This window comes from Phalacrocorax carbo, chromosome 17, assembly GCF_963921805.1.
Source record: "Phalacrocorax carbo chromosome 17, bPhaCar2.1, whole genome shotgun sequence".
NCBI lineage: Eukaryota > Metazoa > Chordata > Aves > Suliformes > Phalacrocoracidae > Phalacrocorax > Phalacrocorax carbo.
The window spans coordinates 1,151,391-1,258,321 of record NC_087529.1 but is presented as its reverse complement, the minus strand read 5'-3'; the positions used below and the strand labels follow the sequence as shown (position 1 = coordinate 1,258,321).

The following is a 106,931-nucleotide window of genomic DNA, read 5'->3' as shown; positions in this document are numbered from 1 at the left end:
ATCTGGAATTGGCTTGTAGTAGAGCTGAAAATTCAAATCTGGCTGTGCGAGAAGGTGGAAGGAGTTATCCCCTAACAGCAAGTCTTGAAATACCTGATGCTTAGCCTGATGTTTTTTGTCCCCGGTCACTGGCAGGACACCTGCATCTCTTGGGGGTGGGGGTGGGGTCGTAGGTCTAGATACTGCATTAATGGATGATGTGGCTCTAGTAAAGCTCTGGGATTGCACTTAAACCGGTCTGCACCAGATTATTTTTCTCATATCCATAGTAGGAATTCTTGTGCAGTAACACGTGCAGGTTAATTTCCTTTGTCGTGATTGTTAGCTACTCAAGGATTCAATTAATAATGACTTAGTTCTGCAGTAATTTGCAGAGCTTCCTGTAGTTACCATAGAAGCAATTAGTATTTCTGTTGCTCTATCTCTAAAGCAAGTAGCTTGGAGGCGGGGATGAAGAATCTTTTCTACATAAAATCTCTTGGTAGACTTGCAAAGCCTGCCGGATGATTGTTTCGTGCTAACACCTATGAAACGGCATCCGCAGCGGCTTGACTTTTCTAAGTCTGCTGGGACTAAAATGGAACATCAACAAAGCTCGTGGCAACAAACACGAACATAAATTTAGGCTTCTTGGAACTGTCTTGACACATTGTAACTGGTGGAAACTAGTCTTGAACTTAATTGTTGTTTCAGCTCACACCTACAGGTCATATAAATACGGAGGTTCGTCTCTTCCTCTCAAACAGGGCTCTGAACCAAAGGCCGTAGTTAGTCCAGGTCGTCTCGCAGACTGCTCGGGGAGCTCTGCTGCTGTGCTTTGGAATCAGAGCTATCTGTAAGGAACAGAGAGATTTACTAACTTACCCTGGAAAAATGGAACTACAAATTGAATGTATTCCTACGGGAGAAATCATCCGCGTGGTTAGCCGCAATGGAGAACGCAAGACTGTAAGCCTGTTCTTTATTCTCTTCTCCCTTCTTGCAGCGTTAGTGACGCGATAACCCACTCGGCCACCGTTGCTCTGAACTGAGGCACGCTCGTGCAAAACCGCACGGCTTCCGCAAGACCGGCAGGTCCTTGGGGTGACTGCAGCTGTGCTGTGAGCCGCCTTCTCTCACTAGGGTGAAATCAGGAGCGGTGAATGTTTACATCGAGTGTCTGGGTGTTTAAAAAATGGTTAAAGTATTTCCGGTAGAAATACGGACACGTAGTGAAGTTGGGGTGACTTGCAGTTGGCGTTCGGCCTGGCCGTACTCGTTCTGTCAGAATTCTGGAAGCGCTTTCGAACTGCGAGGGGAGGGGAACACCTTTGAAAAGAGTACTTTGGTCCTCTTCAGTACCGACTGTTCACGTTGTCACTGGATTCACACCCTGAATGTCATAGGCAGGTTCACGCATCAAAAATTCAGTGGTAGAGGAATGTATTAACAGACTGCTGTTAGTGTCTGGGGGAACCGAGCGTTCTGTTGTTCTGGGTTCAGGGTTTGCCTTGTAAGCAAATGGAAGACCCGTGAGCTGATGATTTCTGGTTTGACGTGGTGGATGTGCATAGCTGAAAAGACACGGTGCTCTTCTAAGAATAATTCCAGTTTTCAGTACTCGGAGGGGGTGGCCGTTCTGTGTGTTCTGCTTCGGAATATGTTCCAACTGGATTCGTACACTTGCTAATTAAAAGAGCCTGAAGAGGAGGAACTGTGTAAAAACTTTTTAAAATCCTCCCCGTGTTTAAACGTGCCTAAATGCAACCGTGAGTTTACCTCTCTCTGCCATAGGTCGGTACAAACTACTTAACGCAGCTCCAGCCTGGCAGCGGTTGCTCGGGGCAGAGCTGTCGTGCACTGAAGCGCACGTCTGTGCGCGTTGCGCCGGTCTCCGAGCACTGTCTTTCTAGTAAGCAATCTGCAGCGCGATCTGAAAGTTAGCTAAGACATGTTCTGCGTGCCTTACGCAATCGTTAGGTAGAGTCACTTCGCTTCAGAAAAGCCCGAGAGCTCTGCCCTGTTGGATGAGGAGCTAGAGGTGTTCTTTGGTTTCCAGTGACTGGGCGGGGGCTGTGGCTGCTGCCTTCGCAGTGGCAGCAGAGGACACTGGTGGGGCCCAGTTCCTTTCCCAGAGGGAACTGTTCCTTTAAACCTTACCCCCGGTAGCATGTGCCAGGATCCTGGGGGAGACATCAGAGAGAGAAGAGCTGTTAGTTCAGTTTTCTGAGAAGTTTTAAATACTCATGAACAGTCCATAAAACTGTAATTTGCTACTCTGAGGGCAGCAGCCTGTGTTTGTCAAGTCCTTGGTGCTGCGGGAGCGGCCAGAGAAGGGGAGTTTCTGGTGCCCTGTGCTTTGGTCCAGCCGGCAGCCCCTCGCTGAGGGCGCTTCAGGCCGCTGCGGGAGCGCAAAGCCGCGCGTTTCAGCCCGGGACGCTCCGCTCTGTTCGAATCAAACCGTACGGAGACTTTCCAGGGGCCCCTGGCCCGGCGGCCTCCGGCCTTCGTGCGTGGCTGCGGGGAGCGGCCGCTACCGGGGTTCGCTCCGGCGGGGGGGAACCCCTCCGGGGCTGAGCTTCGCCCCTCGCCCTTCGGCTGAGCCCCGCGCCCGGGCGCCGGCGGGGCGGGGATGGGGCCGCCGGTGCCGGCGTCGGGCGGCGGTGCCCGCGGGAGTGCTGGGCGGCTGGAGCGAACCGGCGCGGGGAGGGGGATGCTCTTGTCGCGGGCAGCGGGAGCGCTGCGAGCGGGTTCCTGCTCCCCGCGCCGTGCGCTGCGGGGGAGCTGCGGGGCCTGGGGGGGGCCGCGGCGGCGGGGGAGCTGCGGGGCTTTGGGGGAGTTGCGTGGGAGCTGCGGGGTCTGGGGGGTGGGGTGGCTGGGCTTCAGGGGAGCTGCGGGGCTTCAGGGGTGCGGCGGGGCCGCGGAGCGGGGAGCTGCGGGGCCTCGGGGCGGGTGGTGGTGGCGGGGCCGCGGAGCGGGGGAGCTGCGGGGCCGGTCCCGCGGCGGCGGCGGCGGCGGGCAGGCTGCGGGGGCCGGCGGCGGCGGGGGCCCGGCCCGGCGCACCCCGCATGCCCGGCGCTCGGACATGCTCACTAGCGGCGCGGCGCGGCGCGGGCGGGCGGCCCGGGCAGTCGGCGCCAGGCGCTGGCGGAGCCGCCGCAGGGCCCTGAGCCGCGCCTCCCGGGGGGGGCGGCGGAGCGCAGGTGAGCGGGGCGAGGGGCGGCAGGGCCCGGCTCGGCTCGGCTCGGCTCGGCTGGGCTCGGCTCACCCGCGGGAGGGGCGGCCGCCGCCCCCCCCGGGCTGGGCGGAAGGCGCCGGGGCTCGGGCACATGGCCGGGGCCGGCGGGAGCGCGCTACCGGCCGGGGGGCGCCGGGGGGACCGGCGGCGGGCGGCCCTTCCCCGCAGCCAGCCACCTTCCGGGGGCTCGCAACGCTCCCGGGCAGAGCCCGGCGGCCCGAGGGGTCCCTCCCGCCGGTGCCGCGCTACTCAGTACACGCCGGTAGCCGGAGCCCCCGCCGGGGGAGCGGGGCAGGGTGAGGGCTGGCTGCTCCGCGCCGGCCGGGGGGCTGGGGGCCCGGGGGGGCTGGGGGCCCGGGGGGGCTGGGGGCCCGGGGGGGCTGGCGGCCCGGGGGCCCGGGTCCTGCCGCTGCCGCGCTCCCGCGGGGGCAGCGCTTGCTTCCGTCCTGCCACGGTTCTTCCTCGTTCGGCGGCGCCCGCACAGGTGCCCGGGAGCGCTTCCTGGAGGCAGCTGCGGGCCGGCCGGGGCCCCCCGCGGGTCGGGGCGTCGCCAGCCGCGGCCGCAGGTCGGCACCCCGCGGAGGCTCCGCGGCCCCCTTCTGCTGTGCTGCCTTCGGTGCCAGCTTTCCCTTTGCTGACACCTGGAGCTAAGCGCTTTAAGGGAGCGAATTACGGAGGGAACGTGCCTGCGCTGAATGAACGACTCACTCGAGTAACCTGAGCTTCCCAAGTAAGCCGGCTTGGTCTGCGCCCTCGTCTCTGGGGGGTTACAGGGGGAAGATGGTGCTGAGCCGGAGCACGGACGTGGTGCTGGTGTCCGTCCTTTCTGCGACGGTTGCTGGAGGTGGAGGGCTCCGCCGGAGCTACTTGTAGGCGGCAGCTGCCCGGTCTTGGGACGGGACAAACGAGAAGACGGGCTCGGTTGGTGGGACAGGCCGGGAACCAGAGCCACGTCTGAGAGTAACTGGGAAGAAAGGCGTTCTTCTTTCGGCCCCTTTTAGAGCAATGGGCAATTACCAGCTGTCAGCATCTTTTCAAAACTCTTTTATAAACTGCCTGGGGCTTACGGAACTGATGAGTTCTTAATTTTTATAGTAGGCCCTGGTGCGGCAGCCGCTGTCATAACACTTGGGGGGTTTTCAGTTTTGGCACTGGGTATAACCCCGTGTTTTAGGGAGGGCTTGTGTAAATACAAATCTCGTCTTCTCTGCCTGGCAGGGAGCAACGGAGTGCTCGACTGCACGTGTGCTGTCCTAACTTATGATGACATAAAGGGGAGGTCTTTTTTTAAAAAGAAAAAAAGTCTGAATCATAGTATACTAAGGGAGTGAGATATTCCATGTGACTCACAATCCAGGGTGCAATTCCTGTTGTCTTTTGCATAATTAATAGCAAAGAAACTTGTTATTTAGGATGCGCCTTCAGAATTTATAACATCTATAAGAGAAATCAGGTGCCAACAAAATCATTCAAGCCAGGTAGAAGGTTTTGGGTTTTGGGTGGTTCTTTTTTGTTTTTTTTTTTAGTTTGACCTAAGCCCACTGGAGGAAGGACAGTAAAAAAACTGGGGGTGAAAGAAGCTTAAAATCAGATTAAATGTGGTGTTTCTTTCTACAAATAGGCTGAAGCTCTGTGGGCGCCTTTATGCGAAGGAAACACAGTATTAGGCTTGTTCTGGTAGTATTCAGACTTTGGGGATTCTTCCAGTGCTTGTAGTGTTGTGTTGCTTGCGGGCCCTCGCCTTGCCGCGCTGGGAGCTGCGTGCTTTCCAGGAGCCGTACAGAGCCCTTCACCCCCGTGGGAATGGACGGTCCGCACTGGACGCGGGAGAAGCAAACTGCGCCGCGGCTCCCGTGGGAGGGGGAGTGGGTCCACTGCCCCCTCCCCTGGCACTTCTGGGCGCTCCCAGCGCGCACAATGTTGGGGATCGCTGGGCTGGAGCACTTGGCCTCCCAGTCTGCAGGAGTGGCAGGTGAGGGACTCTTCACAGGGTGCTCTCAAATAACTAATGCCTTCTGTGGGACAAACCTGTATTTGGGCAAGTGCAACGTGTTGCCGGTGCTGCAACAAAGGGTGGAGGGAGCTTAAAGTACGGCGGATTTTCCTGGGGATGGTGTGTCCTACTGCCCCTTGTAAGGGATGCAAACGTAACTAAATCGCTTGCCCTTTCGTACAAGCTAAAGGACCATTTAGAAAGGCCTATTTGTATGTTTTTAAAACGTCCCTGCGGGGAAAACCGTTTGTGTTGGCTTTGGCTTTGGCTTACCCGTATTGATGGGGGTCAAAGGTGGTTCACTTCTCAGAATCGGTCCAAATGAAAACTGAGTAAAAACTGAGTAGGCAAAACAAACAGGCGATTTGTGCGGAGCAGTTTCCCGGCTCAGCTCATTGCGTGAGCACGTCTCTGCCTGCGTGACGATGCGATGGCGCAGGGAGAAACGGCTGGGATCAGGTGGGGGTTGCTCCGTTGGCAGCAGCGGTGCTTTGCACTGGCGCAGAGCGATTGCAATTACAGCTCGTGTTTGTCTTCCGTCAGGGGCTTTACTGCGTTACGTAGTGCTTTGCTGCTTTATAACCAACTTGCGAGTGACGTGGTTGGGTCTGGTGGGGATCACTACCCCTGACTTCGATAGAAACCGTACGTCTAACCTTCTGTCATCTTTTCTAGTGGATGAGGTTTGCATGGGTTGTCTTTCTGAGAGATTGTAACGTGGTTCTTTTTCTGCCCGCTTTTACTGTGCCTCTGTCTGGGCTGAGCGATCTCTCTGCTGGAAAATACCCTGCAGAGTATTTTGTGCCCTCCCCTGCGGACTGTACTCCTTGCTCATGCAGTAGTGGGGTAGGTGGCCAGCTCTTCCCAGAAGGCATTAATAAGGAGGTAAGCGAGCAATAGAAGTCAATGTGAAAGGCTAGCAAAGTTTGTTGTGACAGAAGGCCTGAGTGGACAAATCTCAAGTGATGGGTTGCAGCTGAGTCATGCTCTGTGGGGGTGGAAGGTCCAGTCGTCTTTAATTAGCGTTAGCATTATTTCAGTACTCGTCAACACAATAAGAAGCAGCAGGGCCAGTACCCTTCCTGTTTAATATGTACCTTCAGTGTAGTCTGTCCTGTATTAAATTCCTGTACCGGGAGGCGATGCAGGTTGGTGTTTAGAAGCCCTGAGGCGCTCGGGCACGCGTGGATAGCTCTCCCGGGCAGCGTGGCTCTTCAGGAAGATGACCAGCTCGCTGTTCGCCGCCGCGACGCTCGCCCCCCTGAGCGGTCCGCTGACCTGGGCCCAGCTCGGCCACCGCCCTTCCTGTAATTCACTTCAGCAGCTGATAATAAACGGACAGAGATTTTTAGCATTGGGCAGGACCTTTGGAGCGCTAGAGTGTTTGCCTTCTAGGCAGTAAGCTCCTGGAGCTGGATGGTTTGGCAGCCTGCGGTTACTGGGAAGTTTTGTAACCAAACGGGCAGTGTAATTGGTGGTGGCGAAGAATGTTGTGGCAAAACGTGTTCTGATTTTTACCAGGAAATGGACAGTCTGTGAATGAAAAAAAAAAAAAATCCTCCATCCATGTTGTCCCAAACAGATTTCTTTTTTTTTTTCCTCCCCCCCATTCCCCATAAAAGAGTTTTATAAAATCCCTGCTAGGCAAAAAGGTGCGTGTGGGCAAAACGACGACTGCGATGGCATTCAGCCTGCTGTTTGGATGCAGGCTGGACCTCGTAAGCTATAGCTGCTTTAAAAAGCCATGCCTGTAAATTAGGATTCCAGTCGTTTCTTTTGGAGGCACTTTTCTGGTAGAAGTTTACCAGGGATGTTTCCCTGTAGCGTTCGTACGTCCGAGCGGAGATCTCGCCCTTACAGAAGGTAAGACAGAGACGTCCCGACCTTTGGGGCGGCGCGCACTGGCACCTGGAGGACAGCCTGCGCGGCGGCTTTGGGACTTGAGGGAACCTCTGCGTCCTAGCGGCTGCGTTTCATTAGTTGGAGTGGTCTGCGGTGCCTCGTGCCAGCTGACAGCCACCCCGTGCGTTCGGCCATTTGCTAATGAAGAGGAGGATTATTGAAGGGGCTGTAGTTCAACTAGAGACCAGTGCTTGTCAGAGGATTTCGGTGAGCTGGCAATTGCAATTCTTCTTCATTACCGTATCCTCAATATTTTAAGGTTGTCTTTACATCTGTTTTTGTTGCCACCTGCTGCCTGGTCTAGATGGGATATTCCTGCCCAGGAAAGAATCGTCTTTGCTTCAGCGTTATGGCAAACTGAGAACAGCAAAGAGGGCGAGCTCGGCCCTCTCGCTGTGCTTATTGCTCGTGGCCGAAGGGTCCAGCTAAGTCAACGTCCAGTTATACAATAAGGAGATAGTGATCTGTTTAGCTTTTTAGAAAATTAAATTCTACTGAAGCAGTATGAGTAGAACCACAGAAGTAGGAGGAAAACTATTTTCCGTGCTGAAATATGTCTTTGTATAGTGTTGCGAGTTGAGTTTTTTTTAAACTTGCTAACAGTAACTAATAACTTCTACATTATACGGTCCACACTGAGTCATTGTTTACTCAGGGAAATGACTTTCAACAGCCAGGCTTGTTTGCTAACTTTAATAACTAAAATATGCGCTTCCACGCATTATAAGGCAGCACACTATAATCAACATTTTTTAAAAACAAAACCTGCTACGTATTTGCAACGCTGCGCGATGTTGCATCGCAAGCAGTATTTCTGCAGTTCAGGTTTTGATCTGCAGCAAAGGCTGATGTGTCCAATGGTGCAGAAGAGGGAAGGTTATTGCACAAAATTATGGTTGTTTTTTTTTCCTAGAGTTTTATTTAACTTTCCAAATTAGAGACCAGAAAAACTTGTTCTCTGTCCACACATCTTGTTTTAAATAACAGGGTGTCTTTACGCTTAGGATTTTGGAGTCTGTTCAGAATTACCTCTTCTGTGTCTTGGGAGGGAAAGCCACACCTTTGCACCAGGAAGCCGGGAATTCTCCCTCTGACAGGACGGAACTTAGATAGCAAACCAGATGTTTCTTTTGCCTTGTTTTAGGTGAGCCCTGAAGTTCGCTTGCGAGCAGCTTTCTGCCTTTTCGTGACTCTTTATCTGCTGTTTTCTGGTAGCACGTTATTTTCTGACCGATGTTGCAGGCAGCCTTCTTACCCACCCATTACGTCTGCTGAGGGCGTAACCACCACGGGGTTTGTATACCTGGGTGTGTTTCGGGGTGCTGGGCAGGCGAAGCCGGGTGCCACCGTGCAGCGTAGCGGGGTTTCTCCACGGGTGCGTCCGTGCGGGGGTGAACGGGGGGCAGCTAGGCGTGCCGGACTCGCCTGCGAAGGGATGGTGTGGGAAGGGAGTTTGGGCTGTTAAAATGGAACTTCTGAAGATATTTCACGTCTTCCTTTTGAATTTATGCATTCCTGAATTTTGTGGTCAGTTCTCTCTCCTTTCCTTCAGAGCTACTAAGTGGTAATTAAAAAAATGCTGCAGCCTGGAAGAGAAGATTCGGAGCGACGTGGTTACTGGAAAAGCACAGTAATGTATAATGAAGAGCTGCTTTTATATCTGTTGCACCTTTCCAAAAACAACAAACAAAAAAGGCACTTATTGAATTTCTCGAGTAAACCAAATACTGCATTTTGAACAGTGTATTCAAAATATATATATTTGATTTATCCTAAAATCGCAAGCTTTTTTGGCCACAATTTTGTTTGAAAATAGAAAGGAAAACTTAAGGTCTCATTTGAAAACAAGGGAAAATATAAAATATGTGACTTCTAAAATCCCCATTTTTATTTGTGTGCGCATTTGTTGCTCTTAAAGTTGGAGGAGGGGATCAAAAGCAAGCTCTGCAGAGAAGTACAGAGTGCGTTTTTGTGTGCCTGATCCTAGCGCTCTGCGGGAATGCAGATGATTTTTAACTTTAATCTCGCTGATCTGTCCGGAAAGCTGGTGGGTAGGAACTGGGAACAGCAGCTTGTGGAGCCGTTAGCAAAGCTAGAAGATCTAGATTTGTTTAAACAAGCATGGTGGGGATTTGCATCACCCCTAAACCTTGTGAAAGCCTGGCTCTGAAACTCTGGTTTTTACCATCTTGGAATTTCTCATGTTTCACTTCTGTACCTCCATTAACGCAGTTAGCTGCGCAGCGCTGTGAGAGTCCCGGCAGGATTTGGAGTCGGTGGGAGCGCCGGCACGTTTCCCTGGGCAGAAAATCGCGCTGTTACGGCTGCAGGCCGTCTGGGTGGAAGCTAGCTTGTTTCTGGCCAGCGAGGGTGTAGAAGGAGAAGTCAAAGTATGCATGCGCCCATCACGGTGAGACACTCGTGGATAGGGAATTTGCATATTCATAACATTAAGGGATTTGAATATCATGTGCTGCTGAAGGGGTGGGAGTCCGAAAGAAAACTAGAGGCCCAAAACGTGTGGGAGGCCAGAAAGAAGAGTGGAGGCTGAAGAAGGGTGGGAGACCAATAAGAAGAACAGAGACCGAAAAGGAGTGGGAGGCCAAGACGGCATGGGAGGTCGGCAAGGAAAGTAGAGGCCAAGAAGGGGAGGCTGGAAAAGTTTGAGGGCGAGAAAAAGGCGTGGGAGGCAGAAAAGGTTGGGAGGCCAAAATAAGCCTGTATCATAGGTCCAACCGGTCCTATTTTGCTCTCCTTTTCCTCTCTGCATCCTCCGGAAGGAGTGGATCCGCCGACTGTTTAGCTGGAGACTCGGCCTTATGAAGTGGCTTAGGGACAAATGCCTGTTATTTTGGCGCACTCGTTATTTCCGTTGGTGCATAGTTTCAGCACGTAACGTTTTGGTTTCCAGCAGAAAGCATTTCTTTAAATTGTTTGAAATGTTGGTTGTTACGGACGTACAGATGAGCAGTAGCGCTGCCTGTCAGGTAGGCGTTGGCTGCCTTAAAACACCATCCTCTAAGATCACCATAAAGATGTTTCCTCAATTCACGGAAGAAACAGTGCTCTCCTGACTGCTTTTGCAGGGGCTGGAGAAAGCTAGAAGCAGTTGGGGGTAACAGAAGGGATAACGTATGCACTTTAATGAGGCATTTCTAAAACAGGTATGTTAGAGTCCCTAGAACATTTAAGAGGAACACGTGATGACACAACGATATGAGCACAGTCTCTTTTCTTTTTGCCCGATGTAATTGAAGGATACACGGGCTGGTGGTTACGGGGCATTTATGTATTTGGGTGAAGCTTTCAGACATCATTTGTCTCAAGTACAAACTAATCTGATTTGAGATAACTGTGTCCTGACACAAGAAGTGTAAAGGAAAGGAGAGCAAAACAGTAAGAAGAAGAGTTGAAGATGGGCGGCTCTTCCTGGAGATCAGCGCGGACAGTGACCACCTTGAAACCTTCCTCTGCTGCGCTGGTGAGAGCTCGCAGAGCAGGGCTGTCTGGTGCTGAGGGCCTGGCGGGTGGCGAGGGCTTCTGTGCTGCTCTGGCAGCTGGGTCATGAGGACGCCATGTGAAAAGGAAATGTTGCAAGAGATGTCAGGTTCTGTATGCAAAAAGCTTGCAGAGCCAAAGGGGGTGTTTGATCTCTCTCTCTCTTTACGCTGAAGCCCGATCGGTTGCCAAGTGTCTGTTTCTGCTCTGATGATTCCGTGTCTAGGTCGGGGCAGAGGGGAGCTCCTTCCAACCTTAGGCCTGGAATATATTTACCTGCCAACTGCTGCTGTCCAAACCGCTTTCTCAGCTCAGCTTGCGATGGGAGGAAAATTCCTCAGAGTGGCTCAGTGTAGGATGAGAATGTGAACTATGTCCAGGCTGAAGTCCATGGAACTCAAAAGCTGCCCCCATGTAGCTGTTTACTTTTTTTTCTAGTGGCTTCAAAGTTGGCTATTTGTCATTGAATGCATTTTTGCCTGAAATACTAATTGTCTGCCATCAGGAATAGGTAGCCTCTGTGAAAGGACCTGAGTGGAAGAAAATCCGTGTTGCTGAAGGTTGAGCGTGCGTGTCCAGAAAGAATTTTTTTTCTGAGCATTTTACAAGCGAGAGATTACCTTCCGAGGAAAAGCCTTGTTGTGACAAACCTTGCTTTTTATTTTGGATAGGCTGGGAAGGTAAATTCTGGTATAAAGGTCTAAAAGTAGCTGTCAGCTTGGTACCTGGCCTTCTGTTCTGAGCAGTGAGTGTCTCTGGTTAATCTCTTTAGCACTGTGCTGAGCTTGCAAGAGTGCTTTGGAGGCCATACTTTCACTGGCCCCAAACCAAATTATCTTAATTGCAAACCACTTATCTGTACTGATGGTTAGTCAACACAAATGTGACACAGCGCTCGTTAGAGTAGAAAATCAATGAGGTTTTAGCATGGGCTGGACGGAGATGTGCGGATTGATGGGGAAGGCTGGCTGGCGTCAGTATCTGGCACAGTGACGAGCCTGTGCCCGGAGCCTCCCCGCTCTGCGCTCGCAAGCAGAGCCCGGCATCGTCGGCCGTCGTTCCTAAGGCACCTGCCAGAAAGCGTCGGCTGCTCGCAGTCTCCTGGAGCCGCGGACCCCTGCGTTAGCTGGGCCTGTGTCTGCTGGCGGGTCTGGCGTCACGTACGTACCCGCGTGCATCGAGTTAGGTCGCTCGTGTTGCGGATCTCCTGGCTGTGGAACGCCACGGCGGGCAGGCCTGCAGCCTCGAGCGTCATTCCCGGCCTTGCCCTGGAGGCTGCTAGTGGTGATAATACGCACGCGTTGCTTCCCAAGGTTTTAGATGTCGGGAGCTGTGTATGTGTAAAGGGTAGGGGAGGAAGCAGGCAGCCAGCGAGTCTTAGACCTTCACCCACGTCACCCTCAATGAAATGCCCTTTATTGCCTGCCAGGAGGACGTATTCCCCCGCTAAGATAAGCTTATACTGACATGAAATTTTATTTAAGTTGGTTTTGGTGTAGCTCCCCACTCCCTGCCTTGTACCTGCACTAGCATCCATTTCACACTTTGGTGAATCAATTGAAACAAAGTTTGGAGAACAATGATGAAGGAAAAAAACCCACACTTTTCTGTTTGTTCGGTTCTCTGAACTGCCTCAGCACAGAGCTGAACAGGTACCAGTCCCAGGGCAGAGGAGGGAGGCAGCCAGGAGCAGCACAGCTGGGGACGGGATGGACTGCAACACACCGGTCTCACCTGTGTAGGTCAACTTACAGCAGCCTGGGACCACACTCTGGCACCTCGGAGGACACTTTCTGTGCTCTTTTCACCTTGGAGAAGTGTCTGTAACGTAATGCTGCGGGAATGATGGCTTGTGTAGCCGTGCTTTTCTTACGCTGCTGGGTTTTGACCCTTTGAGTCAGTGGTAGTGAGAAGTTTTAGTTTGCTAGAAGGTTCTGCAGTTGTACTGGGGGACTTTTGTGCCCTGGTGTGTGGGCTGACTGGCACTAAAACCTCCCAGCCTGTGGATGTGGAGCTAGGCCAGCTGTTTGGAACGTAAATGGTAATTAGTCGTCTTATAAGTGTTGGCTTTATTAAGATTTACAAATAGAAAACACTATCTCTATTCCACTTGTTGTAATGGGGATTCCCGGGCTGTAAGACTCGTTACAGCTCCCGGGCAGTACGGGAACTACGGGAACCGTCTGCCCGTGGAGCGCCTGCGTTGCCGTTGCCCATTAACACGGTATCGTTCAGGAACAGGGCAGCGCTGATAACGCTGGCACAGGCAGTCAGGGTAAGCGTGCTTAGTCGCTGAGTCAAGAGAAACCGGTGCCTGCTCTGCCTCTTGCCTATCCGTAGCCCAAGTCAGGGGGCTCCGGCTGGGCACGGGTGTCCGGTGCGTTTTGCTCTCTCCGGGGCCGATACGCCTCTGCCGCTTCCCCTCCTTCCCTCTGCGGCTGTGGAAGGGGGTTGGGAGAGCCAGTGCAGCGAGGGCACCCAGCCCAGCTGGGGATGCAGGGATGCCCGCTTTTGCACTGCTCTTCAGCAGCTCTAAAGGTTCCCGCAGGGCCCAAAAGTCCTTCGACTCTTCAGCAAGGTGTATGTGTGGGGTGGTAGGACAAGGTTACGGTGTTGCGGCATCCGAGCGTGATGTCGTGATCAACGCAGGCAGAAAGGGTAAGGGAGAAGGGATTAGTTTTGCTGCCAAAACCTTTCGTGCGAGAGGTTGGATCTGGACGTGTGCCCTTTCTGGGCATGCTTGCAGGTTCCTGCAGTCTGTAGCTGCCGTTGCTGTCACCACCAGCAGTGGCACCCAAGCAAACAAAATGTGGGAGCGCCATCCTGCAATAGAAACTTCAACAGGCTGTTTCTGGGTGGAACCGAAGCTCGGTGTGATTTAGCGGACTGTAGCCTCCATGTGAGGGTAGAAGGCAACCAAAAGTGGTTTGAACTGGGATCCTTTAAAGCATTGTTGCTAACACAGTCATGGGCAGCTGGATTGAACTATTTTGGAGCTTTACTCCTTTTCGATACCGTACTGAAGAGGGTTCATAACAAGCTAAAAAAGCTTGGCGATCGCTAGTGCACGCTCATATTTTTAGATGCTCTATTGATTTTTTTTTTTCCCTCAGAAAAGACATATTCTGGCAAAAGGCAACTAAAGAAACAACTTTAAAATGTGTGTACCGAACACAAAGGTATCACCCGGCAGGCACGCCGGAGCAGCAGGGGCAGTAATGGGTTAGCACCTGGATTAGTGACTTTTGGAGTAGTGGGGCTCCCGGGAAGGGTGGTACCTGCATGTAGCTACCCCTGTGACCCATCAGCTGTTCCAGCAGTTCTCCAGAAGGTGGAATTTGTCGGAAATCCAGACAAGTGTATGCTGCCTTTGTGCTGCCTATCGGAGACACCAGGAATCCTGAGAATGCAGAGGACTCTGAAATTCCAGTTCTGTGTGCTCGCGCTTCCCCTCCTCCTCCAGGGGCTAGTGGCAGCAGGGAGGGAGCTCAGGCTTGAACTGCTAAGTCAAAGAAGAGGAATTTGTGAATATATAGCCGATAACGCCCATCGCTCGCCCATCGCTTGCTGTGCTCTGCCGCTCGCCCCCCTCCCCCCCCCCGTTGTGGAAAGTGTGATTAAAGTCAGCCGTTCCGCCCTGACTGCCCGAACCATGCATACATGCACAAATGCCAGATTCTCTTCATTCCAGGCTGCTGACTTCAAGAAGGGCTTGCTCCGACACGCTGGAAATGAGGGCTGGCAGCTTCGTCTGCAACTCAAAGGCTTTATCTTTCTTAGACACTCTTCCTAACGTTTCCCACAAATACTGTTGTGCTGGTGGGAGCTGTTGTGTACCCGGGGCGCCATCGGGCGCTTATGAATAAAGCCCTGCGTTGTGTAACTCTCCCTAGAACAGGCGAGAACTTCACGGAGCAGCTGGCACCAGGCCCATAGGAGAGCTTGCTCTCCTTGCGCTTCAGCCTCATTGTTTGGGGAGCGGTAGGGAGAGTCAGCTCAGCCTTCTGATTCTTTTATCCCCCTACCAAAGGCTGGTGTTCTTCCCTTCACAAAACGTCTCCTGTCCAGCCTTCATCCCCCACTTTGACCCTTTCCATCAGCTGATGATGCATTCATCGCCAGCTTCCACAGCCTATTCCTGCGGCTCGTCCCTCGGCCTCTCTCCTCTCTGAGCTGAACTCCTGCCCGGGCATCCCTTCACTTCTTCCCCACTTTGCCATGGCAAGCACAAGTCCTTTGACTTCTTGGGTCATTCTGTCTCCACCAGCAGCTTCTGTTTGCCTGATCTTGCCTCCATTATTGCTTCGCTGCAGCTCCTGCTCAGCGAAGGATGCCAGCTGCGGCCACCTGTTCGGGTTTTTCTGCATGCGCTTCCAAGCTGTCTGCTAATGCTGCGTACGCAGTCCTGCACTCAGAGCATTTGTACTCCCTGAGCTGTCCTGCCTCAATCGATTGATGAACTCGGCCTTCAATAAATGCTTTCCCGGAGTGAAACCTATTTGAGAGATGGAGTAATGGTTCTAGAGAGCGTCTGTGCCAGCAACTGCAAGATGGCCAACCTCTTCTTTGGATGTTGTTCTTATTTCAAAGTGAGTATTGCAGCAAGTATATTTTTACATTCATATAATATTTAACATGTGAAATTGAGATAACTTTAAGCTTGATGCACTAAGGCATGCACTCTGCAAAAATGTATCATAAATCAGATTTGAGTAGTCGTTATGGTGCTGGCATGATTTCTGCTTAAAAGGCGATCTTTGATGTCAGCATCACACCGCTTCAGAAGCAGCTTGCCAGTGTAATTTCAGGTTGTGGAGGGTGCGTACATGTGTATATTTTCTAAAAACGGCTGCCCAGTACGTCACAGATTCCACAACCGACTGTTAGTAGACAAAACTTTTTTTTTCAATCTGGTTTTTGAGGAGGGCTGTTGCCACGGGGGCTGCGGCCTTGGCTTACGGCCAGAACGCTCGTCCTGTGGAGCAGCAACGGGATCCCACTACTCTCAGCTCCAGATCTTCGCTCCTGACCGCAGGACTGTGCTTTCTGGACACTGTGTGAAAAAGATTGGTGAAACAAAAACTCTCCTTTCCCCTTATCTAGCTTAGTACGTGCCAAGAGCATGCAGCTCTGAAGCAGCCGCGTAAGAGAATTAGAGTCAGTGTTGTAGCGAGGACTGCGAAGAAGAAGTCGCATGAAGAAGCTCCCATAGCATTTAACTTCCGTGTTTTATTCATCCTGGAGCAAGTGTAATTTAAAGTGACACCTCCATAATTGATGAAGTATCTTTTTACCATTTGTTTAATTACCAGTTTCAATGTCTAGAAAGCAGTGGATCAATAATTTACAGTGATGAACTTCCCGTGTCCCTCTGTTTTTCTAGTTCAGCCGTACAAACAATAGCTCCTGAGACAAACCCTCAAGTTTCGATGCTTTTCTTTTTCTTTGGGTGACTTAAAAGAGCTTAACCCTTTTTCCTGCCACAGGTGCACTCCGACGCACCAGAAGCTGATGGCGGAGCTCCCGCTGACCACAGTGAAGCGGGGTTAATCTAGGGCTTGCCGTGCACACTGCATCAGCTCTCATCTTTTTGCAGCCTCATCTCATTGCAGGGTGGCAAAGGCTGGGCTTGCGTTGTTGCTACGGGAGCAAATGATGCTGCCCTGGCAATATCAGAGCTCTGAGAACAGAGGACTGAAGCAAAGGAACCCAGTGCTGCTGCCTGCATTGTGTGTGTATTTCTTACATTATAGGCTCTGATAACACACTGATTTCCTATGGGAGATACCTGTTCTTGAGAATCCTGGACCCTTCTTTCAGGTTGGAGCTCAGATTCCCCCATGGCCCTGCATCCCTCACCTTCCCCAGGGGGGCCTAGAGAATCGACGCCGGTCGAATCAGAGGAGGGGAAGTGTTTTCCTCCCGGTGGGATGAGACTTCTGACAGTTCTGTCGCCGTCCTGGCTGCCAAGGGCAGTAGGGTTTGCTCAGACAGCATCAGATCAAAAGGTACCCGACTTCCATGGGATCTCCACACCCTGGCGTGTGTGGAATCGACTCCCACCTCCCCCTGGTAGCCTCAGGGCGGGAGGAGGCCGCTCGCTTTCTTGAGGATGTGCTGTTACCTGCATCCGCACACGTGGGCGCTTCCCCTTCTGCCTCTGATTCGAGGGGTGCCGGACCTCATCTTCGACGGAGGACAGAACGCTGCGGGACAGCGGGGATTTCTGTTGCTGCCACAACCAGCCGATCGTACCCAAGTAACGGGAGCTGTGGGTATAATGCCAGCGAATTCCTTCAGGGCTCTCGCTGGAGCCGGAGGTCACAGCTCAGGAGAGGTTTTCATTTACAGGGGAGATGTACAGGGTCAGCGGGAAGATGGCTGGGCCTGCCCGTGATTACCTATTTTGTCTGCCTCGGCAGGATTTATGCAGTTTTTCAATCACCCAATGTACTATAAGTAAATCAGAGAGAGAAGGGATTTGGGCTTTGCCACAGCTGGGGAATGAATGTTCCCATTCAGCGCACAGGCCCCTGTTTATCCAGATGTGGAACACGCATTCCTGAGACCACAAAGGAATGGGCTCCTTGCTTATTCTTTGGTGTGTATTTTGTCTTCGCTTTAGATTAAATCTGTGTCCCTGGCAATGCAGAAAATCTTGAATAAGGTGCAGAAAATTCAAGAAAGGCATCTTGAAAACGCTGTGAGCAGGGCAGTGTAGTTCTCCTGAGCGAGCGGGGAGCTGAAACCGTGTCTTGGAGATGACACATTCCTTACTCTCCAAAGGGTGCTTACTAAGTTGCAAGCCAGTGTTTTGTTGTGTTTTTCTTTTTTTTATCACCAGTGTGATTACTTCTTTTACTTCAAGAAAATCCTGATTAATGTAGTGTTGATTCAATAGGAGTATCAGTTTTTAAGATGTAGGAAAACAATATTCTGGATCATTTGCTGAGTGCAGGCTGATGCCGGTGGGTGTGGGATGTCCTTCTGAAACGATGCCTGTATTTTCCAAGCATCCTGGCACACTTTTGCCAACATGATGGCAACTCCTCGTTAACTGAGGATAGATCTATTTTGGGATAAAAATGTTTGCAATTCACAAAAACATTAAAGACTCTGTTCACTGTGGGGTCCTTGGGGTCCTGCCAGGCTGGTCAGCGGGGGATTACCTCAGAGAGCACCCTTCATCTGGTGGCTTTTACCCTCGTTCTCGGAAGCACCAGGACGGGCGGGGTCAAGGGAAGCGGCGCAGACACACGCCAGCTGCAGCATCATCTGCCCACGTGCTCCTGTGGGTTGCCAGGCCTCGCGGCTGACACGCTGCCAGATAGCCAGTCTGCACTGTGTCTCTACTTTCCTTTCGTCTGCTTTTGGAAATGGCTCGGGACGTTTCTTTTAGCGCAGTCTGGCATTCCTGCAGATCGTTGGATAGTGTTGTTTTGGGTTCGTGATCTAGTTTTACTCCGGACTGTTGCTGAAACTCTTTCCTTAAACTTTCCGTAGGGGACTTATGCCATCACAATAAATGCAAAATGCTCTTTGTTCCCTTACAAAGAAGGGTTTGAAAAAAGTTCAGTACCATATGTGTTCCTGAGAGTTTCATTAGAACTTATTTATAACTTTTCACTGTCCCAAAATAACTGCCTGCCTTAGGCCAGCAAAGTCAGTTTGGGATGGGGTGGGGGGGGAAAGTGGTGGAAGTACAGATTGTGCCTGTAAGCTCTACACTTACAAATCATCAAATTAAAAACTACTCCTCTTGTTCGAATGTCTAAAGCATTGAATGCGCCCTTTCTCTGGGCTCACAGAACTTGGCTCCGCTCGGTATTTGTAGTTTGCTTGCAGCATTGCTAAGTTTGCATTAAAAAAGGGTCACACCCAGAAGGAAAATAAGAGCTTGTTTCTCTCAGGTATCACCCGCTTCTGGCAGCAGAAGGAAGCGTCGCCGGCTGGCGCGCTGTTTGTTCTTCCTGAGGAGCCCCAGCCCTTGCGTGGAGCAAACCTGGGACAGGTGCCATCGTGCCGGTCCAGAGTGGGGCCCCTAGCATCGTTTCCCTAAATCTGGGGCGCGAATTATACCGACGTGTACATCTTCCTGCTACTATAAACCTTCCATACTAAGGATTTTGTTAACCAACAAGAGCGGGGAGCAGGAGTAGTTGGGGCATCACTCGTGTGTGAGCTATTTGATAAAGAAACCCAGAATTTCAGGCAATATATTTCACGTTGGGTCCTCTCTCCTGTGCTTTTCAGGAAAGTTTTAGCCATTTGGCCTTTATTTTTCTCAACTGAAAGCTTGATTATACAAATATAGATGTTACCTGTGCTCCAACCTCCACATAGCAGAAAAGTTAATTTTGACAGCAAACTAGGAGTTCAGCGATAGCTTTATTCTGACTTTACGAAAAGGAAAAGCTTCACATTAACTAAAAGAAACGACTTCATTTGGCTGTTTTGGAGGGAGGTATTTCCTTTTAAACTATTTTTCACAGTCCCAAATTGTCTGGGCTTGGGTGTGGTTTGTCTTAATGCAAAACTGCATTGATGAAAGTGGTCAATTAAAAGAAAAAAGGACATCATAGGACAAGTCAGTCAAGTTTAGTTGTTTCCTATAAAGCAGTCTGATATAACAGATAAATCTGTTATTTGGATTTCTGTAAAATTACGTGTCGGCACAAGTAAGAATAATGTCATTCAGGTAGCCTTCCCCAGGCTTCAGATTTAACGCACTAAAGAAAATGAAGCAGCTTAAACTTACTGTTTTGGTATCAGCAGTTCTAAACAGACATTTCCTATATTTAGAGAAAAAATTTATGATTACCATTGGTGGCGTGGGGGAGACTTGGGATCCTGTCGATGTAACGTTAGTGGGGGTGGTTGATCTCTGCTTCCAGACTCCTGGTCTCATACCTGTGATGCGTCTCACTTTTTAGAGCCAAGACAAATACCTTATTTCTCCTGGAGCAGACTTCTTGAAACTGAAAAAACAACTTACCGACTGCATCCTTTGGCCTGGCATGAAACATAAGTAGAGAAGACGACAGCGTTAGGGTTCAGGGCTTAAAGCTGAGACTTTGTACTGACTTAAATGCACACGGAGCTAGTTCCCAAAACCTTGTTTTTTCCAAAATTAATCAACTTTCAGATACCACTGACCACAAGCAATACCAGCACAGGCCATCTTTTTGAATTGCTTTATAAATGTTGTGGAGCAGTTATTACATGAGAAAAGAGGCATAAGGGTGTTCAATAGAAACACTTTCTTGTAGTTGGTTTTCTCTAAGAGGCGTAACCACCTATGTTTATCGGTCCTGAAAAAAACCTGCCCGTGCCTGCACTTGTTTTCCCCCTTGCTGCGGAGGCAAGGATGTGAGATATTTAACTGGACAAAAAGTAAAGGTCAGTTTAAAAATCTTCAGGAATCAAGATGTCCCTAAAGATAAGTCAGATGCGAAACATCCTCTCGGGACAGAAGCGCTGTATGCCCTGGAAAGCTTAACACGCCCTTGAGCGCACACCCTTTGCTGGCCGGGTAGCGTGGGAACGAGGGCGAGGAACGAGCAGCTGGTGAAGAGCGTACCTGAGAGCCTGGCGACGCTGGCGCGATCCTCTGGGACGCGCCGGGAGCTGGGAACCTCAGCCACGTTCTCATCGGGACGGCGAAGCTCTGGGCGCTGAGATGTAGAAGAGGGGTTCTGCGGCCAGGACTGTCCTGCTGTCTCATCAGTGAGTCTTTCGTGAGGGTAGCCTAGATTGCTTTTTTTTTTGAAGGCGCTGAGCGTAACTTTGCTGTGGCAAACCGGCCGTTTCAGCTCAAGGAGGTCTTCCCAGCTAACATGTTGAAAACCTTGGCTGGGATTTGGCCTCGAGTTCCTCGAGAAGCCGGGCAGCCCTGCAGGGGCTGCATTTGTAGACAGAAGGGAGGTAGGATGTGTCAGGGCTGCAGATGCAAAAGCATTTGTACGTTTTGTCACGCACATCTATTGCTGTCAGAAAAAGGTCTGGGTGATAAACCTGCCTAGGAATGTATTTCGTACTGATTTCCCTGGCAGCTGTGGGACTGTGTCAGACTGTGTGTGCTCAGCAAGCTTCTCTGCACCGGGAGGTGAGAGCCGCTGGCCTTAGCCGAAGACAAAGCAGAGATGGAAAGATACCCCTCGCTGGGCATCACAGGGAAATGTTCCAGTTTTATCGCTTTATATCACAAAGGCCAGGCGAGGTCTTTGTGAGCATTGTTGTAGGAACTCCCTCTCATTTGTGTGTAAGAAGGGAAATCTGTCTTTAACTGGGCTTGCAGGTTTTGCGCCTGCTGGAGTGGCAGTGGAAAGCGTGCATCGGAGCTACGCTTGCAGCTCCGGGCTGCAGTCAGCCTGACGGTTTTGCTGAGGCGGGCGCAGCTGGTAGCCGTACGCAACTGTTTGCTGCTGAAACCGCTGGCCTGCGAGACACTAATGCGTGTAATTACGTGGGACACTTTGGAAATTAAGTGAAAAGGCTCCTTCCGCGGGTGCGCGGCATCCGTACAGTTTAAAACAAAGCGGGTAAGAGCGAGCTGTCCGGTTCACCAAATGCATCAGCAAGCTTGTGCTGCGCGGATCTGCTGCCCGGGGAGGGCAGGCAGGGGAGCTGTCAGCCTGCCTTCTGCAGCAGCACTGGCCACGTCATGCTTTGGGATGTGGCTGTGTCTTTTCCTGCCCTTTCCCTATCAGAGGTGTCCTCAGCCTTGCTTTGCAGGCGCTACTTAAAAGTCTGTTCTGCCTGTCTTTTTCCTCCCATGAAGAAAAGCAAGAGCATGATAGAAAAAGGACGTAGCAGCTCTAATCTGTACCTTTAGTTTTCTCCCTGGGGCTGTGGGAGAGGCCCTGCTCTGCTCAGGGGAGCAGAGTCACGGGTAGATGCTGTCCGTCTCTATGGGGGGAACCTTTGGTTGGCGTGTGCTGCCCTCCCGGAGAACACTGACGCGAGAAGAGCCCCGCTCTGCCGGTTGTGTCCCTCCTCAGTACTCTTGGATGCTCTTCTTCTCCAGACTGCAAACAGTTTAGTGCTGATCTGGCCTTATATAGTAATTTCCTATTATTAGAAACATTTCCTTGGGATCTTGCTCAGGCAGGGAGTAGCAGAGGGAAATCCTGTTTCCTTCATCTAACGTGCAGGCAAAGCACCCGTGGTCACTCTTTCCTTATCTAGTGTCGATAGAAGTTTTTGTTATGATATGCTTCCAATCTTAATCCCTTTCTAACGCTAAGGCTCTTCTCAGAAATGCAGGAAAAGACATTTGAAGGAATAGGAACTATCAGCCGCCAGCGTGGGCTGTGAAGTGTCACCTACAGCCTGTAAGTTCTGCCTGTTGTTTCTCAGCCATGTCTTTCTCCCTCAGATTTAGTCGTCCCAAGGCTTCGGAAAACCAATCCCCTCTTTCACGTTGGCTTGTGTGAAAAATAGTACGATGGGGCGTTTCAGCTGGGTCTGCCAAGGTATCTATTGATGGAAAGCTGATGGCCGTTTAAGAAAGAACAACAACTTTACACTAAGCAGGGAGAATTTTTTGCTTTTTATGCAACAAGAACGTGTTTTTAAAGGGGAGACTGGTCACTGAAAGCACAGAGATACACACGGGCTTCGAACACTTAATTTTTCCTTTGAAAACATTTTTTCCCCTTAAAAGGAAGATGCAGGTCCTGCCACTGGGAGTGACTGTTTAGAAAGTCAGCTGGGAGGAATGCACATCAGCTGAACTGAGTCAGGCTGTTTGTGCTAACGGCTCCGTCAAAACGGCTCCTCTTGTTTCTGCCGCAGGCTCTGCAGGGGAGCTGCTTAAAACGACTGTATCAAAGCGAGGGCAAAGCGATCGGACTGAATTAACTGCTGGTTTTAAACTCTCCGATACCGAAGTTAGCTCGGCAGTTGCCGCGGGGCGCGGGGCGGGCGGCGTGAGTTTGCAGCAGGGGCTCGCCGTCCCGTCGAGCGCCGCGGTTACGAAGCGGGGCTTCGTTCTGATGGTCGCTGCCGAAGCCAGTCACCCGTTTCTGTTTCACTGGCTCAGCAGAGAGCAACAACAAGGCAAATTTATCTCGGTTTGTTAGATTAACCCAGTTTTGGTTTTCGCTCGCGTCACAGACCCAGAATTATTGTGTGTGTGCGGGAGCCATAACTAAATACGAGCGCGGCGTATGTGCTTTTTAATCTGCCGTTTCTCAAACGCATCTATCGTCAAAGGTCTCAAAATAGTGAATAGCACTTACAGAGAAAGTGTACAAGTCCAAGGACGGGTGTGCGTCTCCGTCTTTGGTAATCTTCCATTTTTTTGGTAATATTCGTGTTTATTTGTGAAAGACTGAGCTTGGGAAGGAAAGAAGTCTAGCGTTCTCACTGTTGAAGCTTTCTTGAAACAGACAAAACCAGTATTGACAGTTTTAGGCATTACAAAGTGTGAATTAGAATCCAAAATAATAATTTAAATATTCTTTGTCTTCTGGTTTTTGAACCCTTTTGGCCACACCTAACGTATTTTTAAGGTTCTCTCTATAATTGTGCAAACACATTCACGCAGAATCGGGGAATTCAGAGAACTGGTGATGTCATGACGTTTGCAGTTAAATTAAGGAACTTTACCGTCTTGAGACACCTTCTGGGTGAGCATAGTGGGCTTTTGATTTGGCCTTTGTGGGTCTGCAGCTCCGTAACCGACCAGGAGCGTGGCGTCCGCGGGGAGCAGTGCCCTACGGCCAGGCGCCTGCCCCTCGCCGCTTGCTTGGGGACAGCTGGCTAGTCTGCACGGGGAGGGGAGAGGCATTCATACTGACAAAAAAAGGGTAGAAACCAGCCAATTCTTAGCAGAGCTGATGGTATGGGGAAGCGGTTCTGCCTCGTTACCCAGCCTGTGGCAATGTTTAGTGTTGGTTCTTTGGCAGGGTGTTGATTTACCCAGTTATCGTGCGGTCGAATGCTCATCCTCTGTGGGAACAGAGCTTTTTTTCCTAAGCCATGGGCCAAATGTCCTTCAGAACCTTGTTTCTGCTATAGGGTGCCTTAGGAATGCGAGGCATTTTAATCAGTTGTAGGTCAGTGTAGTCTGGACAGCGGGACACATGTGATAGGTTAAAGAAATTTCTATTTTTTGTTTAAGACGTTCCGTGACCTGCAAGAGGAAGGGCCCTCAAATTCCTGGCCTGTTGAGGGTGGTTTGTTTCCCATGGTAAGTTTGCCAAGTGCTTTCTAATTATGGAATGTGTGTTATTCTGTAGTTCTTCTGCAAGGCAGAAATAATGAATATTATAAAAATCCAGAAAAGATGATAGGCATTGGTAGATGAACTCGACACCTTTTGCTTCTGGAATAATGTAGATGTGATCCACGTTGATTTTTGCATAGCCCAAACCCAGGGCAGCACCTCTGACCTCCAGATTTTATCCGGCGCAGCGGAGTCTGCACAGCAGAGGGGAAGACTCGTTTGCTAATGCCATTTTCTGGGGCCAAACTCTTTTTTTTCTCCAGTAGAGCCGCTGCTCGCGGGTGTAGCTCGGCAAGTCACGGGCCGCTCTGTGAGCCTGTCGGAGCAGGGCTGGCAGGAAAGGCTTCCAGTCCCCCCGCTTTGAATGTCAGATGGTGTGCAGGGAATCAGCCGCTTATCAGCAACGAGCAGAGCAATCCCAGCGCTCCAAGCCAGGGTCTACGTGAGTCACTTCTAACTGGTGAGGCCTGGAAAACTTGATTCATCCCTCTGCCTGTGGTTGCCTGTGGTAGCGACACAGACCTAGCCGGCCTCAGCAGGAACCGCAGGCGAGGGCTGGGCTCTGCTGCTGGAAAGGAAGAGCCTGCGTTTATCACCTTTGTTGTCCGGGCTCGAGATCTTTTAAATCAAAATTAGGTTGGTTATCTCTGCTTCCCAATTGTTTTCCCCCCTCCCAGTTTAGGCTAACCCTCACAGAGGAGGGTTTTCCTCGCCAACAAGAGCTGGGCAGGAGTTTGGCTACAGAAAAAAGAAATGGTTTGAGTAAAGGTCTTCCCAGCGAATAAATAAATAAAAGGGCTCTCCTGCGTAAAAAAAAGCTGAGGGAAATGTATAAAAAATGCACTTCTGAATATTGGGCTTTTGTAAATTCTCCTCTTACGTGGCATTTTCAGTGATGAGATGTGTTCTGAGACGTGTTAGGAGGTGTAAACTAGGGGAAAGGGGAAGTTCTTGATGCGAAGGTAACTCTGCTAATACATAACTTAAAATTGTAACGTGAGTTTTATCGACTCTGTTGTTCGACTGCAGCCAGACTGAATTCAGAAATTTTGACGGAGGTCTGACATTCTCCTCCTGAAGATTTAGAGCTGCCGGGCTACAGCTCTAATTGTGCTTGGAAAGCTCCTGGCTCAGGGCTTGCATTTGTGGTTCCGTAGTGGCTGAGGTGGCTCAGCTTGGGAAACGTGGCGTGGGTGACCTTCGCTCTTACCTGTGCTCCTGCACTGGCTTCGGAGCACTGTCCCTGTCTTTCAGGGCTCTGAAATAGGCCAGCACTAAACCCACCTCTGAGATGTGCCTCTGTTAATCATCCACCTAACTCCCCGGTTGGTTGATAAGGAGTGAATAAAACCCATGCCAAATAGTTGCGCAAGAATTGAGAGGTACTACGAATAATGTTTCAGAATGGAATCTGATGAAGGAGAAGAGCTGGTGGCACCACAGATCTCTTCAGAAGCGTTACCCAAGCTTCATCCCAAATCCTTGTAGCTGCTGGCACCTTCCTCCCGTGACGAAGGGCATCCGCCACAGCGCAGGATCTCTGGGATCGATGCCTTGGGTCAGAGCTCAGTAGAGAGGAGTGCTGCACCGGAGCACCGGCAGCACCTGCCCTCCTGTCTGAGCGGTGGCCACGCGCAGTCGTCTTTTCCTTTAAAAAGCTCTAAAGTAAAGCAAGTGGCTTTTTGATTTAAATCTTTTAAAGCCTGACTTTACCCTTTCTGTAACAGAAGTTGAAAAGTGCATTTTGATAAGGAAAAATAAAACACAACCACCCTCTTTAAGTGGAGCTGACTCCAGGTAGTGCCAGTCATGAAGCATCCGCAGTTGAGCTTGGGAATGATTTGATGGCTCTGTGCGTCCAGTGGTTAGAGAACCTGCAAAACTGGGCTGATGACTGCCACGAGGGACAACTTTAACTGGATTCCAGCAACTGAGCTGCTTGTAAGTGTTGGTTCTGGGCAGATGTGCAGAGTAGGGCTTGCTCAACTGACGTTCAGTGTGACAGCGCTTGCAATGGGATAGCTACATTTCAGAAGTATTTGAACAGGTGCAGGGGAGAGCCTGCAGCGTTCCCTCTCCAGATGATGATGCACAGCAGGGAAGATTATGTTTCCATTAATTTTTATAAGGTTCTTGTGGAAAATCAGGTGGTGTTTGGATCAGGCTGATGTTTGCTCAGTGGAGATGTGCCGCATGCATTAAGAGCAAATGAGCTCTGAAAACCCAGCTGACGAGTTTGTAGCGTTAGACTAAGTTTAAGACCTCCTAAGTGCAGGTGCGAGGTAGGTGTTTCGCCTCGTGCGTGTGGGCAGGGCCTTGTACGCTGTGGATGAACCTGCGTCTGGTCCGTAGCCGCGTGCCGCGCTCGTGGCTCGGTGTGGAGCCCCGTATTACAGATCGCCTGGAGGGGGGTCCGTCGGGAGGGTGGTACAAAGGAGAAATGGGTGGCCGTGTGCTTTGTGCAGCTTATGATTGTCTGTGCTGGGAGACTGGCAGGCAGAAACCCGTTACCTTCGTTAGCTGCTGTGAGTCAGATCAAACGGCTAATTTTGTAGTCACTGCTGTTTGGAAACGGACGGTCCTCTGGCTCAGGGCAGCTCTCGTCTCCTTCAGGGGTCTCCGGCCTCCCGTGCAGCTGCCAGAGAGCAGCTTCCTACGCTCCTGACCTGAAATACCTGCAGGGTGGGCCCTGTGCCGGGGCGATGGGCTGTCCGTAGCAGAACTGCGGCTTTGTTTGCTGTGCTTGTGATTCGTTTTGGGATGGACACACAGCTTAGACCGTTGAGGAGCAAAATAATGAATGGAAACACAGAATAATTTTAGGTTGGAAGTGACCTGTGGAGATCTCTGGTCCAACCCCGCTTCCAAGCAGGGCCAGTTTAGATCAGGTTGCTCAGGCATTGTCTGGTTGAGTCTTGAATGCTTGAGTCCCAGGATGGAGTTTCACAACTTCTTGGGGCTCCTGTTCCAGTATTTGACAGTGCTCGTTGTGAAAAAAGTTTCCCAATATCTCACTGGAATTTCCCTTCTTCAGCTTGCATCCATTGCCTCCCGTCCTTCCACTTTCCACCTAATGCTAGCGAAGGCTGCGTGTACGTGTCGTTTTTTGTCAGAATGCCCTCGCCTCTGGGCGGTGCTGGGTTTTCACACTCTTTCTGTAGCTATGGCCATTAATTTTTCATGCGAGACCAAACCCTGATGGCCTCAGAGACAGGTAAATGTACCACTTCTGTTTGCAAGGGCTGGAGAAAAAGGGCAGCGGTGGCTTGACTGTGTCCTGCGAGGAAGGGTCTTACATGGTTGTTCTGCCGCGAGGACCTCGGAGACCTCCACACAGAGTGGCTGTTGGCCAATATGCTGCGCCCTTGCAAGGGCAGACAAGGCAAACTGTCTTACCCCTGGACTCTTTGTGGTCCTTCGATTTGCTGAGAGAGTGACTACAGGTGCAGTTGTAAGCCCAGGAGATTTTGCTGTGGTTGGGGTGAGTTGGGAGGGGGTCTGGGGAGCCCTCTGATACCGCTGCTGCCCTTTCGGTTCAAAAACTTGCCGTAATGGAGCCTATCGCATCCTGTTTGCTGTGGTTTTGCGTGTTGGGCTCTGCACCAGGTTTTCCAGTGCCTGTGATTACTTTTCTTTCCGTTTCTCCCTGCCGTTGGGCAGCGGGGGCTCCGCAGGCAGGCTGCAGGCAGAGGACGGCTGACTTATTTTTTCTCGGGCTGCCTCTCCTGACCTGCGCGCGTCCGGCACTCCTCTTCGGGAGGGGAGGAGAGTTCCTCTCCCCCTCCTTGGAAAACGCCCTCTCCAGGATGCTCCAGTAGGAGCTGGTGGGAGGGAGAGAGTTCTGACTGCACCGAAAATGTCATGAAAAAAAAAAAAGGGCAACTGACAGAAGAGAGAACTTGTCCTCAGATTCCTGCTTTTTGCAGCAGCTTAAACTAAGTCTCTGCAAGTGCTGCGGGAGCTGGCAGGAGGCGGACATGAAGTTCAGAGGCGCGGTAAGATTTATTCAGCTGTTTTGGTGGCTTTGCAGCTTTCAGACGCGGATCTAGTTTGAGACGAAGGGAGGTGAATTTTCAGCGTTTCAGCAGGAAAGTGAAATGCTTCAGCCTGCTTTGCGAAAGACCCCTTCGTTGGGAAGTTACATGAAAGGGGTTGAAATGGGATAAAAACCAGGAGGTACATGTTTTGAGGAGGAAGCCAAGGTGGGAGCTGAGAAAGTGGGAAGAGAGGGGTAAAGCTGGGCACTGCCATAGGGGAGAAGAAAGGGTGGAGCTTTCGCTTGGGTGGAAGAGGCACGAGGACGTGCATGTACCCCGTGCTGGTGCTGGGCTCTGCTTGCGCCCTTCCCAGGGACATGGGCTGCTTTCTCCGTGACTACCACCCTAGGGAATGGCAGGAAATACCTGCTTAAGGACTCACTGCCTCTCAGTTCCTCCGGGGTGTATTTACTTTAGCAAAATTTTGTCCGCATTTTAGCCACAACCAGAAAGCCTGGCTCTGCATACGGCATTGCAGGAACCCCCGGGAGCTTAGAGAAAGGAGTAGGTGGCAGAAGGTTGGGAAGACTAGGGTAGTTACCTGGAAAAAGAGATGAGTAAGAGAGGAAGAAAAAATTATATATATATATATACACACACAATGGTGCAGTGGAGAGCACAGATTGTGAGCTCCCTTTTTCTGTGTTCTAACATAGGAAGAGGGACATTCAGTTAAGTTAAAAGTTGCCAAAGAGATGCAAAAATTCTTTTCATACAATGCATAATTGGGCCACAGAATTCACTGACACTGGAAGATGTTGAGGTCAGGAATGAGGGAGAGTTATAAAAATGAGTGTATGTGGGCTTTTGTCTGAATAAAAATGTTAAAGGCTTTAATTGGTAAACTTACCAAATTTAGGAAGAGAAGGATTGAAAACATCGTGTCTGTAGATGTAAGCATTCTGAGTTAGCGTGGGACTGGAGTATCCCCCACCTGCTCAAGCTAGAGATCCTTGCGTGTTTTCCCGAACAGTCTAGTGTTTACCACGGCCTGAGAAGGGGTCTTAGCGATGAAGGGAAGCGCAGAGCTTCTGGGGGACCCGCCTGGTGTCCCCGTCCCCCCCCGGCAGCGCACTGGAAGGTGGAGCAGAGGGTGCTCAGGGGGCTTGTGCTTGGCTGGCTGTTGGCGTGGAGGACTGCAGGAGCCCGCAAAGCTCTGTGCAGCGTGGATATGGAGATGCGATACATGGGAGCGCGGTGAGCAGTGATGTTGTCTAGGGTGGTGCTTGATATTCTCCGAGAGAGCGTGTGGGCGTGGAAGTGCCCTTCGCATGCCCTGGGAACGCACTGGGGTGCCTGTCCCGCGTGGAAAGTTCACTCTCTTAGAGAGACATAATGGTCCGAAATGGTTGCGTGGGGCGTGTGGAATCCAGCGAAGGTGGGAACGCAGGGGGAGGGGAAGGCCAGGGTGCTGCGAGCGCGTGAGACCCTCGGCTCTGGAGGTGGGAGGGGCAGAAGGGCCTGTGCGTTCAGCGGGGACCACAGCAGCACTTACGGGGGACGGCGAATAGGGTGCGGGATCAGCACCCCGTCGCTGCACGCTGGGCGGCGGGGGAGCACCTGCGTGCCGTGATTCCGATCTGTAGGCCGGTGTTGGGAGTTTCTGCTCCCCCTCACCTGCTCATCTGATCTGGAAGTCAGTGGCAGCCATTGCTTGGAAGGGCAGTGGTCTGAGGTTTTGCCTTTTATGCCATCTGCTTGTCCTCCGGAGCTACTGCGGGATGCCCGGGCCCGGGCCCCGAGGTCACAGGTAGCGCTGCTGCGCATACTGTCATCAGCAACGTCTTTTAACTACCAACAGCTTTTGTCATCTGCTCAGGAGCAAAAATGTCAGCCCCCTAAATATAGAAATTCAGTGTATTTACTTTTCCAGCCTTGGTGATCTTTCTGGTTTGCCCTGTTCATTTTTCTTACTGCTGTTTTATATTTAGCTTGTTGATTGAAATATCAGCATCCCCTCCTAGGGCTAAACATTCTTCTTCTCCTTCAAATCAGTTCTTGTAACTACTTTTTTCTTTTCACTACTAATGGCTTCTCTTTTTTCCTAACTTACTTCCCAGCTTTCCCGGCCCCCCACAAAAAGCAAAGTTTAGAAAATATAATTATGTTATATATAGAACAAATTTTATTACCTGCCTGCCATGCAAATCTCCATGGCTCGCTTTGGTTTCTGGTCCATCATAATTTGCATTTCTAATTTACATTTGAGCTCCTTTGATATGGTTTCTTACTATTCTAAATGTTACAAGTGTTACATGTCATTGATTAATATACTGAGTCATAATTAATTGCAGCAACATCCACACCCTGCATTATTGTTTTTCAAAAGATTAAATTTTTGCTTTCACAGTTCTAGCTCCCCCCCACCTACATGCATTTAATAGGTACTTAAAATAATGCACAAGTGCGATACATCGCTCACATTTCCCATTCTGGTTTGCATTTTAGGGTGGGAGATTAAATGGTTCTGTAGTTTGGACAGCGAGGGAGGCAGAACTTTAACTTCTAGGCAGTTTGCTAATGGGCATGTAGCGCATCTTTGTGAGAGGAGAATAAGCTTGCTTACCCTAGGTTTCTGATTATTTTATGTTTTAATGTATTCCGGTTTGTCCCTACTTAAGATATGAAAGACTTCAGAATAAACTGTTTACAGAAATTCATCAAGGAAGTGACAATTCTCTCTCCTTACTACAATTTTTTGAATAGTCTATTCTGTAGCTAAATCCATTCAACATGTGTTTTAGGATCAGGAGGGAAGTATCAGAGAGGGAGAACCAGGTTCTGAGCATGGGCAAGTGCTCCCTGACTCCAGACATGCCTTTGTTGGCGATGTATTGCTCGAAAAGAAGCAAGAATAGAAACCGATTCTGTTATAAATGGTCCCTGAGTGGCAGCTGCTGACATGGTAGCCTTGTTTTGCAAGTTGGAGTTGTTCCCTTTACTAGTCTGTGTCACCAGAGTTGTTACCTTGTTTTGGTCCCATTTGAACTGACAGCTCTGATTTTTCCCAAGTCGTCGGCTCAGAACAGCTTACCGCCTTGCGGGAAATACTGCACCCAGCGGGCTTACGGAATTAAAGGCAAAATAAACATTTCATTTTGTTATTACATTTTTTCATTAAAGAATGAGGTTTGGGTCGTGTAGTTTACTGTCTGAGCTCAGGTGGCTTCAGAAAGCGCAGATGAATCCGTGTGGTTGGTTGCAGAGGGTTTTTACGTGAGATATGGAGCTGCTTCTCAGACAACCCCCTCTCCAGCCCGGCTGTTGACCAGCAGAGTTTTCCGTGTCCAGAATGTGCAGCTAACTTCCAGTGTGGCACGAGGGAGGAGGATCCGAAGTGGCTGCACTTGAGTCTGTCAGGGATTCGCTGGCAGGCGGCAAGCGCTTGACTAAGATCCTTGGTCCAGGTCCACCTCAGTTGTTTTCGTTATTGCCTTCTCCATGCAAAAGGAAAGGAGAGCTATCCCATTCTGCACCTCAGGAACTGAGGCTCTGGAGAAAAGAGTTGATTTTTGGCTGCTCTGCTGTCTAGCCCGTGCCGTGGCCAAGCCCGTGCCGTGGCCAAGCCCTCTCCCAGGCTGTAGAGTGGGGTAGAAATCGGAGGACTTTTTTTTTTCCCCTTCCTGCAGCTTAGGCATGGCAGTGAAGGATGTCGTACTGTCCAGGAGACAAATGTGATTTAACTGCCACCTCCCCACAAGAAGTTCGTTCTCGGTTCAGGCTTCTTATTGTCTTCCAGAATCTAATCTGAATTTTCCTTCCCGCTCGCATTTGGTTCTTGCCTGTTCTTCCGTTCCCGGCTTTGTAACTATTTCTGGTACCCGCAGATCAATCATCTTGCCCTTGATACCAAGATAAAGATGCCTGCCTCGTTCCGTACGGCGCCCGCTTCCTGCGGTCACTGTAGTGCGAGTCTCCGGGACTGCTGAGGGGATGCTGGCGAGGGTGTAAAAAGGCATTGTCAGAGGAAGACATTAAAACGTACGCTTTAGACGCTGAAGCAGAAATCTTGTTCACATCGTGTGACTTCCCCTTCTAAATCGGATGATTGTAAAGCTTCCCTGCTGCTTGCAAGGCCCTCCCTTTGAGAGCCCCACGTGTTCTCACGTGCGTCGCCCGCGGACGCTCCTGGAAGGAGCGGGAGGCGCTGCCAGGTGCTGCCTGTTCTCTCGGCGGTCAGCAGCGCCTGTGTCTGGAGCGGCTGTGCCGACACTCACCGTTCAGTTGCCCCTCTGGGAAAATCAAGGGAAATTTTGGTGTAAAGACTCCTTCCTACCCACGCGTTGGGCTACTGGGTATCGCACAGCCACAAGCAGCCCATGGACAAAGCAGCGGGGGAAGTTTCTTGCTCAGTTCATGTCATCCCTGAACTCCTCTGCTCGTAGGGTTGCCCTCCATCTTCCTTCACAAAGGAAGATTTCCCCGATGTGCTCGGAGTGACTGACTCAAGTGCTTCTGATTTTGTTGTGCAGAGCAAAAGGTCTTCGTTTTCATTGTTGAGGTGTATTAGATCTCCAAGTCCTAAGCAGAGGAAAGGCTTTATCATACTTTGGCATTTAGCATTGTTTAAAAGAAAAATATTTCTTTACACCTTCACAATAATGTGTCAGAAACTTACTAGTTCAGCTGAGGAAACTCTTTGGTATAGTCTTGAGTGCTTTTGTACTCCCAGGAGTTGCTTGCGAAGGGTATTTTCTGGTCTTGTTGACTCTGTTGTATGAACACAAAGAAAGGCTGGAACCTCAGCCAACGTAAACCTGGCTCTGCAGGCTGCGTCGAGCAGCACCAGTTTACACCAGCTGAAAGTCTTTCCCAAAATTTAATCACACGGAAGAAAAAGGCATGTGGAAGTAGTACCGCTTTGGTAATTGCACTGGCTTGGTCCCCACCATTCAGGAGTGACGGCTTTTCCTCTCCTGGCAGCGAGCCACTGTTGTGCTGACGGCTCTGGAGAAGAGATTAAAAGCAAAGAGTGGGTTAAAATAGTGTGGGAATGAGTCCCTTGGAACCGTACCTCGGGGTGGGTTTGGGAAGCGCCGTGGCAAAAGTCAGCTTGGACTCTCCCGAGCAGGAGCGGCCATCAGGCCAGTGGTTTTAGTAAGGGATAAAGGCCAGCGAGAGAAGAGACGGGCAAGCCTAAGCTCACGGGCACCAAGATCAGCTGGAGATTGCTCAGATTTTTGCAATTCCCTGTTTGCAGCCTGTGCTGGGTGGGGCGTTAGCAGGGTATGTCCTGCAAAGGTCGGGATTCTTAGCCTGGTCCTCCTTTGGTTTCCTGTAGGCAGGGTGAAGCGGCACGTGGCTGAGCTAACCTGAGTGCCTGTTGCTGTCAGACGGGCACCGGTGCTCCCTTGCGTCCTCGCCCTGGTCTGACGCTCGCCTTGATCCCACGGTGCCGTGATTCAGCTCACTACCTTCACAGAAAGCTGCCAGCTGCTTTTTTTCCTGGCCTTTGTTTTGCTGATTTAGTGAGTCGCATTGGTTCGGCTTAGAGACCGGGAGTCGCTTGCATTAACATGTGCCAGGGAGGCAAAGTCTAAAGGAGGGGATGTGTTTGGTTTGGTCGTGGTGAGCTGTTAGACTTTGCCTAACTTGCCTCTTAGGTGGTAGTTTCACAAGCACTTAAAAATGGCAGGCTCTGGCCCTGCTGCCTGCTCCTCCCTGCCTCCACTGTGGGCTCAGTCTTGTGCCACCGTATCTGTTGGCCGCTGTGAGTGATTATGTGTGGAACCAGTGCGGGAAAATGACCTGGATTAATTAAAAAAAAAAAAAAATCTGAGTTGGTTTTAGTCTACGTCAGATTTCCAGCCTAGCTTATCGCAGAGGCGCTGGAGGCAGCGCAAGCGGAGGAGCGCGGCTGCGCGGAGGCCGGGTGGGACGGCCCTTTCGCCCGTGCTCTCGCTGTCGGAGTGGCTCGTCTGCCACGGGGCTCCCCGAGCAGCATCAAGGAACACTGATTTTCACGAGGAAGGGTCTCGTCAGGGCCTCACAGCCTGTGGCATACGTACGCCCCGGCGCGGGTCTTTCGGCGGTGTCCGAGCTGGCCTCTGGCGCGGTTGTAAATGAGCTGCAGGTCAGCCGGAGGCGCTTTGGCACACGTGCCTCTATCGGCTGCAGGGCGCTCAGGGAGCCACTCCATAGGCAAACTGCTTTCATGGTTAATTAGCTTCACATATTTAGCCCCCCAGACTGGGTTTTCTAGCATTAATTTACAGCCACCAGATTTGATGTCTGCGTGCTAACATAAAATAACTAACATTTTAGTTATTTTGATCTATTCAGTGCCTTGCTGTCACTCTCATCGCTCAGTAGGAACATATGGTCATCATGTGATTATTTTTCTAAATAGTAGCATCGTCTTTCCCAACTTTCTTCCTGCTGCTCTACTGTTCTTTTGCCGTTTTGCAAAAAAGATCTATTTTCACCTCCTTTTACATTGCATCCGTGGAAGTTATTGGCAGGCAAATAGTTAAATGTTGACATTTTAAGTTGGTGGTAGGCTTGGACATAAGCAATAAAGCAAATGAGCAAATGCTGGCGCAGAGAAGGGCGCGTTGTGGAGCTGTGGTTTATGGCTGGCAGTTATATTTGCGTTGACCCTACCTTGGGAGGGTCCGACACTGTGACTGAAGTTTGTATTCCGGAGAATCTGACAGCATCGTGTTGACTAGGTAACCTGGTCACATTTAATGATTGCTGAAAAGTTGCATTTAGTTTTGTTGGGTGTTTGATGGTTTGGTTTTTGGGTTTGGTTTTGGTTCTTTTTTCTTTAAACTGACTGAAAATTCCAGGTAGTTATTTTGTTCTCACGGAGAGGGGTTGGAGTTGAACGAGAAGAAAAAGCGTGGAGGAAACTGAAAGCTGCTTAGCCTTAAATGCCTGTCCCAGAGGAGGTGGCTGAAGCAGAGGTTTCTGCGTTTTACGTAGGGTGGGTTGCGCCTTCCTTAGGCTGGATGTGCACGGCTGGGATCACTCTGTCCCGAGCCGGAGGGAGTGGCTGATGGAAGAGCTGCTGAAACGGCGAAGTGACGTTTCCTGTGAAAGTCTTTAGGATTATATAAACTTGGATTGACTGTGCGGGGGTGGAAGTTTCTCCTCAGTCATTTTTGAGGCAGCTGTGTTTTAAAACTGTGTTCATAAACTTACCCACTCGAAAACTAGGGATTTTCTTTTGGTTTTGCCTTTGTTCCCATTACCTTCCCCAAAAGCTGCTCCAGGATCGTACTGCTGTGATAGAAGTAAACTCTGCCTAGAAAGTAAAATCCTTCTGTGTGATTTATCTCTATTTCTCGTGTCAGTGTTGTCCTTTATCTCCCCGCCTTTCTTCTCCAGGGCTTATCCTCTTCCTCTTCCCCGTGGCAAATGGGGTAGGAGACAACAACAAAACGCTTTGCTGAAGGTGTGGAGGAATTGCCTTGGAAGGTTTGGGGCATTTTAGAAAGGTTACTTATGACAGTATCTGCCGAATTCCTCCCAGACTGGATCTTTGAAAGCTTAGAAATCAGGCCTTCCAGGCCATGAGACTAACTGGAGAAAATAAAAAGGGAAATCAAAATGATGTTTCTTTGTGGTGTTTGAGCCATTAGAGTGGATCTGGATTTGAGATTTCCTAGCAGCAAGTTCTAGGAACTACTTTTTCTTTCTGAGAGCCACTAGTTTCATGCAATCACGTACGTCCAGGCACTGGGCTTTCAGGAAGGAAGCCGATTATAACCTGCAGAAATAGGCAAAACTACATTCGTAAATGATTGGAAAGGCCAAATGACTGCAGACCGAGGGAATTTGCACCCGTTTGGGCCCAAGTTCACTGGGTCTTGCCTTTATTACTATTTAACAAAACTTTAGCTAAATTTTCTTCTGACCAAGGCTGTTTTTATGTTTGTTTCCCTGCACACCGTCAGTCCCTGTGCTCTGACCGCTATTATGTCTTGAGAAGGAGCAGAAAGAAACCACCTGACGACGTGAGTCAGCAAAACCCATCTCCGTCATTGTGCAGGGCCTTGGGGCTGGCCGACAGCGCTGCAGCCGGGGTCCGGCGCCGCCGGATTGTAACACCGGTACCGGAGAGGGGGCCCGGGTACGGCTGTGGGCGCGGGAGCCGTTTTGTGAACAGGCTCCGGTGCCGTTTGTGCCAGCGACGGCAACGTCCCGCAGCGTGACAGCAGATTCTCTGAAATGCGTTAGTGCTTTAGGGAGACGACGTGGGGGAAGGGTGCTTGCTGTGAGGAGCTCGCAAAGTAAGAAGGATTTAAGAGTATGATGGTGAAGTGCAGACAGATGTGAGGCAAATTGTTTAGTACGTTGTACCTCCTGTCTCCGATTTCTGTAGCGTCTCTCCTCTGCTATGCCTCACACATCGTCTGGCTCTCGGGTCTAATTGCCTTTGGTAGAAATTTTCCCTGCAAGTAGCGACTGAGTCACTCCGTGCACATCTCCTCTCCCTGTTTTAGTACGCGAGGTTGAGTGAAATAAGAAGTTTTCAGGCCTGTGTTTTCCAAGGATGGTTGTGTCTGAACCACATCACGTTGAAAATGTAACCTTTAAAAGAGGGTCAGGGAATGGAAGTCACTTGATGCATGGGACAGATGTTAGTGTCACAGTAAATTCAGTGCCATGGGATGCAGAAATGCCCGTTTCTCATTAGTTCTGAATTTTCCCAGAATTTTCCTGTTGGGTGTCTCGCTAAAGCTTTTAAACTGGTCAGCAACGTGAAGCTGTTTGCTCATGAGATGAATCATCATTAGTCATAAAAGATTCCTTACCTCGAAACGACTTCCCGTTATGAAATGAGAGAGAAAAGTCAAGAGAACACATTTCAGTCTCACCCCTGCTAAAGGGTGCCTGGGAGAGGAAACCCAAGTTTTATTCTTTTTATGAGATGCATGTTTGATAGGTTGATTCCTTTAAAGGGGTTGGAAATTTAGCAATAACTTTCCCCTAATGCTGGCTTATCTTCCGTCAAAGCGATCAGTATAAACCAGTTGATAAAGCGTCGTTATACACCGACTAGTGTCTTCGACAGTAGCGGGTTATTCTAATACCCTCTCCCGTCCCTAGGTTGTCGGTGGGTAGTTGCGGTTAACCGTTCTTGCGGACCCGGCGAGCTGCACCCAAACCCGCCGAAATCCCAACCTTCCTCTGCGTTTGCTTGCAGGGAGCGGGGACCAACGGCATCCGGCTGACCATGGAGAGCGCTCTGACAGCCCGCGACCGCGTCGGGGTGCAGGACTTCGTCCTGCTTGAGAACTTCACCAGCGAAGCAGCGTTTATTGAAAATCTGCGTAAGCGCTTCAAGGAGAACCTGGTCTATGTGAGTAACGAGGTGACGGATGCCAAAGTGTTCATCGGTGACCTGAATGTGGGTGTTTGCTGCAGAAGACATACCGCAGCTTTGCTCTGCGGGTGGATTTGGAGGTGGTGGATTTAACTTTAATGGACCATGGTTGCTTGTGTCAGAGCTGGTCCGGGATACTGTCACGTTAACAGATGCAGGGACTCATTGCAGTGCTCCGGCTGAGGTCTGCCGGCATTTACAGGTCTTGCCAGCACTGAAAATCCAACTCACACCGCATCCATCCATTGCATGAATTCACCCTGGGGTAGGCTTTCAGCAACGCCAGGCTTGACCTTGACCTCAAATGGTGTATCAGAAATAATCCAGTGTTCTTGCTTGTTACAACTGTTTGTAGGTGCTGTTTTCCAGCAAGGGTAATGTCTCGCATAGCTCCTGCAAAGTCATTCTCACCGCGCCAGGAGGTCGCTTCTTCGGCACCCTTGGCCGCGTCCCCAGCGCAGGGCTGCCGGCAGCCCGTGTCGACCACGTACGGCCTTAGAGCAGCCCGGCCCTCAGAGGGTCTCCCGCCAGACCTTCTCTAACCTCTTTACTTTGTGTTCTCTTTTTCAGACGTACATTGGCTCGGTTCTGGTATCTGTTAATCCATACAAGGAACTGGAGATCTACAGCAAACAGAACATGGAGCGATACCGCGGTGTCAGCTTCTACGAAGTTTCTCCTCACCTGTGAGTGGCCTGTGGGTAAACGGTGCGGTTTGTGCCGTTCCCGCACAGGCGCGAGCAATGCTGACGCGTGAAAACAGGGAGACGGGACCGTTCCTTGTCCCAGATGCGGCTCTAAAAATCATGGGATACAAAGGATCCGTCGGAGGGTGTGGTGAACGGCTCTTTCTATTCCCGTTCCTCTCTCCAAAGAGGATAAGCTGCCTTTGCAAGAGCAGTATTTGGAAAGGGAGTTGGTTCCTTCCTGGCTGGAGGAACAGTGCTGCTTACCCAGCCCTGGCAGGACAGGAGTTCATTGTTCCAGGGTTACTTGGGGTCTGCGTGTCGGGCTGTGAGCTTCCCCTGCTGCTGCCTCGCTCATTCGGCACAGGGCTGACGAGGGGAAGGAGTGTGTCTGGATGCGTGGTGGTTTCTTTCCTACCTCTGCTGTTACTGCCTGACCAATATTTATCTGGTATTTCCCTTGTTGCTAAGATACAGCCGGCCTGTTGGAACAAGGAATGTATTTATTTACATGGTCTGGCCTGGTAAGCATTCCCAATTTCCCATTTAAAAAAAAAAAAAAAAAAAAAAGTTGAGGTTTGGAGTTATTTTTGAAAGCACTTGTATTTTTTTGTCAGACTGAAAGAGAAAGATGACTGAGAGCTGATGACATTTGGCTCCAAAATGCTTTCTTTTGGCACCAAGGGCCAAATTCTGAGCACCTCCTGGAGGTTTTTTGTGGTGCTTTTTATTTTATTTTATTTTTTTAAAAGAGGTCTTGGCAGAGCAAGTGATATTATTTTTGAGCGAACTATTTGGATTGTTTCTTGTTACTGGCACATAGCCCAGGAGAGTAAGCAAAACAGAATGCGCTGCAAGCACGGAGGAGAGAAACACCAGTATTTGGGAAAGTCTGAACGCTTGAAGTTGTATTTGTTATTACAAAAATGTCATTTTTATAGTGTTTCTGCTTCTCGTGTGGACTTACGCTACTCGCGTACAGCGTGGGGCACTCTGCTGATATGCTTTAATTCCTGTGTGCGCCTCACAGAGTTACTGAGATCACAAAGCAGCCGATTATTTCTTAGGCTGTTCTCTTTGTTGTTTTGACTAGTCCCGTAAGAAGCTGTAAAATGTGCAGCTCATAAGTAGACCCCTGAGAGCTGCAGTACCGAACACCAGTGCTGCTCCAGCTGGGAAAACAGTATTTTTTGTTAACTGCTTTTATGGTTCCATTAAAAACCATTACGTTATTTGAGTATTTGCACATTTAAAAATGAAGAGCACTGAAATGCTGTGTACTGTACCACTCTGTCCTCCTTTTACAGTGTTTCAGGTGTCTTTTTTTCCTCTTTCTCGTATTCTAAACCGATTCTAGAAAGCCAAAATACTTCAATACTGCTGTTCCAGCGTCAAAATTAGTTTAAGGCTAGGCCTGAGCGCTGGGCTCTCTGGGAAGTGCGTCACACGTAGTCATCCAGAGGAGAAGTGTCACCCCTGTGGGCTCGAAGCGCAGCGTACGTCCCAGAGCGATCTCTCACATCCCGCCCTATTTATAGCCTGCCAGGGGCTTTGGAGGTGATGACTCCAAATGGGACCGTAAACATCTGTAAGTGAAGTGATTCTGTATGTGGTATGCAAGACTGCTAGCTTTTTGCCTAAACTCAGTACTAAAATCACCCAGTAAAGGCACGCAGTCTAAAGGCAGTTCTTAAAATTTACATTTATTGAACCGTTCTCAAAATACTGTGCAGACAGAATTTGGATGGGAAGAGAAGGGCTTGATGACTTCAGTGGGGTACGCGTGCAGCTGTGTTGCTAGGTAGCTCATTGGTGTTGCCTTAGCACCAAGTATTAATAGACTCGAGAAGGCCACTGTTATTTTGGTGTGATTATTTCTAATTAATTTCACAGCATGAGAGTTTGTTTTTTTAAAAAAAAGCAAAGTTACTAAAAGGTTGTCAAGCGTAGGAAGACAGGATATCTGCTTGATCGCCGCTTGTAAGAAAGCTGAAAATACTGTTACAGAGGTGGTCTTATATGGGTGCATTTTGAAGGGCTAATGCTCCCCTTTTCTCTTACCCTCTTCCATTGCCTCTGCCCAGTCCTTCTGTTCCTCTCTCCCTCTGCCAGCGGTTGCCAGAGTCATCCTCCCGCCCTCTGGTGACGTAAAAGCGCGTGTGATTCTCGGTGTAAGACCCTGTGTGGTCTGTTGCGGGGAGGAAAAGAGGAGAGCGAGAAAGAGCAGCAAAGGAAGAAGCAGGGCTCTGGGGCCGGCAGCTCTAAACCCTGGCTGTGTGCGGGCGGGAGGAACCCTCTGGTGGTCTGGGTAGCCTCTGGCCCCAGCTGGGCAGCAGCTTCAGCAGCCTGCAGGGTGCTTCTCAGGCCGTGCTGGCTTATCCCATTCTTTGGACAAGCCAAGGGAAGCTGCGAGGGGTTGGGCTGTTCTGGAGCCACCTTATAGGAGCCACCCAGGTAGCAAAGGGCAGTTGTGGCCTTCTGAGTGTGTCATCGCTTAAAAGATAAGCTAGAATAAAGGTTGATGGAAAAGAAGATGTTTCGTGAATGTAAAGCCTTTTTGTCCTGTAGGACCACTGTTGAAAGCGTCATCTGTATTGAGAAAAGTAAGTTTATCTGCACCATCTACTCATCTTCTACAGAAACCCTTCTCGTCAGAGAGAGTCAAAAGAACAGGGCTTAAAGGAATTTGGTAGATTTGTGCTATCACCCCGCAGAAACTTGGCTCAGTGGTTAAGATGCGTGTGGGGAAGTCAGCGATCTCCTGTGGCGTCAGCAGCGCGCAGAAGCGACATGCTCTTACCCAGCCCACGGGCCCCCGCTTGTTCTTGAGGTGGCTCTGCTAGGAGTTCGCGCTGTGGGATAGTCTTAGCTGAGGAGTCTGTCCTCCACTCGTGGAAACAAACTAATGCCTGGTTATCGTTGTCCCTTAGCTACGCTATTGCGGACAATTCGTATCGCTCCCTGCGCACGGAGAGGAGGGATCAGTGCATTCTGATCTCCGGGGAGAGCGGCGCTGGCAAGACGGAGGCCACCAAGAAGATCCTGCAGTACTACGCCGTGACCTGTCCCGCCAGTCAGCAGGTCGAAACCGTGAAGGACCGCCTGCTACAATCCAACCCCGTCCTGGAGGTAACTGGAGCTGCAGCGCGGAAGCCTCGCGTTGAGTCCTACCGGCAGCGCTCGCATTTTCCAGCTGAGGGGGTGGGGGCAGCTGGACCCCACCGGGCACGGCCGCGCCGAGCGGGCAGCGCGTCCGGCACGTGGGCAGGCCGCCTGCGCCGCACGCGGGGCAACCCCGGCCCGCTTCCGCGCCAGAGAGACGCCCGGCGGCGGCGGCTGGCGCTCGCCCGGCGGCAGCTGTGGGGCGGGCAGGCTGCCGGCGGAGAGGCGCGTGGCCTGGCGAGAGCCGCGGGGCGCCGCGCAGGCCTGCCAAGCCAGGGGCGGGCAGGCCGCTGTGGGCAGCGCTGCCCGCTGACCCCGGCGCTCGCGGGCGCCTTTCCTAGTGCTGTGGTGTCCTCTAGCGCCCGGGCCCGAGCTGCCTGCGTGGGGCCCTCGGCTGTTCCCGCCCCGCGGTCACAGCGTGTGCCAGGCCCGGGCCTGTGCGGGCGCAGCCCGCCGCGAGCAGAGCGGCGGGTGGCTGTAAGCAGGTAGCTGTGATGAAAGAGGAAGCTTCGAAAAGACTGTCAGACGTGACATATGTTGTCAGCAGTGAACTGGCATTAAAATAAGCTTGCTGGGGGGATTTGGGAATGTTTTCAGAGGCATGCTCCATCTGCAGTGCTTGCGCTGGGTATAAAGATCAACGTTAAGAGTCTGGGTAGCAATCTGTTTCCTTCTTGGTTTCCCTCGCAAAAGGAAAAACCCAGGCTTTAGTAGCCGTAAATAGGCAACTGGCAGCTTCGCCAAAGTGTTTATAAATAACCTTGTTTGATACTTACTTATTTTTCTCTAATAATTTTCTTTTCAGGCCTTTGGAAATGCAAAAACCCTTCGGAATGACAACTCCAGCCGATTTGGGAAATACATGGATGTGCAGTTTGATTACAGGGTAACTTAAAATCTGTTTTACGCTTCAGAAGTGCTGCCCGTCAGCGCAGGTCTCTCTCGCCTGTCCTTGCTCGTACTGATGAGTGCATGGAGCGATTGTTTTGCATTCCCTGGCCAACGGCGTGAGCACAGTCCATGGTAGCAAAATTTGGTTCCAGAGGATTTTATAGTACATGTTTTCCTTTCATTCTTCCCTCATTTCTCTATATAAGGAGCCAGTGAGATTAAATCCTCTTATTTCTAGGGGGTGTGTGCACCGTGCAAATGGATACTCCCAAACTAAACCCACGTAAGCCAGCAGCGATCTGAAGATAGTATCTGTCCTGTGTCACTTTGCACAGTGTTTGTTTTGATTCTGATCCAAATTGCCCAACACTATGAAGGTGCACACAGTGCCAGAGGCGAGTAGCTCAGCATACCGCAGTCATTGAAACGTGTCAGTGTGGAATCCCTCCACGCTCACAGTTCTGTTGCTTTTCCTTTGTGTTGAATTCTTCTGAGAAGGAGCTTTACACGAGTCGGACCCCATTCGGTGTGTGCTGTAGCCACGATCTCTGTAATGGCGTGTTGTCGTCATTTGATAGCTCGTTTTGCACGTGCTTCAAAACTCCAATTGCCACTATGTTTTAGCTGAAATAGATCGTGACGCAAAATGACAGATGATTTTCTGTCTTTTTCTAAGCTATCATTTGGTATCCTATTTGTCTGCGACTAGACCACCAAGAAACAGAAGTATTTTCCTCTGTGTTGATGAAATTATCCTAGTGTATCTGGTTTGATTTAGGGGGCTCCTGTTGGGGGCCACATCTTGAACTACCTCCTGGAGAAATCCCGAGTTGTGCACCAGAATCACGGAGAGAGGAACTTCCACATTTTCTACCAGCTCCTAGAAGGAGGGGAAGAGGACTTACTGCGGAGGCTGGGCCTCGAAAAGAACCCACAACAGTATCACTATTTAGTAAAGGTGCGTATTAACGAGTAGTTCTCACAACATTGATATGCTCCAGGGCCGATGTACTCTCAGTTGACTGTGCGGTCAACAAGTTTGAATTTTTTTATTCAAAAATAACACTGAGATGACTGCTATAAAAAGAAACACATGGCGGAAGTGCATTGAGCATGAGTAATATACCTTTGACAATTAGTTATTTATATCAAACTGTCGTTTTAGGGTCACTGTGCAAGGGTCAGCTCCATAAATGATAAAAACGATTGGAAGATTGTGCGAAGAGCCCTGTCCATTATAAGCTTCAATGACAACGAGGTGGAGGTAACACATGCACAGCTGCTTTTCCTACTCTTAAAGAATTTTTCTGCTTTGATTTGTTATTTCTGACCAAAGGCAGCCTTCAGAGCGAAGGTATTCTCTGCAAACATCCTGAGGGGGAAAAAAGCCACAAAATGTTCTCATAAAACGTTAATTAACACAAAAATGTCGCTGCCCTTTCTCATTGTGCATGCATTTCATCATCCTGGTTTCTGCCCGTTGCTTCCATCCTAGGATTTACTGAGCATTGTGGCTAGCGTTCTGCACCTGGGGAACGTGCAGTTTGCGGCTGATGAGCAGGGAAGTGCTCAGGTCACTACAGAGAATCAGATCAAATACCTGGCTAGGGTGAGTATCGCCAGTTAGGGATGTACTGCCTTAAAGGTGAATTCGAGAGGTTTCCTTGGCTTGAACTTGGTACCAGCATATTGTTGTAGAATATGGTTTAGAAGTTGTCATAAATTTACTTTCATTTGACCTAAATAAAATACAAATATTGACATCAAAACAGTTAAACTGACGAGTTCTCTATTTGCCATCTGATGCACCACTGACTCGAGGTTTTTGCCTTCAGGCAGCAGCATAGGAATAGGCCTACTCCGGGGAAGAGTTTTAAAGAAAGAAGAGCCCTGGTGGCTTTGCTTGGTCGGTTCTTTGTGCCAGAACAATCAAGCCAATTTATTTCTTAGGCCGTGTCACTGGCAGAAGGGAGGCGGCGTGCGGGAGGACGGGAGGGACTGGCGTTGCAGAAAGTCCTGCAGCGTGAAAGGGAAATGAAGGGTTGTTCCACTGGACTGTGATTCTGGGGACTGGCCTTTCTGACCTCTTAAAACTGGAACTGATACTTCGAACGTACTGCTTCATAAATTAATTAATGCTCTACTGCTTTGCAGCTTCTAGCAGTTGAGGGCTCTGTTCTTCGAGATGCCTTGATCCACAAGAAGATCATCGCAAAAGGGGAAGAGGTAAGAAGGTGAATGGGGGACGTGGGAGGCGCGTGGAATTAAATCAAGCTAGCGATGCGCCATCCGCTCTCCTCCCGGAGGCGAACGGTTCGCTGCCCACTTGGCGAAGGAGGCTGGTGGCACAACAGTCCCATAAGCTTATGGGGACCTGCAGCCTGTACGGCCCGGACAGGATGCCGTTAAGTGGCCGTTTATTAACAGTGAGCGAGGGAATCTTAATCTCTCGGTGGAATGGCTGTGGAGTGGCTTTTTTTCCCCTTCTGCCTGCAGCTTATCAGTCCTCTGAACCTGGAGCAGGCGGCCTACGCAAGGGACGCGCTGGCCAAGGCAATATACGGGCGCACTTTCTCCTGGCTGGTGAACAAGGTTAACAAGTCTCTCGCTTACAAGGTAAGTGACCCGTTTGTTGGTTGCTATCCCGACAGGCATGAAAGGAAGTTTCAAATCTTTTAGCTGCAAAGCAGAGAAATGGTACAGCTCCATGCTGTACCAGCGTTTCTAAATCAATTTGTTTTCCGTTAAGAGGAGGGTAAGGAAAGTGCGGCAACTAAACGGGTGGGATCCAGTGATGGACCGTGGCTGTGAGTACATATCAACATTGGTTTTTTGCCCTATTGCAGGAAGGAGAGTTTCCAGGCTGGAGAAGTACAACAGTTCTAGGATTGCTTGATATCTATGGATTTGAGGTTTTCCAGCACAACAGGTTTGTTTCAATTGATGCCTCTGAGTTTTAAGTAAACTCTGCATGGCTTCATTCATTATGGTGTTTTCTCTGCGTTGTGAAAGAAGACATCATTCTATCTCTGGATCTCTTAGTAGGAGAGAAAGAGATGATGTTTAAACTTCAGGAGATCAGTTGAATAACTGATAATCACAGGGCTTCTACCAGTCGGGGCATCCAGCTAACCCTTTGCATTTACAGCTCTTAAAGCTCCTGGAATTGCAAAGAGGCCGTTGCCTTTTTGGGGCATATTCGTGCGATAGCTTGAGCCCTGCCTCTGCCCAGCTCTCTGGCACAGCGGTGGCTGTTGTGGCGTCTTTCCATGGTGGTGGGAATAGAAAAGCACGGCTGTAAAAGAGCGTGTGGGCCGATGTCGGAGCCTGGAGCATGACTCTGGCAGATAGTGGTGAACCGAGACTCTCAAATTTGCAGTATTATTGGGCCCTTCTTAAAAGTGTTTGTGTTCCTCTGTGTTCCACCCTTGGTGTCCGTTTTCCCTCTCTCTGGAACTCCTTTGTGAGATTCACTAAGGTCACCAAATTTATACATTCAGTAAATAAACATTTCACCGTTAAATCTCTTCTATTTCTCTTGATTTACAGCAATACATTCATGCTGCTGCCCACTTATTACAGCTTCTTTTACTTGTGGTACAGCGTTAGTGATTGTTTTCTGGTTTTTGTTTGCAGCTTTGAGCAATTTTGTATTAATTATTGTAACGAAAAACTGCAGCAGCTCTTCATCGAGCTCACGTTGAAGTCGGAGCAGGAGGAATACGAGTCAGAAGGCATAGCGGTAAGAGCCAATGTCCCCACTTCCACTGTCTCCTTTGTGGCACCTCCTCAGGCCAGAGGGCAGATTAGAAAAGGTGCTGCTACTCATGCTCTGCAAAGCAGATGAGTTCAAGAGCTTTCCTTTCTCCTTTCTTCTGAAACACTTCGGTAGCTGTGATACAGCTCGACATGAGTAATGCCGTGCCAGTCTTTCACTGACTGAAAAAAAGGCTTTTTAAAGGGATTGTTAGGAAGACAAATTTGATGAGTGAGAAAGCTTTGTTTCACGTTTGACAGAAAGATTATTTAAGTAAGGTGCTGTCTGACATGTTCTGAAATCTTCATGGTTTTTTCCAGTCCAGAATTTTTTTCACCCCAGTGTGATTTCTTGTCTTTGTAGTGGGAACCAGTTCAGTATTTCAATAACAAAATAATCTGTGATTTGGTGGAAGAGAAATTCAAAGGCATCATTTCTATTCTGGTGAGTTGACGCCACCCTTTTAACTTAAACATCAGGGGAAGTGCAGTGGAAAACAAGGGGGCCAGCACAGGAAAAAAAGGGTCTAAGCCTACATTAGGGTTATTTGGGCCGGTGGGAAGAGCTGTGGTACACTGAACAGTGCCACCGTTAAAGGTCATGTTGGATCACCTCCATCTGCTCTCAGGAAAGAAGCTCCAACCCAGGCAGTCTGGGAGGAGGAAAGCGTCTTCCTTTTGCGCTCAGCAATTCTTCATGTGTTGAACGAGGGGATGGCCTACCTGTGTGGGACGGAATTAGAGCCGGCCCGTGCGCTGGCAAGCACAGAGGGAAACGAATACTAGAATGCCTGTGTTTGTAGGATGAAGAGTGTCTGAGACCTGGGGATGCCACAGATACAACGTTCTTGGAGAAACTGGAGGAAACTGTGAAGAACCACCCTCATTTTCTCACGTGAGTGTTCACACTGGTAGGGTCCAAGTGTGCCATAGAGCCTAGAGCTTTAATTACTCCTAGATAATATTATGACTCCTTGTGTGTGTGGCAGTAGCATCCTGCGTCCCGCGTGGAAGCTGGCTGTGTGTTCTTTTGCAAAGAGATTAGATTGTGAGTTAAGAGAATACAGAGTAAGTGGGGTCAACCCGAACTGCCTCGCTCTTCTCAAGACGGTGCTTCAGAACACAATGGGAGCAACAAAACTCGTGTTACTGACTTGCCTCCTCACCGATCTCTTCCTGGCATCCTACCGCTGGCACATCCAAGGAATTTGCAGGCTTGCTGCTTCTTGGCCTTTCCAAGGTCTGGCCCAGTACTTCGGGTGTGACAGACTCTCTGGTTTGGAGTATTAGGCCAGATCATTCCCCAGCACTGATGACTCGAGTCAGGCCGAGGAATAACTAGAACATGGAGCAGACCTTTACTGGTAAAAATGCATTAGAGGTGTGTGTGCATTTGAGTGATTTAAGCAGCTTTAGGGCTTTTGAAATGGCGAGGTTTATGTTGCACTAACTCGCCTTTGTGCCCAGCTGCTTCCCAGGCGGTACCGATGCCCTCGTGTGACTTCGGTAACCTGCCCGTGTTGCCGCCACTCCGGCTTAACGGGTGTGAATGCCGCGGTTCTCCTTTCAGATTGTTCATTTCAGTTCTGGAGCGCCGAGTATCTTTTTATTCTTACTGAATGTTCTGCGTAGGCTCAGATTAGGCTCTGTATGGCACTTCCTGAGTAAGCCAGCCCGCTGCCAGCATCTTCACTGCCCTCTTGCCTGCTGCCTCTGCTCTAATTTCATGTGCACACAGAACCACTCTGCAGCCTTGCCAGGAAGCTGAAAGTTCATCCATTTGAAATAAATATAAATAAATTTTATGACATCCTTATGATTTGCTGGTGGATAACTCTTTATTTACTTTTGGTCTTGAAAATCAGCACATCGGTTTTATTCCCCCCCGCCCCCCTTCCGTGTTCACATCTCCCACTCTGGGATCAAATGCGGGAAGTGAATCCCCCCATGAAACAAATGTTGGGTTCTCATGAAGCTCCTTCACCTCCTCACCAGGCACAAGCTCGCTGACCAAAAGACTCGCAAGTCGCTGGGGCGGGAGGAGTTTCGGCTTTTGCACTATGCTGGAGAGGTCACCTACAGTGTTGCAGGTAAGCGTGTGCATCACCTCCGCTGCCCCTCGCTCTTTGTTCCTCCTCCCCCCGTCCTCTGCCCGCTGAATTAAAACAGCCTCACTACATGGTAAAGAGAAATCTGGGCATAGAATACGTCCACACATCATTTGATGAACCAGATTAAATTCCCGTCTCAAATTCCTGCCCTGTTGTGACGTTCCTGTGGAACAGCGGTGGCAGCCTGAGCCGTTTCTTTTTCTTCCAGGTTTTCTAGATAAAAACAATGACCTCCTCTTTCGGAACCTGAAGGAGGTGAGTGTGGATAGAGGGAGTTTCCAATACGCAGCAGAACAAGGAGTCGGGTTTATAGTGGGTGGCACCTGAGGGAAAAGGTCCTTCTAGATGCCACCGGGAGAACAGTCTGTAGGGCTCCACTGTGAAAAGACAAATTGAGGTGCTCAAAGTTCATTATACTATTAAAAAGTAAAACAAACCAAAAAACCCCAAACAAACAGTTTTGTGCCATGTTTCTGTGGTAGCTCTCTGAGGAATACTCTGTGCTTTATCTCTGGAAACGTCTCTCTCTGCAGACCATGTGCAACTCTGAGAACCCTATCATAAATCAGTGTTTTGACAGGACGGAGCTGACAGACAAAAAGAGACCTGAAACGGTAAGAACACAAGAGCTGGGTGGAAGCGTGGCTGTTTCCTCTTTTTAAGAGACAGGTGGGAACGTGGTAACCTCCACGCAAGCCTCGTACCTTTAGAGCTGGGAGGCTGAGGTCTGTTTGCCGTCACAAGTACTAGCTCTAGGTCATGCTTCATTCATAGTTTTCTTTCTTTTCTCCCAGGCAGCAACTCAGTTTAAAAACAGCCTCTCCAAACTCATGGAAATTCTGATGTCCAAAGAACCCTCCTACATTCGTTGCATTAAACCTAACGACGCCAAACAGGCTGGTATGGCCCCGGCGGCTCGGCCGCTTTCCTACGGCAGCTGTGTAGCGAGCGCTAGATCCCAGTCAGCGAGGCACAGGAAGGAGCTCAAATAACAAAGTCCTGCAAGACTTTGTCATTTTGGGTCTGTGCCAGAGCTTCTCGGAGGAGGTGGTGGCACTACCAGCGGCCAGGAGTCAGAGCGGGAGCACTGGTCCCGGGTGGAGGAGGGTCATGTTTAAAGTGGAGAATTATTAACCTACGTAACTTCCTCTTAACGACTGTTTCTCCCTCGCTTCATCCTCCTGGATGTGTAGAACATCCTAAGGGAGAACTTTGGGAACGGCGTATAAATGTGTATTAAGGGCGGGGAGGGGAAGCCGGGAGACACAGCGTGTGGGACTTGCTCTGTGAGGATGGGGTAGAGGTTAAAGATAATTGTGTAAGATTAACCGAGAACGGAACGTTCCCCTTCTCCAGATGGAGGGGCAGCTGTACGTTGATCACGTTTCTCTGTTTTCATGCTCTCTCAAGATCGATTTGATGAAGTTCTAATCCGACATCAAGTGAAATACCTAGGGTTGATGGAGAACCTCAGAGTGCGCAGAGCTGGGTTTGCGTATCGAAGAAAATACGAAGTTTTCCTGCAGAGGTAGGATTACCTTGGGCTGGTCCCTCCCCCCGGTCCCGCAGCTGCTGCGGCTGGGGAGCTGCTCTGAGAGGCAGCCTTTACACCTGAAAGACTGATTTTCTTGCGGGAGCGAAAAGCACGGCCTCCCCCTGCGTGGATTGGGCTTCTCTCCCTAAGATTTCTTCTGCTGCCAATTTACAGGTACAAGTCACTTTGTCCAGACACGTGGCCGACATGGGACGGGCGGCCCCACGACGGCGTGGCCGTGCTGGTGAAGCATCTGGGCTACAAACAGGAAGAATACAAAATGGGACGGTGAGTTCTTCTCTTAACTGGGGATTATGAATCACTGGATGGCCATGTCGTCGCTTTTAAATAAGGCTTCTCTATCTAATGGGTGAGGAAAAGATTAGAGATCCCAAAGGGGATGGTAAGGGCAGGAAGGGAACTTCTCCACCATGTTGAACATAATTCTGCATTTCTATTTCTAGAACAAAGATTTTTATCCGCTTTCCCAAGACCTTGTTTGCAACGGAAGATGCTCTGGAAGTGAGGAAGCAGAGTCTGGGTGAGTCTCACACGCTGCAGTACCTTCACGGGCAGTTGGCTCTCTGTTTTCTGATTTTGTTTGCTTGTTTGTTTTCGGGGGGTGGGGATTTAGGTATAAAAGGTTGACCCTTTTTTCTACCAAGACTTGCTTGGCCTCAATTTCAAATTGCTGTTTTTCTTGCGATTTCAGCAACAAAAATGCAGGCCACGTGGAGAGGCTTCTACCGTCGAAAGAAATTCCTGCACATGAAGCACTCAGGTACGAGCCAGGGGCCCCTGCAGCGCTGTGTCGTCGTATGGTTTGAGGTGGCCATTGCTGTCGGATGGCTCCAGTCTGATGCGCGAGAAGGAACGTTCCCAAAGCCTTGCTGGCAGTAGAATGGAAGGTGCTGGTGGGGCACTGAGTCCTTCCCCCCCGAGCCTGTGAGACCCTGAGCCAGAGGAGCAGACTTTGCTCGTGCTCGCCCAGCCTGCTGTTGGCATCGACCCGTTGTATCATACCGTTAAGAACTTAAATCGTATTCTTTCCCGTAGGACATGTCGACGGCTGTTCCCTCGCAGGGCGGGCTTTCTTGAGCACTCTTTGCTGCCAGTTTTGTGGGGAGTCAATATTGGTACGAAGGAGCTCACTTAGTGCAAAATCTTTGTATTATTTTTAGCAATAGTGATCCAGTCCTGGTGGCGGGGAACCCTGGGGCGCCGGAAAGCTGCCAAGAAGAAGTGGGCAGTTGAGACTATCAGAAGGTGTGTAAAGAGTAACCCAATGCATCAAACGGGTACTTATTTCTTAAGGATAGGATGAGAAGACTAAACTTTCTTGTCACTACCGTATCAGAGGGTTGTGGGTAGTTTTTTAATAAAGTACAACTACTAAGTAAATCCCAGAAAACGGTTTGGTTGGAATAAATATCTCTAATTTTTTATCACTTTCCCAATTTTTCTAATACAATTTTCTTCTTCCTCAGGTTCATTAAAGGTTTTATTTACCGGAACCACCCTCGCTGCCCAGAGAACGAGTATTTCCTTGATTACATCCGCTTCTCCTTCCTGATGAACCTCAAGCGTAATTTACCAAAAAACGTTTTGGACAAATCGTGGCCAACGCCGCCGCCGTCGCTCTGCGAGGTAGGGGCTGCGAAGGCCTGCGGGGACCCTCCTGCTGCCGGAGCGAGCCAGAACCAGGCTCCCGCTCGGGTTCCGCGGTGCAGTAGCACCTCCGCTAGGAGAATTAATCCAGACGTCGCCACGTGTGATTATAGCACAGCTGTAAAGTTATTAGGCCTGTCGTAGTGACGGCTCGTGAGCGTGCGGTGCGCTCGCACCGCCACTGCCTACCGGGCCTCTCACCCGTTTCTGGAATTTTCTTCCCTTTTTCTCTGAACGAATTAAGTTCCCTCTGGACAGTTAAATGGGCTGCGACGACACTGTGGTCGCCTGCGACGAACACATTCAGCTTCCTCTGTTGCCGTTATTCGGCTGCAGCTGGCACAGCTGGGGTTTCACCTGACCAAAAGAGTTACTCAAGAGCGACGCTCAGTAGCGAACCAGTAGTTCGGTTCAGCAATGCGCTTTCTGCGGGCGCGGCGCCTCTCTCTTCGCTGTGTGACGTGGTTTGCCGGTAGCTTTGAGCTATTTTCAGTCATCGTGTGCTCTCTTCAGGCATCCCAGCTCCTGCGGCAGCTCTGTATGCAGAACATGGTCTGGACCTACTGCAAGAGAATCAGCCCAGAGTGGAAGCAGCAGGTACGAGATGACTTTACCTCATCTCCCAAGAACGGGGCAGGGGGTTCTCAGCAGTATTTCTTGTAAGACATGAAGGAGGGGAACAGGTGGAGGGGAGGGGCAGGGGCACTGCTGCAGCAGGGCGAGGGGGAGGACCTCTTGAACCACTGTGTTCTCAGCGCCGGGCGAGCCCTTCCCCAAGGACACCGGGGTTTGGGTTGGGTTTGTTTTGTTGTTTTGTTTGCAGTTGTCCTTCGGTTGGTTTGGGTTTGAGACAAAAACACTAAAAGACCAGAATGTGCATAAAATTAAAGAAAAACCATTATATACCTATTTCAATACTTACTATTTAAACGGTGTTGCATACCCATGCCCCTGTATAATTTCCGTACTGACAGGCCCTGCTACTCTTCCCGTGGAAGATCGCCAGCGTAAGCAGGCGCGTTGGTCTGCTTGCACCACGCGAAGAGGCGAGCAGGCGCTCTGCAGCCACAAGGCCAGGCGGTCGCCAAACCGAGCAGTTACGTGGCCAGTTAGCGCCGCAGTTCTAGCTAAAAAGAATAAAAATAATGCTGAAATTTGATTCACCTTAGTCACTGAAAAGCTGTGGGGGGAAGGAATTTTTTTTAATATTAAAACCAGCCCAGCGAAGAGACAGCATAGGCCTTACATACCTGACCCAGGTCAGATGTCACTGTTGGCACAGTGACAGTTGCCATTAAGCTTTTTTATTGCACAGCGTCTCATACCGCCGCTGAAGGCCTGCAAAGTATCGAGCACATGTAACGAACCGCTGTAGATTAGTTAGCGGCTGAGCCTGTGATTAGGGACACGGGGTTAATACCAGCCACTGCCGCGCTGGCGGTGGAAGCGCAGCAGAACACTTTCTTTTCCCCAGCAAACCAGACTCTCTGATAACGAGTAGCTTTTAGCCACGTTTTCACCCGTAAATCACCTCAGGTACTTCGTAGTGCGCGGCAATGGGGCGCTCCCCTTCCCGCGTCCCCGCGGCCGCAGCACGAGGCGGAGCTGAGCGCACAGCTCCTGTTTGCCGGGACCGTGTCCTGGAGCGCTGCCATGGTGGACGGGACCGAAGGGTTACGGTGACCAAGCCTGTAACCAGGAGCGCGCAGGGCGCGCTGGCGCCTGCTTGCCAGAGGATAAGGTGCAGCCCTGTAACGCGGACCTCGGGGCCCGCAGGGACGTAACTTCCGTGTCAGTGCTTCAAGTAAGGATGTTGGCTTGAGGGGGGGATCATCCGAAACATGGCAAAAGCCACAGGGGATAGAGCAGGAGAACAAACTGGTTCAGGTTAAGGAGGAAAAGCTTAAGAGAATCACTGCAGTGGGCAGATTCTAACGCCCATGTTTAAAAAGCCTCATCAAAATCCAGGAACTAGATGCCATGGCCAGATAAATTCAACCCAGAGCTATGACACATACTTTTCTGCCCTAAAGACTGGGGTGCTTTTGAAAAATGTAAGGAATGTGTGGAATAGTTCCTGTAACTTTGTGACTAGCCTGAGGAACTAGATAATGACTTCATAAAACCAGAAGGAGAACATAAATTTGTCCCAAAATATATCTTTTTATTTAAGGAGACATTTTATACCAAACAATACATCTTTTGTCCTTGCAGTTGGAACAAAAAGTAGTTGCCAGTGAGATTTTTAAGGGCAAAAAAGACAATTACCCTCAGAGCGTTCCCAGACTCTTCATCAACACGCGACTCGGTGAGTAGGTGTTGTGGAGGGTAACAGCGAGGGGGGGAATAATCCGCTCTGGCCAGAAATTTCTCTTTCTGACCCCACGTCTTTGGTTTTAATACAGGTAACGAAGAGATAAATGCCAAAGTCCTTCAGGCTTTAGAGAGTGAAGCAATTAAGGTGAGATGTGTGTCTCAATACTTTTATCAAGCTGCTAGAGTTACTCAGCACAATATCAGAAGATGATATTTCTGAGGAGAATACAGCAAGAATTTTGCATTACACTAAGCTCGTAACACCTTAGCAGCTCCTCTGGGGGAAGAGGTGGTGGCTCAGGTATATGGTCTTGGGTTACGGGCAGGTTTTCAGCAGTTAAGAAGTGCCAGGGTGGCCGCTGCCGCTGTGCAGAAACCGCCACAGACTGAAGCTAAACGAGGCTTTTCCAAGCCCACAGCCAGGCAGCTGTAGTCATCGAGTTGTTTGGGTCTCCTCTAGGTCAACAAGGCAGGCTGTAGCAGAACAGAGACTAGGACTCAGAAGGATTGTCTCCAGTCCCAGTTCACCAACCCCTGGCCAGGGCCTCCTGCGAGCTCGCTAGGCTGGAGGGAGGGTGGCTGACAGTGAAACAAGGCGCATTTTTAGCACTGTTAACGCTTATTTCAGTATGCAGTTCCTGTGATCAAGTACGACCGGAAAGGATACAAAGCAAGAGCACGGCAGCTGCTTCTTACGCAGAACGCAGCCATCATAGTCGAAGAATCCAAAATCAAACAACGGATCGACTACGCCAATCTGACAGGTGAGAGCGGGACCGTAAACCGGGTTTGGTGCACTTGGCTGAAGTCAGACTTCACCCTGGCTACAGTTAAGTAATAATAAAATGACCCGTTTGGAATGGAATTTTCTGATCCTGACAGGCATTTCAAGTCTGTAATATCTTGAAGCTGAGTTTTTCTAAAATTAAACTCCATAGAATGTCACAAAAATTACTCAATTCGGCTCCCCCCAGCCCCTCCTAAGCCATTTCCCAACCGCACATCTCGTCTGCAGGGACGTTGCACCATTATTACACAGCAGCGGCCCGGGACGCTGCTCCAGCCTCCAGCCCTCTGCAGGGGAGACAGACGCGATACTGTCAGGGGAAACTTGGTCAGAGCACGAGAACTGCTGAGTCTGGTGCATTTTAGTCATTACTTGGCTCTGTCTGAGACCTCTCTTGCTTCACAGCTCCAGCTCTGCTACAGTTCCTCTTCACCACCAATTTTGGTGCTAATCATTTCAACATCAGCCTCATGCAATTACCTACTGCATTTGTAACTGCCACCCTTTGACGTGGTTTCCCAGGGCAACACTAACCTGGGGTTCTGTGACTCCCGTAAGGGGCCGTTACGGCAGAGGTGCGTGTTGCTCTACCTCAATTTAAGTCGCTAATCTGGTTTGTATCTAGTGTCAAGACACTAAACAAAGTCCAAAGACACACTAGGAAGACACAGGCACTCCTGAAACGCAGCACAGCACGCCTTAGCTGATCCCCACCCTAGGGAGAGGGTTGTTTTCCTTTAGCAAACAGGCGCAACTCGTGGCAGAGGCTAAGCCTCTTGCTTACAGCGTGGTCGGAAGGCGCTGCTGGCTGGCCGAGGAGGAATGCCGAATGCAGAGCCCGAGGCGGGCGCAGCGCAGCATAGTGAGACCCTGCAGCAGCCCGGGACGGATCGGCACAGACCGCGACGCCCGCGCGTGGGTCCCGCCTGCCCCTCGCAGCAATGACAGCTCCTGCAGCAGCTCTGGCCTTTCTTACCACATGCTGGCGGGCCAAAGTAGCTCTTTGTCAAGTCCGTGAAGGCCACAGCAGTTTGTAAGCAGGCGTTCTTCCTACTTCTGATGGACAGAGGCATCTGGAAGTTTCTTTTCCATCGTAGCAGAGTTACAAGCGCTTGTCTGTCACCCTGCAGCCTGTTCAGCCGCGCCGCTGACGTAGCGCTCCCGCGCGGCTGTCGGGCGTCTCGGCGCGGGAGCCACAGCTGCTGCGCTCCTGGGCGAGGGGCTGAGCCACCGGAGCTGTGCCGGGTGTCAGGTGTCCATTCTCTGTTGCAGGCATCTCCGTCAGCAGCCTGAGCGATAACTTGTTTGTGCTGCACGTGCACTGTGAGGACAACAAACAGAAGGTAGCAGGACTCACCCATCATTTCTCCAACCCCTCTAGATAAAGTTTTAAAGGCACAAAGCAAAGAAGACCCAGCTGGGGGGCAGGGTGCGTGTGGGGGGAGTGTGTGTGGAGGCACACGTGGTGATGTGCGTGACTAACTCAGTGCCAGCTCTAAGCAGCATTCCCCTCGTGGTGATGGCTGGGGCTCACCAGTGACTTGGTCACCGCCAGGGCCGGTGCTGTCCCTCGCCCCCATTACTGGTACCCCGTTAATAAATTGCTGCCACAGCTGCAGCGTGGCCCCAGAACTCTCCGCTTGGAGAAGAGTTTTTCCACACTAGCCTACGGAGCGCGGTCTGTCGCTGTAGTTACAGCACCATCAGTTTGGTCTAGCAGCACTGTGAAGCCGTTATCGTAAGCCACTGTCTGTCCTTCCGCGCAGGGAGATGTCGTACTTCAGAGCGACCACGTGATCGAGACGCTGACAAAAACAGCCATGCAGGCAGGCAAGGTCAATAACGTCAACATCAACCAGGGCAGGTGAGCAAAGCCAAGCCCCTCGCAGGAGCTGCCCTGGGTTTCCCGTGTTGGCTCTGAAATGTACCTAATGCATCTTAACTAAGGCCCCGTGTCCCTGAACAAGCGCAGCCGCTGCAGCTGAGCAGCCGCTTACACAGGAAAAGGGCAAAACTAAGCTAGTGGAGAGGTGGCCAGTACTCATCAAGTCTGTTCTTACCTTTCTCTTCACAGCATAAAATTCACAGTTGGGCAAGGCAAAGAAGGCATAATTGACTTTATATCGGGATCAGAACTGCTTATAGCCAAAGCCAAGAACGGCCATCTAACAGTGGTGAGTGCGGGCCGAGGCTGGCAGCGAGGGTGGTGCGCGTGCGGCGGCTGGACGCGCTGCGTGGCTTCCTGCTGCAAGCGCTGCCCTGCTCTGCCAGCCTGTCCCCTCCGGCGCTGTGCGTCGTGCCGCGACGTCCCACAGTCCTGAGCGACTGCCGGGCTGGCGCAGATTCACCGAGTGATTGTCCCATCACCTTATTTTCTCCCCAAGATTCAGGCATTAATGCTATACTCTGCTGCCAATTGAATTTTAGAAAGACATCTAAAAACAGAGAAAGCAAAAAAAAAAATATGTTTGTAGCATTCCTGCTAGTCAGATCTAGTCACGCAACTAACCTATGCTTTGTCGGATGAAAGCTAATTCAGAAATAAATGCCGGAGTCACTCCCCAGCCCTACCGCAGGCTCACCAGCCTCAGAGCAGCGACCAGCACGTCCACTTTGCTCCTCGCTGACACAGTCCATCCCAGAGCCACACAGGTGGCGCTGGCGGAGGCTTGCCTTGCTGTACGGCACCCCTGCGGGCTGTACGCAGGAAGAGCGGTTACACTTGCGTAGGCACGCCGAGATGAGGCCCAGCCGGCTGTACTTGCCCTCAGTCCCAGCACGCCAGGTGACTTAGGCTATGAAGATGCACATCCCGCCATTCTTCCCCAGCCCTTGCAAACCATCCCCAGGAACGCTTTTCCAGTTTTGCCACCCCCCTCCCCAGCAAAGCCGAGCCGGCTCCTGCCGCTGGCCCTGGCGGGGGCTTACTACAGCCACGACGCTGGCGTGTGGGAGCACTGGGGACACCTCTAAGGTGCAGCGCTGCCAGTACCTGCCGCTGGTTCCAGCTGAGCCGGCCCAACTCCGAGTACCCCAGACATCACATACTGTGGCCTAACTGGTCAAGTCTAAAAGCCATGCTTTGGTGCGCTTTAGATGTTTAGGAGCTAAAACGTTGCATCGTCTTTTGTTTTCAGCACACCTTCAGCATGTCCTCCTCCTCCCGCAGGTCGCGCCTCGTTTGAATTCTCGATGATAAATCGCGCCACCACGACAGGACCTTTCCTCCATCAGGCTGACCGCACCCCACAGAACGGGCCGGACCTTGCTTCCAGCCAAATCCCCCCTTCCTCGCTTCGCTCATTTTGTTTATCGTTACCAAAGACCTGCACTTTCAGGAAAACCACAAAAATACATCTTGCTTTCTTGTCTTAATACGAACGTCCCAAAAGAAAGGCCTTCTCTTCCTTACTTTAGTGGCAAACACATGGGTCCAACGCAATGTCTGTGCACCCGTGGCTCATGGAACACATGCAGCTGGGCTTTGAGGGAGAGGTAGCTCCAGCTCGGTTAGAGTTTAAGCCCTGATGGAAACGACCAATGTTTGTGCTTGTCGTCACCAAAAAAGCACAATCAGAAAACAAGTAACTGCTGCTTCGTCAGCCAAAGCAATGAAATGCCAAACTTTATATTCAGAAAGAATGTTTTATGAAGAATTTTGCTCCGAGACGTTTTGATGCTTTGTGTTACAATATATTAAAGCCATATTGTGTAAATGAGTAAAACCCTGTAAATATAGCTCAGTATGAGATGCACTACAAGAAATGGAGTTGATGTGGAAACTTTTGTTTTAGATTTGGAATTTTTATTGGTTTTAGTTTATGATTATAAGGTATTAACCTGAGAAACCCATCCTGTAACTTCTTCACTGATCTGGACCCAGAGACTCTTACCTTTTTGAAGTCACCTGTCCCATTTCTTGCTCTGTGGTGATATTTTTATACCGTAGGAACTTTTTCATATCCACACATCCAACCTGTAAGTAACAGGAACTGCAGAGGCCACCCCTCCTGCGCCGCTCCAGGCTGGCAACGAGCCCTGTGGCCCCTGGCGCCAGGATGCACGCGAGCCCCCTCCCACCACGTACCTGTCCGGCGTCATCACTGCCCCTTCCCCCACACAGCTCCTTAGGCTCAGAGCAGCACCTTCAGAAAAAGTTGCTTTTCCTCTTGTGTTTAGCAATAACTGGAAGTTTGAGTTCCCACGATAAAACTCCACACTTGCCACAAATGCCTCTCAGTACTGCCTTAAAGAGGAAGAGACGGCCAGTTCAGCACTGCTGGCGTTACTGACCAACTGCTGACGGCTCCCTGGCACGGCCGCATCTTCCGAAGCGAGCTGTGCCGCTTCGGGTCTAACCCGGCGCTAGACCGACACACCTTTTGAACGCTACCTGGTCTCAGACTGCCTCGCAGAGGTTAATCCTAAGCACCTTCATTTAACAGAGAACCCAAATGGCTACAGGGTGGACAGCTCTGCGTCGGACACCTGCTGACAGCAAATCACAGCTCCGGCTTCCATTTCCAAGGCCTAGACCTCAAACGGTGCATTTTGCGCTCCTTCATGTCCCGCCTCTATCCTGATGCGGCGGCAACAACAGTTCCAGTAAGCCCCAAATAAAATACAGCCAAACGTGTTGCCACTCACAGACGATCAGCTCTGTCTCCCTCGTTTTGGTCCCTGCCATTACGCCGTTCTCCAACACTGCCCCAGGCCTGGAATGCTGTACACACTGTAGGACACACACACCACCCCACTGTCTGTGCTAGGTGTATATACGATACAATGCTGTATACGCTACTATATAACCTCTTCAAGACTACACTCAATAAATTTTTACAGAAGGAAACCCAAACCCACACCTTGTCTTTCTTGTAGAAACTGTTTCATCGCATTTCTCAGTTTTTTGGGATGGAGGGTATGATTTTGTTTCCTCATTTGTCATGCAGCCCTGCTGCCTCTCATTGTTGGGCCCCATCGACCTACGCAGAGAGCAGCCCTGCTACCGCCTATTCCACGGCACAGATTATTCCTAGAGATCTCTAGGACAGCAGCTAAGCAGGGTGGACATTAGATAACGTGTTTCCCTTCTCTCCATCCACATACCCAGACCAGAGGAGGAGTGCCTTAAGGGCAAGTGAAGCATGCACTGACCAGACCACAGCTTCTGGGGCATTCGGGTAGGGAAGGACCAAGTGAGTGGTGTGGAGGAGCTTCCGACCCCTCCGGCTGCAAAGCAGGCCGCCTTCTAGGAGGCTGGCCTCACTACTTACGCGCAACACTGGGATCTTACTGTATCTCATGTCTGAAGAACAATGCTGTTACTTCTCTCTCTCCCCTCCAAATGTTCCTATTACAAGCAACAAAGGAAAGTTATTCTTGCTGAAATAACTAAAATATAAAAGAAAGCCATAGTAGTGTTTGGCATTTTTAATTTAGGTTTGTTTTATTTAAGTTTAATGTTAATCCATGCTGTGTTTCAGTAAGAACAATACAGATTCTGTATCTGTGGCTCCAGTCAGATATCCAGTAGTACAAATTAGCTTCAAGTTACACATACTGAACAAAAGAGGTTGAGCGAGCGAAGGGAGATGGGGAAAGGGGAGGGAGAAAGAAAAAAATATTGAACACGCATGCAGGCTTATCAATGCCACCTTCAATGCTAACCTGCTTTGAGGAAAAGTAAAGAATAGGCAAGAATGAGCAGCCACGGATTGTTGAACTGTTACCAGCACCATGATTTTCAGCAACATTTCAGCAGTTTGGAAACTTGTTTTTATACAGTAAAACCACTACAATATATGTCCCAATGCAACCTGTAACTTCAAGCTTAACACCCAATTAAGTTTAAACATTGGTATAAAATTCAGTTTAAACAGTTATAAAAAAAGAAAAATGCCACCACATGCGCACTGCCTTGCCGTAACAAATCCCTCCCCTACAAGTCTAACAGCCTCCAGGTGTAACATCCACTTCTGATGGCAATCTCGCCACATCAGGCGGGAGACAATACAGTAATGCTGAAAGAGCCTTTACGCAGTCCTGTTAGTGTCTTAAAGAACCTAAAAGCTGGCACCAGTAAAATCCACAGAAATTCACTCTTGCCTTTAAGAACTTTTAAACTGTGTAAAAAAAATAAAAATAAAGAAACCCAACAGGGCAGGAACCTAAATTCTGAGACCCAATGTAAAAGTCAGATTTGGTGGTTCTCAGAGTGACACTGAGGGTTTTTGTGGGGAAGGGGAAGGGTGGTCAGAGATGGGTTCTCTTGTTGGCCTTTGTGTCTCACTGGTTTTCATCTTCCACATCCTGCAGCGCTTCTTTATTCTGTTCTTCACCTACGAAAGTGTTTAAAAGCAAGGAAGACATTAACGTTTAAAAACCTGCAGAATGGCTTAACAAGCACCTAGAGATTAATAGTTTCATGCAAGTACACACACACACACGCTCACACGCTGGCATCAATGACACACACGCATAACGCAGCCAGTTCTGCAGTGAAGCATTTCCATGGAAATTAAGCCTCGAAACCACCTCACCGCATTTCATACAAAACTGCGGCACAGGCTATTAGAAGACGTACTCTGTCTTAAGGACAAACAGCAAACCACCGTTTCTGAAAACTGAGACTGTGCACGTGACCTCTTGTTGATCAAGAGATGAACAGCCAAGACAAGAGTCATCAGAATGGCTGTAGTTCAACATCCTGAAGTGAGAGAATACCTTCCCAAAATCTCATCTCTACTCCAGAGAGCGCTATGGACACATTCACTAGCTACAGAAATGAGACCAAAACAGTTTTTAGAAACTGAACTTTTCTGCCCAAGTCCACTCTAGTCTCAACACTGCAATCAATTTTATAAAACAACACTGATGGCATGTATTATTAAAGGTACCAGAAGATGTATGAAAAGACATCCCTGCTTCAAGTCCAACACAACAAGAAACCCTTGGCTTGAGGTTAAAGGAAAACTTTTTGTGGACATGAATTCCTCTTGAGAAAACAGCCAGTTTGGACCTGTTCAACCAGGCTGCAACATGCAGTGAAATGGAACTCTATCCACCAAGACTCTTTTAGTAACCGTACTTTGGTTGCCCCGGGTGAGACGCGTGCAACGCCTTCTGCCCATCTTTGCCAGATTTCTACTGCACCAGGAAAGAGTTCAATGTACTTTAGCTAGTGCCGTAACACATGCATGATTTAACTTAATTGGTAAGAGACACTGAAAAATGCTTTCTTTACAATTATCCTTAACCGTGCAAGATGGTACTCTCTTAAGGGCAATGAACAAAAGCTACCCATTGAAAAAGTTATTTGCAATAAAATCCAATCAAACGAGACCAATGACTTTCAGCATATAACAGAATGCCTGCTCAGAGCATGTCCAGATTCAGAATTATCACCAGGTACAATACAAAGTAGGTTTTGGAAGAGGTGGCCTAAGGAACACAAGACATCTGACTTTCAAAGTTTACATTTAAAATTACATAACAGATAATTTAAGATAGCAGAGCAGAGGCCCTAACCCAGGAAGATGATTAAAAGAAGATCTGAGCATGCTCTAGCCAACACACTTAAGCAAATACTCCTGTAACAGGCGATTGTGAAAGTACTTTTCATGCCCAAATATTCTTAATGTCCATTCAGGTATGCAGCTCAATTCCCAGACATGTAAGTTACTCTGGATCTTAGTCAAGCGAATGGACCCAGGTAGGGGTAACAGGTCACAAATTGGTAGAACATTGCTTAGCCCTGGAATGGAGTCAACGATACAAGCAATTTATCAGCAGCAGGGGAGTGACAGAGGCAAGCACGATTAGTGATCAGAAGAAAACTGACACTGAAGAGTTCATTAAGCCATGACAAAGACTTACAAAGTAGAGTTTTTAGGAAATGAACAGTTGGACTTTCCTTTAGGAATCTATACAGCAGGAAAGAAGGGGAGAACAGGAATCATATGAAGACGACATTACAAGCATGAAAATAAACTAAACAGCTCGTCTATGACATGGTTAAAAGATATAGTAAATGAGATGGAAAAGTGTAGCAGCTGAGTAACACCTGATTTTAGAAAGTCGTTCCCCACAACCTACACAACTGAAATCAAAACAGGCGAAAGCTCAATGCAAAAGAACAAGCCTTTTTCAAGTCTCCCCCGCCCCTTAGGAAGCTGGTAATTGTGATGAACTTTTGTAGTGACACTGTTAACTTTTACCGATCTCCAAAGGTTCTACCCATTTTGGAAATACAGAGTTCTGGAAGCAAGAGTTCCAAATGCACTCAGTCAGCGATTAGCATGGCATGAGGAAATGAGAAGACTTAACTTTGCACCTATGTCTAAGCACCATGCATAAACACCATATTCTTTGTGGACCTGAAGAACTGCACCACAATTTTTAGTCATCTTGCAGTATTTCAAATTTTGTAATCATCATCTTTCTGTCACGCATCATAAACAGTAACTAGGATAATATGAAATACTTCAGGAAGAACAAAAATATCTATTTTTCTGTGCTATGGAGCTAATTATGAAAAATTTGAATCTAGATTATGCAAAAAGAAATATAAAGAGCCTCTGTAAACAATCTTGTTGAACTTCTACGATATACAAGATACATGAGGTTAGTCAGCTCACATGCAAATAAAAGATAGCTTTTGGAAGATGTTCTAATGCTACTATCTCACAACAGCAACCCAGCCTTGTTACTTGACCAGATTGGCTCCCACAGTGTTCCCACCGAGCACCACAATATTTGGCTCTATTGAAAAAATAAAAGGTCTTATCTTAATTGTGGGAATCAGGAACAAACTTCTTTTTCCAATGCCTAACCATGGCAAGGCAGGCGTCTTACAATACCTGTAGTATTTAGAGCAGAGCCTCTACAGATTCATCCAGGATACATACATACGCTTCCGCCCCATTAGGTAATCTTACATCTTTGAAAGCAAGGTGCAGTCCCTCGCAAGAGACTTAAGCACCAGGATGTCGGGTAGCCTAGGAGCCAAGACCCTGCACATTCAGTTTTCCCAGTTCTGTCAAAAGCCCAATGAAATAGGGGTAAAAGATGACCTGCAACATTCAATACTCCTGATCTATGCAAAGACCTAGAAGCTATCAAGTAACAATACTTTGAAAACAAACCCATCAGTCCTACACAGAAACAGGTAGTCAGTAAAAAGTTGAAGAGATTCTAGAATTGCTTTCAAATGGACACTACACCAATAAAGTACTCCAAAGTAATGCTGCATGGCTACCACCACGCTTCAAGTAATGTCTTACAAAAAAAATTAAGATACCCTGAAGTTAAGCAGCAATGTCGTTTCAAACCTCTGTGCATTTCTAGTACCTAACATACTTTAAACAGGACTGACTTTTTCCCCTCTCCAAGTTAAAAGGAAAGTCAGCTCTTTCCACTTCTCTCCAACACGTAATTTTTGCAGAAGGAAGCACAAGTATAAATCTTTCTACATGAAGAATGTTTAATTCATTACCAATAATCAGTGAAACTGAAGGCATAACTCAAAAATGAAACAATTGTAAATTCATACTTAGCATTGTATGCAAAAGTGTAAGAGTGTGAAGAGTCCCTTCAGTGTGCCAAAAACAAACTTAAAAATGTAAATGACTATCAGATGTTAGTAAACAGAAGCAATCAACATTCCAAACTCTGGTACTGCCAGGGAATATATTTGGTATTTGCTCCAGCAATAGCCCACTTCAGGAGTCACAACCAAGCGTTTTTGGAAGTATTTCAAACATCTCAAATAGCAAATTAGATTTCCCTGATCAGGTTGGGTGTGTCATGGCCCATCCGTCCCGTAACAAACTATTTTACAAAATCCCTTTTCCTTTTTGCTCTTCTCTTTGTACTCAAGTCTTCATAAGAAGAGTAAAAGATACTGAAAGTGCTCTGAGGTGAGGTGATTAGTGTGATGGCAGTAAATCTTCCACTAAAATGCCAATTCAGATCTGGTTGGAATGAGAACCATAGATGAACATGGCAAGCCGTAAGAAAGAAAAGCTGAATTAAATTAAGTCACTGCTTTTAAAATAATCAGATGCCTGAACAGCCAGGTGGGGAGAAGGAAAGAAAAATATCAACGTTACTAATTCCACACTTCCTTCCTTGAAGTGAGAGCTGAAAAGCTTCTCAAAAAAAGCTAGCGTCACCTCTGTCAACTTACCCAGTGTTAAGAAAGGACAGAAGTTCAGGAAGGTCAATTATTAGGAAAGACAGAAGTAGAACACCAAACCAATCTACATTTCCATGCTGTTTTCTGGGCAGAGGTGAGAGGACAGCAGCATTTTAGAGCAGAGTTTACTTACCATCACCCTGCATGTCTGAAGTCCATAGTGTCAGATTATCACGTAACAACTGCATGATAAGCGTAGAGTCCTTATAGCTTTCTTCACTCAGTGTATCCAGTTCTGCAATAGCATCATCGAAAGCTGCTTTTGCCAACCTGTGAGCACAGAATAAATCAGATAACATATTGCTGAACAGAATCCAGAATTACACAAGTTAAACCTGTGCCTCAGAACACCTACATTCTAGTTTGGCTACACGACATCCATAGCTTGCGTAAGGTATTTTTTTAACGGTGTTTATATGTTCACCCAAATATCTCCCATCTTCAAAACCAGTCACTTTGTGTGCTTCAGAACAATATTCTTGAGTAAAAAGATACTGGTTTTACTGAACATTTCTACATCTTGTAGTACAACTGATCAAGGTCTGCTAAAAGCTTACAAGTAAGTATATTTACATAACCTGCAGCGACAGGAACAGAAGACAACATTTGCTTCAATCCTCACTTTTATGCTCACGTGAGTGAGCCCCTACAGACAGATGAGCTACTGTGATTCTATACAGGTTCAGAGATGAGTAACATGACCTCTCTTACCTTGTGTAATAGCCAACAGCAAGAGAGGCAAGTTAAATCACCTCACACTTTTAACAGAATTAACACGGCAAGCTGTTAAGCTGCCGTTAGTCGATCAATCCATGGTTATTCTGCTTCACACACGTGATCTACTCCCAGATAAACAAACAGGTCTGGATTCAGACAAAATTGCAAAGTTGAAAAACTTTCCAATGAATTGACCTCAAACAGAAGAAGTCATCAACTACGATCAGGAAAAAAGCCAGCCTAGAGTTTCTGTTGAGGAAAAGCAGTTACCCAAGTAGCAAGCACTTCTGGCTTGTCTAGTATTCACATCAACTTTCTCCATCTCCCCAGCCACTACCTACCTGCAGGCACGATCAGGAGAATTAAGAATTTCATAGTAGAATACAGAGAAGTTGAGCGCAAGTCCTAAGCGGATGGGATGTGTTGGCGGGAGTTCTGTCATTGCAATATCACTAGCAGCTTTATAAGCCACCAAGCTATTCTCTGCAGCCTCCTTCCTGTCATTCCCTGTGGCAAACTCAGCCAGATACCTATGGTAGTCCCCCTTCCTGAAAACAGAAACAGAATGTACAGTAAGAAGTCAGTAGTCATTGTTACCCCACCAGCCACTAAATAAATGGCTCAGTTCCAAAGCTGATGTTTATATATTCACACACACTGCTGCAGAATTACTGTCTAGACAACAGTGCATTAGTACTTAAGTGAATTTTAAACCATCAGGCAGGAAAAACAGTATGGGTTCACTTATTTTCTTTCAGTAGTACATGAAATCGTAGTTTTACCTTCTTCATTAACCAACCATTTCTGTGCAACTGAATCTCATCTAAACTTGACAAGTTTTTGATCTGAAGGATAGAGATAATCCAACTAGAGGGGAAAAACACTCTCTGATCACATCAAGATTTAAACTATGCTTCAGAAAGTACAAAATATGCATCAAACTAGGGACAACAAGAACATACTCCAAGGCCAAGTTTCACTTGATAATGCAATTTTGAGGTTGACACTACAGTTATCTGTCTACCTAATTTTCTTCTCCTTATGAGAAGCGTACAGCTCATGCAAGAAAACAGCGTAGCTAGGATATGATCTCTACATTATTAGCTCAAGAAAATGATTCTTACATTTAAGAGCTTCACAACCGCTTATGTTAAGTTCTCATGACCCTACTCCAAACGACATCTATCTGAAACAACACAATCAGGACACTAGCACCTCAAAAGTAGCCAAAAAGGGATATCGGTTAGCATGACTGAGCTGCCCTCTTTCTAGAGGTTACTGTGGTTGAGTGGACAGAACACACACATGCAGCTACTTTATTGCTGTCTCTAGTTCAGAGACAATAAGAGCTCCTTGCCTTACAAAATACTTACATTTTGTAATAGAAAACCTTGGACTCGCCAGTGTTAGCTGCCGGAATGAGGTGTTTGTCCAGTACATCCAGAATGTCACAACAGATTAACTTCAGTTCAGTCTCAACCTATTTAAAAAAACCCAAACAAAAAGAGAAGGCAAGGTTAGCACATAAGGCTAAGAGCTATTTCAAAAATACCCAAACTATCAAACAGGCAGTATCACAAAAATCCAAGGAGGGGGAGGACAGAAGAACAAACAAAAAATTCAGTTGTTCCACATGTGCATTAAGCAACACAGTTCTGCATTATTAGTTGGCACACAGAAATGGCAAGGACTGATGTACAATGAAACGCATAACTGAATAACAGAATTATAAATTCCCTGGAAGACATCTTGCTAGACAGCTGCATTAAGTCTGTCTCAGGATATACTTCCTTACTGCAAGGCTTGCGCAACTCCTAATTCCTTAAATTTTTGATCCTCAAAACTGCCCTAAAAGCGGCAATGGTGAAGGGAACAACTTGAAGGTTATTAATACTTATCAGTTAAACTCCATTCCACCCCAGAGTTAAATGGAACCTTCATAACAAGTTTCTGGTGAGTACTTGGGAGGCAAAGCTCTAACAGAAAAGTTCAAAGACAAAAATCAGGGAGTGTCAGAACAGAATAAATGTGCGCCACACAAACGAAGTCAGACCAAAGAGGAAAACTCCAGAAGGCACAAACTTCAGAAGCAGGCAAAAAAAAAAATAAAGCGCAGCAGCTCAGAGAAAAAGCAGAAGTCATCAACACTAACAGTGACATCTGCGGCTAAAGAAAACCAATATAAAGCTTTATTTAAAAACAGGTATTGAAGTTTAACAGCCAAGGTTGAAAACATGGTCACACCACCATCAGAATTTTTTCTAATTCAGAATGTAAAGCAAGGTCTATGAGGTTAGGTTTTACCACAGGAAGTTCCACACCTGAAAGCAAAGAAACTAAGCACATCCAAAAGAAAAAAGCTAAAAACTGTCTTTTGACATCAACATTGCCAAAACCAGACTTGGCCTGAGCATCCCGATATTCCTAGTAGGAGTGGTCGGTCAAATGCAGACAATAACCTAATGCTGCTCCTTCATGATTTCACAGTAACTTTCATTGCTACAGCTGAAGACAACTCTGGCTCAATCTACTTTTATGTACTGTAAAGTAGAGGTTTTCAAAGGCACAAACATTAGTTACAAGGAATTACCAGTGACTGCATGTCTTTGCTCACAAGAACAGCTTCACCCAGTCTACTACCCCTTCCTATCCTCCCACCCATGCAGTTTTCTTTCCTTCTTTCTTTAAGCACTTTCCTTGCCATGTAATATTTTTATCGCCATATAGCTCCCAAACTATTAGGGTGTGTAACCACAGCATCTATCCTCAAAAGCTGTTAAAAGTTATAGATCCAAAGTAAGTGTTAAACTGGCACATATATACACATACCAATTTGCAAGAAGTGATTTAACAGACTTGCAGACATTCCTTCAGAGAAATTAATCTATGGCAAACTTCATACACAATGGCAGAATGCCCTAACATTCAGAGGAAGAGTTAGATGTTCTACTTAGAGTTATGTGACAAATGCTTAAGGAAGTTGCTGGAATATGGTCACTTGAGAAGAATCTACTTCATATATTCTTGGGCTACAAAAGCTATAAAACCTTTGGCCAGCAGTCAGTTCCTGCAAACTTCTTTCCTCTTGATCCTCTTTTTCAATGACTTCTTTTGCAGAGAGATCTTCAGCAAAACTGCAAAGAATTAAATCAGTTTCTAATCCTCTTTTGTTAAATAACCACACATGTACAAACTTCTATTTCATCTCAGACAGACCTTTTTCAGCTTTGCTTAACAGATCAGTCACACAAGTTAGATCAGCTGCTGTCCAGGGCAATGTAAATGCCCTGACCAAGCTTAGTTTAAAAAGGTTTAATACAAACGGAGCTGAGCAAGAACAATACAAAAAAAGTAAAACCCACAACAAAACCCTAAAAGATCTTTTCTAGACAGTGGCTCTATGAGCTCTGCAAAGCAGCAAACCAGCACAAGTGCTCACACTAAGCTGTCCAGAGCATTTGGAAAAGGCAGGTTTAGGATCATGCTAGCTCCAAATGTAACACATGGTACTACAGGGTCTGGCCAGCAAGGGAAGACTGTTCACCCCCAAGGGTATGTAAAAGCCCCACAATCCACCCTGCCTCTCTCTATTTTAGTGGTAGTGCTGGCTTAATCAGATTCCAGACTGTGTTCTTAGCTCTGCAGATACAAAAGCTTGTAAACCACCTGGTGATCTAAATAAGGAAACCTATTAGAAGCAACCAGAGGAAGGGTAGCCTGTACTAGTTCTTTGACCTGTTTTAATACGTAGCCCCCAAAATAGCTGCACCTCACAACTGAGATGCAACATGAAACTAGAACAGTAGGAAACAGTTGCTAAAGGCAGTAATCTACCTCCCTGCCAAAACAGACAGACAGACCACCCACATTTATGCCAATTCATAGCCTAAGAAGCAGGGGAGAAGAGAGCCCTGCAGCTCCCCAGAATACAACCCAGGTTGTAAGTCAGGGCACTAGAAACACATATTCTCATGTCACAAATACAGACCAGTAAAAGGAAGGTGAATACTTATACTATGCTGTTAGGGAAGGGATTTGGTCTTACTCTAAGGAAGTGAACTGTATTATGTGCAGACATACACCACTTCATCCTCTCAAAGATGAAGGGCACAAGCTTCAGTGTGTTCTCATCTACAGAGATGCAGTCAGATGAGAAAGCCAGAGGCTCCACTTTTATGCATCCAAATGGCCACAGGACCCAGAAAAGCAGCCTGACTACATAGGAAGTGGGTAAGTGGCATTTTCCCCCACGGCTATGTATGTGTTTTGCTACGCTTAAGTGGCTTGAGTAAAGGCACAGCCTGGCATTCTGTCATCTCTCAGGTGTTGCCTACTGTATGCCTCAGACAAAACCAGCCCGGCCCTATTCTGACACCACCGTCATCCCTCGAGTCCTGCCCAAAGTCACACTGGTTAGTAGCTCAAACTCCAAACATTAAGAGCCACGTGCTAAGTTATAATAAATACCGATGTAGACCAAAACCATCAAATAATTACTTTCACACTAACTACACCTTCGATTTCAACTCAAGCAGCACTCTACAGCTGAGCAAGGTCACACCTGGCTCTGGTGGTAGGTGACATAAGATGTTTTTCTACAGATGCTGGTTCTCTCCCACTTCCCAGTGCTTTAAACTTGGCCTGTCGGTCCCCAGACAAGCACTTTGGGTTTTTTATTCTTCAGAGCCTTTCAAGCCTGGGAAGGGTCTCCCAACAACACTGAACTTACTCTAAAAAACACTACCATTATTTGTTGACAAGGTAGCATAATAACCAGAACTCTGCTGAGTCTGTACTGACCGTATCTGCTCGGAGAAGCACAGAGCACAACAGGGCAGCTGTGCTACTGTTCTAGCAGCAACAGTGAGAAGCACCACCCAGACTTTTGCAATTTGTTCTTCAGGCCCTTACTGCTCCCATGCCACCTTGCCAAACCCATTTACACTCTCCTTATAGCAGATGCTAACTCTGAGTAAGTTCTCCCAGCAGTTACAAACAGGACTTGGTCTTCAGCTACATGTAATACATAGAAGCCTCCTGGAAAACTAAGGCTAGAGTTGAATAGACACACCTGGTCTTTCTCCAGTATGGAACTACATTACAGTTCTCCACAGCACTCTTCCACATAAAGCAACTTTGATCGCTATTCCCTTTAAGGACTTAACAGCTAGGGATATTGTTGGCATGGCACTACACTTCATGTGGCCTCTCTCGACAGATACCTCAAGGACCACATAACATTTATTTCTTGCACACCAGTCTCCTCTGCATGGTACTTGCTCTCTTTACAAAGAGAGGTGCAGAATGCCTTTTTTTTTTTACAGTCCTTCCAAAAACAAGAAAAAGTCTTTTCACTATTAAAGGATCTTTGGCAGAAGACAGTAACCACCCACAAGATGATGTGCAAAAGAACTGGAAGCACACAGAGCAAGACAAATTTAAACAGTCATCAGATAGCTATTGTCTTATTTTACATGTTCTGTTAGAAAGATTTTAGACACCCATCAAGAAATGGTATTTGGGACTCTATGTAACTGGCAGAGCCTCATCCCATCAGCATGCCAGCATAAAATTAGAAACCCACAACTTCAACAATTCCATGAAGCAACAGAAACCCTGTGAGTCAACAGAAAGTAGTTCAGAGCCATTCCTGAGAAAAGATTCTCAAGCCAACATCATTGCCATTGGTGGTATATGAATCAGTGCCAGGTGATATAATAGTATCCACTGCTTCTCTGGAAGTGAAGATCCGAACCATGTGGAGGCACTTGTCCTCAAAATAACAGATTAAGTCTCTGCAGAAGTGTGTGGGATTTAAATAGTAAAGGAGCATGCCTGCTCCAAGCTAAACCATCACTTGGGGTGGTGGTGGTGTAACAACAACTCACTGTTCTAATAGCTGAAGGTTTCATTAGCCCTTACGGACGAGAGTCAAAGCTTGCTCCAAGTTCTCCATTTTAGGTAAAGTTGCACAGACTGACTAGACTCAGCACGAAGTTATGTGCATCAGTTTCTCCCCCTCTCAAGAGAGGGAGAAAACAGCAAGGCCCTAGAGGTTATTACACATGCAAGTTTCACAGTTGAGATGACCATGACATCTTAACATACCCCATCCCCAGGAACATGGCGTGCTTTATCTCAAATTGATTGCTTTAACTGCTATCAGTGTAACTGACAAGCTTAGGGACAACAAAAAAAATCACCTATATTTTAAGAACTAGATGCTGTCAGAGAAGCCATAGTATCTCAGCACTCATTTCAATGCAGGCAGAGCTGAGCTAGTAATAGGTCTGCCACTTCAATTGTGCAAGACTAACTAGGCAACTATTCTTCACTACCCCTCAACTGCCAAGCACTTAGTTTACAGCAACTCCTGCCAAGTTTTCATCGGGGGAAAAAGTAACAAAACAAGGCCAACGTACATGAAATGCAACTATCACAGTGATAAAATACAAGGTAAAGGAGTCAAAGAAAGTGGCCATTCGGCTTACACTGCCTGTCTTTATGCCAAGAACAACACTGAAGATCCCTTCCTATCGGTATTTCAACCAACAGTGTTAATATTTTGAACTCTGTAGGACAGAGCCACCAGGCGTCAAGGTCTGTATAAGCCAAAGCAACTCTTATCAAATAGAAGCTTAACAGCTAAACACCTCCTTTGACATGGTTAATTTTCCAGAAAGAGTTGCTTGGGGTAAGTCAGGTTGGAGGGAAAAGAGTAAATCCTCCTGAGCATGTGCGGACTCACACTTTGAGTAAACAGGGAAGAAACAAATTGCCATCACCATTCAAATACTTATCAGATATGTAGATGCACTGAAGGAAAAGCCCTTCCTTCCTCCTTCAAGTCTACTGCCCTTTAAGTGTTTACACAAAGGCACCCAACCTCTCCCCTTCATCAAGTATATTTATTCTCCAGACAAGGAGCAAACTTCATCCTTTCAAGACTGTCACCTTATGACAGCTCACCACACTGCAGACAATCTAGAATATAAGGGCGGTTTATGGCAAGGGTAACAAAACCAGACCATAACTAAATAGCATTATGCCACAACACCAACTACATCTTACCATTTGCCGATATTCCCGAATCATTTTTAATTTATCTTCGCCACCTTTGTTTTCTTCTTTCTGTTCAATGCTGCTGATTATTCTCCAGGAAGCTCTTCTGGCTCCAATCACATTTTTATATGCAACAGAAAGCAGGTTTCTTTCTTCCACTGTCAACTCCACGTCCATTCCAGCCACTTTCTTCATTGATTCAACCATTTCTAGGAGGAAAAGGTCAAACAATTATTCTCATAGCTGAAGTGTCTTTCAAGCCATTCAACAGAGGTTACATGCTAACAATAGCTTATGGAAACAGGCTCCCTCCTCCTTCCACACACAGTTATTCCTCACGTTTATACCGAGTGTTCCAAACAAATCAATGAGCACGTACACAAAGGAAGTACCTGTTGTTCTTTTACATGCATTTGAGAAGGATCAAAAAAATTCTTTGAAGATATTGTTTTGCATTTCGGTATTTTTAAGAGACAGACAAAGAGGATTTGGCATTAGCAGCAAACATGTTCTTCACAGTGGATAACAGTTATCAGTACAATCCTACAGGAATGAATGTTCTTCAAAGTGCTCCAGAAAAGACAGTGAATAGGGAGAAAAGCATGAGCTTTTGTAAGCTAGCTTTCAGCACAGTAAGGATACACTGAAGAATTACAATGCTCCACTGATTTGTCAACTGGAATACAGTACAACATGGTAATTAACCAAAAATTAAAATTCAGATTTGAATAGATGTAGAAAAGTATGAGTACTGTTATTCGGGAAGCAAGTCAAAGTTCTAAGAAGAAATGACCAGAAGAAAAATTAGGTGTTTGGAAAAGTAACAAAAAAGTCATCCTGAGGATAACCAGAGCAACCATATCCACCCATGCCAAGCAGCTATTTACACTGAAAAGTAATACACAAAATATAAGTGTTTAAATCTTTTGCAAAAGGCTTCTAAACCTGAGGTTAAAAAATATTACTAAATATAGGTTTCCTATACTCAAGTGGAAGCAAAAGCCTGAACTACTTACGGGAAGTTAATATCCTTTCATTACCTAACCACACTATGAACACTTGTGACATATTGGAAAAATAAAAGCTAAAATGTTAACTATACATTGAGAGCCTAGTACAAGACATTCAGGAATCATAGGTTTTGTCCTGCCACACGGTGCTTCAGTTCATTCATCATTTACCTTCCACCTTCTAGAACTGGTGGGAATCCCAGGCAGAAAACAAGACCATTAACAAATGAGACTAAGCCCCAACTATCCCATCTACTCAACAGAAAAACAGTTTTATAGTTATATCTGCCAGGCAGAGGGACACTAGAATGACACAGATTCATTTAGGCTGGAAAAGACACTAAAGATTGATTCCAACATATTTAGCTTCTGCCAAGAGCACGATGAGGCAATTAGGCTATGCCTCACGTAATATGATGCTTTACTGTTCTGCGGCCTGTTTACCTTGCATACTGTCAGTTTTAGCTAGGATACCCACTCATCCCTCCCCCATCATTTTACCTCCTTATGTTCTGCTGTGTCATGGCAGCATGAGCCATGGGAAACTAATAAAGCTTAACGGTCAGTTTTTTCCTTGGGTGCCATACTCTCAATCTTAACAGACACAAGCTATTTCAGCAATGGAAATTGTAGGCCCAATCTTTTTCCCTGGCAGGAACAATGTTATCAGTCTCTGACATGTCTCCACGTGTCTAGGGCAAAGTTTTATAGTGGCTCTACTCTTACCAGAAGCTGAAAAAATCCCTACCTCTCCCAGCATATTTTGCTTCTCCAAATCACAAAGTAACAAAAAATCCACCAAGGATTTGATAAAACTTTTACAACACACCACCCTACTATTACAAAAATGGTGAACTGTTTTTGCTGATGACTTCAAGAGTTGCCCTAAAACCACTCCATACATAAAGATTAACATAAGCATGCAGTCTTGTAATTTAAGTTATCTAAGTTAAAGGCAGTATGATACAGTTACAATATGCAACTTAAATAATGCAAGCACTATGACTTATTTCCTGAAAGACGACTCTACCATCTGTACAAAAAATTTACTTCAAAGCTGTAATTTTTTTAAGTTATGCATGTTAAGTCATCTCATTTTTAAATTTCTTAAAACAGCAGAGCTACACACAAGATAAGTCTGCTGGTTTTGGCTGGGAGAGAGTTAATTTTCTCCACAGTAGCTACTATGGGGCATGCTTTGGATGTGTGCTGAGAACAGTGCTGACAGAGATGTTTTTGCTACTGCTAAGCAGCCCTTACACAGACTCAAGGCCTTTGCTGCTTCTCACCCCACCAGCAAGCAGGCTGGGGGTGCACAAGGAGTTGGGAGGGGACACGGCCAGGACAGCTGACCCCAACTGACCCAAGGGATATTTCACACCGTATGATGTTATGCTCAGCATATAGAGTGGGGGAAGGAGGAGGAAGAGGAGAGACATTCAGAGTGATGGTGTTTGTCTTACCAAGTCACCATTACACATGATGGAGCCCTGCTTTCCTGGAGATGGCTGAACACCTGCCTGCCAATGGGAAGGAGTGAATGAATCCCTTGTTTTGCTTTGCTTCCTTTGCAGCTTTTGCTTTACCTGTTAAACTGTCTTTATACCAGCCCACATATTTTCTCACTTTTACCCTCCAATTCTCTCCTGCATCCTGCTGGGGAGGAGTGAGCAGGCAGCTGTGTGGGGCTTAGTTGCCAGCTGGGGTTAAACTATGACAATAACATGCCCAGAGTGTTAATTTTTGTGAACAAAGATGACAAATGGGAATCAAGACTTGCAGTCTCTGCTACTTGGGTACCCTTGCCAAGCTCCTGCAAACAACATGGGGCTTGTCTTTAAGCCTACTATTTAACTGCCCTCAGATAAGAGGAGTCATTGAAACTGCACTACATCCCCAGTTTAAGAAATTAACCTGTATTTTTGAATGCACAGCTCTCCTTTCAACTATTAGTTGTGTACATTCATGAGCTGCAGAGATACCATTTATGTAAATATAAATAATTTAAAGTGTAGAAAATGGAGGAGGCAGTCATGCCTTGCTATTCATCTATGACACTTGTTCCCAGGCCTCCACCATCACTCTGAAGATCTCTGGTCTGACCCAGTATGACCATTATGCTTTAATCAAACATGCGTTGTTTTAGATATGTGGCAAGCTTAACTACCCAAGACCACACTAACTTTGTCCTGTCTGATCCTCTCTGAAGTTATGAAGGCCAGAAGAAACCGAGTAACAGAATACCTTCTCTGGAACTGGCAGGTTTCTGAAGTACACCATGTCTTGTTCAATTACACTTGCAACCTTGTGCACCCTACCAATAGTCTCTAGCAGTCATACAGTAGTGCACAGATCACAGAACATCTAGCTTTTCTTTAAAACAGAGTTTATATTCTTCTGTGCTTTACTAATTGGGACTAACTACAGAACATTTTAGTCATACCAAGGGATGTACTATAACACTGCTACAGAAATCCTGCTTCTATACCAAGTAAAATAACTATTCACACCTATCTCATAATAAACAGTGGTACACATGCAATAATTACTCCAGAGTGTAGAGGTGAGAAACCCATTAGTAACAGTTTCCAAGATCTTCCAGCCTGTATCAGGAAATTGCAACAACTAGGAAAGAAAAAATGGGCAAGTTTTACCAACTGTACTACAGGTTTCCTTCACAATCTGTTCCCTAGAAGTGGATTGTCTAACATGGAAATTTAAAAGAAAAAACTATACACAAGACTCACTGTTCCCTGTAAATGAGTGTCTGATTCTCAGAGCACTCAAACATATCATTACAAATTTCATCAATTGCTTAGCTTCTGCAGGATTTTATCCATGGCTAGCCTAAGCATGTACAAGCCCTGGAAACAGAGGTCCAACCTCTGCGCACTGGGAGGACAAACCAAATTTAAACTGAGCAATAGCTTTACAGGGGCATAGTTGAGACCAAGTCCTACTCCTACAAGAAGCACAGCCTCTGTCAGTACACATTAGCCCTGTTGCACCTCTTCAGTCTTCTGCAAAGCAGGTCATTAACTCACATCTTGTAGAACCACCATAACCACAGAAACAATGGTGGCCAAAAGAACACAGTCAAGTGCACAGAATGGCTATCAGAAAAACAGGCCTTGTCATCCCAAGACTTTTACAACCGTGCATTAATAAGCCAAACAGACATTTTGCCAAGTAATAGTCATCAAGAATAAGATGCTAGACAGTGACAGGGAGCACCCAAGGCTTTCTTCTTTTGTGCTGAAGAACAAAACCCATAAGCTTCACCAACTCTTCCTACTATACATGGCCTCTCTTGATACACTGATGAAGGGAACTGAAAGGTCCTTTCAAAATCTTAATCCTGATACTAGTTAAATACACAACCACAGATTATAATCCCACCCATAAACAAGTGTTTTACCCAAAGAGAAGATTTATCAGCCTACCCAAAAAGCTGTTGGAGAAAAAGGTTTCTAGTTTATTAACTAGCCCATTTTTACTTACAATACAGAAATCTGGGCTGGTATTTCAACAAGACAAAATAATATGCATATACCTTGGTCTTCCATGGTAAAGCCACAATCCAGCCCTCAAAGTTTAAGTCTGATGAATAATCTTAAGAACTCAGGCAACAGAGAAGCAGGACAGCATTTCTGTATCTTCTCCAATAGAAAACTAATTCTAAACAAAAATAAAGCCATATATGCCCACCAACAGAACAAATATTTTATATTTTAAGTGCAGCTTTACCTATCTGGAAGATTCCACAAGGTGGTCAACCATTCAAGACAAAATACAAGTCTGAGAGCACATCTCAGTAAGAATGTTTACTGCAGTAATGACAACTCATTGCATACACAATCTGGAGATGCTTACACTGCATTATGGAAAAAGTAGTGTTATGCAGACTCAAAGACAGACATTGTAGTTTAAGTGGTTAAGTTCCAGCATTTCAGTTGACTCTGGCTGTCACCTTATAGTGCTACTGCCAGATCATGCCACCATCAGAGAGGGAAATCCCAAAAGGGTAAAATGGGGAAGGATAGGGTAATCTTCTGGAGAATGACATGCTTGCCTTAGATTTATATCCTTCCCCAGGCCTTGGCTGTTAGTTGTTTTAAGAAATATCACAATAAGTAGACATTTAGTCTGATCGGGTTTGTACATGCTTACAGAAAAAAGGCATTTAACCAAGACCCAAAACAACTGCTTAAGATACTACAAAGCTAAAAAATGGCATGGGCGTTATTAAGTTCCTGCATTCTACTCCTATGATTAAAACGCTTGGTTCCTCATTGGAAACATTGCTCACCTCCAGCCACTGCAGAGTACCAGTGGGGGAACACATGCACAGCTTGTAAGACACAAAGGATTTGGACAGTGGTTGCCACTAAACTGAGTGCTACCTACAAAAGATTTTAAAAACAGGCTGGTACATGGCTTGGGATTGGGGTGTTTTTTTTGTTTTAATATGAAAGACAAAGATTATGCCTTACTGTAAGCTCAAAAAATAATGGGGAAGTTTACAAGCCTTGAGAAACACGTTTGATAACCATCTACTATAAGCCAACCCACCAAATTTGTACAAAGGGCACAGCTGATAATGAAACTTACTAGGTCACAAAATAATGAATGCCTCTTTACCAGATAAAGATGAAAAACTTTAAGCATTTGTTGCTTCTCAAACTCTAGAAATCCAAGCAACTGGGGGAACTGGAACATCCCTGTGTAAGGAAATATGGAAACAGGTGATGTACAGCATATTTAGGAGAAAGACCAAAAACCTTCCCAATATAGGATACAAAACTTAAGAAACAGTAGACCATACCAAAGAGGTAGCACCATATATCAAACATCAGTATCTGACAGTTCTGTCAAAGTTTGTGCTTGTAACAGAAACCACTGGGCCTAAACAAGGGCTGATACACTAAAGAGAACCTGCTGGGGCAAGACTACAGTGTTTGCAACCTCTAGCTCAGATATCGTATAGTGCTTACATCTCACACTAAGCACAATGCTACAATGTCTGATTTTGTTTTATGAAGCATCTAGTTATAGAGTGTACAACAGGGCACTCCTAATTTTCAAGAGTACAGAGAATCTACTTCAACCTCACTGCTGAAGTAACTAACCCTTGCCACAGCGCACCGGTTCAACATTAACACAGGGAAAACAAGAGCTATAAAACCTCTTAGTGATGTGCTTAACTTCCGAAACAGGAACTACTTAAGTGAGAAAGCTTGTTTAAATAATAACAGAAAAAGAGCTTGCTAAGTAAAGGCAGGATGGACGTGACTTGATGGTCATCATACCAAAGGCTTAAATCAAAATGAACCTTAGGAAAACCCAAGAAGGTGGCTTTCTTAAATACTAGGAAAGCGAATAGTAGTAGAAGCACAGTGCTCCAGAAAACTGAAATTGTGTTTTAAGTTTAATCCTTTCTACTCCCCTTATCCAAGGCAAACAAAGCAGAACAAGATCTTCAAGCTTTTAAGCCACTGCTGCTCAGTATCTATTTCAGGAGATGAAAACTGCATCCAGCACGATGTGAAGGGTACAGCAGAAAAAAACCCAAGCCTTCCTACACGTGTTCCCCATAGAAGATCATGCACCATAACCAGTATTCAGAGAAGACTGGGTACAAGCACAAGTCTTGTACTTGTTCGTTCTTGGAATGAACAAAAGATGATCAGTAATGAGTCAGAAGAACTCAATGTGTCTCATCCTCAACTGTTGTGTATAACCTCTCAGTTCAGACTTCAGTAGCAGCAGCAAACAAAGTAACTAACACTATGTCAATTTTTAAGAAGGGTTCCAGCAGACACTCAAGAGGAACTACATACCCATTAACCTAACACTCACAAGGGGTCAAGTTAACAAGAATTACATAGAAAACCTGAATGAGTGTGTATATGCATAAACAATATATTGCAGAGCATGGCCTTCTGTAAACGTAAGTGATGCCTCACAAATCTACTGTGATGCTTTGAATGAGTCAAGCATACGGACAAGGAAGACATGATTGATATAGTCTACCTGGATTTCCCAAAGGCATTTGACAAGGTCCCTCACCCAGGGTTCTTTAAGGAACTCAACTGCCATGGGATAGGAAGGAAAGTCCTCACATGGATAAACACTTGGCTGAAAGACAGGAAACAGGGTATGAATATAGGACTCAAGTGTTCAGAACCAAGAAAGATCACCGGTGCAATCACAGTGATCTGTGCTGGGAAGCATGCTAACACTAAGTGATCCAGAAAAATGGAAGCAAATAGCCAGTACTAACTTAGCAGTAGCAGCAAACTGCTAAGAACACGCACAAAGACAAAAAAGAGCTGAAGAAATAGGGGCAAGCCTATTTTCTTCATTAAGTGATGAGCAAAACTGTGAAGATTAAAGCCCATAGACTGCATTTTCCCTAGAACTGCAGGCCTCCACCTGGCATCAGTGGGTGCCATGCTATTCATTGCAATGAGTAGCTCCAAATTCAAGCCAAAAGGTAGGGCTCCTCTTTTCATCCATTAGGAACTCCTCTTCCTAACACACTACTACATTGCCTGCATTAGGTTTTCTGTTCTCTTAAGAAATCTTGCATTTGGCAAGTAAGACTTAAGAGATGCCTAAACCAGTCCAGCAGCTTGCAGGGAGGTGGGTAGTGGCTTTCCCCTCTACCCCTATCAATTCCATCATGGCAGCTCAACACTTCTTTGACCTCTCAGCTGGCTGATTCTGGTCACCAGCTCAGAAAACAACTACTCAAGGGAAAAAAAAAAAGTCTTACTTATAATTTAGAGAACTGAACTGGCCCTAACCAGACTAGAATCCAAGTAAACATGAGCAAAAGCCAGGGAAGAGAGGACATCCCTCTTTCAACAGTGAATTGTCAGATTAGCTCACCCCACTTTGAGGCACTGCACCTTTAGTTTCGAAAAGCATAAGATGAACGTAACATTTACCTTTACACATGATATAAATTTTTGCCATTTTTCTTCAAAGGTCTTCATGTGCTTGAAGCGCTCCAAGTAGATCATTACAGGCAATTAAAAGCAGGGTACAACTACTGAGGTACTAAAAATTGATAATCCTATCTTAAGCTCCCTATCTAGAGCATGCCACACTTACCATGATGTATGAGTTTTATACAAGTAAACACAAGAACCTAACAACTATATTCCCACAAATTAAGACAACCAACAGGCAGAGTGGGGCGGAAAACACCAAAGAATATCCATCCTGCACAGTGGGTTAGACTACAATTTTGTGGAGAAAGCAGCAGGTTATACTGCTATTCCTTGTATAATGCTTATGACAGCTGGTGTAGGCAACATTGGATTGCATGACTGTGCAATATACAGTTCTACAAAGCGTACTTTCATGCACTTGGAGAAATAGATGGGTTAAGGCCAAATTATCCAAGCAACAGGGCTATTTTCTGCATAATCAACCCTCTGAACTATGACAAATCTTTCTTGCAACAAGAACATGAATGCTAAGTCATCACTATCACCTCTTCAAGCTGTGAACGTATGTTTTTCTAAATAAAAGAGGGTTTCTCCAGTATTCATTAACAAAAATTTTAGTTTGAAAGCGAACATAGGCAAATCTAAAAACCAAGTCTCATACATTTCTCTGCTTGACTGAGGTAACCTAATACAAGCACTGATGTAACCCAATGGACACCAACTCGGCTTCTGAACTCCTTGCAGAGAGCCAAACTATCTAACTGTAGAGGTTTGTCTCCTTTGGTTGCTCTTGGTACCTCAGGAGGTTCAGGAAGGCATAGAAAAAAGCCCTCTCTCAAACAACTCTTCATTATGAGAAGTTAATTTTTATCACCCCATATGTAAACAATTATCACTAAAACCCCAATCTGATTTCTCCAACATCATCTTGCCCATACTCTACCTACCTCCTGCAACTCTTAGGGATGTGCTGAGATTTTTCTGCCTTTTAGCCCCTTCACATCTACCCAATTCAGAGACAAAGAAAGCAGTCATACCCCACATCACCAGAACAGTCAGACCTTTGACAGACAGGTGTTACGTACTAACGATTAATGTGGGGAGAAGTTAAAAAACCACACACCACACTTAAGCATGCTTGACATTTGCTTGAAAGAGACAGGTCCTCTGCAAACTGAAATTAATATGCAATTTGCGACTGTTTATTGACTGATTCTTCATTAAGCTGTCTGTTCAAGACCTGTTACTATAGGAATTTTTTCTAAAACAAATTCAAAACTGCTGCACACCTTACTGCCTTCAGAATAAAGACATTTTGTAAAAACACAGAAGTCAGCTGTTAGCTTGCTGTATTAGGAGTCAGGAGAGCTGTCAAATAGTTTTTTTTCTTCCTACCTCTACCCTGACCCATTATCTGGTTCTGGAGGAAAGAGATCCCTGCCTATTTCACCTCACCTAAATTATACCATATGTGAATTTGAAGTCATATACTTCAAGACCTGTAGTACAGAACTGCTGTTTAGAGCTTTAGTATCTGCTTACAGTCCACCTTGTGTCATAGCATGTTTCTCACCTTATTAAAGGAGAAGATGTTACCCATCTTCCACAACGAAGAATTGGTTTCTACACTCAGCAGCAGTCTACAGGAATGCAGATACACACATTCTCTTGATACAAAGAACTCAAATATTAATAAGGTAATTTCACAGTGTTACTTACTCCATTTAAAATAAGAAGACAACTTATAGTAATATATTATTCCATTTATAATAGTCTTTGAAGAAACAGCAGTAAGTGAAATTTCTCACAAAGCTTCCTGTATTTCAAATAAGCTTCCTGGCATTTTGTGATTTGTCATTACATGCCTAAGCAGATCTGAAGATAGTCAGACACCCAAATCTCTTAATATCTCTAGAGATCAGGGCTTAAGTGCTACTTACACTGCAGAAGTACCTAGAAAGTTGTCCCCTTAATCTGGGCCAATATACTGAAGACAGCAGAGATAGAGGCCTAGATTTCCAACAATTCACAAGTACAGCTTGCAAGACTTTGTAACTTCCATAAGTGGGTCAGGTAAGTAACACCAAAGAAGCTACAGTAAGACACCCACTGTAAGTGCTGCTATAAATGCCATGAACCATGCATGAAAACCAACCCACCACAACACCACTCTTTCCAAGTGTCAAGAAGGAAGGTGGGACAGAACTTAATGCTAACCTAACATTAAATACAAAGTTGTCATTTCACACTCATATTCAAAGACACAAGAGATCTGTATTCCATGTATTTATAGACAGTACTTACCATCACATCACTTTATATGTGCCAATTAATAACTATGACCTTATGATCGTGTATCTCAAACTGAAAAGCAAAATTAATAACAACTTACACTTCCACCATACTGCTTCCTAAACAATTTTGTTCACAGACTTAGCAGTCTCAGCTGTAATCTTGGCAGAACTGCAGCATTTCATAGAAGCAAGAACAAATTATGCCAATAATTTTTAATTGTTTCAGCTGAGCAAGAATACAGAATTAGATGGTAAAACAGTATGTACAGTACATATTCTTCCAGGCCAGGGACATGAGATACATGAAGATGCACTTAGAACAGCTTGCAGAATTAGACGGTGAACCTTAAATGTTTACCCAACTTGATTCTAACAAACTTTGGAAAGCTAAAACAGATCACAGCATTGATTTAAACATGACAACTTAAGTTTAGTGTTCCCTCCTAAATGATAACAGCCTCATTACCATTTAGAAGTGATATACCATAGGAAGTCTCTTACATTTTGATCTAGCCAGCTTGTTTTGCAAACATCTACCATGCTGGTAGAACAGAAAGTCCTCTGAGGGAAATGCTACACAAAGGCAATCCCTACTGATCAATTTCCATTAGTTGAGAGGAAGTCTAATTATTTTGCATTTCAGATCTCTATGAGGGGGTAGTCTTATTACTTTCTAAAAAACTAATTTACCACTGACTTCAGGAAACACTAGGAAGACAGTCATGCCTCAAAATCTCCCAAAGATGATGAATCCTCCAGGATGCTGGCCAAGCATCCAGCTTGGGTCTCCACTCAAACCAAACACAACACTTTGGGTTGCACTGACTGATCCATACCAGGGGGAGAACCCTTTCCTCCCTGCTCACCAAACCAACTCCAGAAATGCTGCTGGAATTGATTCTGGGGGTCAGGGAGAAGGCAATGCATTTTCCCATCCCACACCCTTCAGAGTAGGCAACAAGGAGTTCAAAAAACCAAAACCCCCAGCAGAAGTTGCACACTTACTGTGAAATATGGAATTACATGCTTCCCTCCGCCCAAGTCAATTAATTTGTACCCCAGTATCTAGTTTTTTGGGGGACATTTCTTTCTCTAAGTCCTTACAGTTATTGTGGAGACTGTTTGACTCCTCTCATTTAGTAGGGTTCTTAGTTCTACTGCATTTCCCTACTGGAATAGTCACAGAAGGGTGTCTTTTTTTGGCCTTCCTTTTTTGTTGTAGTTTCTATTTTCCTCCCCAAAACATGCATTTTTCAGATGTTTTGCAGTAGTGCTATCAGAAGCCTTCTAAGCACAACTCAGTAAAAACATGTTGTTTGGCAAGAACTTGGTATTGTTGCCTATCAAAATTAAGAACAGAAGTATTTTGAGTGTTTTCCTACCTCTAAATGAGGTGTAACAACAATCACTTTTTTTTATTTACACACAAGGGTATTTATTTCACTTTAAATGAACAAACGTAAGGTCTTGTGACAAAAGTAACAGTCCCAGAAGAGTAACACCATGAAGAAAATTAGAGGCCCTTTCTGTTATATGCAAGGGAAACATGTCTAAAGAAACAGTTGCAAGACAGACGTTTTGGGGGCAAGAAACACCAACCAGGGTTGCCAGTTCCTCCCCTCTACCACTTTTCCCCCAGATATTAAACAATCAGGCACAGCGCACAAACTTACAGTGCAAAAAGGATGAAAAGACGATGCTGGAAAAGTAAAACGATCTGTAATAATTTCTACCACATAATGAAAGCATATGCATTTTCTTCAGGTAATGAAGTATCACACACTCAATCCCTCCAGGGTGAGAGCTCGCTCTCTCTGGTTTGCCAGGGGCAGCAGTATCTCCAATCGAAAGCAAAGGAAGAGAAAGAAGAGCGCTAGCCCCCTCCCTCGGGACCCAGTACGCCGAGCAAGCCTCTCCCCAGCGTCGCCCCCCGGGGGGCCGAGAGCCGGGCACCCACCTTCCGGAGAGCACGGCACTGGGCGTTGTCTGCGGCGAGCCGACCTCAGCCCCACACTGCCGAGCTCCGCCGGGCCCGGCGCGAAGGGGAGCGGAGCCCTGCCCGAACAGAGCCACCTCGAGCCGCGCCAGCCCGCGGTACGAGAACGGCTAGCAGGGTCTCTTTGTCGGGCCCCCCGAGGCGGGGGCGGCTCCCCCGCGCCCCCCGGGACTCGCCCTTCGCGGCCGCCATTTTATTCCCGGCTTCTGCCGCCACCGCCCCCCGAACCGGGCCCCGCCCAGGCCCAAGACACCCACTCGTTCAGGCCCCCCAGCCCCAGCCCCACCGGCCCCTTGGGGCGCTCCCAGTCGCCATTTTGTCTGAGCCCCCCTCCTCCGCCCCTGCCCCCCCTCCCCCGCCCAGCCGCCATTTTGTGGCCGCTCCCTCCCTCTCCCCTTGGCCTTGCACGGCCTTCCTAGCCAGCGCTCACCATCGTAGCGCTCGGCCTGCTCAGCCAACTTGGCCTGATAGACGAGGTCCTCCCGATCGTCCATGTCCTGCAGGCGGGGCGGCGTCGGGGACTGCACGGGGTGGATGGAAGCCGATGGGACTGGGGGGCTCAACGGCTACCAGCTCGCTGCTCTCCGGGCAAATATGGCGGCAGTACCGCCTCCCGCTGCATCCGGGCACTTCCGCAAGTGCGCGCATGCGCTCTGCGGCCTCCCATGGCAACGGCGGCTCCTTGGCAACGGGCGGGAGGCGGGGGCCGGGCCCGCGGCGGCGGGAGGCGGCAGCCCGGGGGCGCCGGGGCCGGGGCCGGGGCCGGGGCCGTTCCGTTCTGTTCGCATTCCCGCCCGCTCCCCCGGCTGCCCGTCGCGGGCCCGCAGCCGAGAGGGCGGCGGAGGGGCGAGGTGCGGGGCCGCCACTGGCGGGGTGGGGTCGGCGGCGGGCCGCTGGCGGGGGGCCCTGCCTCGCTGAGGGCGGGCCGGGGGCGCGCGGGGGGAATGGCGTCTCCCTCAATGCATCTCTTTCTCTCAGGGAACGTGTTTCTATTGGCCTCAAACGCTGACAGGACTGTTTGAATACCTCTGTGTGTTTTTGTGCAAACCACCGGTTATGCTCCGTATGTAATGGTGAATCTAGAAATGAGTGAAAGGCAGAAGGTCCGATTTAGCAGGTTTCTGTGATCTCCCAGGATGCTTACTCAAGGAAATTATCGCCTCCGATGCTATGTCTGATGAAGGACATAATAATTTCACAGTTTTAAGAGGCTAGAAGAACTAGAACTTAAAATTGAATATTTCACAACTTTCCTCACATAGTACTTCTGAAAAAATGGAGCATAAATAATTGAGATAACGCCTCAATTTCCAAGATCAGAATGGTTGGAGACAACTGAAAGGGATTATGCTTGGCTAGCGCAAATTTAATCCTCAAAGATTTGCTCAGCGTAGCTGTGAACCAAGTCTCGTGTCTCTTTTCCCAGTGCCTCCGAGGACGAGCCGGCCGCAGGCTCAGCCTTGCGGAGGTGTGGAAGTACGCGACGGCCGCTCTGCCTTTCCGTATGCAGCAGAGACCGAGCAGGCCCCGGCACCCCTTAGACACAGCGCCAGGTATCCTTCTATTTACTCGTTTGTATTGCGCCCACTGAGACGGGCTCCTACGTGTGACTGAGGGCACACCTAAAGCACAATTTAAAGCACTTTTTTTTTAAAAATAGTTGTTTCCTGATTTGCTTTAACACATTATTTCAGCTGGTGAACTTGAGCTTTAGAGTATGTAAAATTAATATAACCTTATGGTTTTCTTACAAATAAATCTAAAAATGTAACAGAATTATTTTTATATCACTGTTTGTCAACCCAGAAAAATCAATGGGACATTTTGGGTCCCAACTCTTTTTCAAATCTCAGGATTATCTACATCAGAATTCTATGAAAGAAAAAACAAAGACATTAGCGTTTCTGGACTACGGTGAAATAAGGTGTCAAGTCCAGAAAAAAAATTCCTATTTTCAGTTTAGACAAAATATAACGCGAAAATGCAGATTTTGTTGAAATTGGGAATCATTATATACCTTTACCTCTGAACTGTTTGTAAATACATGGTACTGTTACCAAGGCAGTTCTGGTAGGCACCCAAAAGATCAGATCAGAGTCACCGTATATTTGGGTAAACATACTAAAACTCATCGTGAGACTTGCAAATCACCTCTGCACTTGATCAATCTTTACCATAAAAGTCTATTTTTCAGCAACTGAGACTTAATTTTTTATGGGAGCTGTGCACAATAAATTAGATTTGCATCAATTTAGGAACTTTTCTGTGATCCTTATGTTCAGCAGGTACTCAAGTTATAGGGAGCTCAACAATATAAATAAACCAGGTCACTTTAAGTATAATTATTTACCAAGTGAGGTGCATGCTTGATACCCATGCTGAATTAGTGTGTATTGTCTAAATACTTCAAATATTTTAAAATGCACTTGTTATAGAAGGCATGTAAATATTTGGAAATTGGTCAGGGATTTGGCAAAGCATGAGGAGTAAACACTCTAATGCAGGGAAATACTCAAAGCATAATTTGCTGATGCAATCCTTGCTTCTCTCACACCCTCAGCTTTTATATGATTTGATTCAACCACTACTGCAGCCGAAAACCATTGCTGGAAGGAGGGTGAAAGGAAAGGAGGGGCAAGAGTTTTCTGCACGAGCCCTGCGTTACATCAGCTCACAGAGAAGTTCCGCAAATACCAGTGTGAGGTTAAGCAGCAGGAGACCATGGCTGTCAGGGCAGTGAGGAAAGGCACACGGAACCTCTTCCTTTTGGCTGCAGCGAGCTCTTAAATTATCTCAGGTAATCTCATTAAAAGGCACTCTTGGATTGCAGCTCTGCTGCAGTCAAGTTGTATGAACACTGGAGCAAAGCTGGGGGCAGTACTTTTACCTATGAAAATTTAATTTTTTCCATCTGAAGCTGATAAAGTAATCTTATTGTGTGGGGACACGAGAGGAAAACTTGGCTGGCATCTCAGTACGCTTAAATGCAAAGTCACTCATTTAACAAGTAACGTCCCACTTGAAGACTCTGTGAAACAGCAGTGACCAGGGAAGTTACCTGTAGCAGCCAGCCAATGGACAGGAATCAGCTAAAACGTGAGGAGCTATCACTGTAACAAAGCGACTCAAAACAAGCGCTGTCCTTGCTAGCAGGGAAAATTATAACAGCAGTACTAACATTAACAAGACTGGTCCTAGTACCTTTTTAGAAACAGTGAAGAAAGTAAGTGTTCGAGTTGAGAACATACAACATGGCTTTTTCCATGCAGCAAGAGGCTGTGGAACTAGGGTGTGCCTCCAGAAGGCCAAATGCTTTGAGGGCTTTTGAATGCCTCAGGGTTTTGGTCCATGATTAACCATGGCATGCCACACTAAGGAACCCACTGGTATGGAGCCAGAACTGTTCTTTGGTGTAGACCCCAAATTAAACTGGCTCTAGGCACAGTATTGCCATCAAGATTCTTATCCTTAGGGGCCTAGAGGCCACTTCCCCTTGCATCTTTTAAGGATTGCAATGGCAGAAGTAGGTCTAATGCAGATTCATGTTACAAATGTCCTCCCACATGGGATCTAGGCATTCTGGTCCTCGGTGCCTGTGCTTCGTCCCTTGACAGTACACTGCACATTAGTCTTTCATTGAAACAGCGCTCTCCCACTACCGCACTTAGCAAGAAGTCCTTCTGAACCATTACTAGACTCACGTACAGGATCCCTGCTGGTTATTAATTTGTATACTTAATGTACATTTTTACTGACAACTCTAAGAATGAATAAACAGCTTTTTCTCTTTCCAAACAGACACGTCATTCAAAGAACCCCCGATTTCCTGATACACCTGTGTGGGTAAGTGAGACCAATAGCTACAGTCTCATCTTGACATTCCTTGTGAGTCCTCTTCTCCTGTGAGAATATACTTTCCCCCGACACCCTTGACTCATGGAACGCATTTGATTACAGAAAGTCGCCTTGTTTCAACAGGGCCTTGACATTTTACTGGTTGACCAGTTATTTCAGTTACCTTGGTCTGTCTCACGTCTGCAGGTGTTGTGTTTAATTATTTTCAGAGGGGTATGGCCAATTAAAAATGGCCATACCCATAGTTCTATTTTTAGGTTATTAAATCCAAGTATTCCAAAGACAGCCGATTGAGAATGACACCAAGTCAAAGTTTTGGCTATACTTTTATTTACTTCACATACTATGAACATATACATTACATGCTACAAAAAAAAATAAAAAAGACTTTAACTGTCAAGAAAGTGGATAGTGTTATAATACAATGGCACATGTTCATATTTTTCTTCAAACTGGTTTGGTTAGAATCCTTCCCCAAAACCATTAACAAAAATGAGTGTTTTAAGATGATTAGAAATATTTGCATTATTAACAAATACAATTCAAACAGATTAACAAGATTTAACCAGGTCAAATATTAGTAAAAAGGCTGGGGTTTACCAAAATGAAATATATATTAAAAAACCATAGCAGCCAGTTGTACTTTTTAGTGTGATATAATGTGTAAATGCACCAGAAGAACACAGTGTAATTGAGCATTCTGCTTTCATGGTGTATTTCTAGAAATGATTATTCTAGTTCTAACACCTGCCTATGCACAAGAGACCAAAACCACAGCCAAGTAGAGACAAAAGATTGTGACCAACATTCTTAGCAGTGATTTTTTTGCACGCACTGGGGAGAGGGAGGGAACAAATAGAAGGTGGTAAACAAAAGCCACAAAAGGATTTAATCTACATGTTCATGAACATATGTTCTACCTATTTTCCTTTAAGAGCTTGGTAAGTTGAAATGTCTATTTCGTCCAAATGCAAACATACTCATTTCTATCACCTATGGAACAAAAATCACATTTTGTTTAGAACTGAATAGTGGAAAACAGTTGCATTAATGTATCAGTTGACTAGGAAAAACCGCTTGACGAGAACTTAGGGTTCTAGTGCAACAGCAGCTATTAAGACTCCTCTAGGTTTTTTTTTTTTTTACTCTTACAAAGTGTACAAATAGTCGCAATTTATACAGTCTTAACAAAAACACGAAGTTTTCAGGGTATTTTCTAGTTAATTCAGTTTGTGTCTTTCATATTAAAAAGGAGAGATTTGCATTAAAAATTCCTTTCAGATAAAAGTTCTTTTGGTATCTTAAAATAATTGCTGATTGGAAAGGTACAAACATCAGGGCTTTCATTAATTACAATTGGAAAAAATACTTCAGAACAAACTGTGTTACTCTAAGACTGTTTGCTTACACGGTTCATTGTTTCTTTTGCATTACCTGAAGAAAAACATAAGCATATATGGGCAACTGATAAACACCGTATTACGTCTGTTATTTAGAGTGCAGCTATTGAAAAAAATCATAGTAAATATCAAGGTCAGAGGAGAAATACAGATTAGCCGTAAAGAAACCAACGTGTTTCAGAACCTAGAGTTAGTTTCTCAATTTTGTTCCTCAAAGCAGATTTTGTACTAAGCTAGAAGAGATGCCACAATCACTGGCGTATCACCCTAACCAGAAGAGCAATCCAAGCTAGGTACTGCAATCCCTTTGCTACCATTCTTCTAACACCACTGTCACAACTGTCAGCTTTCTGACCACCTGCAGTAGTGCTCACGAGGTTGGCGATGGAAAGGTGTAGTACATTGGCGTTAGCCTTCAGAATTAACGACTGCCCGTTATCTGGAAATTAGCCAGACTTGCTGAGGGGTTAGTTTCGAAGTAAAACAACTAGTACTTAAATATCACAGAAATATTATCGTTTCCAGCGTGTTACACAGTTCTGAGGTAAAGCGTTACCAGTATTCTGTTGAACGGGTCGGTGCCTGCAGCAATAGCCTTGGCCGTGGGAGCTAGCCCCCGCAGCATTCCAACCCCTCAGCCGTTCTAGTCACGCCGCTTGCATCATCCCGGGTAACGTTTTCGGCTGATACTAGTTAGAACTGCTCTGTATGGATTACACTGTAGTCAAAGTTACAACATCCGTTTGCTTCCGGCTGGTCACTAGAGTGCTGCATTTGGAGAACAATCCAGGGTGCAGGCAAGGGATAGTTACTTCAGTGTTTAATTTCAGTTTACAAAACTTACTGAATCCATTCTGATTTATGTTAGAGAAAACCAGATAATTAGAAGAACAGGCTAAAAAAAAAAGACAAATCAAGCAGTGCTTAATACCACCTATTCAATGCACTGATTTGCATTATGAGCTATGAAGCCATATTTACTCTTACTATGCCTTTTGAGAATCAGTCCAGAAGCACACAAGTATTTTCTATTAGTTTATTAAAATAAAATCCTCATGAATTCACTATCAAATATTTTACAGATGGGAATTAAACCAGAAGAGTCCCCAGAGTAACTTTAAAATAAAAGTAGTATTTGGTTTGTCAGTTCACCATGTTTGACACTGATTTGTACTGTAACAGTATTATACAATAGGAGTATTGAAGAATTCTAGAAAAATTAAACGGGCCCTATATAATTTAACTTTATTGGAAAGCAGTGTCAATATTTTAGTATATTTAGTGAATTCAACACTGCTTTAAAGCTATGCATTAAAGTGCTATGCACGTATTTTTCAGCACTGATATGGATGTTTACACTTCCATAAGTCTTATATTTGTGGATAAAGAGAGATACTGGTGTGTTAATAGAAATCTTAATTTAAAATCAGCTGCTATGTTTGAAGCATCAACAGTACTGAAGAAATCAGTCTAGTGTCCCCAAACTTCTAGAATTCCGAGGTTGATTTGATCTGTCATTTGCCATTAAAATGGTAAGCATCCGTAAGTCACACGGCTGTCCCCAGTGGGCCCTACCTAAATCTGCACTGTGCACAGTTAACTGACCATGCAAAGTACTGTACAGCCTTTCCAGGACAGAGAACCAGGATGGAAAAACAATACACGGAGAAAGCTCCAGGATAAGTTTGTGAAATTTCTATCTATATATTGAATTGTCTAAGGTTGATGTTCATCGCCTGAGGAAGAAGCAACATAAGCAATGGGTCCGGAGAGAGCTACGAACGTTACCGTAACATCTATGTTACGGCTTTCTCCAGCTGCTGCTGCTGGCAAGGTCCAGTCTGCTGTGCACATGGACATAAGCAGGCATTACAACCTATAATCATGTACTAGTTCTGCCACTTGACACACAAGTTATCTACTGTCGTACCCTGAATTACATGACCCTTGATTAAGGAATGGTGGTGTTCAGTCCCAGGGGTTTGCAGGTTGTCAGAATGCTTATACAAGCAATACCGCTTTCAACATCTGTCGGAACATAGTCTTGATGGCATCTGCAATAAAAACAAGTTGAGATTGTTCCCATCTGTAAGCGCAACTGTTGAGCCACACTCAGCTGAAGTCCTCATCAGGATTCTGTTGATCCAGCAGGCGGACATGTGTGAACGGAAAGTGACCGCGTCTGCCGTTACACTCTCCTTCCCACTGACCACTCACGTTAATCTTTGTGACCTTTACCAGCTCACCGACCTGCAGGAAAAGAAAGAAGGAAGCATTACAATTCGTAAAAACACATGGGATGACCTGCTCCCCCTCCCCTTTGGTGTCAATCACCCAGGTGTACCACATACATTTCTATAAAAAATAGTTTTAGTCTCAACCATTTCTGACACACCGGCCTGCCACCCAAGGTTACTCGCTCCTGAAGAAAGCAGAGAGAGAAAGAAGCGTACCTAGATGAGAACTACCGAAACTGAAGAGGCTGCAATCCAACACCAACCTTTCAGAGCACTCTTGGGACTTGACATCAGCCGCTATCGCAATCAACGCACCGCGCGGAACCGGCAGAGGCTTGTGCTCCGTGCTGCATCAACTGCCTCCCTGAGGTAGGGAAGGCTTGCAGGGGTACAAAGCCAGTACTCACCTGCAAGCTAAACACTAAACAGCTCCTTAATTTTGAAATTCCACTAAGTGCTCTTCAGGTGGTATTGAAAAAGTTCTTAATAAGGGCAGGCTATATATATATATATATTTTTTCATATATATATCTCCACAGATTATAAAACGCTGGGAGAATACGTGGGAGAATAAGAAGTAGTGCCATAAGGCTGCTCTGTTCTTACTCTGAGCATCCACAACAAGCCACTACTAGAGGCAAGGCCAGATGATATTTCAGTCTTGCCTATCACGGATTTCTCCCATAAATAAATTTCATGGGTTTAGTAAAGAGAATCGATCCCCTCTCCCTCCTGTACCCCAATTGTTTGGCTAGAAAAAAATAAAAGAATGGTTACTATGGACAGAAGAAACAATATGCTCTAGCTTAAAAGTATCCAGTTCTAATGTACTATGCTAAAAAGCAGCACAGTAATATCTCACATTCTAATCTCCAACCCAATACTCACATAACCAGTTCTAAAGGTATTGTCTCCCTTGGACAAAGGTGGAAGGAAAACCACAGAGCAGTTGCTTTCCCAAGGCTGTGCGGTCATGTAGTTCAAGTCGGGACCACAAGCCTAGGTCTAATAAGTTCCCAACCCTGTCGAATCTTGAAGGATGCTTTTATTAAGTGGCACTTACACAGCTGAGGGAAGTACAGTTTACACTGTGAAGATGGTCACTGGAGAGTTAGTAAGTGCCACACTGAAAAACTGTCTACCCATTTCTACCCCTCTGTAGAATTTTACCAATAATCTTACTTACAGGTAACATACAATGGTTTTCAGAGTCTTTCCCAGGTCACAGATGGGGACTGCTTTTGGGATGGATCTATTTTCTTTCACTAATACCTAATAAACAAACTCTCAAGGCATAGCCACAAGCCTTGCTGCGTTTCATCCAGAAATTCACTGAATATACAGTCACTAGTTTACACAGATACTCATCACTGTGTTCCAAATTCATCCAAAAGAGAATCTCATTATTCTCACTTTCTAGGCCGTGAATGAAGAACAAGGAAAACACTTCAGGATGTTACCAATCTCCATTAACTTTACAGGTGTTAATCACTTGCAATCTTTTGCCAGAACAGCTTTTACAGTTCCTGAATTAAAACCACTACACAGACATTTAATTAAGCTTCCATACCTCTGATGATTACTTATCTGGTAATGAGAGGCATGCTCGGAACACTGTCTGTAGCTCTGGCTTTTTTTGTTTTGTAGTCATTAGTATAGACATTTTAACAAACCTTATTTTTGAAGAAAATCCTCTAATGTATTTGCTATGGGTAAAAAGGAAGCCTTCCTCGACTACCGAATGCTAGTTTCAGCTCTTTAGGAATTTAATCATGCGGTATGTATACTTTTGCTGCTGCTACTAATAATCACTGAGGGATTGTACCAATAAAAATACTCTGTTGACCAAAACAAAACATCAGCTATAATTTAATAAGGGTAAGATTAAATGCGACAATACTAGAAGCAGAAAATCTTATCTCCTAATTACAACCATTACAAGAACGCTACCCTACATAACTTTAAATTGCTTCGTACCTGGATGTAACCTACGTATCAGCCTTCAACAAAGAAGTATAGAAACTCCACCCCACTGTGAAAGAAAAAGCACAAGTTGCACTTAAGCTTGCTATCTGTAAGGTATCTTTCTTAGGCTGCTGGCCTCTGTGCCCTTATTGAATATCACCCACTACTTTATGTTCATATAGGGTTTATCTTGGATACCTTATGACAAACTCACCTGCAAAAGGTGGGTGCAACAGTGCAATGACAGTGAGTTAGCATATGGGACGCCTGTGACGCTCCCTCACTCCCAGAAGCACCCTGTAGCTCTTTGTTCAGTTTTCGGGGTCACTCATTTATAAACTCTCCTTACTCTAAGGAGCTACACCCAAAATCTGCATTTTAATAATTGTCAGAAAAGGAAAGACCTCTGAGCTTAAATATTCCTTTTTTACCATTATGGTCATTTCATTTAGCGACCACTCTCACTTTCTGATACAATCTTTCATTCACGTTTCAGTTATATATATTTCACCTCATTTTATTTCTCTCTCTCTCTCTCCCCCCCTCCCCCCCCAATCCAAGCAGGACTGACTTTAAGTAAGCACGGGTCATTTCACAAATGCTAGCTTAATACATGGCTCTGTTAGTTTCTTAATAACTTGTAGATCTTTTTAGATCTGTTTTGAAACTCTGCAGATTAATCTATAGTTCAAATACTCTCCTGGAGATAATACAGAGAACCTTTTAAGAAATTACTTATTATTACAAGATCTGGAATTTTAGAACGTTTAGACTAGAAGAGGACTCTTGAGTTCCAACAAGCATCCACCAGCATCCCACCAAGCACAGCACCTCAAGAACAACATTGTACCCTGCTACAAAGCCAGATTTGTCTCAGTCTTCATCAGAAGTTTTAAAACTAAATATATCCCATATGCTTCAAAGAAAAACTGACGGTTCATGTGAAGACTTCTGTATGCTGTGGTTTTATTCCAAGTACTCCTCTTTGGTGAGGTCAAAATGGCAGAGGTCTGCTACTGTTACAAAGAAAAAAAAATAAATTGATCGATCTCAGAGTCATTCATGACATAGATCTTCCCTTCTCTCCTTTCTCTTAGTTAATACAGACTGACAACTCCTTGAATAGGTCCAGTTACAAGCAAAATAAAAGTTATCTTCTCCTGCTGATTCTTTTTTCCATAATACAGCACAGCCTTTATTAGAACATCATTTGCTCTGATCCTCCATCCTTGAGCTCTTCAAAACCATGTCAGTTTTAAAATAATAGAACAGTACAGATGTTCTGTTGCAGTTTGGGCCAAAAATGTTTGATGTTAAGAATCTATTTTCCTACGAGAAACAGTGGGATCCACCCCCGCCCATGAATATTGCCAGATTTACGGATAAGAGTTTTCATTTGGAAAGAATCCCACTTTCTATATTTATAGTTATTAAGAGGTCTGGGCAAAAATGGACTGATAAGATTTACATGATGCTTTCTGCTAAGTTATCTAAGAAAGAGATCTCTAAATAAACAGAGAAGGAACACCATGAAGTGAAAGGGAACGTGAAAAAGGAGACAACAAGAAACAGTACTTTTATAGACAGGATGAAGAAACAAAGAAAGTGAAGTGCACATTGCTCTTTTCCCCTGTGCAGACACCGAAGGCAACTCAGTAACGCTGTGATTTGAAACAATAAAAGATGCAAAGGAGCGAGGAAGCCCTACTAGAAGCAGTGATGAAAGACTTGCATTTTAAAACTAAAATTTCCCAATATTATACAGAATGAAGAACCACACTACTATTGCATTTCTTAAATGTAGAGCTGTAGCAAGACAGGAATACATCATCCCAACCAAGAGGTTCAACACGGCAACTACTACGTATTTAAGTTTACAAGGCCTACAAAGGCCATTGTTCCAACACAAAGGTAGAAAGATGCTACAAACCTTACCTACATCCTTCCACAGATGGGCAGAGCCCACACGCTTCCCAACTCCCCGCTGCCAAGCACTTCAGCTATCCAGCCTATTATCACGAGTATGGCAAGGACACTGGTGGTGCGGGCTAGCTCAGAGCAGGGAGGTGTTCCCCACGAACCACACTCTGAAGCACAGCATACTTGACACATCACATGAGTTCCAGAGAAGAGGACTGAACCAACAGATCAGCCATGGCACTCACAAGCTGTTCTTTAGTGTGTAAAGGATTTTGGCTTTCACTCAAAGTTGCTTATGATGGCCTGGATTATCAGTATTTTCTCACTCTATTTCACTCCATGCTACCAAACTGTGAGTTGGGCAGCGTTGTGGGGTTCTGCTTGAAGTGAAATAAAATCTAAAGTTAAGCTTAAGAGAACAGTAGTAGCACACTTATAAATAAAAGCTTAAAACCAAAATCCAGAAGGAAAACCAAAGGGGTTTGATAAATATGCTACAACATAATGTGCAGTGGCTCAAAGAAAAGTCTAACATCTGGTAATGGCAATAGTTCACAATGACATTCAGGAGTATTTCCAAGCTCCAGGAGGCGGCTGGGTGGAAAGAGTGAGAAAAAGAGGGATCAAGACAACATTTTAGACTGTATAGAAGTCTGAAGCTTAAAATCTTCGCTTGTTTCCCCAAAATCTGATGAGTTGGCATAAATTTCTATATGCTTCTCAACGCCATAATTTATGTTCTCTATCTTCATGTTCTGTATCCTGGCTATCTTTTGATTCAGAAGTTTAACACAACATACAGTGACTCAGAGTGTATTTATGTTGCTTCCCCAAACACATTTTTACCTAGAACAGGTAAAAAATTCACGCTCCCAGGTTGCACATCAATGGCCAGATCTCACAGAATCGCAGGTTGGAAGGGACCTCAGGGATCATCTAGTCCAACCTTTCTAGGAAGATCTGTGGAATGTGCTGCATTTGCCAGTTCTGTGCTAAAGACACATACCTATAGCTGCCCCATCGGTGAAGTGCTGAAGTGCCTTTTGCGCTACGCACGATTAAACCGAGTATTTGAGAGTGAAGAGGAGATGCTCTGACTCAGCACAGAAACTGTTTTTTCCCAAGTACTTAAAATGTTATATAAACAGGAAGTCAATTAGGTATCAGGAAATTCCAGAGCCTTTAGCTCAAAGAAAGCCTAGATTAAAAATTACAATTTACATATCATCCTAAGGCAAAGGTCTGCCACTGAGAATACCTTAGTCTCAATTTCCTCAAATGGAACTTGAGAGATAACTATCTGATGTGTAGAGATAGAGCACTCTAGTCTCCTTTTTAAAAGGGGAAAAATCAGAAAGGGCATGTACAAGTACTTGATCATATCAGGAACTGAATCAACCTCAGGGAAACTCACTGCTTTATTACACATCATACTCCATGAATCACTGCTTTACATGAGACCTCCCTAATGAATTGTAATGCATGTTCCTACTTCGCAAACTAAAACCCAAAGTAATCTGCCTGAGGTCAAGATGTTACAATAAAACCCTATGTGTGATCACCATCATCATCTCAGTCTGTTAATGCTGAAGTGACTATCAATGCTTCCACTCAGTGCTTTTAAACTGCTGACAGATGGAGAAAAAATAGAACCAACCAAACAAAACCCCAACCAAATAAAAAAAAAAACCCCAACAACACCAAACAACAGCACACCTTTTAAAGATTGGGGTGAGGCAAGCAACAGTGGGAACAGGTTCAGACACACAACTTATGAACTGCTCCCTCTCCCTCCCCCCTAAAATACAGATTTCAGAAGTGAAAACATGGATGGGGAAACAGTTATGTTAGTGATGTTTGACAAAAGACATGGTATTGGTTCAGTAACCTAAACATGCTACCATAATCAAACTCTAGTCTACAAGTGACTCTAGTTACTTATTCATTTTTTTTAAAAAGCCTTTATCCATACTTATTAGTCATGATGTAAAACCAGTGTTACAAAGCTTTCCCCTTCCTTATTCCTCCAAAACTATACTGTGATTGAAAGGGAAATCCCTTGAACAGATCTCTTTCTAAGTTTTGCCCATTATGTACCTCCAAAGCCAAGGCTGTCTTGTCGTAGGCATTAGGGACTCGCTTCTGGATAACCCGGGCATAAATAGGGCCATTCTGAAGGTTAGGGAGCGGAGTGTTGATGCTGGGCTGGGCATAGGGCCCTGGCTCCGGCCCACCCAGTGGTTGTGGGTGGGAACTATCCTGGTTACCTCCAATCAGAGCAGATACTGAAGCAGAGGAGGGTCTATACTTCTCGACGTAAGGAACAGGTATCATTCCCCGCTTTCCTCCCATGTCTTCTGCATTCCACCATTGCTCTTCAGGTTTATCCCGGATTTTCAGTATGTCTCCTTTCTTAAATGGAAGATCTTCTTCATCATTTCCATTAAAGTCAAAGAGAGCTCGCACATATTCAACTTCCTCCTGCTTGAGGATAATGCCACTATTCTGCCTGGATCGGGAAACTGGTTCTATCAAGGTTGTAGTGTCCAAATAGTGTATTTTGTAGAATTCCAGTAAAGCTGGCAAAGAATCAAACTCTTGGTCACCTATTCGAAACCTGGTGGGACTCAACCCTGAAAGAAGAAGGCAATATGTCAAAGAGAGCATACCACAGTTACAACTGTAAATCAAACATTTGAGAAGATGAACATATTTACAGATAAGTAATTGGATATGGTCATCTTTAGATCAACGGTCATCATATTCAGCTGTTCTATTTCTAATCAAAGGCAGCACTATCGTGATCATGTGGATGAAGTTTTATCTTTACAGATTTTGTCAAAGAAGGAAAAAAATTAATTGTTTGGCACAGCCAAACTTCCCAAATAACAGACAATTCCCTTTTTCCTGTTTTATACTCTAATCTAGACAGCAAATGAAATTTTGGTACAATTTCAAGAAAGTGATTTTTTTTTTTTAACTCTCCCTTTCAGTTCAAAGTGATTTCAAAAAGACAACACTGCAATAATGGCTATTTACCTGTTGTATCTTAGGTTAAAGGCAAGGATGCTACAGAAAACCGCTTAACACAGCAGCAAACGATTTATGTGAATGAGCAAATGAAGTTATTTTTTATTTTGATAAAAGGTACCTTTAGGGAAAATTATGTACATTTTATGCAATGCAAAGCAACAACATATGTTTTCGTAACGGGTATAATTCAGACAATCTCAAGTCTTCTTGTTTCTTTGCCGTGTTTGCCCGATGGAGCCTAAGCTATCAATCTGAGCCTCAGATACATTAAAATAGAGATGATGTTCATATTCGAGTCATTAGAAGCATCAAAGTGCAGATACCCATTTCGGTTTTCAATTTGTGAGCTGCCCTTTTTTTCCATTTTATGTTCTTCAGGCTCGGCTGGGGAAAACCATACACATGATGTTCTATTTCCACCGCGCACCATACACTGTGTAATCAGTTATGGAAGAACTGTGGAAGGCTGGGGGAGGGTAGTGGAAAGCCAAAGATTTATGCTTTAATGAGTAACTCTCTTAGAAAGAAAGAGATGCTTACTTTGCAAGTCTGTCTCTGCAGGGAATATCTAACAGTTCCGAGACTTAGCTCTCGAGTACAAAGCTAGCAGAATCCTTCAAGCTGTCACGGATCCAAAACCCCCTTCAAAGCAGCACTGTCAGCACGGAAAGCTAACATTACAAGAAGTTCTTTCAAGAGAGCAAAAAGGGGTTCTAATGGAGAAAAGGGCAGATTCAATAAGATCAACACAGACAAACACCCGATAAGTAAGTTCCGAAGTATCCTGAAGGAACATAAACACCAGTGAAGCTGGTTACAGGAAATTCAAATAAGCAGAACTAAGTCATTGGAAAAATGCACATTTGCATGCACTAACAGCCCTGAAAGACTGTCAAAAGAAATCAGCACAAATGCAATGAGCTAAAACTCAAAAGCAACATCCTCAAAAAAAAAAAATCACAAAAAACCCCAAAACACAAACTGGCATCACCAAGAGATATGGAAGCTGACGTTACATATTTAATATCAGTAAGAAATATCAACCCAGCATGGAAAGAGAAGATACTGCCTTATTCTCCCAAAGCATAATGCTGAGGAGATGCAACACCCTCTCAACTTTTGTAGATGAGATGTAACTTACTGCTCTAGGCTCAGCAAGAGCTCTGGAATTGCATCTCAGTGGCAGCTTTTAGCTCGGTGGTCCCAAAGGAGATGACCATCAGCTGGACAGGCAGCACCCCTACAGCTCTTTAAATCAGCTTAAATCCACTACATAAGCATATAATGTGATCTGGGAACGCTGTACTTCCATGAGCCCCGGAAGTGGGAAATCATGCTTTGCAACAAGTGGTATAGACATCAAGTTTTGGACAAACCTGGTGACAGAAACAGGAGCGTGTATCTGCTACTATTCTATACGTGAACCTTCAAGGATCAAGACCTATGTAGACACTTAGGTCAAAAGAAAGTCATAGAAACTTGAAGACTTTTAGAAAAATAAAAGACTTTTTAAAAAGTCCTTGAAGGGCACCAGGGGAGCAAAGATCTTAAGTCATACAGAGCAGACTGAATCTCAGGTAAGTTCACTGACATGGAACTTATTTCACATGACAGAAATCTAGAGCCTGAAACACTAATTTACCTTTGTAAAATCTGCTACAAACCAACTCAGTCAGGAGGCTGAGACCTCTGTCTCCAGCAAAGTAAGTGTACACAGAAAAATCAAACTCTTAGGAAATGAGCAGTTCAACAGCAACATTCGTCAGCCTTGTCAGCACCAAAATCATCGCTAGGATGAACAAGGTCTTTTGTGATGTCTTTTTTTTTTCCATTTGAACAGGTTCACCCTCTTGAATTAATGCATAACAGCCTGAAACAGCTGCCAAATGTACCTGAATAAAACCAAAGTTGGACTCTAAGAGGAAAGTCCACTGGAACCCTATGTATCGGGAAGGAGTGACTGAAATCAGTGTACTGTACCCTGGAAAATCAGATTCTAAAAGACATTTTTCACAATTGAGGAAGAGTGAGAGAACACAGACCCTCCAAATACATTCTAGGATCAGAAAGATCAATGCAAGCCTTGAAGGGACAGATTAGCAGCAGAAAGGAGAGACATTATCTTCACAAAGAGAACACTGGCAGAATACCACATGCACTTCTGATGCCTTTTTTTTTTAAAAAAGACCAAAACAACAACAAAAACCACACACACAAAAAACAACAAACAAACAAACAACAACAAAGAGAGGCAGCTTCAAAAATCAAAGGCCTGGAAAACCTCTTTGCAACAAGAAATCTACGAGCTTAATCCAAATAAATTACCAAAGAATATAAAGGCAGCAACCTGGTCACCGTCTGAAGAAATTACATAGACGACTTCTAAATTCAGCTAAAATAGGCATAAAAAGGGCAAAATAGTTGAAAGTCATATGTGAGAAATAAAATACAACTACACCTTACCAAGCACACAGTAAACTCTCCATCAGTTTTAAGTCCTTTGTGTGTACTCTTGTTCAGCTACAAAGTAATGAGCTGAATGGTGCTCACTTACATATAATGAAATTCAAAGGTTAACAGATTTCAGGCTCAGAGAAATTCTTCAACTTCTTGTTTGAACTGCAACACTTCTCATACCCGTAACCCAATGGCAAACTTAAGGCAAGATCTACCACAAGTTACAGCAACAAGGCAAGTGTTTTTTGGAGACGTAGAGCTGTTTTCCCTTGTGGTTCTGGGACAGTCTTCTTGAAGGCACAAGTTTGAGCAGCACATTGTCCGCATCTTCTGAGGGCTCTCAGGAAGAGAAGGCGTATAAAGGTAAGTCAAGCTACTGGAGGAACTTCAGTCACTTCCTATTAAAGTTGGACAACCGAATTCTCTTCCTTTCTCCCCAGCTCTGTACAGCCAAAAGAACAGCGGCTCAGCTTGCACCTCTACCAGCAGCACTACTAAGCTCTGTAAGGTGACTCCTTTGAATGAGTAGTACAAAGGGCTGAGTATCACCTTTCTTACTCATTCCATCCCAGCTCCATCTATGCTAGGACTTAACCTGCTTCCATCCCTCTCAGCATGGCAGAACAGCTAGCAAAGCCTCTGCTCTCAGGAAGGTGAGGAAAATCCAAAGTGTCCCAGAATTGAAGAAAGTTTCAAACCTGGACCCTGTCAGTTCTCTGTTTATGAGGCACATTCCCTCCTGACCAAACACTTTCACACTGCTCTGGCTCCATGTCAATCTGGAAAAGACTGGTTATATGTTTTAAATATTGTACAGATAGTGGGGAAGTAGAGATAAAAACACCTCGTATTCTACTTCCTGAGAGTGCAGGCAGGTGGCGTAACCACAAAGCAACTTCGCACTTCTCGGAGTCTCAGGGATTTTACATTTCTCTCTCCACTCCAATTGTGTTTTCCCTTTATTCCTAAGCATTGGTAAGCTTTCCTTTTCAGGGCAGGGGAGACCTCACAGAAATACAAGTTTTCATTTTTGTTTCCAGTTCTAGTCTGCAAGGGTTCCCTCCCTCCTCCCCCCCAACTTATAAAAGCACGTTTTGGGCAAGAAAAGCTGTTCTTATCACGCAGGGTTCTGAGACACAAGGCTCTCATTTCAATGTGAGACACCGCAGTGATGTAGGCCAGCTTCCTCCTGGAGCACATGGGAACTCTGCTATGAAGGCATCACATTCCAGCCTGTGTGCTTCCCCCGCCCCCACAGGGACACCTTTTCTCCTTGTTCTTAAGTACCTCCCTACTCATGCCTGAGCAAAACAAGCACCCACCAACCCTCCATTAAACAGCAAAACCCCACGCGCTGGCTCCTGAGAAGAGCCCTAAGCACACCAGGAGACTATTCGTACAGGAGTTACATGTTGTCATTTCTGCAGGTTAATCAGAGGATGAGAGAAAAGTAGATGCCTAATGCATACACTTCCCAAGCTTCCAGTAGTTTACATTTTAAGATCTTAATATAAAAAAAAACCAAAAACCCAACCCACAACCCCCCACAAGTCTCCAAATTAAATCATACTGCTCACACATATCTAAAGCCATTTCATAGAGAGCTGAGTGTGGATATCATTATGTAAAGATGATACAATTCCAGGAAGTATGGTTTGCATTTTTTAAAATCACAATGGAAGAGATTTAGAAGCATTAGTTAAGCAGCATGTTCTTAAAATGCGTACTTAGTGAAAACAGCACCTCTACACAGTGACTGTCACACCTTCCTGCTTCAGAGAGACAAATTTTTCAACTCTAAGGTTTCTGGCTTTATTACATCGTACTTTCATTAGAAAGCCTTTCTTTCTTTAGATGTTTTAGGTATTTTGTTTTAGCATATATCACACATTTCTACCCCAAACTCATGTCCAATTGCAAACATATGATGTATATTCGTATGAGCATTCCCTCTATTGTCCATTACCATGCTATTGCCTGCATGGAGTACTTTGTCTGGTTTGGGATTTCTTTAGCCTGTGACTGTGTTATTCGACCACAAATGATACCCTAATCCTGATTCAGTTGTTAATCTTCATCTGCCCTGGAAACAGGGTGTTTTTCTTTCCTGTAATTCAGTGATTTATCCTATTTTTTTTAACAGCCTTAAAATATTTCAGGAAGATGTAGCTATTTTGAGAAGTTCTATTAAATTCCTTTTTCTTTATGCTGAAAAATCGCCTGCAAGAACTTAGAAACTGCAGCATATCAGGCAAAAGGTGAATGTAACAAAAAGTTAGCAAGTTGTATACTTTAGAAATGGAAGAAAGCATCACTTCTTTTGTGATGCTATGGCTTTTTATATTAGGGAAGCCAAAGTTCCTCATCTCACCTGTACTGAAGCCAGGTTCCTAGTATCTGCACACAGCAGCATTATTAAAGCAGTCATGAATTGCACACACACTGAGACAAACAAAAATCAACCCAAGAACCTCACCTGGCATATTTAGATGTCCCAGTGAGAAGCATGCCAACCAGTTGCTAACACATCTATACTATACAGTTAACGTAGCAAAGCTGTTCCTCCTAGTATTTTAGCTTGACCCCAATAAATAAGCATGACAACTTGCTAACATTTACCTCATGTCACTGCATTAGCTTCCCTACCCAAATGTGAAATCATCTTCTATCTTCTACCAATGCTTCCATCTCCCTCCCATTGCAGAACATCCTCCTGCTTTTTTCTGAAAGAAACACTTAATTACACATTAAGTGTAATTTAATACACACACCCACATGCCTTCTTTCTTTGGTTTGAGTGTGAAAAAAGAGCATTATCAGCATGGAGGCATGGTTTATTTAAAACTACTAAGATCTCAGCATAGATTTCCCTCTCATATACATAGAGGTATCTGTGGTACAGGAGCGATGTGTCACCTATCCTTGTAACATTCGGGGCGGGGGCGTGTGGATGGGGAGGGGGAGAAGAAAAAAGAAGAGAGACACCAACCAAAACATAATTATACTTTTTAACATATATTAAGCCTGCTGTGCCAACAGCCTACACAGCTACAATAGCAGCTACTCTTCTAAAACAGATAAACATTTGAACAGAAGATAATTACCTAACGGGCATTTAATGATTTTTTTAAAACGTAAAAAGAACACCAACACTCTGGAATATTTTAACACCCATAACATAAGCCAGTCCACAGAATGCCACAAAACTCTACTGAGCTTAAGAATGTAATACAATAGAAAAAGAGTAAGGACAGCTATATACTAAAGCTATTTTTCCAGAGATTAGTTGCTCCCCGGAAAACAACTGCCCAGAAGTGACAGGCACACATCATCCGGTGTTTTTCATCACTACTGTCTTTAAAATCCAGGCTGGATTCCACAACAAACCATCCTGGTAACTCTGCTCTACACAACACCAGTCATGCATTTCAACAATTCCCGCATCAAGCCTCTGCAAACCCACGGGCAATAAACCTCTGTCTTCAGACTGGAAACAATGGGGAATCCGCCACATCTCTGGGCAAACCCTTTTACTGCCCACGGCAGCAATGACTTCCACTTCACTTCTAGCTGAGTTCAGCCACCTTTAACTTCTACTCTGCGGAGCTTTTTGTGACTTGAGGGCACTCTGCAGCTCTAGCAGGCTCCTGGGATAAGCACGATGACTTCGGGCTTTCCCAGATGTGCCAATTGGAAGTGTTCCCCTGAGCAAGGGAAATGACCGTGTAACGGTGCAAGCCTACTGGCAACAGTTCTGGTTTTTTTTAGATTATCTCCTTCTTAGTCAAGTACAGTCTGTGCAGAGACTGAAAAATCCTTTCTTTCCTTAACAAGTATTGTTGCATCTCCCCAGTACGGGTCCCTTATTCCAACCATAGATCTACATCAGAAAGCGACTGTCTCTGCAGCCATTCGTGCACCGTTTTCTTTCTGCCAGATTAGTTCACCAAATCTTTTATCACATCGGTTTACTACACTTCAAAATTAAGTAGTGGTTCCTTTCTGCGACACCAGCAATACGCCCACATCATTCTGCGAGCATTAATATCCAAAGTCGAGTCGTTCCGCTACCAGCGTCAGTAACTTCCCCAGCAGGGATACCGCTGCCTTTGTACTGCACCTTCTCCCACATCCACGGACCCCGCGCCGCTGGCGGCTCCCGGTCGGTTACTCACACTCGGACTCGCTGAAACGCTGCTTCTCACGGCAGTTTTCCCTGACACTACCGGTATCTTCTGCTCTACAAGTGTTACGCTTAAATATATTGTTTTCATATTAAATCTTAAGTTGAGGAGGAAAAATAGCAAACCTTCCCTTTCAACGCACGGGAGAGAAAATAAAAACCAAACTTCGCGTCTGACTTAGAGGAACAATTGCCGTTACATTCCTGAGGAGCTCCCACTAAAACGACCCACGGTAACACTTTGATTCGTGCCCCGACACTCAGCCTCACGGTCTGCCGCCTAATGCAAAACCGCCTTGCAGAATCCAGGTTTTGGGATGACACCTCCACACGGCCGTCCCCCGGCTGGGATGACACGCAACATCACCCTTAGTTAACCGGCTTATGAAAACAAACGCGGGCGCCACGGCTGCGGGGTCTGCCGGGGGCCGCGACAGGCGCCCGCCTCAGCGCTCGCCCGGCCGCGGTGCCGGGCCGCCGGAGGGCAGGTGCGGCCGGGCGGCTCGGCGCGGCCGGCAGCCCCAGCTGCAAAGCGCCGCTCAACTCCACGACAAAGAGCGTCCCGGCTCGCCGCAGCGCCCGGAGCAGCGCGGGGCCGCCCGCGGGGAGGCGCAGGCCGGGGCTCGGCTGCCCGCCCGGGGCGGCAGGGCTGGGGGGCGCCGCCACCCAGGGGGTCACTCACCCGGGGCCCCGGGGCCCTCGCCGCCGGCCCGCCGGCCTCCCGCCGGCCCCAGGCTGTTGACGATGTAGTGCGAGACGCGGGAGCTCTCGGACACCGAGAGCACGAAGTCGCCGGGGATGGTGCCCGAGTCCCGCACCAGGAAGGTCCCGTGGCGCTGCCCCTGCAGCAGCGACACCGCCTCGGCCCGGCTCAGCCGCCCCCAGTACCAGCTCGCCCGGTCCTCGGAGTCGAACTGCCCGGCCATGGGGGCCGCCCTCGCTCCCCCCCGGCGCGGCGCCGCGCTCCGCGCCCAGCCCCGCCACCCAAAATGGCGGCCCCTGCCCTGACCTCACCTACCGGATGTGACCGCACGCGGCGGGCGCGAGGGAGGCCCGGCGTCATCTCCCCGCGCGGCCCGGGAAAGGCGGGCGTGTGGGCGCCGGTTGGCGCGCTGCGCATGCGCTGTGAGGGGGAGGCGGGAGCGGAGCCGGCGGGGTCCCGGTGCACCGTGCCGGTAGGGTCTGCCCGCCGCCGGGAGGGGCCGCTCCGGGCACCTGAGAGCAGCAGCGGCCGTCTCCGGGGCCGGGCCGGCCGCACGCCCCGCCGGTGCCCTCACACCGGCCTCTCTGACCCGGGCCGGCGGGACGGGGTCGAGGGGTGTCGGTGTCCTCACGCCGGCTCCTCTGCCCCGGGCCGGCGGGACAGGGATCGGGGGGCGTCGGTGCCCTCACACCGGTGTCCTCACACCGGCTCCTCTGCCCCGGGCTGGCGGGAGTAGGGTCGGGGGGCGCCGGTGCTGCCCGGCCATTGCGCCGGGAGGGCGCCGGGGCTTGTCCGGCCGCTGGCGCGTTCCGCTGGGGGGGC

At 46.7% G+C, this 106,931-nt stretch overlaps 3 protein-coding genes and 2 long non-coding RNA genes across 14 annotated transcripts; 2 read left to right on the top strand and 3 right to left on the bottom strand.

Annotated features, from left to right (window-relative positions):
• Window positions 1-3,076: 3,076 nt before the first annotated feature.
• Window positions 3,077-58,972, top strand: MYO1C (myosin IC). 4 transcript variants are annotated; one of them, XM_064467763.1, is made up of 32 exons: window positions 3,077-3,182; window positions 37,033-37,188; window positions 37,783-37,898; window positions 40,829-41,027; window positions 41,866-41,946; window positions 42,730-42,909; window positions 43,117-43,215; window positions 43,447-43,560; window positions 44,106-44,177; window positions 44,448-44,567; window positions 44,798-44,880; window positions 45,588-45,693; window positions 46,072-46,152; window positions 46,511-46,602; window positions 47,703-47,797; window positions 48,027-48,073; window positions 48,352-48,432; window positions 48,613-48,718; window positions 49,229-49,346; window positions 49,527-49,640; window positions 49,817-49,893; window positions 50,065-50,133; window positions 50,534-50,618; window positions 50,840-50,999; window positions 51,534-51,617; window positions 53,235-53,328; window positions 53,426-53,481; window positions 53,965-54,100; window positions 55,396-55,466; window positions 55,890-55,987; window positions 56,198-56,297; window positions 57,293-58,972. In XM_064467763.1, exons 2-32 carry the CDS (start codon window positions 37,063-37,065, stop codon window positions 57,317-57,319), a joined length of 3,087 nt encoding a protein of 1,028 aa, XP_064323833.1. In that variant the 5' UTR covers window positions 3,077-3,182; window positions 37,033-37,062; the 3' UTR covers window positions 57,320-58,972. The 4 variants fall into 4 exon arrangements, with proteins under 4 accessions (XP_064323833.1, XP_064323834.1, XP_064323831.1 ...); XM_064467764.1 differs by lacking the exon at window positions 3,077-3,182 and adding an exon at window positions 3,799-3,947; XM_064467761.1 differs by lacking the exon at window positions 3,077-3,182 and adding an exon at window positions 27,681-27,836.
• Window positions 58,973-59,543: 571 nt separating this feature from the next.
• Window positions 59,544-84,983, bottom strand: YWHAE (tyrosine 3-monooxygenase/tryptophan 5-monooxygenase activation protein epsilon). 2 transcript variants are annotated; one of them, XM_064467779.1, is made up of 6 exons: window positions 84,787-84,982; window positions 72,107-72,306; window positions 66,409-66,515; window positions 65,377-65,583; window positions 64,452-64,588; window positions 59,544-60,461 (listed from the first exon to the last, which is right to left on the bottom strand). In XM_064467779.1, exons 1-6 carry the CDS (start codon window positions 84,848-84,850, stop codon window positions 60,409-60,411), a joined length of 768 nt encoding a protein of 255 aa, XP_064323849.1. In that variant the 5' UTR covers window positions 84,851-84,982; the 3' UTR covers window positions 59,544-60,408. The 2 variants fall into 2 exon arrangements, with proteins under 2 accessions (XP_064323849.1, XP_064323850.1); XM_064467780.1 differs by lacking the exon at window positions 59,544-60,461 and adding an exon at window positions 62,023-62,045 and having other exon boundaries at window positions 84,787-84,983.
• Window positions 72,344-80,697, bottom strand: LOC135316073 (uncharacterized). The gene is made up of 3 exons (XR_010375520.1): window positions 79,141-80,697; window positions 77,719-77,828; window positions 72,344-77,510 (listed from the first exon to the last, which is right to left on the bottom strand). It is a non-coding gene; the product is annotated as an uncharacterized LOC135316073 (long non-coding RNA).
• A 24-nt stretch (window positions 84,984-85,007) lies between the features above and the next one.
• Window positions 85,008-88,525, top strand: LOC135316074 (uncharacterized). The gene is made up of 4 exons (XR_010375521.1): window positions 85,008-85,207; window positions 85,783-85,909; window positions 86,917-87,153; window positions 88,155-88,525. It is a non-coding gene; the product is annotated as an uncharacterized LOC135316074 (long non-coding RNA).
• CRK (CRK proto-oncogene, adaptor protein) lies at window positions 88,519-106,415 on the bottom strand. 6 transcript variants are annotated; one of them, XM_064467778.1, is made up of 4 exons: window positions 106,089-106,415; window positions 97,831-98,366; window positions 94,713-94,826; window positions 88,519-91,861 (listed from the first exon to the last, which is right to left on the bottom strand). In XM_064467778.1, the coding sequence occupies exons 1-4, from the start codon at window positions 106,330-106,332 to the stop codon at window positions 91,724-91,726; spliced, it is 1,032 nt and encodes a 343-aa protein (XP_064323848.1). In that variant the 5' UTR covers window positions 106,333-106,415; the 3' UTR covers window positions 88,519-91,723. The 6 variants fall into 6 exon arrangements, with proteins under 6 accessions (XP_064323848.1, XP_064323842.1, XP_064323847.1 ...); XM_064467775.1 differs by lacking the exon at window positions 94,713-94,826 and adding an exon at window positions 93,826-93,880 and having other exon boundaries at window positions 91,723-91,861; window positions 98,001-98,366; XM_064467772.1 differs by lacking the exon at window positions 94,713-94,826.
• Window positions 106,416-106,931: the final 516 nt, after the last annotated feature.

What these genes read in the sequence shown, in the direction of transcription:
- CRK (XM_064467778.1), bottom strand. Translation starts at nt 106,332, where the DNA reads ATGGCCGGGCAGTTCGACTCCGAGGACCGGGCGAGCTGGTACTGGGGG. An exon ending in CGAGGGCCCCGGGGCCCCGG is followed by an intron (nt 98,367 to 106,088) that starts GTGAGTGACCCC and finishes TTCTTCTTTCAG; the next exon opens with GGTTGAGTCCCACCAGGTTT. An exon ending in AGACAGCCTTGGCTTTGGAG is followed by an intron (nt 94,827 to 97,830) that starts GTACATAATGGG and finishes TTGTAACAGTAG; the next exon opens with CAGACCTCTGCCATTTTGAC.
- YWHAE (XM_064467779.1), bottom strand. Translation starts at nt 84,850, where the DNA reads ATGGACGATCGGGAGGACCTCGTCTATCAGGCCAAGTTGGCTGAGCAG. An exon ending in GCAGGCCGAGCGCTACGATG is followed by an intron (nt 72,307 to 84,786) that starts GTGAGCGCTGGC and finishes TTTTCCTCCTAG; the next exon opens with AAATGGTTGAATCAATGAAG. An exon ending in TTCAGACATGCAGGGTGATG is followed by an intron (nt 60,462 to 64,451) that starts GTAAGTAAACTC and finishes ACACTTTCGTAG; the next exon opens with GTGAAGAACAGAATAAAGAA.
- MYO1C (XM_064467761.1), top strand. An exon ending in AACCACCCTCATTTTCTCAC is followed by an intron (nt 46,603 to 47,702) that starts GTGAGTGTTCAC and finishes CCTCCTCACCAG; the next exon opens with GCACAAGCTCGCTGACCAAA. An exon ending in GCAGTTGAGACTATCAGAAG is followed by an intron (nt 50,619 to 50,839) that starts GTGTGTAAAGAG and finishes CTTCTTCCTCAG; the next exon opens with GTTCATTAAAGGTTTTATTT.